A 107396-nucleotide genomic window follows, 5' to 3' on the forward strand; every position below is an offset into this window, starting at 1 on the left:
AGTCATGTCTCCAGCCCCTATCTAACAGAGATACTAAGGGCATGCCTTTGTATTCCTTTAGAGATAGTACAAATGTCTGCCTTCATTCTTAAGCCAGACACCTCCATTCCCTACACTTTTGGTTCAGTGACACTATAGCACTGTGGGAGTCAAATGGGTATGGTTGATTAATAAATCCATTGTGACAAAGACCTCACCATAACACTTGGAATAATAAGTATTCATTAAGAGAAGTGTGTGCATATGATTTCATCTTCTACTGCAAACTTCCCTGAAGCAAACCCTGATCCAAGTATCTGGATACAGCTATCTTATTGGGAGGTGATACTAGTTAAATATCTGTAGAGACGAAGGAAAGTCTACTATTTGGCTAATGAGAAGTGATTGCTGTGGTCATTTAGGGATGAAACTCACTAGAGACCTTGAAAATACTAACCATGACTCGCTTCTTTCCACTGCAGCATGAATCTGGAGAGAGACCCTGACCCCAATCCTTATCCACCAGATTCCTTTCCTCCAACCATGGCACTGAACACTATGTATTTTTAATCTGACTTACCTGGTATTTGAAAAAGAAATGGAGTTTAGCAGCCCACGGAAACCTTCAAGTAGAAAGTGAGAGGGACCAAGAGGTAGAAGCCTGAGATGTCTCTAAGACTAATGAGAGCTGAGAAACTACGGTCGGGGCAAGGATAGGATTTTTTTTTTTTTGACGTGTGCATTTGTCCAAAGCACAAAACACACAACCTTCTCGAAGTTCAGTTTTCTTCACAAGCTTTCCTCTGCTCTTGATTCTCTCGTGGTCTTATGGGGGTGGCGGAGGAGGCCGAGGAGGCTCATAGTAAGTGCAGGACCTCCCCGGGGCCAAATATTGACACGCCTTAACTGGAAACTGTGAGAATAAACGTTTTGGAGATGGGATCTTCGAAGGTTCAATTGAGGACTCTGATAGGATCATCTGAGCAAACCCTACACTCAATATTGATAGTCCTGGCGAGTGTGAACCAGGAGGAACTTTGAGACAGAAGGAGAGATACATTGTGACCACAGGAACAGTGTTTAAGTTGATGTGCCAAAGCCAAAGCTATCCTGGAGCTACTGGAAGCAGCAGAAGGGAACCCTAGTTGAACCAGGAAAGAAAAATTGGTCCTGATGATGTTCCCATCTTTGGATACCTAGCCTCTAGTGCTGTCAGAAGGTAAATTTGTGTTGCTTTAAGACTTTCAAATGGCAATTTCCACAGAAGCCCTAAGCGATTTCTGGGGGTCTTGTTTCTGCCGCCTCCTCTGAGAATGCCAGCTGTTGTTACAGTGATTTAACTTTACTGTACTAGCCTGAACACAGACCAATACAGCCATAATCCATCTTAAAGGACCTATATGGACTAGTTTTTAGAACTCTCTTGAGACCCAGGAGATCCTAGATCCTGGTCCCTTGGCTCCAGGCAATAGTAATACCCCACTGTGGTATCACATTTCCTGGCCCTTTCAGAAAAGTAAAAAAGTCTCTCCTGTACTTTGTCAGACAGCTTTTAAAATGGGTTATGCGAAAGCTGATTGATGAAGCTGATTACTCGATCAGAAGCACGTTATAGCTCTTTCTTCAAATTAATGCACAAGTTGGCTATTTATTCTACCAACATTTATCAGCTCCTGTGGTCTGCCAAGAATTTTTCTGGGTGCTAACTTTTCAGAAACAGGAATCCTGATGGAAAAGCAATGGTTGTCTTATTCAATGCACATTTACTGAGGTTCACATTCCTGCTGGAGGCAAGGGCTCTGCATGTGGCGTGTAAGAGTAAAGGTCTGCTTTGAGTCTGTCTGCAGAGTTCTAGTTTGCTGGTCTTTCCTTGGGAGTGTTTGTGTTCATCCAACAATTCATTGCCCTAGAAAATCACTGGATACTGGATACGGAGTCTGAAATGCTCCCCCCACTCAGACACTCCTCACATCTTAGAGGATCGCATCTGGATGCTTAGAAGAGAGGACCACTCCCATCTCTCATGGCTCAGCTAGTTAATCCTCCTCCAAAATGCCTGGTAGACTTTTCTGGCCTGAGTGATCCATCCACCTATGGTACTCTAGACCAAGCCTTTCATGTTGCTCCAGCTGTTTCTGTTACTGCTAAATGCTTTGCTAAGTGTCGTCTTCCCCTGCTTAGTGGGATTACACCCAGAAAGCTAAAATAGGTACCTGATATGGTCCTATTGCAGTTATGGTGAGCAATAATTTGTTTGAACAACTGAGTACTGAGTGCCATTGATTAGACAGTTCAATGAATGAATGAGTGAATGAACAAGTGAATGAATAAATGAATAAATCCTAACACTCTGTGCTCAAAGCCTCCCACTGACTTCCCATCACCAACAAAGAAAAAGGCCAAAAACTGTCCCAGGATCCCTGTGACCCAGCACCTGCTATCTTTCACCACCACCTCCTACCAGCTTTCTGTGGCTCATTCCCTGTTCCTTTTGCCTCTTGTTCACACTGCCTCTATTTCTTCCACAGGACTTAGCCAGGACTGCCAGAATCCACAAAGAAAATGACAGCACACCCAGGTCAGGTTGAAGTTTGTTTAAACTGGTGGTTTAAAACATCCAGCAACCTCCTATGTGATATTTATAATAGACATATATAAAAAGCATTTGTTTTTCCATGGTATTCAACTTGAACTGAATGTCCTATGTCCCAGGCCCTCCACATGGAACACCTTCAGTAGGAATCCCTGCCTTTCCCCCAGACCCTTGGTTCCCTCAGACAGCACCATCTTGAAGAACTGTGTAGTTAGTTCTAAGTCTCTCAATAGCACCCCGCCGTCTCTAACTGTGACATCCTCTCCATTCCATTCCTCTGCTTCTTTGTAGCACTTTGGAGATAGGGCCTTTCCCATGGGCTTGTGTTCATCATCTCATCACTCTCATGACAATTCTAGGTGAGCAAGGACCTGTAGCACTGGCTGTGTGTTATGTTCCCAGGACTAGGAGAAAGGAGCCTGGCTTGAGACAGGCCCTTCGATAAATAAAACAGAATCACATGTAATCTGCTTAATATGGTGATTCTTACAGAAAAATCAAATATTTTCAGGCAACTTCCCATTCTTGTTACTAGCACCGGTGTCCTTGAAGAGTAAGCCAATAGTCTACTCTTTTTCTTAACATTTTGGTTTTATGAGCCTGGTCTTTAGTGGCTGGACCATTATTCTAGCCCTCCACCCTTATTCTTGGCTTCACTTTGCACCGTCTTGGTTATCCATGGTTAACTATGATGCAAAAATATTGTTTGTCTTGATCCTTTTGAGAGAAAGAGACCACTTCCACAAAACTTTTGTTACAGTAATACAACTGTATACAATGGTATAGTATGAAAAGTATACCATTAGCTATAATATATAACTACATTATTATTATTATTATTTTATTAGTTATTACCACTGTGATTCACTTACAAATTGAACTTTAGTATAAACATGTATATGTAGAAATACATAGAGTCTATGAAGAGCTTGGTACTCTCTGCAGTTTTAAACACCCAGTGAGGTCTTCACACATATCCCACATGGATAAAGGAGATGCCTGTACTCTTTCTCAGCTCTTCTGTTCCCCGATCATAACAAAGCTTTCAAAAAAAGATTTATTTTATTTTTAACTGTGTGTGTGTGTGTGTGTCTGTAGGTATGTACATGGGAGCGCAGCTGCCTGAGAAAGCTAGAAGAGAGTGTTGGATCACTTGGAACTGGAGTTACAGGTGGTTGTGAGCCACCTAATGTGGGTGCTGAGAACAGAACCTGGGTCCTCTGGCAGAGCAGCCAGTGCTCTTAACCACTGAACCACCTCCCCAGCCCAACAGAGCTTTTACACAATAAGGAAACAAATGAAATAAAAAGAGAATTCTCCTCAACTCTGACTTTTTGTCACTTACTTAGAAACCAAAGAAAATAAACATCTAGGTTTTCATCCTTATCTTGCAGAGAAGTCCAGCCCCCCGCAAGTTCATGCCACTTGAATCAGAAGTTGCTTGACCTTGAGTTTCTCTTGCAATGTTGCAGGGCTGGTTTATCTGTAATTGACAGTCTAGGGAAGACAAAAGCGAACATTGGTAATTGAGGGGCTAACCTGTACTGTTCCAGCCTACATCCCACTTCTCCACTTGGCCCTTGCCCAAGAGTAGGGAGAGCAACTGTCCTCTGTTTTACTACAGCGGTCAGCTAGAAGAGAAATTGCAGCCACTGTACAATCTTTCAGAGGAGGCTCTCTGCTTCCAGTTCTGTTTCTGAGATACTTGAGGGATGAGACACTGCGTGGAAGCATCTATTATCAGGTAGAAACCAGACTTGTGAGGAGCTGTCAGTAGGAAAGTTGATCTTAGTCTACTCAGTCGGTACCGAACAGCGAACGTTTGCCTTCTGAAACTTCATCTCCAACCACTGTTGTAGCTAGACAGTGATGGCCAGTCTGGATAATATGAGGTTATTGTATGAAACTGTAGCTCTCCACAGTTACAGCGGTGAGGAATCCTTGATACCCTTTTCTTTTGCTCCTCCTCCTCCTCCTCCTCCTCCTCCTCCTCCTCCTTCTCCTCCTCCTCCTCCATCACTGCCTCTACATGAGGTTAGCTCCTGTCAACATGAAGTTGATTAGCTTATGTCCTCATCCAGGGGCTGACCATCACCTGGCCCCGGGTTCTGGAAGGAACTCTGGAGACATCACCAGTTCCTACTCTTCATGTCCTCCATGTCCTCTCGCTTGTTCAGAAATGATTGCTGATGCTTGAGGTTTCTGCCTCGACCAGGATCCTCCCCCTGGCTTTCAAAGTTCTGCCCCAGCTGCCTTCTCCCTGTCTGATCAATGACCACCCCGTCTCTTGTTCTGACCTTATCCCATTTAGTCTGTATCCACCTCTGAGCATCTTTCAAGGTGTTCTTTGTTGTCTTTATATCTTGAAAAGCTCGCTAGTGCTCAAGCTTGCTTTCCACCTAGACTGAACTTCCTCTTGGTCTTAATACTCCATATTCAACATTTGAATATACTTGCTGTGCTAATTCTATTTTTTCTCACATCACTATCATCATTTTTATTCTTAAGTAGCATACAAATTAGTAAGTTTTATTGTGATATTTTGTGTGTGTGTGTGTGTATAAATTATACTTTGCTGACCCCCTGCCATTATCCTTTTCCACCACCCCCATGCCATCTCCCTCTTATTGGTCCCTTTCTATCCCAGCAAATAGTCTTCCATTCTGATTGTGTATCACATATGCTCTATCATCTTCCTTGCTTCCACTTTCCAATCCGCTCCTGCCTTTTCCTCTCCTCTCATCATCCTCTTTCTATTTCCATGTCTTATGCATATGAAGACATTTAAAGTGATTCTACATATGAGAGAAAACACGCAGCAGATTCTGAATCTGGCTTATTTCTCTGCACACAATGATCTGCAGTTCCATCCATTGTAATTTTATTCCTTATACCTGATCAAAATTCCGTGGTATATAGCTACTACATTTTCTCATCCATTTATCTGTTTATGGACAATGAGGCTGCTCCATATTTTAGCTATTATGGATAGAACCTGATGCTTTTATTGATTCCTGGTTGTCTTTCCCCCTCAACTAAATTGCAAATGCCTTGAGATATGGAATAAAAATATGGAAAACAAAAACAGTATCTCATGACTGATTTCTTTTTAAACGGCCCCAATGGCACATTTAGTACCCCACCTCTGTTGATTGCTTTTCACTCAGTTTCCTCCTAATGGCAGTAAGAATAAAAGACGTCTCCTTTGGCTCAGTGGCTTCCTGGCGCTGTATATTAAACAAGTGTATTGACCAAATCATTACTATCTTGACACCAGTTCAGTAAAGAGCAGCCTACTATGTCTTTTGAGGAATCTAAAGTAAGCATGTGCTTTATATTGATTCTACATTATCTTGATAGAAACGATTGTTCTGTTTTAGCACTAAAAACAAGTTGAGTCAGACAAGAAAATAAGTCCAAGTTCACATAGTTGGTCAAGAGCACAGTTAGGCCGCTTGTGGTGGCTCCTTAGTCCCAACACTTGGGAGGGAGAAACAGGAAGATCATTGCAATTTTGAGGCCAGTCTGATGGGCATGGAGATTTCTAGGCCATCCAGGGATAAAAAGGGACACCCTGTGTCAAAGTAACAGCAAAAAAAGTCATCAGGACTTGAATAGAGACTAAGCTACCTATCACGCCCCAGAGAGGAGCTGTCAGACACATAGACAAATGGGTGGCATTTCCCACGAAGGAGTAGTCAATAAAATATCTCTTGGAATTTCTATGATCAGCTTGAAAAAACCTAAATTCACTAAGTCTTCAAAGAACACCACAAACGCCCAACCCTTCAACAGGCTGAACCGGCTGGGGCTCAGGAGTATGAAACATCTAAATATGATTGATTCTTCTCCTGAGGGGGGAAGAGGAATCAATGTTTTGCTTTTCCTCCAGTTTAGTAGAGCCTTTGTGTGTGTGTTAACCGACTTCCTTTAGAAATTTAAATGCTTAATTTAAATAAGTCCTGGGACTCCACATAGCTCCATCTTGCACAGCTGTGTTTAAAAATGCATGGCCCAGTAGCCAAAAAGTAACTTAATTGAAATTTTGTTCTTTGCCTGCATCGCTCATAGAATATCAAAAGGGGTAAAATTCCTAGAGAGAAAGAACTCTGCTCCAAACCCTGTTCCCTTTCATCAGCATTTCTTCTCTGTACCAAAGTCGCATCCATACCTCTCTTGGGCCAAATCTCTACAATTCCTTCTGATGCCCTCTGCGGGAAGTCTTCTTCCCAAATGCCTCTTTCTTGGTTCACTGCCCTACCCATCTTCTCATTTTACCTTATACCTAGGGACCAGCCTCCCGAGTGCTGGGATTAAAGGCATGGGCCACCACAGCCCAGCGATGTCAGCCATCCTTAAGTGTGGGACTGTACTAGGCTGTGTCACATCTGTGTCTGGTCACTTTATAGTGCCTTGGAAGACTCTGGATGAGGCTCTGTCTCTCTTTGTCTCTCAGTCTCCAGCTCTCTGTCACTCCCCTCCCTCTTCAAATGTAAAATATATAGACTTTCTTTGAACCTTCAATTCCCAAATAAAGCCACAGAGACTTCTTATTAAGTATAAAAGCTTGGGTTTATCTTAGACTTGCTCCCAACTAGCTCTGATAACTTAAATTAACCCAATTATATTCATCCATATTCTGTCTCATTTCCTGTCCTCCATACAGTACGTTCAATTTCCTTTTCATCTCACTGGCAAATCTCACTTCTCTTCTTCCCAGGGTTCCTATCTCTGCCCAGAAGTCCCGCCTATACTCTCCTGAATAGCTATTGGCCATTTGGCTCATTATTAAACCAACAAGAAGGTGCCTCGGCAGAGACATCTCTGCCTAGGGTACAAAAAGATTATCCCACAACAGTAAAGCAAATGTTTCTCACTACCACTCACATGGCTACTGGTTGGAGCCTACTGTTTAAGGATTTTGCTGAAAACGGTGCCTCGTGCATCAAAAATGTAAGTGCTGGCCATAATCTATGATAGGTTTATGTATAAATGACATCAGGGTATAAGTCACCGGCTCCTGACAGAACTGTAATGAAATCTACGTGCTGGCTGCATCCCCTTAGAAAACATGCCCCTTTTGAGGATATTTGTTTGGCTTCAGTCATTTTGCACGTAAATTGTTCCGAAGTTAGGGTAGACACCTCTGAGTCATCGCTGAAAGAACGACTTTGGTCACATCCAAAGTCTGTCCCCTCAAGATCTGTCGTAACTTGGGTTTGAAAAGGCAGTGCTATAACATGAGGCCGGTGACAAAGCGTCTGGTAATGAGTCAACAAACACATACCTCAAGACACACTGTATTAGGAGATTATAAGCATTGTCACCGTCTGGTGACTCCCCCAATATGCTGCAGCTCTCCGTGTTGATCTTATTAATGCCTTAGAGCAAGAAGAAATCGGTTCTTAAAGAACACATGGGGATTCTTTGCTAGACTGTGACAACCATACAAAGGACAGTGGATTAGAGGATCTTTGAGGGTCCTTGGTTTATACAGCAGACATCCATTGTCACTAAACTAGCAAAAAGGAACATATTAGAGAGGCATAGAATGGCTTTTATAGTCAAAGGAGAGACTGAAAAACAACATGGGGAAACACCTTGCTGATCTTATTTCTCCAAGAAGCCAGGCAGGCAGGCCCAGGATGGCACTTGCCATGTTTACCTCCTATGTCATAAATAAAACTTCCAGGAAGCCTAGTGCAATCTACGTTTTTGTATCTCTCTTTCTGTCTTTCTTTCAGTTTCTGTGTCCCTTCCTCCCTTCTCTGCCTTCCCCCGTCTTTGAGACAGGGTTTCTCTGCTTAACCTAGTCTGTCCTTGAACTCTCAGCATAGACCAGGCTGCCTTCAAGCTTAGAGATCTGCCTACCCCTGATTGCTAGGACTAAAGGTGTGCAGCACCATACCAGATCAAGTTTTTGTATTTTAGAAACTTGTTTTCCTCCAGTTGGGAGACCTCTGGACTCATTTCTGGAAGCTAAACTGACTATATATATATATATATATATATATATATATATATATATATATATGTCAGTATATATATATATATAAAAAATAAGTGTGTGTGTGTGTGTGTGTGTGTGTGTGTGTGTGAGGCTACAGACATTGGATGCCCCTGGAGCTAGAGTGATAAGTAGTTATGACCTGCCCACCACAGGCATGTGAACTGAACTCAGGCCCTCTGCAAAAGCTCTTAACCACTGAACCAATTTTCCAATCCCTTAAACTGACTCTTTACTCCTATAATTTAATTTAAACATGTACTATCATTAGTGATGGAGAACAATATGTCACTACCCCTTCTATAAATAGCTTTCATATGCTTGCAGACATTAAACCTGTTCCTGAGCTTGCTGTGAATCAAGGGGAACAATTAAAAAACCTCCTCCATCAATTCTGTTTACTGAGATTTTACAAGCGTTTCTGAAAGAAATGTCACCAGGCTGTCTGTCCTGGCAAGTCAAGGGTCTATTTGCTCTCTATTGAGAGTGGACATGATAAAAAAAAAAAAAAGAGGGACTGGAGAGATGGCTCAGTGGTTAAGAGCACTGCCTGCTCTTCCAAAGGTCCTGAGTTCAATTCCCGGCAACCACATGGTGGCTCACAACCATCTGTAATGAGGCCTGGTGCCCTCTTCTGGCCTACATGCAGACAGAATATTGTATACATAATAAATAAATATTTAAAAAAAATAAAAAAAGGAAAATCATGCTGCTGTCACTCAGAGTCAACCCACCTTCCCATAAACATACATGCTTAGGCATGCTCTTTCACACAGATGCTAAAGGATGCATTTCCCTAAAGAATGCCAAGGCATCTCTGCCTGGAGATAGGGTAGAGTCATGGCATCCTAGGTTAATGAAAAGAGGCAGAATTCTCAACAAAAAGGAATTGGGGCAAGGCAGGGTAAAAGCCCCAGCTCTTGGACTAGATCTCAACAAAATCATTTAATCATAAAATATACCAATGATATCAAGTAAAATGTCTATGTGTTCCATCAATCAAGTGCTTTCCATGCGTGATCTTATTTGATGTCTTATCCACCCAAGCTTTAAAGTTATTTTTCTTGGCTATATATGAAGAAACTGGAGCTCAGAGGGTAAAGACATTACATAATTAGATTTACAGGAGGCATCTGAGTAGATGAGGTGGTGTGGCTCCAGAGGCCAGGATGATCACTGTACTCTCAAGGACAATGAAATCCAGTGTTGGAGGTGGAGAAAGAGTCCTCAGTCAGTTGGGGCAGTGTTGACAGAGGTTTCTATCCTGCCCTGTCCTGCAGCCATTCAGTCCCAAAGAAACGTACAGAGGTCTATACTAATCATAAACAGATTGGTCTATTAGCTCAGGCTTCATATTAACTCTTACATCCTACATTAACCCATAATTCTTGTCTGTGTCAGTCACATGGCTTGGTACCTTTAATCAGCAAGGCATTCTCATCTTGCTTCCTCTGTGTCTGGGTAGTGACTGCAGACTGAATCTTTCCTCTTCCCAGAAATCTACTGTTCCCGTCACACTGCCTCTACTTCCTGCCTGGTCACCCCACCTATACTTCCTGCCTGGCTACTGACCAATCAGCATTTTATTAAACCAATACAAGGCCATTGTCCCATAGCAGGGCAGCTTCTTTGTTCCTGCAGTAAGGTGGAAGATAGAGCCCCAGGGAAGATATTGGGAATCTATTCAAACCCACAGGGACTTGAATCTAGTCTCAAACCTCAACAGGCTGAGGTGTGGCCATTGTAAAGACAAGCAACCTGCTGTTAACTACAGGTATTCAGACAAAGCTCATGAGTCAGTATAATAATTGAGCCTGTTAATGATGCAGTGGTCTCCAAACCATAGAACCAGGCTCCATGTCTTGTCCTACAATGAGACACCAGAAAGTCTATGTGCCTCTTATGTGCTCCCTCACTTGGAACCATTCATACCCTGTGCCTAATCACTGTCCTTCTAGGATCCCGAAGTTCCTCTATTGCCCAATGGACCACAAACCTAAAAATACATCCAGCCTCTTCCAATCTGCCCCTCTATCTCTCCAGTTTCCTCAACCCTGTCCCTCAGCCTGTGTCGATAGAAATATTGTATTTAAATGGATAGTATTCATTCATGTTGGCTGCAATGTCAATACAAAGATATCCTTTCTCAGTCATCAAATTGGACCACTTGGATTCAACCCTATCTTGCCTAGTACTGGATGACCCGCATCCTTAGGCAGGCTCCCTTAGATGGTGGCTCCCAATGGTTGCATCACCCTCTGCAGCTCCAGTGCTGTCAGACTTGGTGTTTTCCTTGCCTTTCCTTGTTCTGTGGGTCTTGAAATTCTCAAAAAGCAGGCAGCTGATGGCAAAGCCGCTTGTTTTATTGATTGGCAACTGGCCTTAGGTAATGTGGGGCAGGCTGCAGTAAATATTCACACCGACTGACAGCGCCCACCAGGGTGCAGAGGTCCACATGACTTCACACACTCAGGGCTGAGGAGCAAGAGGGCTGATACATGCCCCTCCCCACTCTGTGCCCTTCCACTTCTCTGTGTCCGCAGCAGATGATTTGTTTCTGAGGCTCTGCCTGCCCCTGTTTCTGCCTCTGGCTCATCTTCTCATTTTGAAATTTCATGCCCCCTGTCCATTGCTTTAGAAAAGTACAGGGATGGCCACCCTTTTCACAGCACAGACTTTGTGTAATACGGGCTCCACTCCCCTCAGACACTGAGCTGGTTAACATTTACTTCGAAGAATGTTGAACCGCTACTTGTTAAGAATTAACTTCAGTCTGGCCAGGAGCCTTTAAAAGCTTGGATGAGAGACTCAGTGTCTTCAGAGGCCTGGATGATTCTTCCATAAACAGGGCTATGAACCTCAGGACTGAGAATGGATCTGGGGGCATCACATCTACAATCGGGAGTCAATGGGTTGATACATGCCTGAATGTGCATTTTCCTGAAGAGAGGCTGCAGTTTAAAAGGCCCTTTCTCTCATCCTTCCTGTCAATACTTTGCCATTATGCTGTATTGTCATGGAAAGCTTTCCTATTGGTGATACTGACAACAAGAACTATAATGTAGCAGAATGCAAAGTAATGACAGGAAAGATACTTTTTCCTAATTTTATCTTATGTGCTCGTGTGTTTAGCATTCATGTGTGCATGTGTACCACATGTGTGCCCGTTTCCCTCAAAGAACAGCAGAGGGCATTAGATCCCCTGGGGCTGGAGTTATAGATAGTTAAGAGAGGCCTGGTAGATGCTGGAAAGGAATCAAAGTCTCAATAAATTCTTTTAGCTCTGAATCTTCTCTCCAGTTCCTTAAGTGTTTGCTTTTATTATTTTTTCAACCATGTGTATGTGTTTGTGTGTAGGTAGCGACAGCAGCATGGCGCTGCAGAGTCACCCACTGTGGATGTCTGTCATTGATGGTTCTTTAGGAATTCTGGATTTCCTTCATTGTTTCGCCATTATGTCATGGGTGAAGAAGAGCTAGGTAACTTTACCATATAATTTAATTGCAGGTAAGTTTACCATATAGTTCAATTACAGGTTATAATCCTGCAAACTCTATGCAAAGCATTTAAAACAGAATCTGCTATCTGGATTTTGTTTTCCTACGGCTCTTCATGTTTCTGGAAGTAACAGAATAATAGAAAGGAAAACCACATCTCCTTTATTGAATGGTGGATTTTTTTTGAAGACTTATTTGATTTCATGTGTATGAGTATCTTGGTGCATGTATGTATGTGTATATGTATATGTATCATGTGTGTGCCTGGTGACCATAGAGGCCAGAAGAAAGCATCGGACACCCTGGAACTGGAATTACAAGGAGTTGTAAGTGCTGGGAACTAAGCATGGGTCCTCTGCAAGAGCATCAAGTACCCTTAAGCACGGAGCCATCTCTCCAACCTCTTATTTTTTATTGTGTATTTCTTACTCTGATATAAATTCATTTAATATCAATCTTATGACTGGAAAAATTATATTGCAAATTATTATACCAGAATAAAACATTGGGGTTGGGGTTCTTAATTGGAATTAAAATATAGTTTAAAAGGAGTAGAGAATTTTATTTCTCACACAAAGCCAACATCTTGTAGCTGTACTACTGTTCAGAAAGATAACCTCTAAGGTCATCTTGGGTAGCAAGGTTATACTGAGTGTTTTAAGAACCAGACTTAAGAGAGTGGAGAGATGCAACAGAGTTAAGAGCACTTTCTGCTCTTGCAGAGGACTTGGGTTCAATTACCAACTCCATGGCAACTCACAACCATCAGGGGATCCAGAGCCATCTTCTGACCTCCACGGGAACCAAAAATACACAGACGTACATGTAGGTAAAACACTCATAAGATGAATAAATATAAAGAAGAATCAGACTTGAAAATGGCTTACATTTTTCCTGCCTAAGCCCAGTCCCATTATGTGAGTCAATTGCAAGGAATACTGGAAAATGCAGAGATGCACCGGAGATCGAAGGAGTCTTTGGGAGTGATCCCTTTAAAAGTCACGCACCATGATAAGATCTTTAATGGCGTTTCCTTGATACTGATTTGCACTTATGCATTTTAGGGCTGAGCTGAGCCCTAAAACATCTGAAGAGGAGAAAGTATGCTATCCTAGCCTACCATTCCCACATCAAAAACCTTTGTTACATTTGTTCTCTTAGTAAGGATAGAGAGAACAATTCTTAGCACAGCCTCCGGGATCTATCTGACATCACCGGAACTCTGACAAGCTCTCAGTGTCAGATGTTCCGTTCCCTCTCTTCTAGATCTGACCACTCTCCTCTGCCCAACAGAGCTTCTTCAGCTCCCCCTGATGCCTCCCGCCTGAGACTCGAGACCTGCCACCCTGAATTCCACTACCCCCCGCCCCCGCTTGACTTAAGGCTCACACATCACTAAGGGAAGACTCAGCTTGATCATCAAGACTGAGTTTCAATCCTTCCTCACTCTCATGCAGCAAACGCCTTCCATTTCCCCTCTTTACTACACACGCGTGTGCAACTCATGGATCAACCTTAGTTTTGCTACCACATCTCAGCGAATATTTACTAAAACCCAGGAGTAACTGAATTCTGGAAATTAATGGCAGAATTGTCATGCCTGCTCAAGACTCACCAGGACTGTGTGTTGAAAGAGACAGCTGAGAGGTGGAGGGACAGATTCCTGAACAGAATCCAGATTCTACTAGCAGGAAGGGGGTGGGAAGCAAAGATAAACACACCTGCTCTGCCTACTTGACAGCCAGTGCGCTGCAGGCTGTCATAAGTTCTCATGGGGATATTGTCAAATTTTATCTGTGTGCATAATTTGGTATATGAATACCCATTTTGATATGTTAGGTAGGTATTAGCTAGAATATTTTTGAACTGATAATACTCTTGTGCTGTGGTACAGGGAATATTTTGCCATGAGCAAGAAGCAGGAGGCATGAAACTTCATCAAGGTGTGGGTGCTGGGATATAGGAAGACCTTTCCCTTTAGCAAATCCAATTATGCATTCTGGACACTAGAGTTTAAGGCTGAAGAGGTACCATGATGTTTATTTCATAATGGTTTCACATTGTCAGCTGGATCAGCTTCACAAACACCTAGTGCATTAGTGGTGCACACATTTGGGTGTGTCTATGAGAACATTCCTGAAAGGGTTGGTGATGGGGGGGACAGAGATCTGAGAGATCAGGGTCTGGCATCCCTGTCTTCTAAAGAAGACACCATTGGAGCGGTGTCTGATAGAAACAGCTTAAGGAAGAAAAGTGGGACTGGGGCTCACAGATTCAATCAATCAGGGCAGGACAGGGAATCATGGTGGTGTAATGGGAACATATCGGAATCTCCCCACATCTCAAAGATCCAAAGAGCAAATTGCTGAAGCTGGAATCAGGGCTGGTTCTAACTCTCAAATGTCCAAGTCTCAATAGCCTAACAATATTAGCCATGGCTCCAGCTCCCACAAAGGTACTAACCAGCCCAAATGTCCCACTGTGTAGAGATAAAATATGCAAACACATATACCCAAGAGGGTCAATTCACATACAAACCATAACACCAGTGCTGCTAGGTTAAGACCACATATAGCCTTCTTAGATGTTTTATTTTTTTAAAAAAAATATTTATTTATTTATTTATTTATTTATTTATTATGTATACAATATTCTTTCTGCATGTATGCCTGAAGGCCAGAAGAGGGCACCAGACCTCATTACAGATGGTTGTGAGCCACCATGTGGTTGCTGGGAATTGAACTCAGGACCTTTGGAAGAGCAGGCAATGCTCTTAACCACTGAGCCATCTCTCCAGCCCCCTAGATGTTTTATCTTCAAATACAATCATATTAAAAGTTGGCGCCTACTCTGAGGCACTACCCGATGGGATGGGATCTAGGACTGAGTTAAAGGGGCAGGGAGGAGGGAAAAGGCAGCTGAGCAATGGCATTCCTTCTTCCTACTTCCTGATCCACCCAGATGTGGCTGGGAGTCATTCCTTCTTTCTTCTCCCCTATGATGGACTGTAGACCCTGACACCATGATGCCAAATAACCCTCTGTTCCCTTCAGTTCATTCTCATTTGGTATTTTGCCACAATGAAAAGAAAGGTCACCAGTACACACACCAACATGACCCATGCACTAAAACTACATCATTCAAAACTGTTGTGTATCTTAGTGGCAACAAGCACATGAAGGCACCATAAAAGGGATACAAGGAGAGGTCCCAGTGGCTGAATCTGGAAATTTGAGAGTGACAAAAATAACACCAAAGCATGGTATTGTATCACAACCTCCAAAGTGCAAACATATGTGAGTCCATATTGATACAAATATATGACTGAAATATATACAAATATATAGGTGAAAAGAGACACACCTTTACTACAGAATCGTTTTATTTAATACAAGCAGATATTCCCACCTGCAGAAGATGACATTTTACCTCCTTCCATATGAGGAAGACTTAGCCATGTGCATCAAGAGAACAGAGGATAATGCCAATATCTGTTGACTTGCCAGTGTGAAAAGGGGAAATTCTTCATGGTCCCACCCCTAGATGAAAAGCTACAGGTTGTCAACGCCTCCTGAGAGAGGAAGAAACAGTGTCCTCCAGGGACAGGTTCCCATGCAAGGTTTCCCTGTCCCTAGTGTTCAACCTGGGACACATGTACTTATGAGTAAATTTAAATGGACTTAGTAGTTACACATATAGGTACAAATATGGGTTGCTTAACAATAAGAACCAAAGAAGAGATCGTAAATTTGGGAGGGAGGATGGGGAGGGGCTAGAGATGGAAAAAAGGGGGCAGGATTAATGTAGATGCAATCCTAAAAAAAATAAAAGTACTAAAATTCTTTTTAAATGATAGAGAATAGGAAGGGGGACATGGTGACTTTCAATGAAAAAGCACAGCAGATATGGCCAAGGTGAACCACACTGACCTCATAGAGCCTTGAGATGATGTGAGATGAAATGAGCAGCTCACCTCTGTGGTCTTCATCTTTAAGTCCTGTAATCCCCACCTAGTTGCGAAGGGCTCTAGACAATGAGAGATCTCCTACACAGCACAACTATTGACCCATAACTGTCGAGATCATGAAAAAGATAAAAAGGTTAAGAACTTGTCACAGCCTGTCACAGGCTAGAGGAGACTAAAGGAACACAATGACTAAATGTAATGGGTACCTTTTATAGTAACCTGGAGTTGCAAAGAAACATGGGTGATGTGGGAGGCAGAGAGACAGGGGGAAAGAAGGCAGAGTCAGGGAGATGCCCTAGCCACTCGAGAAGCAAGATGTGAGGTAATGCCATGGTCATGTGGCAAAATATAAAACTACAGAAATAGGTTAATTCAAGTTGTAAGAGCTAGTTAACAATAAGCCTGAGCTAATAGGTCAAACATATTGTAATTAATAGTAAGCCTCAGAGTGGTTATTCAGGAACTGATGGGGGAGAGAGAAACCTCCAGTTACACATTGGGGGAAACACTGGTGAGTTCCAAAAAAGTCTGATGGAGTATAGTTCCTGATGAGGTGACATGACTAATTCTAAACTGTAACAAATAAATGATTGACACTCCATATCATCCTTTCAACTTTGCTATAAGTCTAGAAATCATTTCAAAAGACAATTTTTAATTGCTGATTTAAAAAAAAAGCTGAGAACGAGTGTTCTAAAATTTATGTTTAGGGCAATGCAGATGTAACTCAGCAATTAAGAGTTCAGTTCCCAGGACCCATGTTGTGCAACTCACAACCTCCTGTAAGTCCAACACAGGGAGCCTCTAACCTCCACGGGTTCCTGCACTATGTACACATAACCCTCCCAACACATACCTCTGCACACACAAACAGACATACATATACATAATTAAATAAATAACATATCTGTCCTTGTTCAAGGCAACAATATTAAACCTCTGTGTTTCCTGGGTTCCCCAAATGTTACCACTATCCTGCTTTTACTCCCTGGTTATAACACTTTATATTTGCGCCTAGGTATAATGCCATCAGTTCATCGCAGAGGACCTTGTGACATCATAACATAAACTTGATCTACTACTTGTTGTCATAATAGTGCCATCTCCCCGAAGATCCATGGCGGATGCTTTCTAGATTTAGTGGCAAGGACACTCATGATTCTCTAAGTTGGCTTAGACTCTAGTCACCAGGAAGCTTAAAGTCAATTCTGCCACACACCTCTAGGAGATTTAAGACATTAAATATAGATCCTGAAGCTAGTTCCCATTCCAAGCTTGCTGTGACCATCTCGTCTTTCTCTTCCCTCTGCTCAGTCTCCACACACAGAAATGGGGCTCTCTCTCTCTGGAACCTCAGTGCCCAGCTTGGCATCCAGAGTCTCACAGCTGCAATCCACGCATTGTTTATCAACCACCATGCACCCTTCAAGCATTCAACGAAACACCAAGGATATTCAAACTTCAAAGTAATCTAATAGAGCAGTGGCTGTTTCCTTTTTCACTATCCAGGTCAGGTATGCATGCATGAGGGAGGAGAGCAACCGTCCACGCTGTGGAAAGAGGGAGTGGCAGAGCTTGGATTGGAACCCACCAAGTCTGGCTCCGAAGCCAGGGTTACTAACCTTGGAATGCCAAATAGTTTGTAAATGAGAAGGGGTGAATGAGAAAAAGTAATAGGTGGGAAGGAGGTGAAAAAGAGAGAGAGAGATAGAAAAGGAGAGATGGAGAAGAAGAGGTGGAAGAAAAAGAGTTTAATGTAAATGTAAGATGGTGTTATCTGTTGTTGACAACCTCAGGATTTGAAACTTTAAAAAAAAAAAGTGAAAGGATCTCCATTCACCCCATTCAAAAACAATCTACACCACTGAAAGACACATTGTTCACACTTTAGGGTTTAAAGCAAGAAAAGATATCATTAAAATTCAAATATCACTTGAAGGGAAGCAAATTCAGGGTTAAAACTCATTTATCACCTTATCTGGGTGGCCTTCTAACAGAGGCCTCAATTTGGATGACATTTGATGGGTGGAAGGTCCAGCACATCTCAGGGATCCCAGAGCCTGCATCAGTCTGGGACTAAAGGAGAGGAAGCTCACAGCAGTGAGCAGTACCGGAAAGCTGAGGAACTGGGCTGTGGGTAGGTGCCTCACCCACCTGGACCATCCCTGGTGAGGCAGCTGGTTAGTTCTACAGCCCATTGTGGACCAGTCAAGCAAAGACAAGACATAGAACAAGAGCCTGAAACCCTTGCTCTACCACATTCTGCTGACTTCTTTTGGACACTCCCTCTCTTTTCCCATTCTTTCAAACCACAGACTCTAAATGAGATATAATAGCCTCAAAAGGACCCAGTTCATCTAAAGGACTACTTCCGTTTATTGCACGTGATGTGGAACACTTAGGAGGCAGTGTAATCAGGAGGTCTAAGTTAGAATGATGGCCATAATAGCTGCTGATTGAGAGTTTTCTGGATTTTCTGCTTGTTTGTTTGTTTGTTTTTACATAATTTCATTCCAACTTCCCAGTGAGTCTGTGAGGTGGTAGGACTACTCCTTCAACACCAGACAATGGGAGGGTCAGAGGTATGTGCAGAATTGCCTAGTAAAGGAGATCGCTTAGATATGAATACTGATCTATCTGGCTCCAGGCACAGACTCTTATCTCATCACCCCAACTCTCCTTGGTTTACCTACCTCCTAGGGCAAGTCAGTTGGTTTTCGGGCCCCTAGCAGGTGAGATCAGCCTTCTTAAACTCTAATATTCATACGGTTCAACTGAACATTTTAACATTGTTAAAAAAAAAAAATTAGCTTGTTGGCCCAGAGAAGTGGTGCATGCTTTTCATCCCAGCAACCAGGAGGCAGAAGCGGTGGGCCTCTGTGAATTCACATAACGAGTTCTAGGCCAGCCAGGTTATGAAGTGAGAAACCCCATATCTCAAGGGAATAAGAAAAAGGTTGTGAATGTAGTAGGTGTGTCAGGACCCGAGATGGCAAGTTTCTGAGGTTGATGGCCTAGGGAGTACATCTTTAGAAACAGGGGGCTGCATGGGTTTGGATTAGTATTCACAGGAACGCTGCGTGTGCCGATGTCGAGAATGGATTCCCACATTCCCACATGTTTTCTTTAATGAGAGTCTCAAAGGTGATCCTGCAGTCCCCCTATGGAATCCACTTTAACACAGTAGGCTGGGTGATCTCTAAGGCCCCTTCCTCATTCTAGAAGTCATTGAAGATATACTCAATGGGAATATGTTAGAGATACAGCTACTCAATGACCCTTACTAGTATTCTTGGTGCTTAGTTGTTTATCCCTAAGCCCCGTGGGGCAAAAGTCTCTAAAGTAGACTGGAGAGGCAGAAAAAGGTCCTTTGGATGACTCTTTAAGTAATAATTGCTTCAAAAGTCAGCATTGCTCTCTATAGCTGGTATAACAATAATTGGTTTCTATTCTTTAATGAGAACCAGTCTTTCCTCCGAGCTTCATAAATATGGGGTCAGTGTTACCCTCATTAAGGCCAAAATGCTGTTCAAGTAGCGCTTCTAAGTGGGATCAGGGTCGCTCCTCACCACCGAGACCCTGGTGGCCTGGAAAAGTAAGAACTTGTGTCAGCAGTGCCACAAGACATAGCACAGATCACCCGTGCTCTGTGGCCGGCCTGCTAGAGCTGATTAAGAGTCTGACCGTGAGAAACTAACTCATTATGATGACGACGAGTGTTCTGAACTCATCAGCTACCTTGGGAATTAGGTTGTCTTCTCCACGTGACCCGAGTGAACTTTGATGGTCCACGAGGTCTGCCCAAACATCTATGTACAAACCAACAAAGTTCTTAGAAAGCTTTTTCGGTCCGACATGAAGTCAAGAACCCAAGAGGATAAATTCTTTCTTTCTGCAAGGAACTGAACATCTCATGGTGCTTGTCTTCATCACCCCTTCCCCTCTCTGACACCCGTCAATGGAGTCTGGGAAACCCGTAATAAATGTTATCATTTGTTGTTCTGCAAAGTTCCAGACATGGTAGGAGGTGTGCCAGGAGGGCTGGTGTGAGAGGTTAGAACAAAAATCCCCTAGACTAGGTGACTTATGAGAGACAGAAATTTATCTCTCACAGATCTTGAAACTAAGAAGTCTAAGAACAAGGACCCAGATGAGTTTGTGTCTTGTGAGGCCCCATTTCCTGGCTCATAGACGGCCACCTTCAGTTTCTCTCTATAGAGAGTCTATAGCTTCACAGAGCAAAAGGATAAGGGTCTTCTGGGGGTCTCTTGTATAAGGGTACATAATTCCATTCACTGAGATAGATATGAATAATTTGCATTGGAATAAATCTTGATTTACTGATACAAGTTTAAGGTCAATTTTGTTATATGTATATGTATTTCTGATCTTGATTAAGGTATTGAGATTGTGTAGTTCATTTAAAAATATAATGTATAATTAGGAAATATAGGTTGCTAATGGATAATCATCAATAATATTCAAAATTGTAGTCATGTTAGATTTTCTAGATATATAGAGATATATTTCAATTAGATAGGCATTCTTCAACTATTGTTGAAGGAGGGAGAGCCTGCTTTTTGTCCCGGCCACCTGGCTAGCTTACACCCAAAATAATCACACAGAAACTGTATTCATTTAAACACTGATGGCCCATTATCTCTAGCCTCTTATTGGCTAACTCTCTCACACATATTAGATTAACGAATTTCCATTAATGTGTATCACCACTTGACTGTGGCTTACCAGCATGAGTCTCATCAGCGTCCCTCCTGGGCAGGAGAACCATGGCATTCTTCTTCCCAGCATCAGTTCTGTCTTCCCTGCCTATCTAAGTTCTGCCCTATCAAAAGGCCAAGGCAGTTTCTTTAATAACCAATGAAAGCAACACAAATACAGAAGGACCTCCTACACCAATTCACAAAGACTCCTCATGTCCCAAAGACCTTACCTCTTAATACCATGCACTGGTCACCAAGTTTCAGCCTGTGAACTTTAAAGGGACACAAACATTCAGACCATAACAGGTGGTGTAGAACAGACCTAACAGCAACTCGAGCTGGGCCAGGAAAGATGACTGCGTATTTCAGGATGATCGATAATAACAATATACACAAAACACTTTGGAGTTTACGGTACGCTTCCTCCAACCCTAGAAAGACATTCTATTATTCTTCTTTTAAACTTAAGGAAACTGCAGCCCAGAGACATTAAATGGCTTCCAGGTGATCATGAGAAAATGACAGAAATGGACAGAAATCCAGGTCTATTGGATCCCAGTGTCTAATCTTTTGAGTTCTATCTGTCATTCAATGCTACAAAGGTGGAAAGACTTCAAATATAAAAGAAGGAACAAAAATACGCAGGTAATACAGGTAGCAAGCCTTACTTGGTCTTGGTGTGGATATCCCCCTTTGGAAGAGTGAAATTAATTGGATCGTCCACTCATTCAGTAATTACATTATAGCTGAAGAAACTGCATGAACAAATGGAGATATCTGGAAGCAAACCCTTGCATTGAAGACAGGCTATGATTTAAAGCTGTAAGTGGCTGATGCTCAGAGCTATGGGACTGCTGACTAAGAAGCGATTAGCACTGGCTGAGAAAGAAAAGCTGCAATGGCTTTTGTGGGAGAAAGGTGGCGGATTGTGCCCCCATATGATCAAAGTAGCCCATTCCAGGCCATACATCTTCTTAAAATTTTGTGATTTACCTTATTATGAGCAGAATTCCTGGTCCCCCAAATTTGATATGTTGAAGCCCTACACTCACTAACGGGACTGTATTTGGAGACAGAACATTTAAGAAGGTAACTGGGGCTCAATGAGGCCTTAATCGTGAGGCCTTACGCCTGAAACACTGGATCATGGGCTTGCACACTACTTCCTGTTGGTACAGGTTTGGGAGTCTATGGTACAACTTCCGGGGAAGGAGGCATGGCTGGTGGAGTTGGGTCACTGAATATGCACTTGTGAGGGTTAGAACCAGCCCCACTTCTAGCTTGAGAGCTATGCTTTCTAGCTTGCTGAGATATGAGAAGATTCTGATGGGTATTTCTATGCCTTCCCTGCCATGACTGACTGTGGGCCAAAAAAAACATTTCCTAACTTACCTCATTTCTGGTATTTCTCTCTCTCCCTCTCTCTCCCCTACCCCTCTTTCCTTCACCTCCTCCTCCCCTTCCTCTTCTTCATCTCCCTCCTTTTCCCTCTCCCTTCCTCCACCTTTCTATCAAGTGAAGACACAATGAGAAAGCAGCCATCTGCAGGGTACATGGTCCAGTAAAATCAGTACTGCTAACACCTTGTTCTTAGACTTCCAGCTTCCATAAATAAATGTTCATCACCATGCCACTCAGACTATGGCATGAACTGACAGATGGTTATGCCTCTCTGCAAGAGGTAGGTAGAGTCAGCTATTCCCCTTTGCATCTTAGACAGCCCATGACCTACTTCAAATTGTGGCAACAGAAGTGACACTGTACCACATCCAAGTCTCTAAGAGAACTTTCAGCTTTGGTTTTCACCATCTGGAGGTTTGTTTGAGCGATAATACAAAGTCTAACTACTACTGTAAAAAACACAGAAAGGAGAGGCTTTTGAGTCTGAAGTGTGATGAAATGGAAGAAGGAACAGGAAGACGAGAACACTAATGATAGAAGACAGAGTTTCAGGCATCCCCACCAAGGGGTCACACAGGTGAGTGAGGCCACCTTCAACTTGCACCTGCAGCAGCATGGTCCAATAGCACGAAGCCATCCCAACTGAATTCTGCTGGGGCCAATACATAGACCTGTAAGCAGGCAGATGACAGTTCTTATGTAAATTGTGGAGGTCTGGGCTAATCGGCAATGCAATGCTAGACTCACAGGTGAGGGAGGGGGTCATTTGAAACGGAGAAAATGGTTTGAACAACGGCACACTGATAGAAAACAATGTACTAGAGATAGATAATTCTGATTGATAAGGCTTCAAGGAATATAGCAGGAAACTGAGAAGGTGATACTAGGAAGGTAGGCTAGGACAGACCCAGGGGACTTTCCCTGCCCTTTTTATTCTGAGCAATTAGGATATGTGTTGTAGAATATTATCTTAACTAGGCAAAGATGTGTTGCATTTGTTTAATGGTGTAAGGATGTGTGTTAATTATGTAAAGGTGTGTTGTATTTGTTTCATCTTGCCTGCCTAAGGCACCTGATTGGCCCAATAAAAAGTTGAACGGCCAATAGGTAGGCAGGAGAGGGATAGGTGGGACTGGTAGGCAGCAATAAGTAGAAGGAGAAATCTAGGCAAAATAGAAGAAGGAGAAGAGAATGAGGGAGAGAGGGACACACTCGGGGCAAGGAGCCAGGCAGCTGCCAGACAGACAGACACAAGAAACAGTGTAAGTAAAACATACAGAAGGAAAGAGAATTAAAAAGCCATGAGGCTAAAAGAAGATAAAGAGAAACAGGTTAATTTTAAGTTAAAGAACAAAAGATCTAGCCAGAAATGAGCCTTAGCTAGGCCGAACATTCATAACTAGTAAGACTCCACGTCATGATTTGGGAGCTGGTTGGTGGCCCTAAAGAAAAAGCCTGGTACAGATGTGCCAGGCACTCTACTCAACCCTTTCAGGGATCAGTTGGTCATCACCTGAACCTATAAAATCCCATAGTTATTCCACTTCCTGCAAGAAAAGGAAACGGGCTCCAAAATTAAGTTACCCTTGCTTAGTGAGGAGACTAAGATCTGAGAGCAAGCATTCTATTTTGGGTTGTGAGCCTAGCCTTGAACGGCTGAGCCATCTCTCCAGCCCAACACAGGCTTTCTAACTCCAGAGTGTGTACCCATCACCTCTGCAGAAGCTTGCCTATGCTGAGGGTTGGACTGCAGGGACAAGAAGGGAACTATCTGAGCTGATAACAGATACAACACTTTAAAAAGATTCTGGGAGCTGTTAAGAGTAGGAAAAGTGACTTGGTGTGGTCTGCGTGTTAAGTAGTAGGGATGTGAACTTGTTTGGGAAAAGAATATGGAAAGGGGGATGAACAGTGGGATTTGGGAAAAAAACAACACCAAGGACTAAGGGCCAGGGAAGAGGGCAAATTTGTCCTTTTCTTGATGGCTTCAGTCATTCCTGTTAGCAAGTATGTGAAGGCAAACTGGTTTGTGGAGGGCAATGACTCATCTTGATGGCCAGCTTAGGGGGATTTAGAGTCACCATGACAACAGGCTTCTAAGCATGCCTGTAAGAGATGGTCTAGATTAGGTTAATTGAGGTGCAAAGACCCATCCTAAATATGGGTGGCATCGTTCCATGGGTTTAGGGCCCCAGGCTGAAGAATACAGAGAAAACTGTCTGAGCTCCAGCATTCATTGCTCTCCGCTTCCTGATTGTGGATGCAGTGTGATCAGCTGCCTCAAGCTCCCATCGCCATAACTTCCTGGCCATGATGGCAGTAGCTTTGATCGAGCTAAAATAAACCCTTCATTTGCTTGCCTTTGCCAGGAGTTTATCGTAGTCACAAGATAAATAATAATACACGGAGAGAGCTGTCTCGTTTGCTTTTAAAGTAGAGTGTGATGCCGGGCGGTGGTGGCGCACTCCTTTAATCCCAGCACTTGGGAGGCAGAGGCAGGTGGATCTCTGTGAGTTCGAGACCAGCCTGGTCTACAAGAGCTAGTTCCAGGACAGGCTCCAAAACCACAGAGAAACTCTGTCTCGAAAAACCAATAAATAAATAAATAAATAAAGTGGAGTATGATGGTGAACTAATAAGTGGAGGTGCCTATTAGGCATTTGATGACATATATACATACACATATATACACATACTCATGTATATATGCGTATATGTGTCTGTCACATATATATGTATATATACATGCATGTGTATATGTGCGTATATATGTACACACACATATATACGTATGTGTATGTGTGTGTATATATATAATAACCTCAGGACAGTGATATAGTCTACTTATAAATACTTTTTTGGAATTTATCCAGAACTCACCAACTCACATGTATCCAATGAGGTATCCCTGATTATACGACAGGAACAAATGTTCCTATAAAGTAAGAAGGGGTCACAGGAACACATGTTTCCCAGCTCCTATTCAGAAGAGCAGAGACAAAGACAGTGCTGAGATTCAGATGAGAACTCACAATCTCATTAAACAGGGATGAGCAGGCTCCTAGCTCCTCTTCCCAATCCTTGGAAGACTCAAAAGTACTGGGAAGGAATCCAGTTAACTTGGTTGCACGCCCACCCCTAAGCCAGGGGGAAGCAAGGGCAATCTGACTCCTATTCTCAACAAGATGGTACAGGAAACAGGAGAAGTGCTTCACTGGGCACAGAGATGGGAAGGATGGATAACGGCTGGCGACAAATCCATCAGTGTGCATCCCACTCTGGGAGAGTAGAAAAGACAAAGCCAAGGGCAGTCAGTTTCACCTAAGCAAAGGGGAAGATTTGATGAGGGAAAGACACGGGCAAGCAAAGGAACTAGAAGAGTTGCAAAAGACGGGCAAAACACAAGAATTTAATACTGCCAGAATATCATGCAGAATGATGAAAACCTACCGGGTTTAGCAATGTCACTGGCAACTTTGGGAAGAGAAGGATGGAGTCAGAAGCTGATAAAGAGGGAGGGGAGACTAAAGAAACTCATGGAAGTATGCAGGCAGCATCCATTGAGCAGAGATTAAAGAAGCTGTAGGTTCCTTGAAGAGGCAGGAACCATGATGATACTCAAAATGTACACCTTCTATTGTGTTTGATGAGATGTTAAGTACAAGGTGATACCTAGCCTAGCACTTAGCAATGCCTGCGCTCTGAAGTTGTGGGTGAGAAGCAGACAACGAGAAAGAACAAATCGGCTCTCGGGCTTAATCAGTTTCAGAAGCTACAGAAAGGAAATTGGATTTACTTGAAAGCCAACTTTAGAAGGAAATAAAACAACAAATGTCTTTTATAAGCGCAACAGGGACAAGGCAGCCGTGCAACAGTCTCCGAAGGTAATTGTGTAAGTGAGCTGTTCTAGCCGGCCTCCTTTCTCTGGGCTGGAACAGGCTTACAAAACAGGATTTGCATCCGTAATGGTGTGGACCAAGCAGCTTTGGGATATAATATCTTTTAAATAGAGGGTAGACAGGAGAGAGGCAACTGTCACTCTCTTAGCATCATAATCTCTCAGTCTTCCAGACAAAACACCATCACCCAGTTGGAAGCTAAAGACAGCTTTTACTCAAATACAAGGTCACTTTATGTGGGTCCATGGGGGAGCAGTGGAGGTGGGGCCGGGGGATTCACATTTATTCCACGGCACTCAGCGCTGGACCCCATCCAAGAGAGGAAACGAGACTAAATAGATCATTTGTTTTATTCTGTTTGGGAATTTCTTGCGTCTCTCCCGACTGCAGCTTGTGGACACAAAGCCAAACTCAGAGCCCTGGCTAGAGCTGGCTAAATGCCAGGTCACTTTTTATTTTTATTTATTTATTTTAAAGGAATAAATAGCTTGAAGCTGTAGCTGCAGATTAAGGCAAGCCACACAATCAAAGGATGAAATGAAACCCTACAGTGAAAGTGAAGTTGGGAAGAAAGGGCCAGGTCGGAGTTAAGTGATCTGCATTTCTCAGATGAAGTGGAGACAGAGAAGGCAAGGGCATACCACATGGAAGCACACGTCTGTGAGAAATATACTTGCAACAAGGGTGGTCAGAGGCTGGGAGGAAGATCTGCAGCTTGAGCCCTCCAGAGGTAGGCACACACCTTCTCTGGTCCTTGGCAGAGTGCCTGACGGTGTGAACGGCATGGAAAGCGTACCCTGGGTTCTTGCCACTGTCCTGCCTTGTGGGCATGAGGAAGTCAGGCCAACGCCAGCCACACACCCTCAGTAACAAATGTCGTCGTTGGTATTCCTGGCAGATCACACCGGCAGAATGAGGCTTTGTTTAGAAGCCTTTCCTCTGGGGGAAGTTCACAGTCCATCCCATCCAACGGCCAAGGAGAAAGAAGCACCCATGGCTGGGCTTACTTTAGTGTGTTAGTTAACACTGCATTCTGTCTCATTTCAGAACTGAGAAGTCAAGCACAGTATTGCTCAAAACCTTCCTTCAGCACTACAGTGGGGCGAATAGGGAAGTGAATGTCAGTCATGAAAATGTAAACAAAAGAGGCACATCCTAAAGACTCCTGAGTAATGTGTCTGATAGACGGAGAACCTAGACCAGTGGTTCTCAACCTTCCTAACGCTGCGACCCTTTAATACAGTTCCTCGTGTCATGGTGACCCCCAACCAGAAAATTATTTTCATTGCTACTTCATAACTATAATTTTATGACTGCTAGGAATAGTAATGTAATGTAAATATCTGATATGCAGGATATCTGATATGCGACCCCTGTGAAAGGGTCATTGACCTCCAAAGGGGTCATGACCCACAGGTTGAGAACCGCTGGTCTGGATCTTATTTATTCTCTAACTGGGGAGAGAGGAAACTCTTTGGAGACATTAGCTGCATTTCAAGACACTCAAATCCTTCCATGTTTGTGCATTTCTCTCAAAACAGTTACCTTCAGGGAAACTTTAGAACTGCAAACAGTGTGTGAGATACGAACCACCGTACCCCTGTTAACATCCTGAGAGCGGTTATTACGAAATAGCTTTGCAAATGTCACCCCTGAGAAAGGCTGGGCAAAGTGTACAGGGGTCTCCACCGCACACCTAAAACTACCTCAGTTAGCAACTCCAGTTAGCAAAGCGGACGCAGGCAACACAGCGAGCTCTGCTTGTTTCTCTTCAACCACAGTTCCAGGAGGTCTGTGTCTCTAGCAGTTTCTTATATACCCCCCTTCCACCCACAGCACTTGGGCTAATACAGGGCCTTGTGCTACTACCTAGCTACCTACGCTCCAGGGTCCTGATGCCCTCATCTGCAAGGCAGCTCTTGGATTTTCGAACAGAGAGGGTCTTCTCTCAGGACTGTCTTCTCTCACCTCTCCCACTAGACCCTATCTGAATTCTGTCTATGCACAGCCCAGCCTCCCAGGCAAACCAAGCTACAAGCCTGTCATTACCGCAGCTGAAAAGCTCCCTGTATCTGTGTATCCCATCTACACACATTTCTGAGCAATTGCTGAGTGTGGAACACCGCCCTGGGCCCAGGGGATGCCCTGGCCTGGGAACTATGTGAGGCTAGTCTCTCTCTGCTGCTCTCTGGTGACATATCCTGATGAGGGACAGTATAAAGAAGCAATGCAGGGGCGGGTGGGGGTGTGTGTGTGTGGAATCAAATCACATGAGAGGTTTATGAAGAAACAGAGGGAAGTGACTTTAACCCAGAAGTCAAAAAAGGCTTCCCAGAGGAGATAAGATTTGACTTGTAACCCCAAGAATGAGAGGGCCTTCTCTCAGGAACACTTGTGACAGAGGGAAAAAGAAAAATGGGATTTGTAAACTGTCGTAACCACAGAGCAACAAGAGGGTTTTTCTTTCTTTGCGTGTGATTGCATTTCCTTGGGGGTGGGGGGAGTACAAACCTCCCGTAGTATTTGTCCCTACAAGAGGAACTGTAAAACACACACACACACACACACACACACACACACACACGGGGTGAAGGGTGGAGGTCCGGTATGGACACAGCCGCACCAATGTGGCTCCGGAGTGGTTTGAGTTACTCTAACAGTGGATGCAGTTTATTTCAGGGCCCTAGGGAGATTCACCGCCAGGGGCCAAACGCGGGGCCTGCTGAGGAGGGTGTTGCACCAAAGGCAACAGAAATTACCATGAAAGTTGGGTCCCCACAAACCTAACTTGAGCAAAAGCGGGCTGAGAAGGCAGAAAAAGGAGACCCAGGCGAAACCATGGGGCAGGACAGCCATCTGTTGCTGGGCTCGGGTCTGCCGCAGTTTCCTGCCCACAGGTCTCATGAGCACAAGGTATAGGCTCAGAAGACCTGGATTCCCAGAGGTTTGAGAGTACCTCGTGCTGTCACCACAAGTCGGTTCCCTGAATGTCCTTGCTTGTCTTGTGCCTAGGAGCCCCTCAGTCAGCTCATCCCCTAAGCAGGAATAAGTTGGCTCTGGGGCACCTGGACGCAGGACCTGTTCTAGACCTCCGCGTCCTGGCACGGTAATCCCCATCACGGGCAGGATTGTATGCTGTCGCGGGGCACCCCTTCTCTCTCCGATGGGGCCCGGGGAGGGGGAGGGCAGCCAAGACGACTCGTCCTGCGTCCCAGGGACACACCACTGGTTACGGTGTCGCCCACTCCACTCCCCCCGTACGGCCCATCTGGTCGACCCACGTGCAGCTCGACCCTGGGTTGGCGCCGCACCTTGGGCCGGGCGCGTCTGGCCGGCGCTTTCTGGGGACCTGGACACCGCCCCCACCCTCGAGGGGACGGCATCCGGCCGCCGCGAGTCCGGCAGGGGGGCGTCCTGGAGTCCCCTGCGGTGGAGGGACGCTGTGGCCGGCTGCCACACAAAGGCGGCGGCGGGAAGGCGGGGCGGGGCGGGCCGGGGGCGGGGGAGGCAGGAAGGGGCGGGGGCGGCGGCGGCGGAGATAAAGCCCCCGCGCCGCCCGGCCGGCTAGTGCTGTGGTTGCACGGGAGCACGGGCTGCACGCGTCCCCGCCGCTGCGCTGTCCTCCCTCCGGGCTCCGACCGCCACCTGGGGATCCAAGCGAGGGCGGGTGAGTACCGGCTGCGCGGTCCCCGCCACTGGGAGGAGAGCCGGGGACCGTCCTCCGGGCTTCGCCGCGACCGGGCGCCGGGGCGGGAACTTTATCGGGCCGCCGGAGCCACGACTGCGAGCGCTCCCGGATCTCGCGTCCCTATCCCCCGAGGGTTGGGCGGTTCAGGTGTGCCCGAGACTGAGGGAACGCTCGCCGAGCTCGGCGTGACTGCGGTGGATCCTGCGTGGCTGAAAATCGTGACCCTGAACCTGAGGCATCTGGGCACTCAGGGGTGTCACCGACCCCGCACTTTGCTTGTGCGCGCCCGGGACAGGGACCGGGAGACCCGTTCTCACTTGTTACCTTTGCCTCAGCAGCTTGGAGGTGGGCAGCGACTTGGGGGAGGGCTTCAGTTCACACTGGCCTTTGCAACAGGCTTATCCCTACTATACAGTAGCAGCTCTTTGCGATTTATTATTTATTTCCATCATCTGTAGACCAGGGTATTGCGAGGCCGCTGAGTGAGTCCAGGTAAGGTGAAAGTACACAGAAATCCTGGGCGGAATTAGGTATTTAATTTGCCCCCAAGATGAGCCGCGGGAAAGCTGCTATTACATAAGACAGCACTCCACCTTCAGGTATTAGAGAAGGTACTGTTGAGGATTTTTAGTGTTTTAATGAACAAAACAGAATCTCCGCGTGTCTCTCTTGAGAAATCTCCAAACGCGGCTGGATCTTGCTTTGACTACTTTGCAAAGAACGTTCTTATATTTAGCATCAACATAAAAAGGTGTTTGAAGGTTTGACTTTCTCTTTCAAGCTGGGAAGCAGTTTACTTCTCTGAACTGTTCTAGAACAATTGATCTGATAATTTTGTGCCGTTGGAGATTTTATATCAGAATGGGAATACAGATAACTGGGAGAGATGTCAGCATTACTGATTTTGTGTATCTAAAGTATACTTAGAAACTGAAGGCGCTTTCAACACTTTCTGTGGCTCTGAAACAGTAATTATATGCTGTTTGCAACATTTAAGCAAAAAAAAAAATCTCAGGAGACATTCAACCAATAACGCTTCCATCAACCCCTGGAGTTTTGACTGTTTTTCAAAATAGCGTTTGAAAAATTTTTTTCAGGGAAGGGTGACTCCTGAAGGTCATGAGACGATGTCATCTTTCTTTCTTTAAAAGAATCCAAGCAGAAAAAATTTCCACCCCGCCCCCATGAACTTGACATATTAGCACAATTTTTGAAAAGACAGAAATTACTGAATCGCCTAAGGATGTCAGTTTTCAGCTTCACACATAGAGAGTTTGACAGTAGTCAGACACAGCCCAAGATGGAAGAGTTGGAAGTGAGATGGGGACCTGGCCAGGCTCCTGGCCCTCCTTGTTGCTGCCCTTTTCCTGGAATCCTTCTCTCACATGGTTGGGGACGTCGGCCTTTTCTTCCTCCTGTGGTTGTAGTGCTGCAGGCTCACTTCCGTGGCCGTCTCAGGTCCAGCGGTTTCCACCCGCTCCCTTTACACAGTGCTTTAAACATGTTCAAGACTTGCCCTCACCTGGAGGCACTGCTCCTCTGTCAGGAAGCAGGGGGAGGCTGAAGCAGGGATGCTGTGAACCTGATCTACAGAGTGTGCTCCAGGTCAGCCAGGGGTACATAGAAAGACATGTCTCAAAAACAACTTGAGAGCTCACAGGCATGCGCAAATATGCTCACACACAAACACACACGCACATGCGTGCGCTTACATGCACATGCGCACACACACAGAAAAACACACACGTGCACATGCACGCACACATACACACACTCCAATATACTTAAACCTTAAGCTCCTCCTACTCCCACAGGCTGCAAACTGGCTCTTTCATTGTAGTCTTCAACACAGAGGGTTTTCTGGTGCCTTCCATGCATCAGGTTCTACAGGTGGCACAATGACCTATGCGCCTGGGAAAGTAAAGGCCACCAGACTTGTCCCATGTGTTACTTCTGTGCCCCCTCTAAGCATTTCCATATTTACCCACTCCTCTGCACGGTCTCTCCAGGCCCACGTGTGCCTTACATTTCCTTTTGACGCTTTTCACCTCTGCTAAATATAGCAGGTCCTTGCATTCCTGGGATTATCATTCTTATACTGGGGGGAAAAGCAGACAGAAAAGCATATCTATGGTAAATACTGTGGGGGTGGAATGGCAGAGAAAATAATCAAGTTGAATTGGGAATTTGCAGAAGATGAGAGAAAAGGCTCCTTGTGTCAGTGACTAATGTCCCCAGCTGTGCCATGCATCCCAAACCCCCCTCCGCTCAGGAATCGTACTCACTCCTCTCTCTTACCTTCTGTTCATTCTCTCACCACGAACCCCGTTCTGTTTCAGCAGGAACTTCACAGTGATCTAACTTCCCTTATTTTGGCATTTCTGATGATCACCAGATTACTCCATGATTCTTAAATTAGTTGCCATGTCCCCAGTCTCTCTTCTTCTCAGACCCTGCATGTCTCCCCAGAACAGAAGAACCTAGAATTTCCTGTATGAGCCGTCTTCTGTGTGCCCAGCTGGCCTCTGCCATCTCGTGGGTGCCCAGCTGGCCTCTGCCATCTCGTGGGTGCCCAGCTGGCCTCTGCCATCTCCTGGGGGCCCAGCTGGTCTCTGCCATCTCCTGGATGCTCAGCTGGCCTCTGGCATTAGACACCAGGCGCTGTCTCCCATGGCTTTCTACAGCTTCCTCCCTCCTTGTTTTCCGGCTGTCATCTCTTCTACTCTCTGTGGTTTCCTAATACTCTGCCTCTCCCGAATTAATGCTATCCATAGAGCCTTTGGCTGGACCAATTTCCCAGTTTCACTTATCACCTTTATGAAGTGAGTTCCAGGTTGCCACCTGAGCTAAGAGCATTCTCTTACACTAGCTGCCGGCCTGGAGGTTTGAAACCGAGGTTATGTGTTTGCTTGTGTGCAGCTATACATGTATGCGCTCGCATGCATGTACTGTCTGTCTTGGTTTTGTTGTTTGGGTTTGAGATAAGGTTTCTCCCTAACTAGGAGCTCCACAGCAGACAAGGCTGGCCCATGAACCTGAGAGATCCTCTAATCTCCACTTCCTCAGCCCTGGGATTCCGAGTACACACCACCCTGCTCTTTATTTTTGCATCTTAGTCCGGGGATTGAACTCACATACCTATACCTAGGCTTGGGTGACAAGCACTGTATCATCTAAGCCAGTGGTTCTCAACTTTCCTAATGCTGCGACCTTTTGATACAGTTCCGCATGCTGTGGTGACCCCATTGTGTTGCTACTTCATAACTGTAATTTTGCTCCTGTTATGAATTGTAATATAAATATCTGCTGTGCAGGGTATCTGGCATGCGACCCCCAGGTTGGGAATCCCCCGATCTAAGCTATCTTATCAGCCCCTGACTTTAGTTTTTACACCCACCCCGTATGTCCTTCATTAGTCAAAGTTTATCTTTTTTTTCTTAATGATTACATAATTCCCCAAGGCATCCAAGTGGGAGCCTCCGGTAATTCCTGATTTCTGCATATCCTGCTCTGACCAAGTCACAGTCCTCTTGCTTCTCTGTGCTGTGAGATCCCATGAGTCTCCAATCTATTTGCTTGCCTCTATTTTGCTTTAGTGTGTAGAAATAACAAAATGGTGGCTGGTACATCACTTTCAGCTGGCAGACATGTATTGGCCTGAATAAAACATACAGAAAGTTAACTGATACTAGGATTAGTTCTGGAGATTCGTATCTGGAGATAACCTTGGGTTTATTGCTTCTCTTAAAAGGCAGAGGACATGGCACATCGTGAGGCTTACGTTCGATGTGCAAACCCACCCTCGGCATGTGCTAAGGTCGTAGCAGTTTTCTGTGGTGGAGGTTAGCTGCTTCCTGGTCCATGTGGACCTGTGAACCCTCACTGACATCAGCTTTGTGGCTTTAGAGTTAGTCACTATGGGCTGGGGCAGCTGTCAGCAACCTGGGAGTCTCAGGGGTTTACTGCAAGTTCCCTGCACCAAGAACTTTGCATTCTGTCTGTCTTCCATGTTGTTGCTGTCTCAGATCATTGCAGTTTCCCTACGTCTGCCTGCATCCATCCTGATGTCATCCAGTGCCTCCCTCTGGATGTGGAGGTAACCGCCTCTCTGGAGTGGCAATGTTGTGTCAGGAGATTCTTCAGGCTGGAAGGTGAGCGCTCAGTGGTCTTTACGCAGGGTCGTCCCTGAGCGTCTCAGAAGGCTTTCATGGTCGCTCCTACAAAATTCTGGTATTACCTTAGTGTGTCCAGACTGCAGTCTCTGCTGTTTCCATATGTCTCACCCCTTTCCACACACTCCAGGAGGAGATAGGGTTTGGTCAGCTCACCCCCACCCTAGGCAGTAGATAGGCATCTGTAAGTATGAAGACACAGTATCAGAAGCAGGCAGACCTTTCACTGTCTCAGCCCTATGTCTGTGGAGCCCAGGGAACTTTCCATAGCGCACTGGGAACTCACTAGGTGGGTGGCTATCTGGTGGCCTGACCACATCTGTGTCCTCTTCTACCTTTCCTGTCTTCTGGACCTTTGTTTCTTCCACACTGGGCTCCATGGGGCCCAAATATGAGTATGTTGCACTGTGTCTCCTGTCTTGGTTGTCTTGCTGCACCTTTGTCTGTGGTTCTGTTCTTCAATGCTCACTTTCTGGACAGTTTCACCTTTTTTCAAGCCCAGGTCTAGTTATCTTCTGTTCCAAAAACCATTCCTGATAACCACTGTTTCCAACCCTTGGTTGCCCACATGTGGTACACACACATACACACACACACACACACACACACACACACACACACACGGTATACACAGTTCTGTGGTGGCAGCTACTGCCTTGTAGTCAAATGCTTCACCTGCCCTTGTTTTAATTTTATTTGTGACCTAATGGTATTTAATAGACGTGTGAACTAAACCGTCACCATTTTTAATAATAAGCCTGCTTCGTATTGATTCTGTATAGAACAGGGCCTGTATTTCAGGCTTAAAGGGGAACTCCTTAACAGATACCTCAACTTCTAGCTGTGGTACTTCTACTTTTAACACACGTTTTCATTCTTCTCTGTGTGGATATGTGTGTCTGTGTGCTTTTGTGTGTGAAGGCCAGAGGACAACCTCAGATGTTCCTTCGGTGGTAGCCACCTTGCTTTTGGGGAGTTTCTCATTGACTTGGAGCTCACCAATTAGGCAAGGCTGCCTGACCAGAGATCCCCCCAGGGATCCTATTGTCTCTACCTCCCTAACTAGGTTTTTATAAGTATATGACACCATGCCTTTTTTTTTTGGAGCATGCGCTCTGGGTTCTTATGTTTGCAGGCCAGGATTCTTATTTGCACATTTTTTTTTTTTAATGTTCTGAGTGACTGCATGTTTTAAGGTGAAACATTAGGGAACAAAGGCAGTGCTCTGCCCATGACTGCATGCATTTTCCTCCTAACCTTTCTCAACCTACTACTGTCTGGGCTTTCCCTCTGCCTCTCATGGCTCGTGTAAGGAGGGGATGATGCACTGTGGACTGTAGTGTACTTCTGCTAGCCTTGGTGACGATGGTATGTACCTTCTTAGTGACATTGTTTCTCATGTTTGCTTGTTTGTTTGTTTTGTCATGGAGCTGGCTCCCTTCAGCCAAACTTGGTTGAAAAGAGCCCTGGACTGGGGACGATCTGGGTTGTGCTGTTGATAGCCGAACCATGTAGAACTCGGTTTCCTTCTGTATACAGTGGATATCACAGAAATAAATGACATCTGTGGTGTCTTATTAAATGTCTTATAGATTTTTAAAAAAATTTATAGCTTCTTGGCTTTCCTTTCTAATCTAGCTTTCTCATAAATATCAAGTCTGGGTGCCTTTATTCTTGAGTGCATTATTCTGTGCTTACACACCGTGAAGTTCCCGTCCATCTCTTTCTTTCATAATCCCGTGAAGACATTTAGCATTAGAACTCAGAAATAGCACCATGGGCCAAGGGGAAGATTTAGTTGATGCTTCTCCTCGGAGGCAGTTAGGAAATTGTGAAATGAATTAGGACCCTGTGCTTGGATCTTCTTTGTGAGCCCATTCTCCATATATAAATGTTCTTAGTCCTTACTTCCGAACCATCTTTCTTCATGAATAGATTGCATGCCTGAGGTGAAAATCAATGTTGGTTAAAAAAAAAATTTACCCTTGGGGACTAAATGGAGTCAAGTATAGTAAACCACATCTTCAGGTTATTGCTTATCTGTATGTTCACAGTTTGTCTAAGGATGCTGAAAACTCACACAATGTTATTATTCTTTAGAGACCCAATCTTCTACTGAGTAGCCTGGGTCTTTTCCATAGCCCACAAGGCCCTGCTTTATTTTACTGTTTGATTTCTAGGTCTGGATTTAAGCCCAGGCTGGAGAAGTCAGCAACCCTTGTGAATGCCTTTTTTTTTTCTTTTTTTGGCCAGGAATGGCCACCAAGCCTGAGCAATCTCCTGTTTCGTAATCCTCTTGGTGTATTTTGACAACCATGTCCTCCATTTCATGTCTGAATCTCTCAAGGCTCGATGGACATCCTAGTTCACGATCATATCAGGAACACCCAGACCCTTGCTGCTATTTCACCTTGGCCTCTACCTCTACCTCAGAAGATAATCAGAGAATGGGGATCAACTGTGCCATTCTCATCTTAGCAACTGGTCCTTAAAAGAAAGAAAATGTACACAAAATTTTAACATTCATTCTCTCTCTCTCTCTCTCTCTCTCTCTCTCTCTCTCTCTCTCTCTCTCTCTCTCTCTAAAAAGCTGAAGGCATTTCTTATAACTGTAAACCTTAGTAGATACATTGGTTTTTATACCTTTGCCTTCATGCTCCCCAGCAAAACCAAATGAGGATTTTGTTTACTAAAGGGATTTCCCTTGAAACCATACCAAAGATAGCATTAGGACCCTGCCACCCTTTTGCCCATCCTCTGTAGAATGTCAACACATCTCGCTATAGGAAAAACAACCACCGGTTTTTAGCAAGAGAGTTTATAGCAAACACAAGACACTCGCAACGAGTAAGGTGCAGCTGGGCTGTGTCTCTGTGTATGGCAAAATTCCTGTCCATCCTGAGTTTGAGCCCTAGCAACTACCAAAGGAAAGGTTTAAAAGCATGAAAGGTGAGTACAAAAGCAAGTGTCACCTTCCTTCCCAGAGGGCCCTGCAGGAATAATACAGATGCTTACTGGTAAATTTCATTTTATCAGTTTGGTTTTTTTATTCGTGTGTTTGTTTTTATTCTGAATACGGCTCTACCTGAGAAGTTCCTTCATTGAGGATTTGATCTCTGTTCCGATCATATAAAAAGCTATTAATACCTGCATTACCTTGTCCTTACAGTGCAGAGCCCTAATCAAATAACTCCAGCAGGAATGTGTTCCCTAAGGGACTCTTTCCTTTTACTTACTGCCCCTGAGATCTGACTCTGAAATTGGAACCAGAGACTGAGCCTCGGGGTTCACTTCTTTCCTTTGGTCTCTTGACTCTTCTTTTCCTGGAAGACCATGAGGACATCTTGCTCCAGGCTTATCTCCCCAGAGCTGCATGATGAAGAGGGAAGAAGCTTTCTTGCCAGTTCTAGTTGGGGGAGGGGGGCACTGGGAGGAAATCTGATTGGCTCAGTTCTGGTCACTTGCTTTTCTCTACACCAATGGCTGCAGTTATGAGAATGGGGCTCTTATGAGTGGTCAGATCTGAGTCAGGGGTTCAGTGATGTGGTTCAGGCTGGGGTAAGGTGTGCTAAGCATGTAAGTTGTCCTTGGGTGATGGAGGCTCTAGTGGGCTCCTTGAACTTGCTGCCTACCTCTAGAATAGGAGCTAATATCTCTTCCACTCACACAGCTGTGAAAGAAGAGTGGAAAAGCCGATGTGTCTGTGGTCAGACTGCCTGTATGTCATGGCAGAGTCAGGTCCAAGATTGTGAGCCATGAGCTGGTAGCACGAATCACAAAGACTTCTGTCACTTCTCAGCTGTGTTTACGTCTTCTTAAAATCTCCTGCCTTTTCGAGCACTGCCTTTTCTGTAGGGCATGGTAGCCCAAGTGCATGAGGGAAGAATAGGCCGACAATTTTATGTGGTTTGAAGTACTGCGTTTATATCATTTGGCCCCCCAATTTGTTCCTTAGACATGCCTTCCCTCCCCCACCCCAGACTGGAGTCTAAAATTAGTGCTGACCTTTGGATGGAGAATGCATTTGCACACAGTCCTAAGGACCAACTTAGCCTGAGCTGGATAAAATTCCACAGAACCAAGAATGAATGTAACCTGATTATTTTAATTCAAGTCTACTTGGGATTTAACTTTTTCTTTTTGCAAAGCTTATACTTTATTCAAAACTTGTCACTTCTACATAACAGAGATTTCCCCTCCTTCCCTTCCTCTGTTCCTTTTCATCCCGTTCCTTGTTTTCCTTCTCCTCCAGATTTGGAGCCTGGTAGACTTTGGTTTGAATCTAGATCCTATCAGTTGCAAGCAGGAGAACATAGCCAGCTTCCTCAGGTTTCCTAAGCCCCAACTTTGTCTGCAAGTTGAGCGTGAACGTGACCACCTCTTGCGTACTATGAAGAGAGAGTGGAGAATGTATCTTAGGTAGGTGCTGTACATATGGTAGGAATGGACTCTACTAGGAATGGGGATGGCCATGGTCATAGTTCTGGATTGTATTTGCCATAGTGGTAGAGGTGAGTGTTTGTCTCCCCCAAGATTCCTATTCTGTGTGTCTCAGACCAGGTGCATGTATCCTGAGTGGCTCCTCTTGCTAGCCGGTCTGCCCCAGGGACAGTCTATGCATGCATCCCGAGCAAGTGCTGAGATCACACGTAGACCACCTTTGCCCAAGGCTCTGGGGATCTGAACTCCAGTCCTCACACTTCTGTGTCAAACACCTTACCCAGGATCATCTCCCCAACTCAGAAATTAAACACGTTTAAAGATGTGCTGAATGTATTTAGAACACGAATTCATTTAAGTATGATTGGATTCCCTAATTATACAAGAATTCTAAGAATGTTTAACTTGCAAGTATTCCCACATCAGACCTGCATTTTCTGCTGTAGTTGATAGAGTCATCTTGGCATTTTCCTGGAGCTTAGCCATTTGAGACTTAATGCAATGCTCTGAGTGTGTGCCTCTGCCTGATAAGTGTTGATCTGACAATAGCATGGGAGATACCGTGGAGTTTTGGTATGGTGGATCACATAATTATAAAAGGGTGTCCTTTCTAAAGATATTAATTTTCTTTATGAAATTAATTCACTAAGAGATTCACATCACTTTCTGCCAAGTCTGATAGCTTCTTAAAATGGCTATGATGCTTAGATATTCATAATAAACTTATTCTTGTGCAGCAAGGTGGTAAATTATGAATATCAAAGTGTTGATCGTATAAATGTGAATTAATCCAGTACAGCCAAAGGACTGAAAGGAGTTGTTCCTACAGGTGTGCGTCAGTTATTTGACTAAGATTTCTTTGTGCAAGGAAAGTCCACCTTTTGTGTGTATGGTGGTTAAGTTACGCTTTCCTGCCCCTCTCTTCTTGTTCTAGTTGTATGTGTCTTACCTGTCCTGTGATGACCCACAAGCCCATCTTAGTCTTCTGAGTTCCTTTTACTGTGCCTGGCACAGAGGAACTGAAAAGAAACTCCAAGGAAAAGAAAGAAATGAAAAATTCACAGATAGCCCTCTGTCGGGTGCTGTTAGGCACGTTTTATACTTGGTTGTGAAGAGTCTTAGCAACACTGATAGTAGGGTGGGAGCAGGCCGGAGTTTGTCATGAGAAATTATGGGATGCACATGTGCAGAGCAACTTGCGCAGACGCACGTAGATGGAAGAGAGTCTGGAAACATGTGTTCCCAAGGAGGAAACTTTTTATTCTGAATCACTGTTTTCACTGGCCAAGTAACAAGGCAAGACGCCTGGGATAAAAAGGTCAGACATCGCTGGGCAGGGAATCACGTTGGGAGTCGGAAGAACTTGGGTTTAAATCCCAGTTCCACGTGCATTTGCGTGGGTAGCCAGTGTCAAACATCTTCCTGTCTGTGCTCCATTTCCACGGGAGGCGGGGGAGTACACATGGTGAGGGTGTCCCCTCTTTGTTAGAGAGGGAGCATATCTGTCTCATTTCACACCGAAGAAGCTAGGAAATGAAGGGACTTAAAGCCACGTCAAGGTCAGGGCTGTGACACAATTCCCCCTTTCTGATCACTGCCCCTGTTGCTCTCGGGAAGCCAAGTCTGGGTACGGTTTTGCAGCAGACTGCCCTGCCTGCTTGGACCCTTGACTTGTGGATTGTCCTATCCGTTCCCTAGAAACATCTGGCCAACTCATGTCTCCTCCTGTCTGTATACACTCCCATCATCCCGAAGAGGAATCTGTCTTAAGAGTAGAAGAGATTCTTCAAATTGACTCTTTGATGTGCCTGCCCATCCCATGATGTTCAGAAACTGAATGGCGGTCCTGTCTGTCACTGTGGTGAAATTCAACTTATGAGCTGGGTTCTGAGTACTTACTCAGTAATAGTTACCTGGAGACGCTCAGATGTATGGACAGGACAGGCATCGACCGTGGCGGTTCTCATCCGCTCGTATTGAAAACATGTCTGTGTTCTGGGTACCCAAGAGCAGTGGCATGTCACTGTGGCAGATGGGAAGCGGCCACAGAGGGCTCTAGTGCAGAGGTTCTCAACCTTTTCAATGCTGTGACCCCTTAACACCGTTCCTCGTGTTGTGGTGACCCCCTCCAACCATAAAATTATATTCCTTGCTGCTTCATAACTGTAATGTTGCTACTGTTCTAAATCATAAGGTAAGTATATTATGCAGGATGCCTGCTATGTGACCTCTGTGAAAGGGTCATTTAACCCCCAAAGGGGCCGTGACCCACAGTTTGAGAACAGTTTCTCTACAAAGGCAACAGTGAAGGGACTGGAGAGATGGCTCAGTAAAGTGTTTGCTGCACAAGTTCAAGGACCTGAGTTCGGATCCCCTCAGAGTTCGTGTAGAACTGGCAGTGTGTGTCTATCCTCCCAGAATTGGGGAGTCAAATAGGCAGGTCCTTGGGGCTAGCTGGCCACCTGTTCTAGCTGAAATGATTGAGATTCTATGCCAAAAACTAAGATCGCAAGCAGGAGAGGAAGACACCTGACATTGCATAGCTTCACACACACACACACACACGCACACGCACGCACACACGCGCGTGCACACACACGCAATTGTACGTGCTCAGTAGACAGGTTTCCATGGAGTTGTTTTGCTCTTTGTCTTCTTTCACTGATGTGATCAGTGTTCCCTCACCATAGCAGACTTGATCCTGTGACCTCCGCCCTGCCCCTGGTGCTTCGCCGAGTCAGTCATAATCTGCCAACGTTAATGACGCTAATGAGATCCTTAGCATGTCAGAGAGGTTAGTGGTCAGGGGGGCTTGAATTGTTGAGACAGCTACGCCGGAGTCTCTCCCTCCTATGTCTCTTATAAAAAGAATCAAAAAAAGTAGTCTGTGATCTCGAGAGGCAGAGAAGCCACTGATGTCCCAATGAGCTATGGCCTGGGAAGACAGTGCTGAATCCTCCAGGCAGTTTGCAGAAGCTTGTGGCTCTGTAGATGAAGAACCCAGAGTCCCCACTGAAAAATTACAGGTAAGTGACAAGATTTTGTCTGTGACATGAGGACAGTGATAGCCAGTTCTTAGGCAGCTGCTGTCTGGGAGGCCTCATGTGAAACCCTTCAGGCAGAGAAGTGACTTCAGTGTCGCAAGGATGTCTGTGAGGTAAGTCTGTGCACAGGTGAAGGGTGGGAATGTAGTCGTGAATGTGGGTGTTTAGATGCCCTGTGGGTAATAGTTTTTGTTTCTTTTACTTGTATGTCCACAAAATTCCATTTGCCATAAACTTCGGTTTTTGTTGATTTGTTTCAGCCAAAAATGGTTTATTTGGCTCAGAGGAGAAATTAGTTTGCACACCAAAGATGAAAGTTTTGGTGGATGACTTTGGAAAGTGTGGCCCACTGTTCATAGGAAGCGTGTACTTCCAGTATGTATGGCTACAAGAACATGCACATGCAGTACTATGTGCACGCTCGGGGGATTGCATGATGGGCCAGGCCTAGGGACAGCATGTATCATCTCCCCTATTTTGATAAGTATCCAATCTTAAATTCAATTGCATCTTCAGCATAGCCCAAGAAATGTCATCCAGCTCTGGGGCTGGAATGATGAGGAAATATATCCTAGTTAGGGTTACTCTTGCTGTGATAAAACACCCTGACCAGCCGGGCAGTGGTGGCACATGTCTTTAATCCCAGCACTCGGGAAGCAGAGGTAAGGATCTCTTGCCTGTTCAAGGCCAACCTAGTCTACAAGAGCTAGTTCCAGGACAGGCTCCAAAACACTACGGAAAAACCCTGTTTCAAACAAAACAAAACAAAAAATCACCATGGCCAAAACAGCTTAGGAGGACAGGGTTTGCTTCAGCTTACACTTCCAGACAACTGTCCATCACTGAGGGAAATCAGGGCAGGAACTGAAACAGGAATCTAGAGGCAGGATGATGCAGAGGACATGGAGGAGTGTTGCTCACTGGCTTGCTCTCCATTGCTTGCTCAGTCTGCTTTTCTTACAAAACCCAGCACCACCTTCCCAGAAGTGGTCCCACCCATCATGTGCTGGGCTCTCCTCCATCAATCACTAATTAAGAAAATGCCCTACAGGCTTGTCTACAGGCTAATCTTATGAAGGCATCATCTCAATTAGGGTCCCCTCCCCAATTGATGGCTCTCTGATGGCTCTAGCCTGTGTCAAGTTGCCATAAAAATTAGCCAGCAAAGCTGAGACCCTGTCTACTGTCAGAGGAAGAGACTATTAAAGGTCACTTCTTAGCATCTACACAGTCAGTCATTGATTGGCCCTAGGGGTCATGGATAGTTACATTTTCGCCTCTGAGGGCAATCGCACGGATGTTCCCTCAGGAATTTTTCATTGCAACCGAGTCAACATTTCATGCCTGTGACCTGTCACTTAGTAAGGAGATGTGGTGTCTGGGAACAGAAACGATAGTAGGTACTGGAGGATGACCGAGGAGAGGCCAAAATAAATTGCTTCGTGGAAGGTGGGGGTAGAAAGACGAGTGCTATTTCTAGCTCTCGGTACATGTGATTTCATGTCTTAGTCATAAAGTTTGTTTAGTCTGGTTAACCCAAACTTGTGAGGGTAGCGAGGATCTTCTCTGAGAAGAGAGGAAATTGAGTTTGCATGATAGGCATTCACATTTGGGACTCAGAAGGCCATTGATGGGAAGTCCACCTTCTGGAAGAAAGGTTCTTTCTTGACCAGTGTGAAGAAGAGTGCTGGGTGTGCTGGAAATTCAGCTCTGTGTGGGATATCTGGGAGGGAAAGTTGAGACCACAGTTAGGAGTGGCGTCTTCCTGAAGAAACACTGTCAATGCCAGCCTTGCAGGAGACACACCCTACATGTTCCCTTATGTCTGTCTCTCTGGCTGGGTGACATGGCTGGGTTACATGTCATCTGCACATCTCATGTGTGATGTGACATGTCAACAACGCTGTGTCCCCTTTAAGGACTTTGTAAGTCTCCAGTGAATTCACTCGCTTTCTGCATTGTTGTGGAATATCATCTTCCTTGAGAACTCCTAACTCAGCCAGTCCGCCCACCCTACCCATTCCCTGGTACACTGTCCATTCTAGAAGCTAGATAAAGGGAGAAAGTGAATGTTAAGCTCTTGTTTTTTCTTTTCTTTTTCGTTCGTTTGTTTTATTTAGAAGCCCTTGCTCTTCTGCCATAGCTTGGACGTGGCAGAGAGAAGTGGTCATTCCCGAGAGGAAGAGCTCTGTGGTTTATGTCATCTCATCTACCTCTGTAGTAGAGGATGGATGAAGGGTTGGCCCTCACTATAGAGCAGGGCACTGAGTCCCTGAGCAGGTGTGTGATCTAGGAAAGCAGGCAGAGATGAGGCAGCAGGTCTGTGCCCCACGTTTGTGTTGAGTGAACTTAGACTTCTTGTACGAAATAGCTAAATGTCCCCCTCTTTTGACTCCCTCCTAGACGCCTTCAGAAGGTGTCCGTGTCTACCATAGCAAGGGAAGTTGAGGCAAACCAGGGGAGGAAACTGAATTTGGAGCCATGCTTCCTACCACCATGAATGGTTTCTAAGCTTTGAAGAATTATTTCGGTTTCATGGTGGAGATGACTTGTAAATACAGAATTTTTATTTCTATTACAGTAAAAAAAAAAAACAAACCCTACAACCAAAGGCCACTCCTCTTTGCTCACCCCCTTGGTTTATGGGGAAGTATTTCCAGATTCTTGCCTTTGGACACATATATATTTATTTATGTGTTTAGTTTATTTTGGAAGGTGGCTCATAGGGTTTGTTCCCACCACTTCCATGTTTGTAATACTTTCTTGGAGACTAGTTTTGCTTGCTGTAGCTCACCAGAAAGCTCTGCTTAGGATGTTTGTACCAAACCTGGCAAGCAGGAGACTTGGTTAAGAGAACTGCCCCCCAAAAGAGGAGACTAAATATCACAGGGTCACATCTGTGGGTGCCATAGCTGACCTCACAGCAGCCATAGTAATCCTAATAACAAATGCAAAACACTGGCTCCCTGTTTCCTGGAGGAATCCATTTTCAGTGTGATATCTCCAATGAATTCTGAGGACTTTCTCTTTATTTAACACCTGAATGTTTAGTTTCTACATGGATCTTTTCTTCTCCATCTCTTTCTCTCTCGGCTTCTGCAGGACCTGCTCAGCTTTTGGTTATGTTCCGTGGGCTTGCCCTGAGGAAAAGATAATCTCCGGTGCCAGGGAGGTAAGAAAAGCAAGTGACCAAATGGTGCCACATTTTCCTTGCACCTCAGAAAAAAATGGTTGCTTAGATGGCATTTCCTGCTGGTGTGGGTGTGAAGTGTGGAATAAAAACTCAGAGTCTGTCAGGATGCTCATTGTTAGAGTTAGACTAACAGTTCCAGCATCCCAGACAGATGACAGATAAACTAAACAGGGTCTCTCAGCTGAATAGTGTACCCCATGGTGTGATGGCCCAGAGGCAGAGGCAGGAGGACTGCCATAATTTTGAGATCAGCCTGACCTATTATGGAACCGCAGACACATCAGGGCCACTTAGCAAGACCTATCTCAAAATTCAAAACCATACGAAAGTTCAGGAACAACAAATCTTGAGTGGTCGGTAAGGTTGTGCAAGTTGCTGGGTGTGGTGGTACATGCCTTTAGTCTCATCACAGAGACGGACAAATCTGTAAGGTCATCCGGATATACATAGCAAACTCCAAGACAGGCAAGGATACATTAAAAAAAAAAAATGTATAAGTTAGTGGCCCAGTTCATAGGATTGAAAACCTGAGGTAGTTCCATGTAGACTGTTTCCTAGCCAATAGGCAGAGGTAGTTAGCTCATCGAAAGTTATTCCCAACTATATCCCTTCCATTCTTATGCATAACTATAGATAATGTAAGAGCCTCACCCCTGAGGACAGGTTATTGAAATTTCTAGGTTGTGAGTTCTTTCATCTTAATTTCATTTCTCATTTTATAGACCAAAGATGAGGGTTCAAAGTGTGCCTGGAACTTTCATGCCCTCTGTAGATGTATATTTGATGTCCCTTGTGTTTCCTGACTTTAGAGTCTAATGATTTTTGTTCTGTGCTGGTAGCTATTAGATACTAGTTGCTACCACTCTTGGTCCCTCTTACCTGTTATGGAGAGCAGTGCCCACCCCCACCCTTGCTCTCACGGTCTCCTACTTACTTACTACTTTGTGGAACACGAATAATCAGTGTAACCATTTATAAAGGCAAGTAGCTGCCTCTCTCATTGGCCTGAAGCTCTTCTTACTACATGTCACTTTTTGTCTTGTTTCTTTAAGGATGTCTGTCATTCATCTGAATGAAGGTTCTTGGTGTAGGACCTGGATCACTGCTTGGTTAACTGGGGAAGGGCACAAGCTACTTCGAAACCCACAAGGCTCTCAGAAATGGAAGGTGGTCACTTTTACACCCTTCTCCCAAATAGCATACATTAAATCTTCAGCCTCTGTCTTCATCCCCATGGGTGTGATTGTCAACCACCCTGGTCTGGAATGTCCAAAGGGCTTTCGCATCTTGAATCCTAGTTCTGGGCACTCTCGAGAACTCGGTTGTGCCTCCTTAGTGAGTATGTTCTTATGACTGGAACCTTCCTCCTGTCAGGCCTCCTGGCATCCTGCTGCCATTTTGAGCTTTCTTCTCTTTTCTTGTCACAGGTTTGAACCAGTCAAATCTATGGAATGTTTTTTTTCTTTAGAAAAAGAGCCACCCCCTTCAAGCCATTGTTTTTAAAAGTCACTTGGAGCCTTAAAAACCTCCCATCATTAATTCACAGTGCTAAAATTTAGGAGTGTCTGGGGCTTCAGGCAAGCTATATTGAATTAAATGTGTAGGGCACTTTAAGACAGCATTTGATTGTACGTTTAAAATAGGGAATGCAAATTGAAACTCCTCCTGGGTACTTTAAATCATGCATTATATGTGCAGTATTTTCAATTAGCTATGGAAAAGAATTCCTCACTACAGCTCTCTTTTTACAGCTGGGAATTGCCCAGAGAGCACAATTGACTATTTTATATAGGTAAGATTTGGTTAAATGACTTGGAGGGCATTTGCAATTGAACCAATAATTGAAAATATTGTTGCAGAGTGGCAGGTAGAACTAGGAAGTCATTTTGCATTCCAGAGGCAGTGCCGTGAGCTCAGTAGTGCCTTAGTTAGAGTGAGCTGGGTGGAGATTCATGGCAGCGAGACTTGTCCTTCACACTTCAAACCTAGCTTTCGCCCCACCACAGAGAGAAGCATGATTGGCTGCGAGGTGGTGCTTTCACCAGAAACTTCCAGCTCTACAGTGTTGTCCATTCTCTCTCTCTCTCTCTCTCTCTCTCTCTCTCTCTCTCTCTCTCTCTCCTTCTCTCTCCCTCCCTCCTTCCTTTTATTTTTTTTTTAATGTGCCAGACACGAATTAAAAGTCAGATGGGATAAAAGGAATGGAGTCCTGCCCCATCCTTTCCCGTTGTTCACCAGCATCTCACTTCAGACACCACCTAGTATATCGATGCAGAAAGTAAGTTGAATCTGTCAGAGTGGTCTAACCCAGGCCTTCATGGTTGTTCCATAAGCTTGGCTGGGGGCGGGGTGGGGCATAACAAATACTCCTACTGAAATAAATGATGTTGTAAATGATTGTTCAGCCACACTGTATTGAAACCTATCGTTATTCTGCTTCAAAACGATAAATATAGGTTAATTAGGCATTGTGTGCCCAGAATGGGAATGCTGCCCATTTATTCCAAATTTTTTAATAGTGGTTGCCAATCAGGGTCATTCTTCCCTCTGTCTTCCAGGGATGTCTATTCATATCTCCAGGCATGTGGTTATCACAACTGGGTGGAAAATGCAGCAAACATCCCCTGGGTAATGCCTATAGATGCTGCTTAACAGCCCCTTCCAACCAAGAATCACCCAGTCCAGCCCGTGAAAGTGCCAAGCACTTTTCAGCTATGTTAGACTGTGTGAAATGGTCCATGGTGCGCTTTTGAATTAAGTTGGTCTTCGGAGACCTGGCTACTTCTTTAATGCCTTGTTTGTATATTGAACCCCTGGGTATCCATGTGCCAAATCCTGGATTCTAGGGTACAGTGATGGACAGGGCAGATGAGGAACCAAGGGGAAACAACCTGATGTATCTTTCATTTGGGAAGAACTTTCACGTGGAAGCCAAATGCTGAAAAGAAACCAGCAGGTTCGGTATATCTGGAGGAGGAAAGTTTGGTCCTGTCCAGATAGGGACTTATGGGCTGCAGGATGGACTTACCGTTGCTAACAAGAATGTTGGAAAGCTACTTCTCTCTGCAGTCAGAGAGCAGTGTGGGTGGTATCTCAGGTAAGGAACTCAGTGCTGCCTTCCAGAGAAGTTGGTGACACTGATTGGGGACAGGGAGATGGAGAGACTATCTGAGATGCGTTCAAGAGGCAGAATGAATTTGTTAATGATTCTAATGGGATAAAGGAAAAGATAGTTCCCAGGCTTTTGGCTTGAATTCTTGAATGGGAAGTAGGAGGTGGGTGGTGCCAATTATTAAGATCTGGCAAATACTAGCAAGTTTAGTGGTTAGGACTAGCCACTGCCCTTCCTAGTTTCTCCATGAAAGTTGCTGAGGGAATATCTGTATGCAGGGACACTGTGTTTCGGGGTCCACTTACAAACACTTAAGCCTTCTCTTCCAGATTGCCCGTTTTCTGGGGTCACCCTAATAGGCTCTGTAGTATGGTGTCACATTATTTGTAAGTGCTGTCTTTGGGTAGTTGTCCAGCACTTCTTGTTCCATGTTATTCTACCCATCTAAACAAACAAACAGTTCTGAGAGACGGCTTAAAATCCAGACGGCTACTGTTAAATCTGATGACCTCATGACCACTGAGACAGGGTTTGTCGGGTTGCCACACACCAAAACCTTCAACGTGGCTTGAGTCACGTTTCAACTGAAACAGGCACCCTGTTTCAATTTCAGCCTGATAGGAAAACACTCTGTATTCACGAGCTTGGCAACCTGATGCCCGTTTCCCAAGCTGACGTGGTACTCCATGGTCGTTTCTAACCCTGTCATGGGGACTGTTGATGGAACAGCACAGCCTGCTGTTGCTGCCGTGGGGAAAACAAAGGCCTGTATGTTATCTTCGCTAGTGATCTGTGCCCAGATACAGAGGTCCCTTACTGTGACATCCTAGGCCTTTGCAGCCCTTACACTGAAGAAATATAGGAAATGGGTCAGCAATGGAAGAGAAAGACAAGCAACTAAATAAGGCAACTTCATTTTGTTTTCAGGAGTCAGTTTGAGTCTTTTGTACTTGAAGTTAAGGTTAAGGTGGTCTGTAGTGGAGACCCTCAGAGAATGAGATCATCATCTCTGTCTACGATAGTTATGGTTATACGCAGTAGTGATGGCAGAAGCCAGCACTGATAGAGGCCTTCTGAACTGGCCTATGCTGGAGAGATGGATCAGCAGTTAAGTGGACAGGCTGCTCTTCCAGAGAACCTGATTCGATTCCCAGCTCCCGCACAGCAGCTCACAACAACCTGTAACTCCAGTGAGAGAGGATGCAGTGCCTTCTTTTGGCCTCTGAGGGTACCTGGTACCCAAGTACAAGGGGTAGTAGAGGAAGATGGACACAGGTATGAGAGAGTCTTCAGCTGCTGTCTAGTTTGAGCTCTGGTGAATGTTGCCCGTGAGTTGGGTGTTCACCAGCGTTTCCCACTCCAGGGTCACCCATGCCTTGCAAAGACTGCAAAGGGATGATGGCGTGAAAAGAGAAGAAGCAAAGCCATCAAAGGCATTTTACCCTCCAGGCTGTCTTAATGAATGACTTTCTGACCTCTTTCCCTGCTCCTTGGACTCTATCTACAGCTCATTCTCCATTCTCCCCTGGGGAGGGCGGGGCTTTCCTCAGACTGCTACAGACCCTCTCTGTGTGCGTGTGCCTGGCTTCCTCTGGTGTATAGCCTGCTTACTTTCGGAGCATTTGTACCAAAGATAAGTAAAAAATGAATTAAAGTATTGCCTCAGTGGCATGATGGTTTGATTAAAGTCTTCACCTCTAAAGCAGGGCCTGCCAACTTCTCTGTTCTGTTGACACATTGGACTGTGTAGTTCCTCATCATTGGGAGCTTTTTGTGACACCCTGTGTCCCTGGTTTCTTCTCGGGATGCCACAGCTCTGTCCTCCTCACCTTTATATGTTTCTAAAGAACACAAATGTCTTTAGAGATGATGTCAAAGGGTCCCAGACCACTTGGGTTGAAAACCCTGAGGGGAGATGCTAATGATCCCGATTTGATCGGCGATTTGATAACCCTGTTGAAACAGCGGACACACCTCCTCAGTGCCATTAGCACATGCTCATAAAAAGTGCTCACACGAAGGCAGGTTTCTCTTCTGGCTGCACAGCAGCGAGCCCAGCGCACTGCCTTAATATTCGTGGGATAGAGGAGTGGATGGCTGTGCTTAATATCCAAAAATTCTGAATACTACCTGGCTTTAGGGGAGCCAAGAGGCTTCAGCTTGTGAAATTGAGCGCTAGCAGTCTGAATCCCTCTCTGCGTGGTCGAATGTGGGTTTCCCTGCCCACCACCCCCACTGTCTGAAATAGGAGCACAGGGGCCTTCAGGTTCCTGCCTGATTAAAGCCCACATCCTCTGTTGGCACTGTCAAAGCTGGGCCTCATGGCTCAGAATAAGCCTCCCTGTGACTTCTTTGTGGGGCTCGGATGTCCCCTACCAGTTTACTTGCTAAAGAAGGCTTCCCTCCCCATGAAGATGGAGCCCCCCATAGATACACACACACACACACAGAGAGAGAGAGAGAGAGAGAGAGAGAGAGAGAGAGAGAGAGAGAGAGAGAGAGAGACCTTCACTCTTTAGAGTAATTTGACATGGGGTCATCTTGAGACCTAATTCAGAACTTATTTGCCGAGTAGTCTGGCTTTCCTGGCTAGACAGACAGACAGGTCCCCTCAGGTGGAAGAGGGACTAGAGTTGGGGTGGGGCCCAGAGTTGCTTCACTCAGCGCGTCCTGGAAAGAAATGGTTCCGAGAGTGCCAGGGAGTAAGTACGGAGGTGCGAAACATTACGCAGGGTGCCTGTGAACGTGAAGGATCTTCTCTCTGCGCTTGGCAGTTCCATTTCCCCGAACATGAATGATAGAGCAGCTTTGGCTTAACGAAAACAAGCAGCCATGGGGAGAGAGCTGACTGCCGGTGGGAAGGAGGACAGACCAAGGGCAGAGGATGGGATGCCGTTTGGCTTCCCGCTGCTGCTCTTCTGAGGGTTTAGGGAAATAGCTGGCCAGTGACTCAGCCTGGTATTACCATCGCCCCATGCTTCCTGCAGGAAGCAGGAGCTCATTTGAATGCCTCCATCCCTGCTTCCGGCCTCAGAGTGTCTTCCACAGGCTGTGGCAGACTGGGGTTGACACATTGAACTAGCCAGCAGGCTGAAGGTATAATTGCTGGTCATACGCCTTCCCTTCTAGGACGCACAGAAGTAATTGGCTGGATTCCTTCCTCTTCCACACAGGCAAGTTTCAGGTTAAAAAAAGAAAAAAAAAGAAAAAGAAAAAAAAAACCCAGGGAGAATCATCAAATTGGTGTCAGCATTGCTGTAGCTTTGGCTGTCACTCTAAAGGAAGGGAAGTCAGTGACATTGTGGTGTGACCTGGGCAGAGGAGGAGTGTGTGTTCTTCTGTGCATCAGAGCGTAGGTTTTCATGGAGACCTGAGGCATGAGGTACAGGAGCTGACCCACACCCTGAAGTATGAGGTACGGGAGCATACCCTGAGAGGGACCCATAAGGTGCTGTATCCCAAGTCTCCACCCACTAGGTGGCATAACACCACTTACCCAAGTAGTGTGACAACGAGAAATGTCCCCTGGGGACAGAGTTGCCCTCACTCTGGACGAAAGCCACCTCCCTAGAGTAACAAACACTGTGTGCAGTTTGGCACTCTTGAAGGCTGTGGTCACTTGTTTGTTCCGAGTGTTTGTCGAGTTAAACCCAGGTAGAGGAACACAGTGTTTCTTTACCTTCTCCTTCACGGGCCTTTAAACTCCACCAAGGGGAGCGCTGTGGCATGTTAGCCAAGCGCACAGGATCTCAGTCTCAGCTCTCTGCCATGTATGAGCTGTGTAATATAGAAACAAGTAATGCCTCCTTCTTATGTGGAGGATTAAATTGCATTTTCAATGTAAAATGTGGTGTCTGGCCTTGAGTAGATGCCGTGTTTGTTTAATCTGCTGTAGCGAAATATCATTGGCTGATGAGCTTATTAATGACCGGAAATTATTTCTCACCATTCTAGAGTCAGGGAAGTCTACGATTAAGACACTGGCATATGCCGTGGCTGTCAAGGGCTTGCTTTCTGTTTGCACGTGGTACAAACAGTTGTTTCTTCATACATTAAGTGGGACTAGCTGTCTCTGAGGTCCCCTTGAGAATGACACACATACCATCATGAAGCCCCTCCCTCAAGAACTAATCATCTCTCAAAGATATGATTTTTGTTATTATTATCATTATTATTGAGACAGAGTCCCACTGTATGTTCCTGGTTGGCTTGGAATTCACTATGTAGACGAAGCTGGCCTTGAGCTCATAGAGATGTGTCTGCCTCCAGAGTGCTGGTACTAAAGGCACGTGTGCATCACCGTGTCTAGCAAGAGCCAACTTCTGATAACATCACCTTGCAGGCTAGAACTTCAGTAAGTGAATTCCTGGAGGATACATGTACTCAGACTGCAGCAGTGTGTTTCCAGTTAATGATGGCTATTATTCCCAAGTACTTAAGGGTGTAGTCTATAGATTTTAAGCAAGTTAGAATTGAGGGAGAAGGATTTAATTGCTGCTGGCACATAGACTAGAAATGCAACAATTAACTTCCATTGAATTAACAATTTGTTTCATAAACATGTATTGAATTCCTTCCATAACCTAGGCACTGTACTAAATGCCTGGCATAAAATATTAATTAATAATCACCTCTCTCTTTCAATGTCTGATGTGGACGTGTAGAGACGTAGATCAAGTTGCTCATCAGAGTAGAGACGTCTGTATTGATTGACAGAAGACCGTGTGTATAAGAAAGCAGCTTACTGTGTTATGTGTCCACATTTCTCTCTTTCCAGTGGATCCCACTTTATTAGTTTTTCGTGGTCTTCTGGTGCCTGCGCTCTGCAGCTTTCTCTGATCCCTTTCCATCCAGCCTTCGCCTTTCAGCTGATGTCGACTCCATGCTCCTGTCGTTATGTGTTTTTATAAGCAGAAAAAAAGATTGTGTTCTAAGTGTGGCATTTCATTTCTGAAGCTCTGCAAATTACATATGCTGCGGAGCATGAACCTGTCACCAGAAACAATTGTCTAACAGTAGCTCGGTGGTGTCCTTCAGTCTTTTTGCCCATGAGTATAATTTTTGCATAGTTGATTATATCATCAATGGTCTTGTTGTCAATTAAAGTATATCTTTTCCAACCTAGGGAAGCTGAGGCACAGGATTGAGCATGTTTGAGTCCAGCCCGGGTTATATAGCGAAAGCGTTTTGGCAACAAAAAGAAATTATCCATAATTAACTGTCCAGATTATCCAGAATCAAGGACTGATCCATTACTGCTTGGTTCTCATAACAGCAAGTGACACTATTGGGTGGATGCCATTAACTATTACCCAGTGTTGGGTGACATAGGTCATGTGTGTTCTCCCAAAAGTAGCAAAGCGGTTGGGTAAGGAAGCCCTTCTAGGCAAACCTAGCAGGGGAATGGGAAGAGAGGGTCTTATTAAAGAAGAAGCTAAGCGAGAGATGGTATCAGGGCCAAGTCCCACTCCAGAGCTCATGGGCCTTCTGGAGAGTCATTTACAGCGAGACCAGGAGTCAATGGCTATTAGCCTTCTGGGAGGAAATAGTGTCTGTAAACACTTAAGGCCCAGGAAGAAAAGTGGGCTTTGCTTCCCACTGGCACTGGTCCAAAGGTAGCAGGTGCAAACAGTTAGCGAGGGCGCGCACAGAAGCTGGAGGGCAAGTATGCTGAGCTGCTAAAAGGCTGCCCGTGGTGCCGCTTCCATTGGAGATTTAGATTGCAATTAAAATTGCCAGTTTAGCTACTTACTGCAATGATTTTGCTTCTGGAAATAAATAATCACTTTTGGGCACAGATCTTCTTTTGTTCTCTTACAGTTAATTGATAAAGGGAGTGTGTTGTTTATCACGTATATGCTTTTTTCTTTAAAAAAAATATATGTCTTTATTCCAGATTGGTTTTCAGCAATATTTTTTTAAATCCATTTGTTGTTATAACTTTTGGCCTTCTTAGTTTGTCTTAATCAGCATCAATTTTAAGAGCACTGAGTTCTCATCAATGAGTAGAGGACCCAGAGACAGCATCAGTGTTATTGCAAAAGACGCTTGAAGCTATGGTCTAGCTTTGGGTATAGATTGTATAAACAATATCTCAATGGGAGATATAAGAATTACAAAACATATTTTAGGCTCAGATAGTAAAGGCGCTTGCCACCAAGTCTCATGACCTGAGTATATGCCAGAAGGAACAAACTGATTCCCATAAATTCCCCTCTGGTCTCCACGTGTGCATCATGGCACACCCTCCTTGTACAGATAATTAAGATGTAAAAACAGTTTATAAAACGTATCTTAATTATGTTATAATAAAAGGAATTTCCTTTTCTATTAAAGCGTTTGTGAATCCATGGTTATTTTGTATCCCCCAAAGTACAATATTTGTTGCATCTTTTTTTTTTATTGAAAAAAAAATTTCCGCCTCCCATTTCCCTCCCCCTCCTCCCGCCCCTCTCCCCCTCCCCCCACTCCTCTTCTCCTCCCTCTCCAGTCCCAGGAGCAGTCAGGGTTCCCTGCCCTGTGGAAAGTCCAAGGTCCTCCCCCCTCCATCCAGATCTAGGAAGGTGAACATCCAAACTAGATCTAGGAAGGTGAACATCCAAAACCCCGTGCCATTGTCCTTGGCCTCTCGTCAGCTCTTATTGTCCGTCATGTTCAGAGAGTCCGGTTTCATCCCATGCTTTTTCAGTCACAGTCCAGCTGGCCTTGGTGAGCTCCCAATAGATCGGCCCCACTGTCTCAGTGGGTGGGTGCACCCCTCATGGTCCTGACTTCCTTGCTCATGTTCTCCCTCCTTCTGCTCCTCATTAGGACCTTGGGAGCTCAGTCCGGTGCTCGCATCTTTTTTTTTTTTTTTTTTTATGCAATGAAATTGTTTGCAGTGCTGGAGACCTTTCTTGGTTGTTGGGTTAGGAAGTTCCTCATCTGAAGCACTGCACCCTGGAAGGCATCACCCTTTACCATTATGAATGGGTTTCTAGGGGGTGGGGATATACACCACTTTTACCATCCCACCATTATCGACCACTGTATTCTTTTTTTATACCTCATACCGAAATGCGTCGGCCCACTCTGTTTCTCATTTAACACTCGATTTCTTGTTTAAATCATCTGAGGAAACTGTGAAGGCACACATGGAAGTAGTAGAGAGGAGAGCAAGCTTGGTGAAGAGGGTCACTCACGCTGCGTCTCCTGCTGAGTGGGTGCTAGGAGCTCGGTTTGAACCCCAAGCAAATTGTGTCTGAAACCTTGAAGAAAGTAGGGGAAAAAAATGTTCCTAATCTTATATATTTGGAAGTAGACAACTAACAAATCCCCCACTGTCTTCTTCTTTCGCCTACCACCTGCCCTAAGAAAAATTTCAGTTTGAGAAATATATGGGTAAAGGACAGTGGGGCGCCAGAGTACACTTACAAATAAAACATATTCTTTTTCCTTTTAGCCATTGCTGTTGAAAATGTCTTTCCTAAGCATTTTTAGATTGGTTCTTGACCCAAGTAATTGGTGTTATATATATCAAACATATATATAAACCTTTTGGATTCAGGATATATATATATAAGAACTTCAGAGAACTTAAGTTTCTTGGCGGTAACCCGGAAAAGCATTTTAAGGCCGCGGCAGCTCCAGCTGCCCTCTCTTGTTTGTTCCTCCTTAAGTTATAAAGATGCTGACCCCGAGGACGGTGGCATACTTATCAGATGCACATCGTCACGTGTCGCAGCTTGCTTGTTCTTCTGGTTTAGTTATCGAAAGGAAATGCGCTCTTATTTGGAAAACAAGGACAGCTTGAGGGACGTAATTTCAGGAATGGCTTGCAAAGGTTTCAAAATGTAGTCTTCTGGCTTCCGTATTTAAGACCAGCCTCTTCTTGGCTTCCTAATCTTCACGCCAGTTACTGTGGATGAACCGTTACCACAGCTTTGCAGAGATCCTTAAGTCTTCATAGACCAACTCCTGAAGGGTCTCTGGAAGGCTGTTGTGAAAGGCTCTTGAGAGTTGGAAACTTTCTTCTGCTGGTAAAGATGTTGGCGGGAAATCTTTGGCCTGACAGTTGAGCATTGTGGCCCTGTGTAAAGAGTTTTCATTTATCCTTTGAGAAACTAAACCCTCTCCTCTGAGAAGTCCTCAGCGAAAGCTGTTGGGAACTGTGGTTCTTCTCATGCAGTGTGATCTTCAGGTCTGTTCGGGCCAACCATGTCCCCTTTAGAAGAGTGGGTACGGGGGTAGATCAATGAGGGAGCATCTAGGTTTGAAGAAGAGGGACCCCAGAGCTTTCCCCATTGGCTGTCTGTTGGACTGGGAAGAAGTGATGGAGAGAAACTGGGGTAGAATGGGGTAGGGTGTGACCTTCCTTGCAATACTGTCCCTTGCTCATTCCAGTTGCCTGGCATTATTGTGACTCCACTTTTTATGATAGGCACAATTCAGGAGACTCACTGATTTTTACACAGTAGTAGTATTCTTTGACCAGTCTTACCAGTGTTTAATGTCAGCTGACTTCCCCGTTTTGGCCTCGTCTAATAAGCCTCCTGTGGCTTTCTTGGCCCTGGGAGGCAAGGCAATTTCTGTGCAGGCAATCCACCTTTTAAGGTTCTATACACCCCAGAGAATGACATAAGTAAATGTGGGTTCTTCAGTATCTCCATCTCCCAATATTGCTTCCGTTTACTTGGGATTCATGAGATGGGGGTGTCCAGATTCAATCTGTAAATAGTGTTTCATTCTAAAAGGAATCAGAAGTGATTGACTCTACTTGGGACAGGAAATGTACAGATGAACCTAAAGACATCTTGTCAAATCAGAAGCCAAGGGATCCTTTATTTATGGCTAGAAACCAAATATGAGTGAGTACATCCCATGTTCCTCTTTTTGGGTCTGGCTTACCTCACTCAGGATAGTGTTTTCTATTTCCATCCATTTGCATGCAAAATTCAAGAAATCATTGTTTTTTACTGCTGAGAAGTACTCTAATATGTATATATTCCATACTTTCTTCATCCATTCTTCCATTGAAGGGTATCTAAGTTGCTTCCAGGTTCTGGCTATTACAAACAATGCTGCTATGAACATAGTTGAGCATATACTTTTGTTGTATGATAGGGCATCTCTTGGGTATATTCCCAAGAGTGGTATTGCTGGGTCCAGGGGTAGGTTGATCCCGAATTTCCTGAGAAACCACCACACTGCTTTCCAAAGTGGTTACACAAGTTTGCATTCCCACCAGCAATGGATGAGTGTACCCCTTTCTCCACAACCTCTCCAGCAAAGGCTATCATTGGTGTTTTTTATTTTAGCCATTTTGACAGGTGTAAGATGGTATCTTAAAGTTGTCTTGATTTGCATTTCCCTGATTGCTAAGCCATAAATAAAGGACATTGAGCCTATAATTCGTGATCCTAGAGAGGCTAAATAAGAAGGTGAACCCAAAGAAAAACATATAGTCATCCTCCTGAATATTAACCTTCATCAGGCGATGAAAGGAGACAGAGACAGAGACCCACATTGGAGCACCAGACTGAAATCTCAAGGTCCAAATCAGGAGCAGAAGGAGAGAGAGCACGAGCAAGGAACTCAGGACCGCCAGGGGTGCACCCACACACTGAGACAATGGGGATGTTCTATCGGGAACTCACCAAGGCCAGCTGGCCTAGGTCTGAAAAAGCATGGGATAAAACCGGACTCGCTGAACATGGAGGACAATGAGGACTACTGAGAACTCAAGAACAATGGCACTGGGTTTTTGATCCTACTGCACGTACTGGCTTTGTGGGAGCCTAGGCAGTTTGGATGCTCACCTTACTAGACCTGGATTGAGGTGGGTGGTCCTTGGACTTCCCACAGGGCTGGGAACCCTGATTGCTCTTAGGGCTGACGAGGTAGGGGGACTTGATTGGGGGAGGGGGAGGGAAATGGGAGGCGGTGGCGGGGAGGAGGCAGAAATCTTTAATAAAGAAGTAAATAAAAAAAGAAAAAATATATAAGAAAAAGAAAATATTTTAAGAGATAAAGAAAGTTATCTTAATGGACTTTATTTTGTTATACCTAGTCTTATTATTTCTATTTTATAAATCAAACTATTATAAATGTGTATGCATAAGGAAAACTATATAAAGGGCGTAAGATGATGTAGAATTGCAAGCAGCCGCTGGTAACAGAAGATTGCTGAATCTGAAATATATAATCTGTAAAACCAAAAAAAAAAAAAAAGAAGAAGTGATCCAATTGAATGTTTCAAAAATCAGTTCTGAAGTGACTTAATTTGAGTCTCCAACAAGAATAATATTTACAGTGGATCAAATCTCTAGAAAATGTTAAAAACGTGCGTTTGTAATGGCAGGAGAAGAGACAGACGCTGTGGTGATCTGAATTGTTTGATGAAGTCATTCTGAATTGACAACTGTTCTAGCATTTGTCCACCTTTCCCACACAGACTGAAGCCCAGGGTAGTCTACTAGGGAGGGAGCCTTTCTTGTCTCTGTAGTCCTACTAATGAGTGCAGGAAACTTAGTTATAAGAGCACCTACCATTTGGAACCCCTAATTAAAGGGGAAAGGAAAAGGCACGTGGGCACTGATCCCGGCACAGAAGCAGAACGGTTGACCAGCCTCCTGAGCCTAACGCCTTGCACATCACTGTTACAAAACAGCCTGAACCTGAAGATTGAATCCGTTGCGTTGCTTAGCTTCTAGATCACGGTTGCTAATAACCTTCCAGGTAGTAAGTTTTCTTTTCTTCAGGTTAGATTATCTGTTGTCAACTATCTTGCTCCCATTGTACCAACTTCGCATAAGACAGAGGAACACACTTATCAAACTCCAGTGGGTATTAGGACCACAGTTAAAAATAAAGCAACTTAAGATTTTGTTGTTGTTGTTGTTCTAAAAAAGCAAGAGGGTTATCAACTTGTAATGCCTGGATATCTTGAATCAAATAAAATTATCCATGTAACACAAGACAATGAGGACAGTGTGAACACTGGGTAATTAGCATTTGAAGGAGTTACTGATTTTGCTAAGTGATAATGGTGTTGTGGGTCTATTTCCTAACTGGGGGTTGGGGGTACATATTAGAATGGTCCTGAATGCTTCTCTATGATGTCTGTAGTTTGCTTCAGAATAATCTTTAGCTTGAAAGAGATAAGCCACAAAATGATCATTTCTAAACGTAGAATATTATGGACATAGATTTTTCCATATATTTTATGTATATCTGAATATATGAGACAATGTGTATACATATACATATATGTGTGTACTCATATACACATTCCAACATATTTTAGTGAGTGATGGAGGATAGATCCTTTCTTTAGATATTCTTAGGTTCTCCCAGAGCTGATGAGAAACCCTTGACAATTGTCTCAGAACCTATAGACTTCTGTTGGGTTCTTTTCACACAAAATTGTTTGCATAGGCTTGCTATGCTAAGTAGAGTGTGTGGACATGGAAATTATTGTCTGTTTGTGCTGAGGATAAAGGTATATTTTATATAAAAATAGTTAAATAGAAAATTAGAAATATCTCACTTTCTGTCATATAGTAAATCAGCCATGAGTCAGTCCAGGGGTCTGTTTACAAGTCCGTATGCAGCCCAGGCGAGTGATGGACAGCAGCTTCCCAGGCAGTGTGCAGAGAGCTGCAGAAATCATGGCACATGACCAGCCCCTAAGGGGCAGCACTGAAGCAGGACATTTGTGGTGAGAGTGGCCGCCCGACAGTGCCAGTGCGTCTCCTTTTTCACATTTCCTGGGAGGTGTAGCTCCAAATCCAGACTCGTATGTGCCGTCTCCTGAACTTTAGTTTCCTAAAGTATTTTAAGAACACCGTGTTCCAAACCAAACCCTGAACCAGTGGGATTAGGCCCTCGCTCCTGCCTCTGATTTAGTGCATGCCAGTGGTGAGGCACTAAATAGACCCCGTACACTCCAGGACTCTAAAGGCCCCTGGTTTTGAACTTTTTGTCTAGTGGGAAGGGGGTGGGACAGTTTAAAAACAAGCCAAATGCACGGTGCAGAGCGGGATGACATATTCAGAGAGGAGGAGTTTGAGGGGTGGGGGCTCTGGTGGTCAGTAAATGAACAATAGAGGAAAAAAAGGCAAAGGAAAGACCATCAACAGAAAACAGTCCTGAAAGAGGAGACCTGGGAAACTTTGCAGGCTAAGGGCTTCCATAGTCCCCAGTGAAGGACTTTTTTGTTTGTTTGTTTGTTTGTTTATCAACCTGTTTATTTATTTTTGAGGTCAAGAGAGTGTCGTGATCAATCAGGAGGAAATAGGTTGTAAGCCGCTATTGAAAGCCCAACAGGGAAATTTGCAGAGATTTCAGCTTCGCCTATGTGGAAGCCCCTGAGTCTGTGGCACGTGTTTCTCTCACGTCCGCCATCGGCAAGTGACACATTTTCAAGTATGCATTTTGAATCTGGCATTTGCAGAGCCAGCAGCCCGTTATTTACTGCGCTAAACCGTGCTTACCGCTCAGAGCAGGGCCCAATTACTTCTGGAGCATTCCCCTTGCCGGAAAGCGAAAAGGCTCCGAGTAGGAGAAAGCCAGCATTTGGAAGGCTGTGCCCGTGGCAGTAGCTTTATGGGTAGGCTTATGAGCTCCCTCAATGATGGCCTAAAGCACATGAATTGCTTTTTATTGTTGCAGAAACATTATTCAAGAAATTGAAACACTCAAACAGATTTATGAACCGCTGTATGCATGCTACCCAATACATTTGGGCCAAATTCCTATTCTTCCTCTCATACCCAAGTTTGAAGAGTGATTTCTTTTAAAAATGAAAATAAACGGAAAGTTGCTATATTATTTCCATTGCAGGGTTCTGCTTGTCCTGAAAATGAAGCATTTTGAAAACAACCACACTTATGTCTTCTAAAATAGTTTCTGTAGAGGTATGAGTATATTTCATTATTAGGACTTACTCAAGACTGAAGTGATTTATGGGTTCACCCGTACTCCAGGCTCATAAGCTTATTCTTAGACATGAGTACAAGCCCGGTGAGTTTTGATTTGAGAGCATTTAGCCAAGCAGAAGTTATGCCCAGAACATCCATCAAAAATTGCCCTGATTCCAAGTTCCACACAGCCCTGAGACTGCCCAGTGTGCTTTTCTGAAGCCGAACATGGACGTCTCTCAAAAGCTGGGCAAAGAAACCAAGAAAAACACTCCCACTATAGTGGAACTGTTCTTTCAGAGGAAAAAAAAATAATAACTGAGCAAAATTCTGGTAACTAAAGTAACTTTGTTTGTGAGACTGGCCATGCTGATGTCTTGATATTAAGACTCTTAGAAAGTTTGCGCTTATTTGTCTTCCTCAAAACACAGTCTCTCTCTCTCTCTCTCTCTCTCTCTCTCTCTCTGTCTCTGTCTTTGTCTTTGTCTCTCTCTCCCCCCAAGTACCTTAAAGCTACCTGTGGCAAAACCAACATGATATCTTTTTGTGCCTTTTGATTGTACAAATGCAACCATTTATTCAACTATCCCCTCACTCAGCAGAGTTTCTTAGGAATCATTAACTGAAATGGATGAGGTTGGTTGTTACAAAGGTTCTCCACATTTTGTGTGTGTGTGTGTGTGTGTGTGTTATGTTAAATTTCAAATAAGAAATGCATTCCCTGAGGGAGAAAGGGAAAATGGGAAATCAAAGCTCCCTCAGAAGAGGAGCGAGCTAAGCTCCATGATCAGGCCTTGGAAGTCTTCCAAGGTCCAGCGGGCTCCCAGAAACTCGGGCGATTGTCGTGGTATTAGAGCCAGTCCAAGGTGCCAAAGTCAAAATAGGCCACTGCTGACCGCAGCAGAGGCCCACGTGGGAGCGTATGTAGGTCACTTACACCTTTTGAATTTAGACAGGCTGAATTTAGACAATTATTGTATAATTAAGCTTTAGAGAAACCCCAGGCGTTCTGAATTTTTAGAAGAATTTTACCTGTCTCACAATGGGTAAGAACATTCAACATGTGCTTGAACTGTGTGTCCTTAGTGGCTCATTGTACATGGACAGCCAGGTGGGGAATTCTGTTTGTGCTGACACTCCTTGACCAGCCGGGATGCTGGCATTTTCTTGGACCAGTTTTGGAGTTCACTGTGATGCTCAGGGCTAAACACAAGCATTTCCTCCACCACATTCAATAAACTCTAGTTTGATGGAATGAAAAATAATAAAATTAGAAATTAATGTTCGTAAACCCTTGGGCTTAATCCCAGAAGTGTTTTCTGAGTATCAGCCATGCATGACTTAGTGTGGGAAGTTCCCAAAACAGGGAAGGGAAGGCAGGAAGACATGTTTTACCCAGCCCTTCCCACACTCTCTCTTTTCCCTCGTGGCCACTGACTTCCTCTCTCTCCAGGTCACCTGTCTCTCCAAATGCTGCCCTCTGTAACCTTTCATCGGCAACAATGGGGTTCCGAGGGCTCCACGGGAGGTCCGTGCCTCATGAAACCTCAGCCCTCTAAAGCAGGGATCAAATGAGTAACCTCACATATTCTGCCTTTGTTTTTGCTTACTGCTGCTGTTGGGTTCTAACTTAATGGAAGTATTTACTTTCCGGTAAATACTTGTAAACTCCTACCTCTTGTTGCAGCCAAAGAAAGCGCTGTCAGGGGCAATCAAGTCCTGGATCATGTTTAAAGCCGATGGCTGTTATTGACACGCTCGGCACCAGCAATGCATCCACACAGTTTATGGATTTACCAATTGTTCTGCCCTGTTGCCGCTTTAAAGCGACCACTGAAATTTGTTTTAATTAACACTCCTGTACTTTAAAAAAAAAAAAAAGTTGGATGTGGTACATTAAAAGAGGCAAGTCTGTGTGGTTATAAGAAAATCCCAATAACCTGAATCATTTCCTCTATTTAAAGCCCTGCAAGTACTCTCTTGTGACCCGTGCTTTCTGTCTCCCTTGGCCTCTGTCACACAGCCTGCCTGTTCTTCCCCAGTCCCTTTGTCCTGCTGTTCCTTTGCTTAGCATGCTTTTCCTGCATCCATGCATAGCTGGGTTTTTTCTCAATTTTCAGTTGTCCTCATCTGTGTTCCTGCCACAGAGATCGCATTCCCTATGATGCGACCCCACCCCCAACCCCATAGCCCTTCATTCGCCCACATTGCTTCGCGTTATGATTCTGGCTTTTATTCTTCTCTGAAGTTATCTAATAGCTTGCTGGTTTATTTTCTCCTTGCCTCTCTAGAAAGACACTCTGGTTTACAGGTATCTGTCTGACACTTAACAAAAGGGCTTGGCACATGGAAGACCCTTGGAAATCACGCTTACATGACTGACAGAGTTGCAAGAGTTAAATATTGACTTTAGCCTAGTGCCTGGTGCATACTAAGTACCCAGCTGATGGAAATTCACTGCTGTCCAGTCCTGTTTGTCCAAACTCCATGCATGTGACGCTCCGCACAGGATTTCGTTATCATGAGTGCAGGAAATCAGATGGAGTTCAGAGTATTCGCACCTTTGTGTTCACGAAAGAGTGATATATTTCTGGTTTTTTTTTTTTTTCTTTTTCTTTTAGGCTGTCCTTGTTGGAAGGCACCATGAATTGGCATTTTCCCTTCTTCGTCTTGACCACAGTGACTTTGTCTTCTGTGTACTCCCAGTTCAACTCTCTGTCTCTGGAGGAGCTAGGCTCTGACACGGGGATCCAGGTTTTCAATCAGATCATCAAGTCACGGCCTCAGGAAAACATTGTCGTCTCCCCACATGGGATCGCATCCATCCTGGGCATGCTGCAGCTGGGGGCCGATGGCAGGACGAAGAAACAGCTCACAACGGTGATGAGATACAGTGTAAACGGTTCGTGTGAGCTCCCTCCATTCATGATGCCTCGCTGTCAGCCCTGCATGTGGAGGGTTATGGGTTGGTCTCTGCTTAATCTGAGAAGCAGCACAGCCCAGGGAAGCCATGCGGTGCCATCTGGAGCATGGGGGCAGGGTCTTCTAAAGGAAAGTTGACACCTCCAAAGTTAGGAACTGCACTTCTTTTGCTGTTGGGTTTGTGTTACTCTGTCTACCAGCACTACTGTCTTCTCCTAAGGGAAATCTTTTGTGGTCTAAGTAAAACATGTCCACGTTAGAGACAGGCAGTGTGGGGACTTTGTGATGGTGACAGGGTGATGGTCGTCTACATGACTGCTAAAAGTGCACAGAACCGCTAACATACACATGTGTGCATGTGCACCAAGCATGTATGAAAGATGGGTTGTCAGAATGAGTTCTGTAGACCGTGCTGATGAGTTTCCCAATATGGTCACCATGCCCTTAGAGAAAACTGCACGAAGGCCACAAGGCATGCCCCTTTTCTATTTTTGTTTTAACTTTCGAAAATTAATTTTTGTGGGGGTAGCATGCATGAGTTCATGTGCGTGTGGATACAGAAGCGTGCGGAGACTGGAAATGCATGTTGGTGTTTTCCTCCATCCTGTTCCTTTTTCTTTAAGATATAGTCTCTCACTGAACCTGAAGTTCAGTGGTTTAGGAAGACGAGCTGAGCAGTGAGTCTTGGGGAATTACCTCCATCCACTGCCCCAATGCTAGGATCATAGCCGTATACCATCACACTGGTGGATTTTACATAGAGGGCTAAGGGTCCAAACTCAGATTCTCATGTTTGTGCGGCAAGTACTTTACTGATGAAGCCATCTCTCCAGCCTACCCCATCTGCTGATTTGAAGCCACTTATAAATCTGAAGTAAGAAGCTAAATGTCTTTTAAGAAAAAATGCCCAGCCATGTTCCAGCCGCTGGGCCTGAGAACTAACGTGCTTGTAATGATAGCAAATAAACCTGGAGATGTAACCCAGTGCTGGGGGTGGGGGCATGCCTACCATGTACAGAGCCATATACAAGTGGGTTTGATAATTATTTCCACAAAAGGACAAACAAAAAACAAAAGAAATTAACTACAAATACAGGTAAAAGTTGGTGAGCAGGGCTTAGTATTATTGGAAGAAAAGTTGGTTTTGAATTACCTGCTTAGCCGCAGGAACCCATGTCTACAGGCAGTGTTTCCCTGTAGGGGTAGGTCTCCCTTTCCACAACCGTAACACCTGAGGAAACAGGATTGTCTCTGAGCTTTTCTTTGCTGCCCTGCACACTAAGTGTGAACAAGTCATGTTTTATATCGAGGTGACAATTACCTCATGGGAAGGTGAGGGAGCTTTTTCACCACTTTCTTCCCTGCCTCTTCTAGCTGTGAGGTTCTAAGACTACCTTGGTTCCTGTTGGCAAGCGAGCTGGATTAGCAGAGGAAGGATGCTTTTCCTTTCTCGCTGCGCCTGCTTCCTTTGGGTTTTCAGTGCGACCCTCATATGGGAGGATCATATGTTGGGAGCCCAATATGCCCAGTGCTGTCCCCTGTTGACAGAGGGGTAAACTTTGCTTGGTTTTGCATTTTGCCCACCTGTTAGATGTGAGGAAAGGGTAGGTGAATTCCTGGAACACACTGTCCTGTCTCTGGCTGGGAAGTTCAGGGTTGTTGGTGATTTCTACCGCCTTTGTGAGTCACTGCTTAGATTTACGGCCTTTCTTGCTGCCATCCAGGTCCTGTCAGCCAGCATAGTTCCAAAATAGCAACTGGGATTGTGTCTTGTTGTTTTGGTTTGGTTTGGTTTGGTTTGAATGCTGATCTGCTACAGTTTTAGCTCGGCATCTTCATGATGTTGGCCTGTTTGGCTACCCATCTACCCCTACGATTTCTCCCTCCAGAATTGCCAGCAGTCCTGTGGAGAATGTCATGTCAGGGTTCGTGATATACTTACACATGCTGGAGGCCTTCTTTGGGGCTCAAACTCTGAGGATTCCTCCCAGTGATGCTCCCAGAGGAAGACACAAGATTGCTTGAGGAAAGGGAAGATGCGCTCCAATCTTTTCTCTCGAGAAGTTTATTGATTCCTTGTATTCATTGCTGAAGAAAAATATCCTGGGGAAAAAAAAAGTCAGCAAAGGCAGGATTTCTCTCAGCTCACAATTTGGAGGAAAGCTCTGGCAGCAGGAGCCAGAGGCAGCTGGTCATGCTGTCTCCCTAGTCAGGCAATAAAGAAAGAGAAACCTAGAACCAGGGTCCCTTTCTCCTGTTTTATTATGTCTGGACCCTGACTCAGAGAATGGTGTTTCCTAGATGTAGACTGAGTCTCACCACCTTAATTAACCCTGTCGGGAAACTACAGACATGCCCAGAGGTTTTTTGTGTGATGTTAGATCCTGCCATGTTGGCAATTACTTATCACAGCCAGGGACTGTACATCTAGAGGTAAGCAGGGTCATAGTGCCAGGGTGGCACTTAGCCTGAGAGATGACTTTCGGCCTCCAAAGCCTGCCGTTCGCCATACAGTGGTTTCCTCCATAGCATGATGGTAAGGTGGGCCAAGGTTCCAATGCTCCACCCATGATGTAAAGCTCTCCTTGTGGATAGGGGGATATCCCAGTCCCGGCATTCATGAAATCTAAGAAGATGCTCATTCAGAATAACATCAACCCTCAAGTGCTGCCAAGGTGACTCTGGAAGGATGCTTTAGGACAATATGATTTTGAAAAGACATCAGGTGATTAAGGCAGTCCTGTAATTCAGCTCCCTGTGGAAAACCATCTCACATCCTTATGACATATTTTTTTTTCTCTTTTTTCATGCCCCCAAACTAAATGGAGCGTAAATGAATGGCTCGTGTAAAATAAAGCTTATGTTGCCATAAAATTAATTTCTTTACTTTCCAAGCTCAATATCAAGTAAAAATCACAGTGTTCTGGTTGGCGGCGCATGGCAATTTGTTATAGTCATCCTAATGCTTATTTTATTCATCTTCTGTTCTTCAAATAGGAAAAAAAAATCACATTGTTGAAACCTTGGCAAGAAAGGAAATAGTGCTAAGACTGTTAGGCAGGGAAGTCTGAATGAGAAAGCTTCCTGCAGTTCATTTCTTCCATGGCTGACATTCCCAGAGTAGATCATTCATGCTGTCTACAAGGAGAACATCATAGTATACTTGGTACAGGGGTAATTGTCTCACAAGAACGTCTGTGGTCTAATGCTGTCCGTGTGTCCAGAGACAGAGGCCCCTTACATGGCAGACTTAGTCTCTTGTGACTCCTGTCCTGCTTCTTCTTCTATGCTGTGGTACAAATGATAAGGTTTTTGAAGTGTGTATTTGTGTGTGTGTGTGTGTGTGTGTGTTATGTCTACTTGCACATATGAGTTTAAGAACATACATGTGTGTCCATGTGAAGATTATAAGTTGCTTCAGGCAGGGTCTCTCTTGAACCCAAAGCTTTCCAAATTGGCTTATCTAGCCAGCCAGTTCTCCTTAGGGACTCTCCTCTCTCCATCTCTTTCTGAGGGCTGGAATTGTACGTGGACTCCCACGTCTGCCCAGCATTTATGTGGGTACTGGGAATCTGAATGCCACTCCTCATGGCTTGCAGGACAAGCACTTGACCTGCTGAGCCATCTTCATGGAGCCTTGTTTTTTGAACAGCATCTTGCTTTGTAGCCTGGGCTGTCTTTAGTTTAAACTCTTGATAATCCTCTTGCTTTAGCCTCTCATTTCCTGGGATGACAGTTCTCGGCCACTATGCCCAACAAGAATTTTTTAAAATATGTAAATTATCGTGAAAATATTGCCATGTTTTCTGATTTCTCCTTCAGGAGTTGGTAAAGTACTGAAGAAGATCAACAAGGCTATAGTCTCCAAGAAGAATAAAGACATCGTGACTGTGGCCAATGCTGTGTTTGTCAAGAATGGCTTTAAAATGGAAGTGCCCTTTGCAGCCAGGAACAAAGAGGTGTTCCAGTGTGCGGTGCAGAACGTGAACTTCCAGGACCCAGTCTCTGCCAGTGATTCCATCAATTTTTGGGTGAAAAACGAAACCAGGGGTGAGTGGCTCTCCTGTTTCCTGTAGATGCACATTTTGTGAAGGAAAGAGTGGAGACTCAGAGATGTTCGCTTTAGTCTTAAAGACCAGTGGCAGGCTCTGACCCACCTACCTCTTTCTTCTCCACGGGCCAGCTCTCAGTCTGCCTGCCTCCCCCTCCTCAGTCTGCCACTGCTCACTGTCTAGGGTTTTCCTCCTGCAGGGTGGGCAGCAGAAAAGAAGACAGCCCTCCCCCTCTCTCCTTTGCCTGCCATACCTAGCCTTCAGAACCCATACCCATGGGTTTGCCGGGTTTCCTTGTTTGTCTTTGTCTGTTTTTGCACCCACTGTTCCCTTGGCCTGGAACAGCCTTCTTAAGCTTTGGCTTTGTGTCTCCTGTGACCCCAGCCTCATCCGCCATTGCCAGTGCCCCCCACTGGCTTTGTTTGGCTTGTGATTACACCGCTTTGAACCCATTCATTATGGCATTTTTCAACATTGCATAATGACTGCTTGTTTAGATGTCTCTTCTCATTAAACGGAGTTTTCCAGTGACAGTGTTTCAAACCTGCCGACTTGTAATCTGGAAGTCCCAGAGACATTCACAAGGAGCTTGAGGCCTACCACAATGAAGCGAAGCTGTTCTGATTGCATTTCTGATAAAAAAAAAAAATAACCTGATGAAAAGCAATTTAGGGAAGAAAGGGTTTATTTCGGCTCACAATACCAGATTCCAGCCCATCACTGCTGGGAAGTACGGCCAGAGTTTAAAGCAAATAGTCACATCACGTCTACATTCATGTGCAGAGAGAAATAAACGCATGCGCACGCATACTCAGTACTCAGCTAGTGTCTCTCCTCCCGCACTGCCCGGGATGCAAAATCAGGAAATAGTACTGATCACTTTCACGCTGGGTCTTGCTGCATCAGTTAACGCTGCCAAGACGGGCCTTTCTTGATTCATTCTTTCCAGGCAATTCTAGGTTTAACAGTTTTAACCCTCACAGATGCTAAGACTGGAAATGTGCTTGTGGAGTTAGTCATAAAAGAAGCAGGTAAACCCAGTCTTTGGGGAGAAGCTTCTCAGAACCTAGTCCCTAGTGCACCTGAACTGGGATTACCCAGGGACGTGTTAGAGTACTGTTCCCTAGCCCCTGACTTAATGGGAAAGAATTTCTGAGGGAGGGGCAAGGTACCTCCAGTCAGGCACCATAGCCCATCATCCTACTTACACATGTGAAAAACATGGTCATCTCAGAGGAGCTAATGAAGAGGGGGAAGAACGATGTGCAGGGAGTGGAGGAGAACCAGGAACTTTCTCAATTACTCTGCAATCCGGAGACCTCTCCCGAAACCATGCTGCTATTGGAAGAATAATAGTGTGTATGCCCAGGGCTCGTCTGGAGATGCTGGATCTTGTACGTCTGGTGGAAGCAGTTTGCAATGGATGACTCTTGGTCCTGATGGTGGCTATGTGACATCATGTCACTGTACTCTGTGGTCTTCTTTACCCGTAAAAAGATAATGTTGCATCTTGGTGTATCATCTGATGGAGTCCCTAACCGCCTGTGCTGGGAACCTCAAGCAGGGTTTCTCAGTTCTATGAGACCCAGCTCCTTCTGTAAGTTTGTACATTTGCTTATTGGCAGTGTTCCTCATGGAGCACAGGGTTTTACACCGTGCGGAACAAGCCCTCAACCAATTGGCTATATCCTTAGCCTTCAACTCCCTCCTTCCAGCTTGAAATGAAATCCATAGATACTATACATATAATTAGATGTATAATAATATCTAGATTATATATCATAGATAATACTATATATATATATATATTCCCATTGCACACATAAACAGATTTTTATTAAAAATTAAGCAGTAATATAAGGGAAAACAAAAGGAATTTATAGTCATGGGTTTGGGTTCAAATGCACATGAATACATGACACATTTTTTTATTTTGATATTTCTGCCAGATTCTCAGGATAAGTGTGAACTGATGAAAGTAGACCAAGTCAGGTACGTTAAACCATGACACAAGGAACCACAAGCTGTCACCATTGCTGATGCAATTTAAAAACAAAAACAAGGCAAACCGACAGAAGACGTTTTATGTGTCTCATAGTTATAGTAATCCCAAACAGGCTGTTTCCCAGGCTTTCCTGCCATAACAACAAACAGGCCTATCTTTCACTTCTTGTCATTAGCAATTATCATGACGTAATTGAAATTCAGTGAACCACATGGGGCTTAGGGAAGAGAGACTCCCAGCTCTTAGTCACTGCTGTCATCATTACCTGATGCAATTTTTCAAAATAATGGTGCAAAATTCCTGGTAAATTTCCAAACTTGTCTCAAAGCAAACAAAATGGAAATACTTAAAAGCAGGAGCTAAAAAGATGGCTTGGCGCTTAAGAGCACTTGCTACTCTTGTAGAGGACCAGAGTTCAGTGCCCAGCAACATGTTGGATGGCTCACAACTGCCTCTGACTTCAGGTCCAGGGGAATTCAACAACCGCCGGCTACCACAGGTACCCACACTCGTGCGCATACCCAAACAGAGACGTTCACATATAGACATAGTTAAAAATAGTACACGTAAATCTTTTATTATTTTTTTTAAGAGAGCACATCATTCTGCATTGTGTGGGACTATTTTGAGCACCACAGAACATGTGACATGCCTGGCTACTGCCAGCTCAACCAAAAACACACCCACAGCTCTGCAGACAAGCAGCCTCTGTCCCCAGACTGCTCAGCTCATCCGAGGAGAAGCATCTCCTGCAGAGAGAGCTATCGTCATGGTGCTTTGCTCATCCTGGGATAGGTCTGATTTGGAGGCCTCTGCAGCCTCAGCCTTTTCCTGTCCCAAAGGCTTCTCTCATCCTCCCATCACACAACCCCCACCCATGCAGCAGCCTGGGAAGCTTCCCAGCCTGTTACTAGCTATGTAGCCCCTGCTCACTCTGGCCACCACATATATGACCCAGAACCTGCAGGCTCCGTTATTTCTCAGTCTGCCCCTTACAAGTTCCGTTCTGCTACATATGAGTCAGCTGTGTGACTTTAGTAAAACGTCTTGACCTCCCCGAGGCCCAGCTCCTGATTTGCAGAATGTTGGTGTATTTGTGATAACTGCCTGAGCTACAGTTCCATGAAAGCTTTTTGAGGATATGAGTGATAACCCAGGAAGTACTGAGTACAGGGCCTGGCCCTTCAGGAAGTGTGAGCCGTTTTCACAGTAGCTAGCTCAGTTAAGATGAAGTATCATGTATCCCAGGTTGGCGTTGAACTCATTGTCCAGCAGAGGCTTGCCTTGAACTCTTGATTCTTCTGCTTCCACTTCCTGGGTTCCAGGATTACAGTCATAATATATCAGTGTAAAACGATCTGACGTTTCTCCTGCTTATGGAGCCCTGACGATGTTTCTGAGAAAGGCATGGTAAAATCCTTGCAGTGATGTAATGCATGGTGCATTTGGGGGGAGTCAGACTCATTCAGCTTGGCTAGAATAAATACCATCATGGTGGCTGCTGGCACTAACCCTCAGACTCTGGAAAGTGAGGGACAAGGTGGGGAGGAGGGACACAGGGCATGGGTTCTAACAGAAAGATGGATTCAGCCGAGTCATGTTCTCTACAAAGGGCAGAAACAGCATCCAGAGCACCAGGCATTGGCTCCAAGGAGTGCTGTTGGAGGAGCCTGTTTGCAAGCTTGCACTGAACTGAATGATTGATTGGCTTTTATAGCCTGTAGTTTTCTTCCAGGACCAGGCTTGGGTGGTGTTGGTGCCCCCTTGTGGAAGGAAGAATACTGAAGACACCACATGTTAAGTACCAGAAACCTCCCCTGTGCTATTTACCAGTTTCCAAGGTTTTCCTAGACAAATAGAATTCCTCTTTCTTGAGTTTCATTTTAAGAGTCATGAAAGTCTCTGCTTAAATTAGCCACCTGGCCTCCGTGGAAGCTGTTGGTTTTACTGTCACCATTTCAGATATCATAGCTTGAATGTATACTATGTGTTGCTATATGTATGAATTAAAATCAAGCAAATTAAATTTTAATAGTGTTGGGTATAAGGAACTCCTATTTAATATACACATACACCTTATACCCCTCTCTTTTTTTGGCTTTTTAAGACAGGGTTTCTCTATGTAGCTCTGGCTATCCCGGAACTTGCTCTGTAGACCAGACTGGTCTCAAACTCACAGAGATCTGCCTGCCTCTGCTTCCCGAGTGCTGGGATTAAAGGTGTGCACCACTGCAGCCCAGCCTACACCGTACTTTTAAACCTTCTAAAACCAAGCAAAAAGGAACCTGGACATCACTCCTCCAACACTCTGAAGTGAGAAGAACCTATCTGTTCCTTCGCTTCTAATGTGAGCGTTTTGGCTTACGCTCATCCTGGCACAAGAACACTTGCCTTCGAAGTCATTTCCTGCAGGCTAACCCCATTTCTTCTCGTCTCTGTACCCCTGGAGCCTAGCTCAATGCCTAGCCCTTAAATGGGGACATGGTATTCAGTTTCAGTTCTTGGGGTCATTGTCTCTGAAGTCTTAGAAGACATGAAGTTTAGCTTTGACGTTTTACAGGCTGGATTGTTTACTTTAATGGGGACTGCATGAACCTTTGCTTCAAACAAAGACAGGCAAAACTGGTTATCTCATGAACACCAAGGACACTTGTCAGCAGCCGTGTGACAGTTGTCAGTGAAAACATCTGAAACAATTCATAATTAAACATAGCTTGTTCTAGATGCATAAAAATGTTCTAAAATGAAAGATTTACAGAACTAGTTGTGATTTCTTGAGCTGAGGCTTGGTAAACTCTTTAACTAGTAACAGTCTTTTAGAGTCATTTTAATTTTTTAGTTTTATTTGAAATTTTTTTAATTTGAGCGAGAAAAATTAGTTTTAAAAAAAAAGTGTGCTTTTGAAATCCAGTTGAGAGCCAGGCGGTGGTGGCGTATGTCTTTAATCCCAGCACTTTGAAGGAGGCAGAGGCAGGTGGGGCAGATCTCTGTGAGTTCAAAGCCAACCTGAGCTACAAAGCGAGTTTCAGGACAGCCAGAGCTGTTACACAGAGAAACCCTGTCTTGGAAAACAAAAAACAAACAAACAAAAAGGAAACCAATTAAGGAGCTGTTGATGTAGTTCAGCTGGTAGAATGCTTGCTCAGTTCCGTTTCCCATGCCACATACGCTGGGCATGATGTCCCACAAAGAAATCACACCACCACTTGGGAGGTAGAGGTAGAAGAGTCAGAAGTGCGGTTATTCTCAGCTGCATAGAGAGTTTAGGCCACAGGAGATCAGAATATCTGATTTAAGTCTTTAAAAAAAAAATGTTTTTTTCACTCTCATCTCTGCTGCTAGCTGCCATTTACCCTCAAAGTGGTTTCCCATGCTGATATTTTCCCTTGTTCTTGGACTTCACAGGCATGATTGACAACCTGCTTTCCCCAAATCTGATCGATGGCACCCTCACCAGACTGGTCCTTGTCAATGCAGTGTATTTCAAGGGTTTGTGGAAATCCAGGTTTCAACCCGAGAGCACAAAGAAACGAACCTTTGTGGCAGGTGATGGAAAACCCTACCAGGTGCCCATGCTGGCCCAACTCTCCGTGTTCCGTTCTGGTGAGTGCGTGTTGGGTGACGTCTATTCTGGAATGTGCTGGAAGCAAAGTCAAGGCTCTTTGATGCTCTCTATTCAAGAGCAGATCTTTGTTAGGGGGAAAAGCTGAGGGGTGGCTCACAGCTGAAATGTCAATACTCCACAGATCCCCCCCCCCCTTTTATTGGTTTTTCGAGACAGGGTTTCTCTGTGTAGCCCTGCCTGTCCTAGAACTCATTCTGTAGACCAGGCTAATCTCATAGAAATCCGCCTACCTCTGCCTCCCGAGTGCTAGAATTAAAGGTGCGCGCCACCCCCGCCAGGCAAGGCAAGATTTTGTGAAGCACATAAGTCTTTGTACCGTGCAAAACAATTATGTATCAACATGTCACATGTGTGGGCTTCTGGATTGAAAGTGTAGGATGAAAGAAACTAACAAAACCAATATAAATGAACATTAAACATATGAAGCAATCTATCAAATCACCCTTAACAAACATATTACTAAATAAAAATTACATTTCGTTTTCACTCCTCACATTATCAAAAATTAGGAAGGCTAATCAAATCCACTATGGCTACTGCCTGGGGTTGGTAGCATTATTGGTAGTGGGGATCTGTAAACCAGAGGACTTTCTGTAAACCAGAGGACTTTCTCTATGTCATTAGCCCAGTAGCCCCCCCTCCAGAGAACTTACTACCTGAAGATAATCCCACACATAGAAACCTGGTACAAAGCTGCATTCAGAGACCCGGGTTCTGTATCTGTGGATTTAACCTACCTCAGATGGAAAATATTTAAAAAGAAAAATTAACTGCATATCAAACACACAGAGATATGTTTTCTTGTCAGTGCCCCTAATAATATGATGACGTAACTATTCATGTTGCGTTAAGTTTGGTAAGTCACAGACGATTTAATATAAGTATATATATGGGATATATATAGGTATTCGAGAAGACCACATTTAGTATGAGGGAGATCAGCATGCTAAACCCCGTGAATTCTGAAGCGTGGCTGTGCCCTGGAACACAGGTGGTAATTAGACTTAGCACTACATAAAAAGAAAGATTATGCAGTGTGTATCAGATTGCGCAGTGTGTATCAGATTGCGCAGTGTGTATCAGATTTCAGAAGGCAGGTTAAAAAAAACAGCAGATGCCATAATGAACCATGCTCACATAAATACTTTCTGTGCATTCGTCTGTACAGGTGTGTCTTGGAGAATGTTCAGGAAACTGTTCACAGTGGTGGGATTTCACATCGATTTCCTCACTTGAAGTTGAAACTTCCTGTGTATGGATGTGTGCGTGTCGGTGTGGTGTATGGGTGTGTAGGTGTGTTCATACCTGTGGATGTCAGAGGAGGACGTGGAAGGTTGGGGGTCGTACCTCGTCATTCTCCATTTCATTCTTTTGAGACAGAATCTCTCATTGTGCCTGTGAGTAACAGCCGAAAAGCTCCAACCACCCTCCTGTCTCCCAGGTTTATGTGGCTGCTGGGGATTGGAACTTAGGTCCCCATGTTTGCCTACCAAGCTTCCTTCCTCCTCTCTCCAGCCCCTGAACTTTCTTCTTAAGGAGCATGTATCGTCAACCTTATAGATAGAGGAAAAAGTCTACTATGTGTGCCATCATTTCCACAGCACAGATAACCACGACTGATTATTTTTTTACAATTCACTTCATTGGAGCATTCTTGATCCATTAAATCTCCTCTTCCTGTCTGTATGACAGGCTTCAAGTGTCTGGTCTATACTGGGCCCCCTGGGTGCCAAATACCCCCTCTTTTCCTTTTCTATCATTCCTTTTAAAAAAGAATTTATTTGTTTTTGTTTTTGTTCTCTCTGTGTATTCCTGTGTACGGATGCCCTGAGAAGCCAGAAAAGGGGATCTGATGCTCTGGAGCTGGAGTTAGAGGCAGTTATGAGCCACCCAACCTGGGTGCATGCTGGGAACTGTCAACACTCGTCCTCTATGAGGGCCGGACACACTCTGAACCACTGAGCCATCTCTCCAGCCTCCAGATGTTCCCTTTTCGTTCACAGTCACTGTCACATCCACACAGATGGCCCTGTCGCCGGCTGTCTGCTGTACAAGTTAAGTCACGGCTCCTGCGTGTCACTGTCAGAACGCTTTCTGTCTTGTCAGATGCTGGTCAGGCTTCTAGGAATGCATTTTCCAGATTTGCTAGTCAATAAATGTTCACGGAAAAATATTAGATACTTACAACAGCACAGGTCGTTCATCCCAAGTATCCAAACATAGTGAATAGCTCTTTTTGCCTGAACGTCATTTCAATCACACTAATCTCGGGCTGTGCTGTTCAAGCTCACCACTGGGATGCTGGCAGCACCCCCAGTGCATATCCAGACAGAAATGTTTTATTTTAAATGGATCCTTATACAATCCTCATTCTATTAAAAACGAAACAGAAGGTTAAAATGCAAGGATTCTTTCAGTAGTCCTCTGGGTGATTCAGACATGTAACTTTTTTCTTTTCCTCTGTGTAACAACCCTGGATGTCCCGGAATTTGCTTTGTAGGCCAGGTTGGCCTCAAACTTACAGATAGCCTCCTGCCTCTGCCTCCCAAGTGCTGGGATTAAAGACATGCACCACCACTACCCTGCTGACATTCAATTTTTTATGGGAATGTAGCCTGCTCTTCTTGAGTATATAGTCTGTTACCAGAGAGAAATGCTTGGAGGCCTCTTCTGAGTTCAGAACTCATTTGTCCAAGAACATACATGTGTACTTTGCCTCGGTATACACAAATACATCTCTTTGTGGTGCTGAGGATGGATCCCAGGGCCTTGGGCAGGCTAGACAAACTCTCTATTTCTGCACTGCATCCTCGATATAAATGCATTTTTATCAGTTCACTTAGAGTGGAGAGAGAGGAGACGGGGGCTGGGGGAAGGGAAATGACTAGGAGAATGTAGATCTGCCTGCCTTGATCGACCCACTCTCTCCTTCTCCACCTCCTTCCATCCTGTCTGCAGCGGGGCTGCCTTTTTGGACTCTCCTTCTCCCTGGCTTCCTATGGGAGTGATCAGTGTAGACCTAACTGGTGACTGATGAGGGAAGGGAGAAGAGCGAGGACATTAACTTCCCAATCTCTCCCCACAATGACACCAAGGCTGCAGCCTCCTTCCCCCCAAAAGTCCCCGCTCCTTCCAGAGGGGCATGATCTGGAGCTCATTCTCTGTGCCCTGAGGCTGGGAATGGTGACCAGTGTCTGTAACCACCCATAGCAGTTTCTCTGTTCTCCCCACGCTTTATATAATGTCTTCATTAAGCTCTGTGTAGATACCCCCCTAGCCTGATGGCGTGTCTGCTTCCTGTTCACTGGGATGCTGTACCTAGCGCGGAACAGGGTATGTAAGTGTTCTTGCCCCTACCGCATTTCCCTGCAAGTCTGGACAGCGAGCAGCATGGGCCCAACTCTTCTTTCCCTCCTTTCTGTGCCCATCATTGTGTCTACCTGGAATCCCAGCTTGGAGTCTGGCTCCTTTCTGGAGTGTGTGATGTAAGAGTGTCATACGTTCTCTAGTTTCACACTTGGCTACCAAAGCAGCTTGTCCGGGTGTGACAGGCTTATATTCCTGGGCCTGTGAGGAGGGTCCAGTGGCCACAGTGGCTCCAAGCAAGCATTCATTTTCATGACTACAGACCTCTTAGCCTGTTGGCCATTTCTGCCAATATCCTCACCCTCTGCCAACGCGCCCAGCCAGGACTCAAGAGGCTGCTGTACCCAAACCCACATGACTTGCAGGATCTCCTGTTGGGCCTCAGCCAAGTCTTGGTTCCCCTTGCTGAAACACTGCCATTCAGAGGATCTGCCTTCTTTACTTCTCGGCATCTCTAGGGAGACCCACTTGGCAACATCAGGGTGAGGAGGGTGGAGACTAGAAAGAGGGGGGGACAGTGCTTCTGACTTGTGCCTCCTAAGGATAGAGTTCCACTTAAGAAGAGCTGTAAGTACTGTTTAGGGGAAGGACATACAGGCTCTCACTGCAAAGCCAGCTGCCACATATATAAAGCAGGAAAATAATGCGGTCCTCTAATCCCACTTCCTAGGATAAACCCCTTTTAAGCTCCAGGTATCTAATTTTTGACCTATTCTATAAATACGTAAGAATGTATTTGAAGCCTTTTTGCATGCATAGGATCACAGTGCAATGTTTATCCCACAATCTGTTTTATTCCTTAGCTACTATAGTCATGGAACTGTTTTTTCATCAATTTGTTAGGATTTACAAGATTGTTTTTTTAGCTGCACATTTTTTTATATTATAAACTTGCATAATATTTTGTGGCTAGTTGGTTGCTTTTTTTTGCTCTAATAACTAACACAGCAGTCAGTGTTCCTTAGCATAAATGTGTAAAAGCTTTTAGCGCTATTCCTAGAGGAAATTCGCTTTAAATAGGAGTTGTTGATCAGAGTTCTTATAGATGCTCAGCTTAAATGCTTGAATTTATACTGTAAAGACATTATCCTGGAAAAAAAAACACACACACAACAAATAACCAGACTTCCTTGTATGTGTATGTGTGCAATGCTCATATGTATGCAGGTTATCTAGGACTGAAGCCAGAGGTCTCCATTGGGGTATATTCCACAATCACTCTCCACCTTATTTTTTGAGGCAGTGTCTCTCACAGAACCTGATGCTCACCGATTCAGCTAGGCTGGCTGACCATGGAACCTCCAGCATGGCCACAGAACCTGTCCCTGCTTCCCCAGAGCTAGAATTACGAGTTTGCCACCCTATCTGCATTTTTATAGGGATACCGGGAATTGAACTTGTGTCCTCATGCTTGTGTGCAGGTGCTTTACCAACTGAGATGCCTCCAGTCCCCCATCTCTAGTCTCCTTTCTTCTCTGTCTGCAGCTCATACTTACCCACCAATACTACTTCCCCTTTGCTGTCTGCTAAGCTGTGGTTCCCAAGACTAGGTGGATTCTTGCTCTGGCAAGCTCTCCGCCACAGCGCCTTTTCTGACTCACCCAGTTGCTTATGCCTCATTTCTTCTATATCAGCTGTCCTCAGGCCTGCCCTGAACTCTAGTCTGTAATGTAGACGGCCATCCTCAGAGGATCGATTTGTTGTTTCCAAACACATTCTTCAAGTACATTCTCTATTCAAGTGGGTCAGGAAATTCACTTTGACGGGTAGCCAAGGGTCATTACAGGGACAGCCATCTCTCATGCTTGCCTGATAGCATTTCAAGTATTCTCCTTGATTTTACAGACCATAAAGCATTTGTAGCATTTCAATGAGTTGAGTTGTGTCCTTCCTTGTAGGACTTGCCATGGGAACCAGAGTCCTAAAGGGCCCTTCTAGCATGAAAGCCCTCGCTGTAAATGCATCTTCTAAGCAAACTCTCCAGTCTTCACATTCCTCATACTTGACTCTTGACTATGACATCATTCCTCTCAGAGAAAGGGCTTCCTTGTTTCTTTTCGGAGTGAGGGACCCGCTTCATGTATTCTACAGAAGAGCTTGTGGTGTATTCGGCAGATGTTGAGTTTTACACAGTTTAGGGAAGCTCTTTGAAGGGAAGATCTGTGGGACAGCTAGAGACCCTGTGTCCTGACCCCAGCTTTCCTGTATGGTTTGTCCTCCTGGATATGTGTCACACCCATTGGCACTGTGTGGTTCCCCATGGTAGCTCAGCTTTGTGTCTAAACTGAGGAGTAACCCATCGTTCCAGAAGTGAGGCAGCCGGGCATCCTCATGGCTGCACTTTGTAATTCCTTTATCTGGCTGACAGAGAAGTATCTTGCACTTGAGGTCAGCCTGGAATCTATAGCAAGATCTCGTTTCAAAAATTTCCCAGACGCCACTCCCTTCAGTATGAAAGTCTGCACTACGTGCCTGATTGTGCTGCATGTGTGTGTACGTCGTCTTGATGAATTCTGCTGAAGTCATTGGCTGAGTGAGCTGTCCAGATTGGCTGTGAATCCAGGTTCTCTGTGTTCTCAGTCTCACATCTGGCCTCTGTAAAAAGGCGATAGGTCTGGGATGTAGTGCCTGGGATGGGAGAGAGAGCAGAGGTGTCCGTCCATCTGCCCACTTCTCCAGCTAAGAAGTAGAGCATGGGTATGGACAGATGCAGCCCACCCAGCTGACACTGCTCACCCAGTCCTGGGGTCAGATGCATCGATAGAAAAGGTCAAAACATCCAGCAGATGTGTGTCTACATAGAGTGGTTAATGTGTGCTGGTTTTACTGGTCAGTAATGGCGTCAGTACCCAGCCAAGGTTGGGTTAACCTGTGAGCCGCTTACTTCCCCCCACCCACATGTACCCTCGTTCACACTTCTCATCATTCATAGCTTTAATCCTCCTTAGCCGAATTACACACACTTCTGTAGCAATTAATCTCTCCAGGTCTTTGTTTTCTACCCCCAGAGCAATAATTTAGTAACCACTTCCCACATTTCACAGTTTCTGAAAATTAGCTCCACTAGAGCTGAAGGTTTGATGTTTTCCTCAGGGATTAAAAGGACTCATTAGGAGGTGGGTATTTTTCTCAGTTTCTCGTTGATTTTTCAGTTTCCACTGAGACCGTTTTATCACTCCAGCTAGAAGTAAAGAGGAAGAATACTAACTTTGATTGGTGGGTAGTCCCAAGCCAGAATCCAGGCTGGCTTGTGCTTACAGCAGTTCCAATCTAAGTCAGGCCACACTGGATTTCAAGGCTTGCTACAGCCTAATGTCACCTGTGGTTGGGGAGGACGAGAGATTCCCCCAGGCCCTGGACAATTCTGTTGTCCTATGGTGTCAGCTATTCAAGCACCTTCGGCTGCTTATATTTTACAGAAGAGTGCTTGTGACAGAACAAAGCTTGCTCCATCTCTTGGCTGTCCTCTCTCTTTGACCTTCTCTCCTCCTTCTCTGGGGGTGCCCCTGTCCAAAGTTCCTCACCTCAAAAGCTATGATTGGCCAACGTCACCCACCAAGAAAGGTCCAGTGAAAAGTCTCAGGTGCTCGCTTCCTCTTTTTTTTAATGTTGCACTTCATTTAGAGGAGGGCCCCATGGGCACCCTGCTAACTCGTATGTGTATTATCTTTTCTCATTTTATCATCCCAGCACCTTGCAAGGTCCATACTGTAATTATCTGACATTTCTGTCTGTGTAGAGAGGTGGTACAGGGAGGCCATGTCACCTCAACAGGCTCGCAGAGTTCATCTTTAATAAAGATCTTAGAAATCCCCCCCCATCAATCTAGAAATGCCAGCAGGGACCTTCTTTTTTTTATTTATTAAAATTTTCCACCTCCTCCCCACCTCCCATTTCCCTCCCACTCCCCCACTCTCCCTCCCTCTCCAGTCCTAAGAGCAGTCAGGGTTCCCTGCCCCATGGGAAGTCCAAGGTCCTCCCCCCTCCATCCAGGTCTAGGAAGGTGAGCATCCAAACAAACCAGGCTCCCACAAAGCCAGTACATGCAATAGGATCAAAACCCAGTGCCATTGTCCTTGGCTTCTCAGTCAGCCCTCATTGATAGCCACCTTCAGAGAGTCCAGTTTGATCACATGCTCCATCAGTCCCAGTCCAGATGGCCTTGGTGAGCTCCCATTAGATCAGCCCCACCATCTCAGTGGGTGGGTACACCCCTCGTGGTCCTGACTTCCTTGTTCATGTTCTCCCTCCTTCTGCTCCTCATTTGGACCTTGGGAGCTCAGTCCAGTGCTCCAATGTGGGTCTCTGTCTCTATCTCCATCGCCAGATGAAGGTTCTATGGTGATATGCAAGATATTCATCAGTATGGCTATGGGACAAGGCCAGTTCAGGCACCCTCTCTTCTGCTGCCCAAGGAACAAGCTGGGGACATCTCCTTGGACCTGGGAACCCCTCTAGAGTCAAGTCTCTTGCCAACCCTAAAATGGCTCCCTTAATTAAGATATCTTCTTCCCCAGCAGGGACCTTCTGACTGCTCAGTTGTACTATGCAGTTGCTGTTATCGTCTGTTGTCTGTGGCTGTATTAGTTACTTTGCTTGTTGCTGTGAGAAAGTACCTGAAGATGGCAGCTAAGGGAACGTAGGGCTTATTTTGGCTCACGGTGTGAGGGTGTCGTCCATTATTGGGGGACATTAATGGTAGCAGTGGTATGAGGCAGCTGGTCATCCTGTCTCTGCCCTTGAGACATAGAAATGAAACCTGGTGCCCAGCTAGCTTGCTCCTTTTTTCCTTTAAAATGGGTAACTATGGAAAATAATGGGAATGGTAATTGGCTTCACTATATATATAGAAATGGTTTTGCTGGATCTTGCCTATCCCATCATATTGTGCACCTTAAACATAATGCACGGTGTTTTCTAAAACAAAGTGAAGTGTAAAAAAAATTCAAAAGTAACTTTAATTTATTCTTTTACCGTTAAAGGTCAACCCCTTACAAAGCACTGTGTGGCGAGTACCTAATGATCTACTTACATTCTATTCAGCGGAATGAAAGTGAGTTTAGCGATGCCCAGAGGCATTCTGTCTAGACTGAAGACCGAGAATTCTGCACCAGGGAAGAAAGAAGTCATTGTCCTTATCTTTGTCCTTCTGAGGGAGCTATTTGTAGCAAAGGGAGCTTTGCGGACTGAATTGCTGTCTCTCCTCTGCAGCTTCCCTGGTGACCACCAGCCACTTGTGTCCCGTCTGGCAGTCATTAAGCGTACACTACATCTGCCTCTGATTTCTTTAGGGTCGACCAGCACCCCAAATGGCTTATGGTACAACTTCATTGAGCTGCCCTACCATGGTGAAAGCATCAGCATGCTGATCGCCCTGCCCACTGAGAGCTCCACCCCACTCTCAGCCATCATCCCCCACATCAGTACCAAGACCATAGATAGCTGGATGAACACCATGGTACCCAAGAGGATGCAGCTGGTTCTGCCTAAGTAAGTGTCCCTTCCCTTAAAAGAAAGGATGCACTGCTCAAGGGACAACTGTCATATTACATAGTAGAAACAGGGAGCTAAGATGGTTTGTTTGTACAGAGTGTGGGGGATAACCCGGCTATGTTTTCTGAAAGCTTTCTCTGAGTTCCTGCCGTGCCTGTTCGTGGTGGGATAAAGAGGATACTAAATGCAAGTAAGCAGGCTTGACCTTAGAACGTCCCCACGAGTGCAAATCCATGAATCTGTCACAATTTCTAACATAACTCTTTCCATTCGGAGAATTGAAAAGCACACACGTAACTTCATGTAACATGGATGCTCACACAGTAGTCTGAGGAGCTTGGAGAGATTGCCACTGATAGTCCAGGTATCAGCTAGATGCTACTAAAGCATAAGATCAGTTAAGTTCTTTGCATCCATATTTAAGGCAGCTTTTCTTTTATACACCCAAAGTAAATTATAGGTGGAATTTCTAATGTTACGGCTCGAGGCTAGGGGAGAAGCAGCCCCAGTTCTTGGTGCATCCTAATTCCCGACATTTCAAAGGTCATTTTTTTTCCAGTATGTGGAGGGAGTGATGTAATTTGTCTCCTTTGTGAAGTTTTCATCCTTACCAGCTTTTTCACTGCCCAGAGGGTCTAACCACAGCTCGGTGGGAGTAGAAAACTCTAATGGCTTTAATTCTCCAGGCACTGAGTTAAGTAATCAAGAGTAGTACTTAGACACACAAGCACTAGACCTCTTTCCTCCCAAGGGTGCTGGAGTGGTAGCTCTCCACAATTAAGAGTGCTTACTGCTCTTACAGAGGACCTGGATTTGGTCTCTGGCACCCATGTGGTAGCACACAAGTCTAGTTCCAGAGGATCTGGTGCCCTCTTCTGGCTTCTTTGGTACTGTGTGTACATGTGGTGCACATAAATACATGCAGACAAAATACTTATACATCGATAAAATAAAAATAAATGCTTCTTAAATGTTAAATACATCCTAGCCACTCTTAGAGTCGCTGAATAACATTTAACCATATATCTGGTACAGAGTACCTGTCCCACGTGGACACCATGCTCATTGTGAATGAATAGAGGATGTGTTATCTACTTAGCTGTACCACGTGGGCGCCATACTCATTGTGAATGAATAGAGGATGTGTTATCTACTTAACTGTACCACATGGACGGCCATGCTCATTGTGAATGAGTAGGGGAAGTGTTGTCTACTTACCTGGCATTTAAATATTGAGTTAAGAAGTCAGGCTGCTATTTGGAATGGTGTTCTATGTCTTCCTTGGAACATCTGTTTGTAAATAAATGCTGATTTTGTCATGTTTGAATCATTTAGAGCATTTTTTATTCTCCCCCACACTTTCTGTTTTCATGTAGGTTCACAGCTGTGGCACAGACAGATCTGAAGGAGCCACTGAAAGCTCTTGGCATCACTGAGATGTTTGAGCCATTGAAGGCAAATTTTGCAAAAATCACAAGTATGTCGAGTTTAACTTACTTAAACTTCAAGAAAATCTTGCAGGTCCTTATTTGCTTAAAAAGAAAATCAAAATCAGGAGTGTGTTGCCCTAAACCTGTGCAAATTTTAATTTCATGCATTGCCAAAGGATGCTGTTGACTGTAAACCTGTCAATCAGCATTTATCATTTACTCCTGCGTTTCATGTGAGGCCCGAAGGACCATGAGATTAAGGACTTCTACATTTATTGTCTGACTGCTGAACAATATCTGTAATCCCAAACCTCATAGTTTGCCTCTTAATTACGACTTAGACTTAGTTGGTCTTTATTTTCTAATGCAAACTTTTCCCTTGGGTTTGAAAGTGCACACACACACAGTCTCCCTCCCTCCCTCCCTCCCTCCCTCCCTCCCTCCCTCCCTCCCTCCCTCCCTCCCTCCCTCCCTCCCTCCCTCTCTCTCTCTCTCTCTCTCTCTCTCTCTCTCTCTCTCTCTCTCTCTCTCTCTCTCTCTCTCTCTCCTGCATTGATCTTCCCACTCCCTTTCATTCCTAGTCCCCTGCCCAGAACATTAGCATCACCTGGGACTATGTTAAAAATGCGTCTTTTGGGTCTGATCCAGACCTCCTGAATCACAACCTTTATTTCAATGCGATCCTTTGGCCTAATAAAGTTTGAGAAGCACTTCTTGAGAAGCACTCACAGGATCCATCACCTGTTAGAGTCTAAATGTCAAGCAGGAGGACCAGGGACCTGATCTCCTTATGCTGTTCTCTTGACCCTTGTAGTTGACCTGAGTCACATAAACATGCATCTAGTCGCAGCTAGCCATATTAGAGCTGGGTGTTTATGCAGACAATGCAAACCCAGGTGACCTCCCGAGGGGAAAAAATCCCTTTGCTCCCTTCATCCAGACCCATATCCCATCAGGTTCATGTTGACTCGAGTTGGTGCCACCCACTGGCTGGGAATTATTTGTTGTTGGGCTGTGGTGAGAAGGAAATGAGGACCCTCACTGGAGGGTCCCCAAGACACAGCTGCAGTTCTGTGCCTGGCCCTTCCCGGGACTCCCTTTCTCCTACTGCTGTGCTGGTGGATGGTAATGGGCTAGGAAAGCCAGCACTTCCCTGCAGCTAACTAACCACGTGACTAGGGGCAGCTTTCTTAACCTGTGAGCCTCAGCTTCCCCATCTGCAATCCTTCCTAAGATGGATAATTTGTAATTGGATAATGCCCTTGTCTTTCTTCTTCAGGAAAAAAAAATGGCATTTCACAAATCTCTATTCTTTGCATTCTTAAAATTAGTAATGGCCTGAGTCGAAATGATTGAAGGTGCTAAAACACATGGGGTCTGGGAATCCCTCCCAGAAGTAACAATTACAAGTCATTTAGCAAAAATTGAAATCCACCTCAAGTGACAGCCACCTAATACCCTTAATCTATAGGATGGTCAGAGGTTACTTTGGACCCTTTTTTTACACAAACTGAGAGTTACCATGACTTTGAGGTTACTCCTGATGCTGTAGATGGCATGCTCATCAAACAAATGCTGATTTTGTGTTTTTCTGGGAACAGGGTCAGAAAGCCTTCATGTCTCCCACATCTTGCAAAAAGCAAAAATTGAAGTCAGTGAAGATGGAACCAAAGCTTCAGCAGCAACAAGTAAGTGCTTGGTCACATGGCAAGGCCACTTCCAGTAGGAAAGCAGACATGCTCCAGTTCACTCGTCAGTTTAGCAAACTTCTAGGGAGCCTCGTTTCCAGCTGAGCACCGGGGAGGTAAGGAGGGGGGAGCTGACCCTTGGGAGACAGCAATGAGTATGGGTAGATGAAGTATTTCATGATGATGATGATGATGATGAGTATGGGTGGATGAAGTATTTCATCATGATGTTGATGATGATGATGACCCTTGGGAGACAGCAATGAGTATGGGTAGATGAAGTATTTCATCATGATGTTGATGATGATGAGTATGGGTAGATGAAGTATTTCATCATGATGTTGATGATGATGATGATGAGTATGGGTAGATGAAGTATTTCATGATGATGATGATGATGATGAGTATGGGTAGATGAAGTATTTCATGACGATGATGATGGCGATGACGATGAAGACAACGACAATGTTGATGTCAGCAGTAAAGCTTAGTGGTAGAGTACTTGCCCAAGTTACACAAGGCCTTGGGTTTGAACATTAGCACTGAGGGGAAAAAATTATGTTAGTGTAGGAATTTCATTTAGGAAAGGACCGGGCATTCCACTGGAAAGAACCAGATAGTATGTTGTTCATCCTTGTGGGCCTCCCTGTCGCCAGCATAAGTCCTCAAGTCCACAAATATATCGAGAACGCAGCAGAGGTCCGCAACTGAGTGTGTATGGCTCACTTCATCTTCCAAAAAAGCTTTATTTTTCAAACCAAGGGTTGGTGCTTATAGACTTAGCCCGAGCACAGTTACATGTTGGTCCTTGCTCTCAGGAGGATAAAGCACATCTGCCGGCTTTACAGACTGGAAAGGCCCATCTTTAGTTTGAAACATAATAGCTAGTACAGGAGCATAGCTCATCAGGTCGGTCTTCCAGGAGTATAGATCATCAGGTCGGTCTCCCAGGACAATGTGAAGAATTGGCATCATTCACAGGACTTCACAGGATTTCTGGGTATCTGTCCTTGACCAGTAGAACATCTGCATGTGTCCTCTTGGTAGCTTAAAGGAGAGAAAACCTACCCCTTGCCAGCACCGTCACTGCCATCAGTCACCCGTGTGCGATGGGATGAAGAGACTGAGCTGCAACCTGTAAGCTCATAGAGTAAATTCACTGCACATGCAGCCGGATGGTTGACCATGTCTAGCCATGAAACAGTTATTTAGTCTGTAGAGTCAGCCTCTTATTACATCCCAAACAAAGGCTTACATTTTTTTCCCTGTCACTTTAAAATGACATTTAACATAAAGACCTAGAATACGAGGCTTAAAATTTTTAAGATATCCTTTGTCTTTTCTAGATGATTGCTACATCTTAAATTTAACCAAATAAAGTGATTTCTCAGTTTTGCCGACGAATATTCCAGTTAGGGCCAGCTATGTGATTTGTAGAGGAGCCCTTTGTGACTGGAAATATAGACTCACTGTTCTAGACTGTACTAGGAATTCCAAGACCACTACAGCACAGTGTACCAAACCAAGCTCAGGGTTCCAGTCGCCACTGTGTTGCTGCTGAATTAGTCACCACAGGCTTCCACCACTGCGTTGCTGCTGAATTAGTCACCACAGGCTTCCATGACAATGCCTGAGGCTGGAGAACTTAGCAGATAATTATTTTCCCACAGTTCTTGAGGCCAGAAGTCGAGGGTCAGAGTGACAGCAGGCTTGGCTTATCTTGAGGTCTTTCTCCTTGGCTTGTGTGTTCATGTGGTCTTGCCATATCCCTGGTGCCCCTACCCATCTTAATAAGGACATCAGTTCTGTTGGGTCAGAGCCTCACCGCTAGGTCCTTCTGGGTCCCTTATAGCTTCTGTCAAGGGTCTATCTCCAAGTGTAACCATATTAGGAACTTGGTGCCCCAACATAGGAATTTTAGGGAGACACAATTCCGTCTGTACTGCCTGCTGTCTGTTTGTAATTCTGGGTGAAGCAGTTTGCCCAGCATAACTTTTGAGTGTTTACTTTCTAAGAGCAAGCCCAAGTTGTTCCTGTCATTCAGAAATTTGAGGAAAGCACTGAGCCATTGTACCAGACACTGGTGGTTATACCAGCCTTCATGGTCTCGTTGAATGGGGCCAGCCATTGGTCAGCAGAGCAGAAAGATCTAATATCTATGTGTCTAAAGAAGCTTTCTGTCAGGCTAGAGTGTAGTTCACTGGCAGATGATTTGCTCAGCCATCACATGGTCCTGGGTCTATCCCCAGAATTGCAGGAATAGCAAGAAGTGCTTTCTAAAGCAGGTACCCGCACTAATGAGTTGAGCAGTGGTCTAGCATAGCATGCGTGGATGAGCTGTCTACATTGCAATCACACGGGGCACCGAAATGGCATGGAACCAACAGTTAGGCATTTCGAGCTGGCCTTTGATCTTCAGAAAGGATGTGAGAAGGTTAAAGAAGTCCAGAGGCTTTATTAGCATGGCAGATGGCATGTGTAAAAATAGCTTATAATAATAGCAAATAGGCATTGGATGCCCATTTGGTGGCAGTCTCTGTCCTGAGAGCAATAATGTGTTTTATGCCATTCAGTCCTCCATAGGTCTATGAGGACTAAGTATATTTATTGTGAAGATGGAGCTTTTAAAGAATAAAGGAGACAGTAACTGTGAAAAGCCCAGCCCAGTGTTCAACAAATGGCTACCATTGAGATTATTATAGCATGCCAAGTCAGGAGACAAAGCAAGTGTATCCTTAGACACCAGCGTCTGGGAGTGTAATCACTGGCCTACTGCTGATTGGCTAACGCCTCTGCTTCTTTCCATAGCTGCAATCCTAATTGCAAGGTCATCGCCTCCCTGGTTTATAGTAGACAGGCCTTTCCTGTTTTTCATCCGACATAATCCCACAGGTGAGTGGTTCTTCAGTCTCATCCCTGCCTGGCTTTCCATCACTAGGCAGGTGCTCTCCGGCTATAGTAGTGGCCATCAGTGTGGCCCTCAATCTGTTTCTTCATGTCCACTGTAGATGGCACTATGAAAACTGTAATCACCGACTTTAAAGAGGAAGGAAAATCAAATCTGTGTTACAAAGTGTGATGAGACCTTTCAAATATTGCCCAGATTGCACTTTTGGAGGAAGGTGGTGGTTTTACCATATAAGAAGGCTTGGGGGCTGGAGAGATGGCTCAGAGGTTAAGAGCACTGACTGCTCTTCCAGAGGTCCTGAGTCCGATTCCCAACAACCACATGGTGGCTCACAGCCATCTATAATGAGATCTGGTGCCTTCTTCTGGCATGCAAGCATATATAGAAGGAATGTTATATACATAATAAATAAATAAATAAATCTTTTTTTTTTTAAAAAAAAAAAGGTTCGGCATACCCTTCATAGTTTAAAAAATACCTTAAATTTTTGCAACACACTCTGTCTTCACCTTTTGTAAGACCGCTCAGATACATTGTGAGGAAATTTTCCATGCAATAGATCTTAGCCCCACAGTTTATTCCTTAAACTGGGCTCTGATCTTTAGCTTCTGCATGTGTGTGGTGTGTATATGTGTGTGTATGTGTCTGTATGTGTGTGTGTATGTGTGTGCCTGTATGTGTAGTGTATGTGGGCAGCTGTATATGGATACATGTGCACATATATGCATGTCCAAAGTTGGTTGTCATTCCTTAGGTGCTATCTATCCTGGGTTTTTTGTAGTTTGCTTGTTTTCAGATAGGGACCTGGGACTTGAGATTAGGCTAGGCTAGGCTGGCTGGCCAGCTAGCCCCAGGAGCCCTCCTTATCCCTGCGACATTATAAGCTATAAGTATGCACTGTCATATTTGGCTTTTTCTGTAGGTGCTGAGTATTGCACTCTGGTCCTCATTTTTACATGGCAAAGCCTTTACCTATTTAACCATCTCACCAGCCCGCTGAGTTCATCTTTTAAAAAGAAATGGTCAAAACATATTATATGAAAATTTTTTAATTAAAAAATAACATTTTAAAAAAGATAACTAGAAATAAAAGCATAGTAAGGCCAGAGAGATGGCTCAGCAGTTAAGAGTGCTTTCTGCTCCTGCAGAGAATCTGGGTTCTGTTCCTAGTGCCCACATCAGACAGCTTACAGCTGCCTGTCACTTCAGTTGCCAGTGGTCTGATGCCCTCTGACCTCAGTAGGCCCCTGCATATATGTGGTGCACATAATCTCATGAAGGCACACACATCCACATAAATGAAAATAATAGATTTTTTAAGAGGTATAATAAGGATAGTGACAGTCCCTCCCCCTCAATGAGGTATAATCCTGCCTTTATGGAAAGGTTGGCTTCACATCCATATACTGTGGTTGCTAATAGGTTTTATTGTTTGCTGTTATTTTAATCAGAAGGTGTAGTACCTTTTCGTTTTGCATGTCCCCATTTGTGTGTCAGAGTTGATCAGTCCAACACTGGAGCTTCTCACCACTCGTGGCTACTTAACCTAAACTTCCTTTAAAATGACAATTAAAATCTCAACTTCTTAACCACACCATCCTCACTGCAGCCACCACATTGGAGTACTGGGTTCCATATCGCACAGCGAAGGTGGAGACTCTTTCTGCCCTTGGAGAAAGTTCTGTGGAATGGCACAGATGGCCAAGAGACCTCCCGCCCCAGCATATAGCACCTTCCATCTTGCCCCGTGCATTCATTTTAAGGAGTTCAGCATTCTCTCTTTTGAATCCTCTAGGTGCCATCTTGTTCCTGGGGCAGATAAACAAGCCCTGAAGGATAGGCAGAAGAAACCAACGCAAAGCGAAGATGACTTTGTTCTGAAGAAGACTCCCTTCTCCACATCTTTCATAGTTCTGTTAAATATTTTTGTACACCGCTTTCTTTTTTGAAACTGGTTCATAGCAACGGTTCAGTGACGCAAGTGTTTCTGGTCAGGGCTGTGTCGGAAGAAAGGGCAGGATGGCTGGGGTGCGGCTGTGAAGAATGAACAGGGGGGGCTTCAAGACGTCCAACAGAGTTCCTTAAACTACTGATCAGTTCCCTAGATTAACAACCCCCTTGAGTATTTGCTGTCTATCCAGTTCAGGACTTCCGTTTCGTTTTTGTTTATATGTGTGACTTTCCAGGAGAAGCTTAATCAAAGTGTGACAGGAGGAAAAAAAAAGACATTTTATAGTTCTTTTTATGGGAAAAACATCATTTGCCTTTTTGATTCCCCTCCTCCTCACTTCCACCCAAAGGCTTGAAGGTGGTAAGGGGTGGAACTAGCGAAAGCTGTAGCTTCTTCGTGTGTTGTTTTTGTTGTTGTTGCTATGGTTGTTTTTATATAGCGCATGTATCCACTAAAATAAAGTTTGAAAACTAACGTCTCGCTAGACACAATTTGCTGTCAAGTCACGCACCTGTCACTACTGGTCCGTACTCTTTGGATTGGCATTTTTGTATTTTGTACAAAGTAAGAAATAAAGTGTTACAAGTCGTAGAAATTTAAAAGAAGCCATTTCTCTGTGTGAAAAATGACATGAAAAGAAACAGCCTTTTCAGACACCTTCCTTCGACCTCTCACTGTAAGCCTCTGTACTGAGGCAGCTTGCAGGAGCTTCAAAGCCCCTGACTTTTTCTGTCCTTTCCTTGCAGCCTGACAAGCAATTGTCATCCCTTGACTCAGTTCCTCTCAGTTTACAGACCTCCTCCAGCAGTGACTGTTACGGGAATCCCAGCTCTGGTCCTCAGCTGCAACTCCCTTGAGCAGTAGCTAAGGAGTCTCTGTAGCCAAGTACCCCGACAAGTACAGAAAAGAAATTTCTGAAGATTTCTCTATTTTGAAAAATCTAAGTAACAGTAAATGTTTTGGTTTTGGTGGGACTGGCTGGACGGGACAGTTCGAATTGACAGTTTTTGTTTCATATAGAGGAATAATTTTTCCTGCTGAATTTAAACATCACACTTGTGTTAAAATTTACTGGGCATCTTTAAGTGAGTTTCTAAAAAAATGAAACCTGCCTGTCATCAGAAAAGTTGAAAACATTAAAACAGCAAGATGGGTCAGCAGGTAAAGGTGTTTGCGGCCAAGCCTGAGGAACCGAAGTTCAATTCCCAGGATCCACGTGGTTGAAGAACTGACTCCCATAGGTTGTTCTGACCTCTGCATGCACACTGTAGCTTGCATACGCACACCCCAAATAACAAGTGAAATTTTAAAAATTTAAGACCATTTAAAACAACACTTCTTGTCAGAACTTAAGAATTTATTGCTATTTTGAGCCCAGAAGCCTCACAATTTATGCTACATCAAAATGTCAGTCATATTCAACACTGCTTGACGTTGTTAGATACAGTAATTGTTACTTGTAAAGTAGACTAAACTGTTGTTTGCAACTATTTAATGGCGTGTATTTGAAACCACAGAACAAAAGGAAGTAAATACCAAAAATCTATTTTGAATAGTTCCCTAAGGCACATACATTCTGGCAAACACGCTCCTTGTTATTAATGCCTATTAGAGCCAGTCTTACTGGGTTTTATTCTGCCCTGCATCAATAATCTATTTTAAATTACTTAAAACAATAGTGCCAGTGGCAATGAAATGAAATTATATATTATGCCTTCATCTACTTGTTATTTACTTAAGTTTGGAGTTTTCTGGGGAAGGAACTAGTATGATACAGGTAGAGATACACGAGAGGCAGCTTGTTACAGGAATTCTCTCCTGTGATAACGGAGGCCAAGACTCTTGCAGTACACCGTTGGTAAGCTGGAGGACCAAAGAAGATGACAACACAGCTCGGTCTGAGGCCTGAGCAGTGAAGGGACCGTGACGTAACTAAGAGGCCAAGGGCTTCAGAACCTGGGGCTAGAATGTCTAATCAGGAGATGGAGTCCCAACTCCAGAAGAAAAGAAATGTTGCCTTCCCAGTATTGTTCTAGTTTATTGTCCACCGATGGGATGATGCCCTCCCACCCTGAGTGAAGGTGGGTCTTCCTTTGTCCACCGATCCAAGTGCCACGCTTCCGGAAGCACCCTCAGAGACAAGCCCAGAGGCAGCGCTTTACCACCTACGTGGGCGTCCATCTTTTCTTCCAGGCAGGTTGACATTTAAACCTCACAAGTGTCTACCAGGTATCAACTGCTGGGGAGTCCTTTTCCCAAATCTTGGGGTTGACAGACACAGTCTTGGCACGGGAAAGTACTTACCTATTTCAAGTATGTAATCGGAGACTGCGCCTTCATTTTCCAGCCGCCCAGACCCAAATAATCACACAGAAACTATATTAATTACAACACTGCTTGGCCAATGGCTTATGCATATTCCCACATAGCTCTTATATCTTAACCCATTTCTATTCATCTGTGTACTGCAGGTGCTATGGCTTACCCAGTAAGGTTCTGGTGTCTTTCCTTTGGTAGCTACATGGTGTCTCCCTGACTCTGCCTTCTTTCTCCCAGCATTCAGTTTAGTTTGCCTGCCTAACTCTATTCTGCCCTGCCTTAGGTCAAAGCAGCTTCTTTATTAACCAACTGTAATGAAACAGTAATAGCATACAGAGGGGAATCTCACATCACATGTACATTTATACAGTAGAGAAGCAGGACAAAATGGGGATGAGTACAAGAGAGAAGATGTCCAAGTGTACAAAGCCAAACAGTCCTTGGAGTCACAACTCTCCTAGCAGTGCTCCTTCCAAAAAAGGACCAGACAGTTTGCTGGATGCTCAAATAGTCCTAGTGCATGTATAGAGATGCACTACTCTCCAAGAATATGTTGTTCATACTTGACTGGTTACATTAAATTTACAAGTGTCTGGTAAAGTTTCAAAGTTCAGTTATGCACCCAACTTAGAAAGTTATGGCATCAAGGTACCAGGCAAGCCTCTTCTCCCTTAGTATTCTCAACTCTGCCATCTCTACTGTCCCTCCACTCAGAACCCACATTCTGTTCCTAGCTGATTTTGGAATCAAATCTGTTTGCAATCCCCTGGGACAGAGGGGAACTCTTCCTCCTATCTTTTTTTCATGTGTAACTTTCACCTTGTGATATATTTAAGCCAATCAGTCTGTGAGCCTTGTCTTCAAAAATATCAGTTTTCTGAAAGCTCTCTTCCTGGAGGGAAACTGGGATAAATGTAAGATATGGAGACTGCTAGGAAAATTACAGGCCTGTGAGAGACTACTTTTACTCTGTGGACATGGTTGAGCGAATGATTTACTGTAGATTAGATGCCACACTGAGTCTGAGCGGGAGGCAGGCTGCAATTTTCTTAAAGTAACAAAATGGAAGACCTAGGGGAAAATGGAGCTGGCTACCAGTGAAATCACTCTCTGTCACTTAATGAGATGGGTACTTTCAGTTTTTCCTGAGACACGGGAAAATGAGAGAAGACTTTGACCCAAATATGCTAGATGCTCTGATGTCTTACTGGCCTATCAAGTGTTTGCCCCATAAAGGAAATAATGACAGGTGACCTGGAAAAAAAATTCTAGTCGCCCAGAACTTTACAGTGGGTTCAAGGGGGTACCCTTTATGCCTGTTGCTTTGTGTTTCTGAAAATGAACTGGCTGATGTCTGAGTTTCACATGAAGAAGTCTGGAGAGCTGCAGTGGTTCAGTGAGTCAACAGAACACCCAACACTCCCTTCAAGGACCCACCAGCACTGGCTTCTGGGAGAGATGAGATCTGGCTCAGCTATAGGGGAGAGCTATGTCCTCAGTTTCCTGTGAATGGTGAAATATTGTATACTCGGCCTTCTGAGAATCTACATGAAAATGGATAGTCATTTCTGTTCATTTTAAGACAGGATCTCATGTAATCTCACACTCTATGCAGCTGAGGAGAACTGAACCTATTGCCTCTGCCTCACATGCACTAGGAATACAGCTATGCATCACCACGCTCCGTTTATGTGGTACCGGGGTTTTGTGCACACTGGGCAGGCACTCTCCAAATAGTTGGAGCTACAGCCCACCAAGCAGTCTCTGGAGATTCCCAACCTACTGTACTTTTTTAAAAAGCATTAAAAAAATTTTTTTTGCTGTCACAATTACATCATTGCCTCCTTCCCTTTCCTCCCTTTAAACCCTCCCATGTACCACCCACCCTCCTTGTTCCCTTTCAAATTTATGGCCTCTTTTTTCTTAATTCATTAGATTTTTTAAAAATACCAATCCAAGTTCCCACTCCCTCCCCTCCTCCCATTCCCTCCACAAACTCTCCCACCCCACCCCCATCCACTCCTCAGTGCTTTGTGGAAGGTCCAAGCCCCTCCCTACTATATCTAGGCTGAGCAATGTATACATCCAAAGAGAATAGGATACCAAAAAGCCAGTACAAGCAGTAGGGATAAATCCTGGTGCCAATGCCAGAGGCCCCTCAGTCTGCCCCAGCAATTCAACTGTCAACCACATTCAGAGGGACTAGTTTAGTTCTGTGCTTTTTCCTTCCCAGTCCAGCTGGAGTTGGTGAGCTCCCATTAGCTCAGACTGTTTCAGTAGGTGTCTCCATCATGGTCTTGACCTCTTTGCTCATATTCTCACTCCTTCCACTCTTCAGCTGGAATTTGAGAGATCAGTCCAGTGCTCCAATGTGGGTCTCCCCACTGTATGCTGTGAATACCACTAACGAATAAAGAAAACTGGCTTGGCATGATAGGGTAGAACAGAGCAAGGCAGGGGAAAACTAAACTGAATGCTGGGAGGAAGAAGGCCAAGTTAGGGAGAAGCCATGGAGACACTGCCAGAGACAGATGTGCTGAAACTTTGCTGGTAGGCCACAACCTTATAATGATGCACAGATTAATAGAGATGGGTTAAATTAAAATAAGTTAGCCAATAAGAAGCTAGGGCTAATGGGCCAAGCAGTGATTTAAATAATATGGTTTCTGTGTGATTAATTTGGGGTTGAGCAGCCAGGGACAAACAAGTGGGCTCTTACAACATGTATCCATCAGTTGCTGGACGAAGGTTCTGTGGTGATATGTAAGATATTCATCAGTCTGACTACAGGGAAAGTCAAGATTGGGCCCCTTCTCCTCTATTGCTTAGGGTCCTAGCCAGGGTCATCCTTGTGGATTCCTAAAAATTTCTCTAGAGCTAGATTTCTGCTAACCCTATAATGATTCCCTTAATAAGATATCTCTTTCCTTGCTCTCATCTCTGTCCTTCCTCCATCTCGACTATCCCATTCCCTCAAGTTCTCCTCAGCTCTCCCCTCCTCTTTCCTTTCTACCCTCCTTCCCCCCCAACTCCATGCTCCCAGTTTTATCAGACAATCTTGTCTGTTTCCAATTTCTAGGTGGACCTATATATGTTTTTCTTTGGGTTCACCTTATTACTTAGCTTCTCTAGGATCATGAACTGTAGACTCAATGTCCTTTGTTTATAGCTAGTATCCACTTATGAGTAAGTATGTACCATATTCATTTTTGGGGGTCTGGGTTACCTCACTCAGGATAGTGTTTTCTAATTTCATCCTTTTGCATGCAAAATTCAAGATATCATTTATTTTAACGGCTGAGTAGTACTCTAATGTGTAAATGTGCCACATTTTCTTTTTCCATTCTTCGGATGAGGGGCATCTAGGTTGTTTCCAGGTTCTGGATATTACAAATAATGCTGCTCTGAACATAGTTGAACATTTTTTTTGTAGTATGGTATATGCCCAAGAGTGGTATTGCTGGATCCTGAGGTAGGTTGATTCCCAATTTTCTGAGAAACTGCCAGACTGATTTCCAAAGTGGTTGCAGAAGTTTACATTCCCACCAGCAATGAATAAGTCTTTCCCTTACTCCACATCCTCTCCAGCAAAAGCTATCATTGGCATTTTTGATCTTAGTCATTCTGACAAGTGTAAGATGGTATCTCAGAGTTGTTTTGATTTCCATTTCCCTGATGGCTAAGGATGTATCTTTTGGCCACTTGAGATTCTTCTGTTGAGAATTCTCTGTTTAGTTCAGTTTTAAATAAGCCAATTTTTAGTTGGGTTATTTAGAATTTTAATGATTAATTTATTGAGTTCTTTATATATTTTTGAGATCAGTCCGTTGTCTGATATGGGGTTGGTGAAGATCTTTTCCCATTCAGTAGGCTGCTGTTTTGTCTCATTGACTGTGTCCTTTGCTTTACAGAAGCTTCTCAGTTTCAGGAGATCCCATTTATTTATTGTTGGTATCAGTGTCTGTGCTACTGAGGTTATATTTAGAAAGTGGTCTCCTGTGCCAGTATGTTCAAGTGTACTTCCCACTTTCTCTTCTATCAGGTTCAATGTGGTTGGACTTATATTGAGGTCTTTAATCCATTTTGACTTGAGTTTTGTGCATGGTGATAGATATGAATCTATTTTCATTCTTCTACATGTTGACATCCAGTTATGCCAATACCATTTGCTGAAGATATTTTCTTTTTTCCATTGTATAATTTTAACTTCTTTGTCAAAAATCAAGTGTTCATAGGTGTGTGGATTAGTATCCGGGTCTTTGATTTGATTTTATTGGTCAACTTCTCTGTTTTTAATCCAATACCATGCTGTTTTCCATTACTGTAGCTCTGTAATAGAGCTTGATGTCAGGGATACTGATACCTCCAGAAGTTCCTTTATGATACAGGATTATTTTGGCTTTCCTGGGTTTTTTGTTTTTTTATATGAAGTTTATTATTGTTCTTTCAAGGCCTGTGAAGAACTGTGTTTGGATTTTGATGGGCATTGCATTGAATCTATAGATTACTTTTGGTAGGATTGCCATTTTTACTATGTTGATCCTATCTATCCAAGAGCATGGAAGATCTTTTCATTTTCTGGTATCTTCTTCAATTTCTTTCTTCAAAGTTTTAAAGTTATTATCAAATAGGTTTTTCACTCCTTTGGTTAGTGTTACCCCAAGATATTTTATGTTATTTGTGGCTGTTGTGAAAGGTGATGTTTCTCTAATTTCTCTCTCAGTTTCTTTATCATTTGTGTATAGATGAGTTACTGCCACGGACCGGCTCAGGGGAGCCACTCAGACCGTGGGAGAAGCAGGGTCCTGGTAACAGGAAGACACAAGTTCGGCAAATGACAGACAGACACAACACACAAGAGAGTGCTTGGAATCTGCTGCGATTTTACTGAATTCATGTTTTCATTATATAGTATTCAAACAAAGAACAAATCAGAAGGTCATGTATCATTGGTTGGCACAGTATGAAAGCTTCTTTTGGTCACATCAGTGATATTTAAGAAAAGTATATTATCAGGAACAGGTGTTAGACATAAAGCATCCTTAGAAGAGGAAATCTTGTCCTTGGGAATGTAAACCTCAGACAAGTGGTTTCATCTTATAAATAGAAAGTTTCTGTCTCATTATCGCTATCATGGCCCTTCCTCTTCCTAACCCCCTTTATTTCATCTAGTGACCAAATATGCCTAATCAGTTCTCTGCACCTGTTGAAATATACTTTTTAGTACCTTCTTATGCAGTAGACACTATGGGGGTTCGGATCTAGAAAGCCTATCCATAAAGTTCAAAGTATAATATAACAGTCTTTGTCCATCAACATTAACCCATCTATTCCCTTGCTCATCATACACCCCGTGTATGTAGTTTTATACATTCCCATACTTTGTTTCCCTATCTCGGAGCTGTTCCTGAAGAGATAATCCTTGTCTAGTAGATATATAGAATATCATTATTATAAAAGAGATTGTGCAAAGCCCATATCTCGCATAGCCAGTGAATCAAGAAAACTGTCTATGCCTCAGCAGTGGCTAATACCGAGCTGTCTGCCATTGACCTCCAGGAAGCCTAGTCCCATAGGACATGTTGCTCCCATCTGGCATAATGACATATGTCATGTCACACAGACGACACTGGAGTTGGTGTGGCAAGTTACTATTTTTTTTTTTAGTTCATCTTGTATCCTGCCACATTACTGAAGGTATTTATCAGCTATAGGAGTTCTCTGGTAGAGTTTTTGGAGTCACTTATATATGCTATTATATCATCTGCAAATAACAAAAGTTTGACTTCTCCCTTTCCAATTTGAATCTCCTTGATCTTCTTTTGTTGTCTTATTGCTCTAGCTAGGACCTCAAGAACTATATTGAATAGATATGGAGAGAATGGTCAGCCTTGTCTTGACCCTGATTTTAGTGGAATCGCTTTGAGTTTCTCTCCATTTAATTTGATGTTGACTGTTGGCTTGCTGTCTATTGTTTTTATTATATTTAGATATGTTCCTTGTTCCCTGATTTCTCCAAGACCTTTATCATGAAGAAGTGTTGAATTTTGTCAAATGCTTTTTCAGCATCTAATGATATGATCATACGGTTTTTTCTTTCAATTTATTTATATGATGGATTACATTGATATATTTTCTTATGTTGAACCAGCCCTATGTCTCTGGGATGAAGCTGACTTGATCATGGTGGATGATTTTTTTTGATGTGTTCTTGGATTTGGTTTGCCAGTATTTTATTGAGTATTTTTGCATGCATGTTCATTAATGAGATTGGTCTGTAATTCTCTTTCTATGTTGAGTCTTTCTGTGGTTTTGATATCAGGATAACTGTAGCCTCATAAAAAGAGTTTGGCAATGTTCCTTTTGTTTTTGTTATGTGGAACACTTTGGAGGAGTATAGGTATTAGCTCTTCTTGAAAGTTCTGGTAGAATTCTGCACTAAAACCATCTGGCCGTGAGTGGTTTTTTTTTTTTTTTTTTTTTTTTTTGCGGGGGTAGGGGGTTGGATGACAGCTTCTATTTCCTTGTAGTTTATAGGTTTATTTAAATTGCTCACCTGGTTTTGATTTAATTTTGGTGTATGGTATCTATCTAAAAAATTGTCCATTTCTTTTACATTTTCCAATTTTGTAGAGTATAGGTTTTTTTTTTTTTGTAGTATGACCTAATGATTCTCTGAATTTCCTCAGTGTCTGTTGTTATGTCCCCCTTTTCATTTTTGATTTTGTAATTTAAATGGTCTCTCTCTGTCTTTTGATTAGTTTGGATAAGGGTTTGTCTATGTTGTTGATTTTCACAAAGAACCAGCTCTTTGTTTAGTTGATTCTTTGTATTGTTTTCTTTGTTTCTATTTTGTTGAATTCAGCTCTCAATTTGATTATTTCCTTTCTTCTACTCCTCCTGGGTGAGTCTGCTTCTTTTTGTTCTAGAGCTTTGAGAAGTTCTGTTAAGTCAGTAATGTGAGCTTTCTCCATTTTATGTGGGCTCTTAGTGATATGAACTTTCCTTTTGGCACTGCTTTCATAGTGTCCCATAGGTTTGGATACGTTGTGCCTTCATTTTCATTTAATTCAAGGAAGTCTTTGATTTCATTCTTTATTTCTTTCTTGTCCCAGGGATGGTTCCGTAGTTCACTGTTCAATTTCCATGAGTTTGTAGGCTTTCTGAGAGAAGTATTGTGTTAAATTCTAACTTTATTTAATCCCTCGTGATCTGATAAGACATAGGGGGTTATTCCAATTTATTTTTGTACCTGTGGAGGTTTGCTTTGTTACCGGGTATGTGATCAGTTTCACAGAAGGCTCCATGAGATGCTTGAGAAGAAGGTAGATTCTTTTCTGTTTGGGTGGAATGTTCTATAGATGTCTGTTAAGTCCATTTGATTCATGACATCTGTTAGTTCTCTTATTTCTCTGTTAAGTTTCTGTCTGGGTGACCTGTCCAATGGTGAGAGAGGAATGTTGAAATCTCCTGCTATTAGTATGTGGGGTTTGATGTGTGATTTAAGTTTTAATAATGTTTCTTTTACATATGTGAGTGCTCTTGTATTAGGGGTGTAGATGTTCAGGACTGAGACTACATCTTGACTGATTGTTCCTGTTATGAGTATAAAGTGTTCTCAATCTCTTCTGAGTGATTTTAGTTTGATATCATTTTTGGTTGATATTAGGATAGATATCCACTTTTTTTTTTAAGTCTGTTTGATCCCATCCCCTTACTCTGAGGTAGTGTCTGTCTTTGAGGTTGAGGTATGTTTCTTGTACACAGCAGAATTCTGGATCCTGTTTTTGTATCGATTCTCTTAGCCTATGTCTTTCTATAGGTGAACTGAGTCTATTGATATGAAGCGATATTAATGACCAGTGGTTGTTAATTCCAGTTATTTTTTGGTAGTAGTATTTGTGTGTTTCCCTTCTTTGGGTTATGCTGGTGGGGGGTTATCGGATGGCTGTGTTTTTGTGGGTACAGTTAGCTTCCTTGGGTTGGGTTTTTCTTTCTAGTACTTTCTGTAAGACTTGATTTTTGCCTCTTTTTCTAAAAAAGTATATTCCTAAATATGTAAATACAACCTGCTTGGTCTGTCTATATGTTACTTGTATGCAGATTTCAGGACTGACTGGTATTGGGGAAGACTTTCTTCCCACTCTCAGTATCGCTTAGTTGCCTGTAGTTCTTTTGAGCTGTCCTCCTGCATTAGCCCGTCTATTGGTGTCTTCCTTCTTTGTTCAGGTCATGTTTAGGTAGCCATGTTGTTGAGTCTTTATTGGGTGTTTCTTCTCTGACATCGCTAGGAGATACATCTGAAGATTTGGAGCTCTGAAGTCAGAACCTCAGATGAGAGTATATGCAACGTTTGTCTTCCTGGATCTGGGTTTCCCCACTCAGTATGATTTTCTAGTTCCATCCACTTACATACAGTTACCTGTTCATGAGTTCATTTTCTTTACAGTTGAATGGTATCCATAGTATCCATAGTATATATGGATCACATTTTTACCATCCATTCATCAGGTGAAGGATATTGTCTTCACTTCTTAGCTACTGTGAACAGAGCAGGAATGAAATGAACACGGCTGAGCAGTTGTCTGTGTAATGAGATGTTGAGTCCTTTGGCATATACTCAGAAATGGTATAGCTAGGTCATATAGTAGATTTATTTTTAACTTTTTGAGAATTCTCCGCACTGATTTCCAGAGTGGCTGGACCAATTTGCAGTCCCATCAATCCACATCCCCTCCAGCATTTGTCAGACTATGTCTGTCTTTTCTTTCCAGTCTTGAGGAAAGATACCGATGTGATTTAAATGAGAAGCATGCTAGATAGAAACCACTGGTTCCCATCACACCAAGATCACTGCTGACTAGCGCTTGCAAATGGAATGAACTGAGTGTCACTCAGCAAATAGAAGAAGCAAACTTTTTGTATACAATATTCTGTCTGTGTGTATGCCTGCACGCCAGAAGAGGGCACCAGACCCCATTACAGATGGTTGTGAGCCACCATGTGGTTGCTGGGGATTGAACTCAGGACCTTTGGAAGAGCAGGCAATGTTCTTAACCTCTCAGCCATCTCTCCAGCAAACTTTTAAACTTAGCCCAGCCTCTACCTGGAGTTGGTGAGCCCAGCTCTAAGGTAAAAGGTGTGGCCAGCTTAGAAACAACCCTTCCTGGATGTTGACATCTGTTATAGAGTCAAGAACTGAATCTAGTGACCACCTGTCAGGCTCCCTGTGAACATCTCCATCAAGTCGGTCAGCTGAGCGTTCTCTGCCTTTGTCTCATTAGCTGTAGGCCTCTGTTAAATCTTTCCAGGCCTTCGGTGCCATGCTGCCTTGATGTGAAGGGGCTTGTGTAGAGGAAGCATCGTCAGCAAGTTGATCTCAGGTTTAGGAACAACCTTTCTTCATCTGTAAATGACCTAATGCACGGAAAGGACCAGAATAGATTAAACTCATTAGACTACTTTGCAATTATAATGTACCTCAAACCTGGCAGAAAGTTCCTCTGGATAGTGAAGTTGTGCAGGTCTTTTGTCAATGGCAGGGACGGTAAGTTTATGGTTCTTAGTTTTCTCAATTATTTTTCCTCCAAGAACATTTTTCTTAAGTCATTAGTTTTGTACTGTTAGTGAATGACAAGCCACCGAATATACAACTATCAGTGGGAATGCAAACACCACCAATTGAGCATTTCTTTTTCAAAACTATGTGCCTATGGCTTGTAAGTTGTTTAACTTGTTTTGTTGTTTCGAAATAGGGTCCCACTACCTAGCCCAGGCTGGCCTTAAACTTGTGATCTTCTAGCCTCAACCTTTCTCATTTTGAGAAATTCCATTTACCACATCTGGTTTGTGATTTGTGATTAAGATTTTCAGGGTAAAGAGTGGGGAGGAAGTTGCGGTCTTCCAGAGTAGGCAGACCTCCAACTTGTATTGCCAAAGCTGGCCTTGAACTCCGATCCTCCTGTTTCTACCTTCTAGGTGCTATGACAACCATATACTCCCACGCCTGGCCTGAAGATTTTGATTGCATAAATTTTCTACTGGTGGCAGGGTGTGGGTGACCTTAGTTTGCAAGATGAGACTAAATCAAGCTGTCCTCAGTATTCTGCTGAGAGCCACGGACTCAACGTACTCTCATACCCAAAGTTGAGAGCTGCAGATCCTTAGGTTTTCAACTACAAGGGTTGTAGGCCTTTACAAAATGAGGACTGGAACGATGGTACAGGCTATCTGTGAAAGGGACTGGAAGCAGTGGACATGGGGATGTAGGCCCAGCTGGCATATGGCCAGCTGCAAGATGTTTCACCATCAGATGCAGGATGTTTGAGTGGGTGTTCAAATAGTAATAAAGGGTTAAAAAAAAAAACCTTTAAATTTTTGTATTTTTAGCGTCTGTGATGAAAATGGAAATGAAAAACCAAACACTCATATCTTGGCATTAGAATTGAAGTATGCACCCATCAAATTCCTCAGTAGAATTTTATTTATTTTTTTTATTTTTATTTTATTTATTTATTTATTTTGATTTTTGAGACAGGGTTTCTCTGTAGCTTTTGGTTCCTGTCCTGGAACTAGCTCTTATAGACCAGGCTGGTCTCGAACTCACAGAGATCCGCCTGCCTCTGCCTCCCGAGTGCTGGGATTAAAGGCGTGCGCCACCACCGCCCAGCTCCTCAGTAGAATTTTGAGGAGAATCAGGAAGTGGGATAACCCAGGCAAATATTTTCATAGAATTGTAAAGCTGTGTGGGGCCCAGTAAAGTCACAACACATAATTCTATGACACACACACACACACACACACACACACACACACACATCCTTTTTTTCCAAAGAAAGCGGCTTGTGACATCCTAAGCTTTGCTGTAGGACTGGAGCACCCTCTTGTGGTCATGATCAGCCTAGGTCTACAAAAATAGCTCTTGGTTTGTTCTTTTCTTAACCAGAACTATAATTCCTAGTACATTTCTCTTGTGGTGACATAAGACTTTGAGAATAATTTTCTCCACTGTATATATGCATATAGTAAAATACAATTTGAATTTAAAATAACACAACTTATATTATCCTAGATGTTCAATCTTCCATTGTTGGGCTAGGACCTTATGGGCTTAAGTTATAGCATGAGAAAAGACAGGGAAGTTAAGTATAATAGATGAGTATATTTTTCAGTACCAAACCAACAATGTCTTTTCTGCTCAGTAATTCCCTTATGTTCTTATGATTGCCTTTACAGTGTAGATACAGCATTGGTTCAAAAGCTAGCAGTCCAGACAATCATTGGATGAGCTTGGTCATGTGCTCCGCTCACGTCCTCGTAGCCCACGTGTTCCTCTAGCCCTAGCCCACGCGTAAAATTTATTCTCTAAGGGTAAAACTTGTGCAGAGACTGATTCCAGTTTTCAGCTATTTCAAACGGAACTGTGGAAATAAGCTGATTTCTCCACATTCCAGCCCATCGTCACTTTTCAGTGGTTCTAAAAAGACTTAAAATAAATATAGCCTAACAATTTGAGTTCAAAATTTTTACTTAGAAATGTTTTGAAAATATATTCCTTATAAAAAATATGGGCCTTTTTCATTGCAGACTCTTTTATGAACTAAAGCTACATTAGTTCCTTGTGTAGAACTACATATAGAGAGAGGGTTTTGGTGCTTTAGAACTGAAGGGAAGTCACAAGCCAGGTTTTGCCTCCAAATTGGTTCCTTTCTGTGGAGGCCTGAAAATGAGAGACTATTTCCACCTTGAGTTGGGACTTACTTCTGTTCCTTCAAGGTTATTGTCTGTTTCCACCTCAAACCAAGATCTCATCTAGATTTAGATCAGAGAGTTCTGCTCTCTCAAGGGTATTGTCAATAGGTGTGGCTAATATCTAGACCTTATATTTCAGGAATAGAGCCATAGATATGTTTCTACCCCAAACAAAGTCTAAGGATCCAACTAAGTTTCTACTGCTTTAAGTAGATAATAATGGATTCCACCCAGGGAGTGGTTTGCCTACAGAACATTTTGGTCTAAGATGTGAGCTTGACTTATCTTGTTCTAGCAGCAGAATGTTTAACTAAGAATGTAGCCTGCAAACTTCAATTGGTATGTTCATTTCCTTGTATCATGCTAACACAGTTTTATTTATCTATTTATTTTTTATCTTACTCCTATCTTTTGGGGTTGGGGTATTTCAAGCAAATGGAAATTAAATGCAGACAATTTCAGTGTTCACTGGAGCTCCCTCCCGGTACTATCCTTTGTTTTCTGTTTTATTATTTTTCACTCACATCTTCATCATCTTTACTAATTTTCTAATTCCCATGCCCCTACCGTGGTAAGTTGTAGTGGAAGCTGCGGGCTGTGTTCCTGCCGCCCCAGCTCCTGGTCACCTGGCTAGCTTATGCCCCAAAATAACGACACACAAAGTGTATTCTTTTAAACACTGCCCTTACTGGCTAATTCTCATATCCCGATCAACCCATCTCTAATAATCTGTGTAGCACCAGTCTTACTGGGAAAGATTCAGCACGTCTGACCTGGCGGCTTGCTTCATCGCATCTGCTCTGGAGAGCAGCGGCATGGCATCTGAGCTCACTTCCTCTTCCTCCCAGCATTCTGTTCTGTTTACTCCACCCACCTAAAGGCTGGCCAATCAAATGGGCCAAGGCAGTTTCTTTATTAGCCAATGACCTTCCTCCATCAGTAAGTGGTATTTTTATCAAAGCTGGTCTCCAATACTTTTCTTTTCTCTGCATCCAGTCAATACCTAGCAAGAGGAAATAAACTAGGAAATAAATTTTGTATCCCCGGGGACTGGGAGGTTATAGAGAAGAACTGAGACAGGAGGCTAAGACAGGGGCAGGAATAGCCATGCTTTATTTCTTCTGTTTTCTAGTCATCTCTACTGCTATCGTCACCTGTCATGGCACTGGAAGCCATGCTGTTTAGCATGCACATGGGATCATAATGAAGTCAGAGACAGGCAGTCAGACCAGGCTAAATGAACATGAACTTCCAAACAACCCATACTCAAAGATAAGCAAGGTGAGTATGGGCAGGAATTCAGCTAGGTCCCTAGGCACTGCAGTAGATAACACAGTTCTCAATCAAGTCTTAAAACCTGAGCAAGAGAAGTCACAGACTACACTTTCCACAGATTCTTCATCCTGAATCTCCTCAAAGGTTTTGACCAAATTCTCTAATTGTTCTTTCACTTTTACATTATCGCTGAGAAGAGTGTCTTTGACTAAATGTCACAGCAAAAATGTTGCTATGGGAAATTCTTCTGGCCCTTGCTCTTTTAAAGCTTTTTGAAGGTGAGCTTTTACCTGCTCCCAATCAGGAATATTAAAGTCCCCCGCTTGTGGAAAGCAGGGACTTAACTCTAAAACTGTCTTTAATGAACTCTTGTGCTTTGTTAAGAGAACTATCAATTGCCCCATCAATACTTGAACAGAATTACTAGCACCCATCTTCAATTCACTCTCACCATCAATATCTTACCTGCTGGCCAGCCTTTTGAGGGTGATCTCTCAGGGAGTCCCTACTTCTCTCTGTGAAGTCTAAGAAGAGCTTTGAGAAGGAGGAAGTTAAAAGTACTAAAAGGGATATAGAAGGAAGGGATATAAAGAGGAAGAAGAGACTTTAGAAAGGGAGACTGTACTGTTTAAAAAGATTTTGGAAGAAGACATTAAGCAACTAAAAGAAGCAGTTATGACCTATGGGACTCATGCCCCCTTCACTGTGGCTTTAATGGAATCCTTTGTGGAACTCAATCTTATATCTAGCGATTGGATGCAGTTTTGCAGAGCCTGTCTTTCGGGAGGAGATTATTTGTTATGGAGAGGCAAAATGCAGGAAAACTGCACAGATACCGCGTGGTATAACGCCACCACGGGTTTCCCCCAGCGTAACCTTGACATGTTAACTGGCGCGGGGCAGTATGCAGGCTTAGCAGCACAGGTTACTTCTGGTGTGTGCTGTGGATTTTTCTTTCTGGGAGCCTGGGGACAGGACAGAGTCAAAAGATCAAATGGGCGCTGGTAAAGAATCCATTGCTGATGCCAGTGGGATTGGATGGCCTTGTGTGGCCTATGTCTTATTTACCAATTTTAGCACAGGTAAACCTGCTGTGCCTTTGGATACCACCCAGAACAATATCATGGGGATTTGGAATTTAACTGCAGTCCTGTGTTTTGAGAAAAGAACGCCACAAGCTTACCTAAGGATTTCAGTTCCATTGCTGCAGGTGGTTGCCTTGTGCTCATCAATGCTTCCATTACTGATTTTGCCCCTAATGCCCCCAATACCTTACTTAAGGGGCTCCACTTTGCAGGCAAACTCATTAAGGATTGGGGAGGCACAGCCTCCTTAGGAGTGAGTGCTTATGTGTGCTAGAGCATCATCTTCATGTTTTTATGGCACTAGAGCCAGAGGAAGCTCAGGTCAATATCGCCACTTGGCAAGTCCTCTTAGCTGTTGCTCCGGAGGATTCTTCAGCGCACATCTGGTTGACCATGGTGAAGGGTGACTAGTGAGCCAATGATGGGAAAGGTCTTTGGGGGGCTGCCCCAGCGGAAGACAGGAAATGTGTTTTGTCCTAGAAGCTTTCCCATAAGGGGTAAGGAGCGTTGCCTGACGTCCAGTGCCACCTAAGACAGGCCTAGTAATTTAATTTATAAAAAAGGTGGACCTGTAGGACCCACAAGTCTACCCCTCCTCCCAGGGTTCATATTGAGGATAGCTTGCAGTTTCTGGCAAAACATCTTGCTTGTTCCTGTGGTCCCTCTGCCCACCCTGGTGGTTAGCTATAAGGGAGCTATTTGCTCCATTTGAATAAACAGATTCTGCATTTTCTCTTCACGAATGACCCATTCTCTTGTGTTCTATAATCTCCAGCACCTTGCCCAACTCATGAATTTTCCCGTAGCTCAGGCGTTACAGTCAACCTGGAACTTCAACTGGTAGGCTATGAACAACTCCATCTCCTCAAAATGTACTTGGCCGTCTAGCTTCTTTACCTACATGTGCTATGCAC

General features: G+C 44.1%; 1 protein-coding gene across 3 annotated transcripts; it reads left to right on the top strand.

The window, feature by feature from the left end:
* Positions 1 to 29580: 29580 nt before the first annotated feature.
* Positions 29581 to 90648, top strand: Serpine2 (serpin family E member 2). Of its 3 annotated transcripts, XM_057761540.1 has the most exons (10): positions 29610 to 29731; positions 44511 to 44580; positions 63234 to 63514; positions 67357 to 67584; positions 72997 to 73194; positions 81874 to 82072; positions 83452 to 83552; positions 85107 to 85193; positions 88002 to 88085; positions 89897 to 90648. In XM_057761540.1, exons 3-10 carry the CDS (start codon positions 63256 to 63258, stop codon positions 89932 to 89934), a joined length of 1194 nt encoding a protein of 397 aa, XP_057617523.1. In that variant the 5' UTR covers positions 29610 to 29731; positions 44511 to 44580; positions 63234 to 63255; the 3' UTR covers positions 89935 to 90648. The 3 variants fall into 3 exon arrangements, with proteins under 3 accessions (XP_057617522.1, XP_057617523.1, XP_057617521.1); XM_057761539.1 differs by lacking the exon at positions 44511 to 44580 and having other exon boundaries at positions 29581 to 29731; XM_057761538.1 differs by lacking the exons at positions 29610 to 29731; positions 44511 to 44580 and adding an exon at positions 46862 to 46879.
* Positions 90649 to 107396: the final 16748 nt, after the last annotated feature.

The sequence above is a fragment of the Chionomys nivalis genome, chromosome 2, assembly GCF_950005125.1.
Source record: "Chionomys nivalis chromosome 2, mChiNiv1.1, whole genome shotgun sequence".
In the NCBI taxonomy this organism is placed as follows: Eukaryota; Metazoa; Chordata; class Mammalia; order Rodentia; family Cricetidae; genus Chionomys; species Chionomys nivalis.

Coding starts and splice junctions, on each gene's coding strand:
- Serpine2 (XM_057761539.1), top strand. CDS start 63,256: ATGAATTGGCATTTTCCCTTCTTCGTCTTGACCACAGTGACTTTGTCT. Junction 63,515..67,356: donor GATGAGATACAGTGTAAACG/GTTCGTGTGAGC, acceptor TTTCTCCTTCAG/GAGTTGGTAAAGTACTGAAG. Junction 73,195..81,873: donor ACTCTCCGTGTTCCGTTCTG/GTGAGTGCGTGT, acceptor TGATTTCTTTAG/GGTCGACCAGCACCCCAAAT.